The 144,179-nt window shown below is 37.3% G+C and overlaps 2 protein-coding genes across 4 annotated transcripts; one reads left to right on the top strand and one right to left on the bottom strand.

Annotated features, from left to right (window-relative positions):
- Positions 1 to 82,269: 82,269 nt before the first annotated feature.
- RASSF9 (Ras association domain family member 9) lies at positions 82,270 to 110,699 on the bottom strand. Of its 3 annotated transcripts, none has more exons than XM_063322842.1 (2): positions 110,428 to 110,699; positions 82,270 to 85,897 (listed from the first exon to the last, which is right to left on the bottom strand). In XM_063322842.1, the coding sequence occupies exons 1-2, from the start codon at positions 110,472 to 110,474 to the stop codon at positions 84,622 to 84,624; spliced, it is 1,323 nt and encodes a 440-aa protein (XP_063178912.1). In that variant the 5' UTR covers positions 110,475 to 110,699; the 3' UTR covers positions 82,270 to 84,621. The 3 variants fall into 3 exon arrangements, with proteins under 3 accessions (XP_063178912.1, XP_063178911.1, XP_063178913.1); XM_063322841.1 differs by lacking the exon at positions 110,428 to 110,699 and adding an exon at positions 110,135 to 110,331; XM_063322843.1 differs by lacking the exon at positions 110,428 to 110,699 and adding an exon at positions 110,062 to 110,282.
- Positions 110,700 to 128,650: 17,951 nt separating this feature from the next.
- Positions 128,651 to 142,071, top strand: NTS (neurotensin). Its single transcript, XM_063322840.1, has 4 exons — positions 128,651 to 128,966; positions 133,160 to 133,221; positions 139,409 to 139,633; positions 141,707 to 142,071. Exons 1-4 carry the CDS (start codon positions 128,906 to 128,908, stop codon positions 141,851 to 141,853), a joined length of 495 nt encoding a protein of 164 aa, XP_063178910.1. The 5' UTR covers positions 128,651 to 128,905; the 3' UTR covers positions 141,854 to 142,071.
- Positions 142,072 to 144,179: the final 2,108 nt, after the last annotated feature.

Raw genomic sequence — 144,179 nt, 5'->3', positions numbered from 1 at the left:
TCAATTATTCATTCTGTCCAAGAAATGTACAACATGTGCATCCTCAACTGTTAATAATATTTTATCTATCTGATGAGGAAACAGAATAAGAATGACAGGCAATAATTAAAATACCTCATTTTTTAAATGTTTAATGGTCATACCTGATGAAGTATACCTAATTCATACTGTTTGCAAGAAATATATTTGCACTGCTAAAATAATGGAGGAATTTGATTATTTAATCCTTGTATGGAAAATATATATATAAATCTCCCAACTTTTCCTTAAGCTATTTATTTTCTACTGCCTTCATGTATACCCGCAATTAATAAATGGATTGTAGTGTATATGCCTAATTTGTATCCCTGTGACCTACCATCTTGATATGTTTAATTTCCTGTTATGTCCTAGAGGTGACTGCTTATGTGTTTTGTACTTTGTACTGCCTTCTTATCTTGCAGGAATGGGGTGTTTTATAAATTTAGTCAATTATTTCTGTGTTTCTTGGGATCTCAGGACCCGTGTTGTTAAAGTATATCCAATGACCATCCAGTCAAATCTCTGTTATTGACTGTGGACAGTACAGACAGAATATAGAAAGCAAATTCCTAGCAGTAGTCATGAAGATAATCTGGGTTCCTGCATGACACCTTTATGCTGGCCTTTAAAAATTAGAAATTAATTCAAATTCTGGAACCCTGCAATTTGCAAGTTTCAAAAAAACACTGGCTGCTTCCAATTCTCTTGCTACTTTGCATTGCTTTAACTTACACTTACAGTTCTTGGTATATATCAAAATACTCCCTTTTTTTTAACTTCTGATCTCAAAGCATATCCATGTGTTAAGTATATGCTGAGTAACAAAGGATTTATGATCTTTGACTTTCCATCAGTGACCTTTGTCAAGGTGTCGTGGTTTTGGCATGTCATGCACAGCAAAGTCTCTTGATTAACCTTCTGTATCATTATATCCTATAGTTTTTGTGACACCTCTTTGGGAATTTCCTAGGAATTGTAATTTTTCATGTCTTTCTTCATCAATGCCTTTTCTTCTTTCATAATTTCTCTTATGATCATTCCTTGAGCTTCCTTTACTATTCTAAAATAACCTTGTCTTGAGATGGATTGAGAACTTCTTCACATGGTCCTCCAGATAATGTCATAACATAGATAACTTCTCGTGTTTTGTAAGAACTAGCTAGAAAATATTAGTTTCTCTTGTAGAAAGTGCCACCTTTTCATAAAAATGCATAAGGTCAAATAAATAAAATGGAAATACTCCTGCTTAAATCATTAATATAAAAGCAATATTTTAAAGGCAACCTAGTGTCAGGAACTCAGTATTTCTATGTGTTTCAACACCACCACACGTCTTTCCCCCCAGTTCCTTTCCTGGTTAGACTGTACTGAACATTGTGATGAATTAAATCTCTGTGGAGAAACTGGTTCATAGAAAAGAATGGGTGATCCACATTTTGTAAAGCAACATATCAACATATCAATACCAAGTTTAAATACATTTGTGGGTTTTTTTAAAGATGTCTTTTTTATTTGTTTCAATTTATTGCATTTTAATAGTACATATATTTGTTATTGTTTCATGTATCTAAGAGACAAAGCATAGAGAAAACATTACTTAAACAAAATGGCACTTTGGTGGAAACACAGAACTAAATAATTTTCCAGGGGTCCATCATCCAATTTTAAGAAACACGAATTTAATTCTAAAATAGTAGCTAAGGCAAGATAACTATTTTTCTTATCCGGCTGAGAACAGTATTTAGCATTGAAGGACTGGGAATTCTAGGAACTTCGAACATGACCAGATTCAGCCATCCAAATGAAGTAAATCCACAGAAGTTTATTAGAACTCACTGCAGTTTAACATGATTTTCTAAAACTAAAAATGGACCTTTATGATGTTAAGTGACTGTGCTTTTATACTTTGATCTTTTTGTAAACAGAACCAGAACCAACAAGTGGAGAAATTTGTGTGCTTTTAGAGGAATGAAGGAGTTACATACAAATCATTGAATTGGTAATACTTTAAGTTATAAGTAGGGACAGTGGTAACAAGGAAATGGGAAGGATTTAAGAAATGCGAGGAGGGTTATAGACATCTCCTTAACATCAGTCAGTGTTATTTCCATGGTACAAATCAGGTGATGCTACTATAAATATCTAACCCCTTCCATCATTCAAGTTTTTCTTTTCACTTTGCATAGAATGGCTGAAGAATGCCCTTCATTGCTTGATTGGTTTTTTTTTCCTTTCTTTTTTAGTATATTAACTGAGAATAGTCCACTAGAAAATAATAACTTAAGGTATCTGACTCTTCTATGTATTTGACTTGCAATATCCAACTGTATGTCCTTACAGCACACTTTGCAGAATTTTACAAGCACTAAGGACAATTGATCCACTAGGTCAATGTTCCCAAAGATGTAGAACATTAGGTTGCTATTTCAAAAAATATTACCTACCATTTGGTATGCTCAGACAGCTGTGTGTACATAAACGGGTAACTAGTGTTTGACTCAGTTTACAAAAGTAATCAAAATTTGCTGGTTCAATCCATTTCCTGGCAACTACAGTGATTCATTAGTAAATTGTCTGCCTATAAGCAACACGTAAGTACAGCTTCTTCCCCAAATTGTTTGCATTATCTGAATTACCTTCAAACTTCAATAGTCATTTCGTGAGATACCAAGAAATGGAGTCAGATTTATTAGGTTAATGATATGATAATGTTCTTTTATGGCTGCATATTCCAGGGGATCAAATGGATGACCCATTTTATGCAATTCCATAGAAAAAGAGGGTTCATACAGTGTTCTTCCATGAATCTAGAAACCTCTTTCTCTCAGAAGAAAATACAGATAATAAAATGTTCCCCAGTGACACTTCCAGCTAAAGAGGACAGCCTTGTGAACTCATAGACATTCATCAGGACACTGGTCTCCAATAAGGTAAAAACTCTGAAAGTCTTCATGGTCTTAGGAAACATTGCCCCTAACTACTGTGATAATAAGTATTTCACAGTGCTCTTTGTTCACTTCTGATGGGTTCTCATGGATGATACGTTTTCAATAGATCACAAATAGGAGTGCTTATAAACTATTAATCTGAAGTCTACTTTCCTTTCAAATATAATCTTGATACAATGAAAACTTTTTCATAAAGATGTGTATAATAAGAGTCTGATGAGATTATAGCACAGCAATAGTTAGGCCATCATTATCTGATAAGTACACCCTGCATGTTGCCAACTTACACGAGAACATGATGTAAAGACTGAGGTTCTTCTTTCTAGTACTGTGCTCCAAATTAAGTAGGCCAGTTTGCTGATGGCATTAAACCTGAAAAAAAATACTTCATTTTGATTTATTGATTTCAAGATCACACTTTCAAGGTGATGCATATAAAGCCCAATAAATCTTGCACACTCATTCTCTGACTCTTCATCCTTCACCAAAACAGGCTCATGCACTGAAAGAATAACTTGTTTGCTCTATATACTGTAGATTAAATTAAAACAATGCTCAAAATACACTTCTGTAGTATGTAGTTACTGTGGAAAATTGGGAGATTGAAAAGAATTTAAAGGAAGAGGAAACCATCAAATACATAAGGTCACTGTGTAAGTTAGCCTATCCAAACACCCTGAAATTGCTCCCTGAACAGAAATTTCCCACATTTCTTGAGTACTTGCACCTTTAACCAGTCTTAATGCAGCGCATAGAATTTACTGTGTTGTCCAGAGCTTCTCACTTCCTTTGAGCTTTTCCCCCTTTTTCTCCATAGTAAATCCAAATTCCCCAAAATGGCCCAGTGGTCAATCCAGTTTTACATGGATTTTACCAGACTCAATTGTTCCTTGTGAGCCAGAGCAGAAATGATTTTGACGAGCATTATCTTTAGAAAACCATGAAAGTTAAATTTAAAACATGAACTAGTGCCTTTTCTCTATTGTTTGCCCTCTCATCCCCAAATGGTCCCCTAATTCCATGAAAAATTAGTCTTAAAATATAAATGGATCTAAAACTCTTCAACCAGATGATGAGCATAAGAAAGAGAACGAAAACCTACTCTTTTGTGCTAAATTCTCATAGGACATATGAATATACTGTTCTTCATACAATGTGTTTTCCTGCTTGTTTTCTCTGGTCTCATAGCTCTGTTTCAAAAGCAAAAATGGCTTAAGCCACAGGCTTTCATTTTATTATGAATTTATTTATGACTTGGCCAGACCCTTACTGTAATGAGATACAAAAGAATAGAATCTCTTCACTAATCCATCTAGCTTCTGGCATGTATGTGACCATGCTGATGAAGAACGACTTGCATAGGAGAGGACAATAAAATACAGTTCTGCAAGCCTTGTCCAAATGCCAGTGCTGGGACAGAGCAAGCTGTTGTGGGAAGTGGACCTCCCTCCCCACATCCCCTTTCACTTTGGGAGGAGCGCTAATACATCACATTGCTCCTTCTAGCAATGTCATAGGAGGAGGTTGTTGAGTTGGAGGCTCTCAGAGGGCGTCAGGCAACCGATGAAGTCTGCCACCTTATTGTTGATAGGCCCAGAAAAAAGGAGCTGCCACTGCAAGCAACCTGTAGTCCTAAACCACCATACTGATCCCACAAGTCAACTTTTTTCTTTCCTGAACTCCACATCAGGCAGACAAGTATTGACTTTCTCTTGTGCCTAATAAGATCAGCTAAGAAAACTTCATCTTAAGAGTCAGAGGCTTTTATTATGATGACAAATTCATAATATAAACAAGTCAATCACCTTAATTCTGAACTTTAAACATTTCTATTCTTATAAGTTAGAAGGAATAGCAAGACTTTATTCATTGAAGAGCACTATCAAAAAAATCTTCAAGGACACAGTCTGCGCAAGAAAGAGTTTAAAAGATGTCTGTTTACATATGAAAAACACACACATCATGCTGTTGACAAACAGTGCTGCTTCTGGAGTTACTATGGTCTAGGGTCTTTTTAAGCTCTTATTTTTATTTTACAACCGTAATGGGGGAAAGAAAAAGAAAAGAAATGTTTGATTTTTGGGTCTTATTTCCAAGTTTTAACGATCTTGTTGATAGACAATACTGGTAGGACTACAAAGTCAGAGTTAGCATTTCAAGAGATTTTGTGAAATCCACTATCTGGTCAGTTCTATGAACGTTCAAAAAGAATAAAATAACATATCACTACAAAATCTGGCTCTGTTTGAAAATACATGAAGGGTACCTAGTAGCCTTTTATTACTTTAGCTGTATTTTTGTTAGAAATTCTACATTGAGAAACACAAATCCAATGTTCATATGGAGATGAAAAATTTTCTAAGAATCTCAGGAAGGGGACCTGTTTTGATATACTGTTTTGAAATTGTCAGGATTGTTCTATATTCTGGTTTTGTATGATCTAGTTTTAGCCACGATAACTGAACAGTAATGGCATATAGTCCAAGACTGTTCCACATTATAATCAATATAGTTGTCAGGAAGAATTCTTTTAAATATCCAGATCTCTTTTTCCCCTTCTCAAGTTATAGCTCAATTTCACACACAGTTACAGAACTCTTTCTGTTCTGGAACTACCCTAAACGATCTCTTTGCCTACAAGATACCTGAGATCTTCAAAAGTTCAGGATTTATTGTATATACTGCTTCGTTACTATGTTAATGAGTTTGAGTGGGTGTGAGTATTTTGAGCTTGGGGGGGAAAGTTCACATAATTAAATTCTATGTTTATGAAGTTCATAATGTCAATATATATTTATGCATCTCAATGAAGAGGCCAAACATGCTTATGAGACTTTATTTAAGGTATTTTCTTCTTTCAGTGTGGTTGATTTTCAGATATAATATTATCTAAATCTGTTTCTGGACACAGTTCCCTCTTGTACACAAACATAAACAGACATAAGAAAAAAAAAAAAAGAAAGAAAAATAAACTAAGCTGACAAATGAAAGCAGATTTTCCATGCACAGTATTTTATATTGCAGTCAAAATCTCTGAATCTTTGCATCTCCAAATTTAGTGGCATGTTAAAAGGATCTGATTTTCAGTAGGTCTTTCTCAACATCGTGTAAGTAGAAGGTTTCTTTAAATGCCTTTTCTTTAGGGCCTCTGAATCAAAGACACCCAACGTAACTATTTCAAATCTGAACATAGTCATATGCTCATAGTCATAGAAAGATTAGCCCAAAGACCTGTCCTCACTGCTCCTTGATGGGCTCCATACCATGCTCAGACATTGCCTGGGAGAGCATTTGTGGCCCTGGGCCAAACAATGCCAGGAACTGGACAGTCAAACAACAGTAGGTTGTTTGTACCATGTTAACAGTTTATTGTAAGTCAGTGCTGTTAACACATACAGATACTTGTGTGCAAGTGTTGAAGACTCTTTCCTGCCACCGATAAGTTTAGTAGGGCACCTATAATCAATGCAGTGAGGTTCTGGGTGTAAGTTTGTTTGATTGATTGATTGTTTGTATGTTTTGTTTTTAGACACCAGCAGAGCAACAAATTCTAAAACATTTCAACCTGTCCTTAAACTGAAGACGGTGGATTTCGACACACAGACTTTAAATGAGAAAAAGCATAATGCAGTGCGTTGGATGCTTATGTTTGGGCTTAGATGGCCTGTAATAGTTCCCCAGTCCATCAGACTTTCTGCGATAACATCAAATCACTTACCCTCTCTGTGTTTCAGTCCCGCACCTGCAAAGTTGTACTTTCCATTGTTCCCAGGAGTCCTGTTAAAAATCATAAGGTTGGATGACTTTCTTGCAATTGCAACTCTGTCGCAGTGCACAAATAAATAGGGAATGTTTGTTCCTAGCTCTGATTGTTAGAACAAATTTAGCCTATAACTATCTTGATTATTCTGGAGTTCAACAGCTATTACCATAGCAACCTGTTTTAATAACTTCTAAAGTGCACAAAATACACTAGCATTAGGTTAATCCTGTGGTTAGGCACTGTACATAATATGCAACTGTCTGGATCCCCATGGAGACTACAAGGAATGCACATTCCAAACAGGAGCTTAATCAACAGATCAAAGCACCATACCTACTAACGAAGATGATTTTTTCTTCTTTTTTACAAAATGCCTTTATTATCTGCTACATTTGTTTAAAAGGAGATTGTTCATTTTAAACTACATGATCTTAGTAAAAACAATACTGTGTACAGAAACTCTTGGCATTAACTATCTTACCTCTGGAAAAAAAACCTTATGATTCAGGATTCAAGAGAAGATTATCCTTTTTCTACATCTCTATGACCCACCAAATACTAAATCATTGTAAGAAAGTGCTCTTTCTGATAATGTTTTAAAAAGTTTTCTCATGTACGAAAGGATAAATTCTTCAATTTCAGTTCAGTTTCCATTTAATTCGAGTAGGCTTTCTAGATAATTGGTTTTTTTAAACCCATTATCTTTTCATTTGGATCACTGATATTTAAGATCCAGAGTGATTAGTACAGATAAGTAATATATTGGGAAGAATTTCTCTCATGATTACATACCATGAGAAAAAGCCAAGAAAAATCCCATTTACTTTCAGTACATCTTTTATGAAAATAAGACAACAAGACATTCTTAATATAGTATACTTGTTGCATTTTCAGCCTTCTGTATGCAAGTGTCTTTACAGACTGTGGATAACAGAGAAAAACACACTCAGAAGGTTGAGGATAGTTGAAATAAAATTTCACAGAAGCAGATTTAAAGGCTTCCTTCCCCTTCATTTACACAAATGCTTATAAAATACAACACATTTCTACACTTTTCCTCTCCCTTTCTACAATTTTGTAGAATTCAGTTTCATGTACTCGTTTTAGCCATTTATATTTATTTTTTTGTTGTAAAAGATTAGTTTGTCTCCTACAGAATCAGTTTAGAGAGGAACAAGAAATTTAATCTTAGTACTTAATGCAATTTTGCCAATCCATATGACTAACCCCATACTCAACTTCAGATTAAAAAATAGGTATTCCAAACAAAATGATGGAAGAAGTATAATCAATGGATTGTAGCAATGCAGCTTGTGTGCAGACACCCTTTTCAAAATTTTACATTGTTAGTTTGTAATTATTGTGTGTAACTGTATCACTAAATATATTATGGTATATTTTCCTAACAACTTCATCTTGTAGTATGGTATGTTACCTCTTTCCTTAAAAATGACCAAAAAATTGTTTGGTGAACTTTAATTCTATTTCAACTGCCTCATGCTATCTAAACCCTGTATGAAGAGAGGTTTAAGGATAAATCTGATCAGTTCCTCCGCTATGCCAAAGAACTGTCAGATTTTTTTTGTGCCAGTCCCATCAAGGTAGTCTGCAAGGTGATATTACAGGAAAAGAAAATATTGCCATGCACACCCCTTGGGAGTTCTAGCTTTTAACTGGAATGTCACTGGACTATTTTTATTATTTGAATTTTGATGTTTGAACATAAATGGGGTCTGGAATCATGAGGGTAGGGAGGAAAGCCAAAACTCAGAATATGAAGTACTGGGTTGTATAAAGTATATACATTGAATTATTTTTTAATAATAACAATGACATGTTTAAATGTTAACATTGACACATCAGAAATTTTTATATATATATATATATATATATATCTACACACACACACACTACAAATACACACCGCAGTCACTGGTGCTATATGAATTTCTTTAAAAAGAAATTAAAAACTACAAGAACAGTCCAGCTGCCGAGGAGAAGAATTCTACTGTGCATCTGGCCAATGTTCTGCCACATCGCAGTATCTAAATGACACCAATTACTTAAAGGGTTAACCTTGATTTTTGGACCCATGGGTTCAAAAGGAGGGCTGCCAGCAGGAGTCTAAATATGCTGGCGAAAGTTCAGTCATAAAAGGGGTGACTTTTACACTGGCTACTTCCTATAAATGAGTGCATCTGCTGTTTTCTTAAATTTGTGCTGAGTTTGCTATTTCAAGATATACTTATGAAACCATATTTTTTCTTTTAATGAACTTGATCATGATTTTCATGAAAATACAGGCTTGACAAGCCATAACAATGCAAAAATTTCCTAAGCTAGTGCACCACCCACTGAGAATATTGCTCTATATCTGAATCAGACATGAGTCAACATCTAACAGCTGTTTAGAAGGAGATATGGTGGCATAATGCAAAATAAAGCTCTTTCTTTTCAGTAACTACAGAATTAAAAGTAATATTTTAGATCATTGCCATTTCCTTTTCACCCTGTTGTGATCCCAAGGACTAGAGGATGTGGTGCACAAAGTATTATTTTTGTTTATTTGTAATTCCTATCACCAAGCTTTGATTAGCCAACACAGTTCCCATCATCAGTCAGCAATGACCTTGAGGTTTTGTTGCCTCACCCATAGACCCAGGCAGGTGTAGACTAGAATGTTTGTTCTTACCTTTAAAAAATACTTTAGAAGAGGATATTGGGCAATTACTGCAACTCTGGCCTGTAGAAGTCCACTGAATGTCTAATCTGACACCCATCATGCTGTGGCTTCTAGGTAGCTGGACTCAGGCTACAAAGAAGAAATATTGAAGGTTCTTCTTTTATTCACCTCTAATAGTGCAGTCTTTGTGCTTTCATAAATGTTTTTTGAAAATGCATTTTGGAGTAAGGTTTGATCCAGAACAGCTCCTGATAGGAAACAGGAAGAGGAAATGAAAGAGTTGGTTTGTATTCATATATTCATAGTATTCAAAGGCTTTTACATCCTTTTCTACCTTTTCTTCTTTTCTTTCTAGTGGTAGCAGGAAGGTAAGTGCTTCAAACAACCTTTCTTTTCCTCCAAAGGTGGTAAAAAACATAGCTGTGCTCAGTTGTAACAGTTGCACACAACAGAATTGCAGTGTGAGCTGAATTTTATCTTATTGTTCCCCACAGATTGGGGAACATCCTAGTATTCCTCCAATAGTAATAAACTTTTTGACATTGCTACAATGTTCATGATAAAATTACAAATGATTTTTTTTTACATTTATATATAATTTAAATATGTATGTACACACTCAAAAATCATTTTGATACAGGTTGCTTGATACAGTTACTCTTTACTTATTTTCTCAGATCCACCTGTGCTCAGCCTCTGCAAGACAGTTGCTGACTTGCAGTGTGTTTATATTAAAATATATTCTATCATCCTTTTTGAAATCAGTTTTTTCTCATTTTATTGATATTTAGCATTATTGCTTGGCAGAAAAATTAGGAGGGATGAGCACTGGACAGGAGATGAATTCATGTGTAATTAATAGTCTTGAAACCTAAGAAAAATACCATCACAGAATCATAGAATGCTTAGAGTTGGAAGGGACCTTAAAGATCGTACAGTTCCAATCCCCTGCCATGGGCAGCGACACCTCCCACTAGACCAGGCTGCTCAAAGCCCCATCCAGCCTGGTCTTGAGCAATTCCAGGGATGGGGCATCCACAACTTCTCTGGGCAACCTGTTCCAGTGTCCTACCACTCTCAGAGCAAAGAATTTCTTCCTAATATCTAATCTAAAACTCCCCTCTTTCAGTTTAAAACTGTTACCCCTCACCCTATCATTACACTCCCTGATAAAGAGTCCCTCCCCATCTCTCCTGTAGGCCCCCTTTAGGTACTGAAATGCGGCTATAAGGTCTCCCCGGAGCCTTCTCTTCTCCAGGCTGAACAACCCCAACTCTCTCAGCTTGTCTTCATAGGAGAGGTGCTCCAGCCCTCGGATCATCTTCGTGGCCCTCCTCTGTTGAAAAGGATGAACTGCATCAGTGTAATACATCAGCTCATTTAAGGGCAGACTAATATAACTTATTTTAAAACTAGGCTGATCTTCAGTTGAAAGAGACGAAAGGGGAGGTGAAAATTCTCAGTTAGTTAGATAGAGGGTAGGAACAGAAAGTGCATGTTGTAAGAGTCACTGATGAGAGTTATCTGGCATACCATGCAGGTACACCAGGCAATATGAACGTGAAATGGAACCAGAATAGGAAAGAGCCACTAAGGCGGTCAGCGCAAAAAAGGATGCATTTATATGAGGCAACTAAGTTAGCTTGTTTTACTAAGCTTATCAACTCTGAAAGGACTAGAAGGTATAATACATCTGTATAATCTATATATAAACATGCAACATATATGCAATATAAACATATAAATCTATATATACTATATATAAATGTTCAAGATATGCTTAAAAGCTGCAAAAAGCAACACCACATTAAAATATAGCATTTTCTATGAGAAAAGAAAAGTAACATTAATATCTTTAGTCTTGAAATGATTAAAAGAGGAATGAGATTTTGGAACAGCTTTCCTAGAACTTTCTCTAATAGAATGAGAGGAAGGGAGGAAACAACAGATTTTTAAGATGAAGCTTGATGTGTTTATGATACAATCATGTCTCATGGTTCCCTGACGTAACAGAGTGCTAGGCATAATGACCCCCACAATATTTGTAGCTGTCTGAGCATGATTATTGTCTTATATATCATATTGTCTTATATAATCATGTCTTCCGGTATGATTATTGTTCATGACCCCTTTGAATTTGAATGGCCCATTGCCAGACAAAGCCTCAAGATTCATAAACATATTTTGTATGAAAGTCACCCATTTAAATATACATAACTCAGCAAAACCATCACAAGGAAGTAATAACGAAAGTCCATATTTTCATTCAGTCAATAAATCACGTGTGCTCCAGGAGATCAAATTGAAATATCTTTATGGGGTAATTTCTCTCCCATCCCAGTTAAGACACAACAAGTAACCATATATGAGACTTAAGATAGTGTGAGCAGTAAAACAGGGCTAAGTTTACTGTCTGTGATTAAAACATCTATTAATGGAGTACACTATGTAACATTATTATTAAAATTTATTTCTTGCAAGCCTATGGCTGAGTTAGCAAAGTAAGCTTTATCTTCCTATAAATAGCAGATAGTGAAAAAACATTTTTTATTTCCATGTGACACTGACTTGCATCAGCTTTACCTCACAATGAAGTCCAAGATGGAAAAAAAGCAAAGTAGTTTTACTTTGAGGTAGGTTAGAGCTATATGTATAAAGTAGAATACAAAGGTGTTAATATATATTAAAAGCCTCTGCATATGCTAATTCTATGGAATAATACTAATATAATATTAATATGCAAAATAGATATTTTTTAAATCCTAGGTACCTGTCATGTATTTCCATTACAGAGAAAACATAGCAAAGGACCATGGTAGTCCCACACAATAAGGTTTCTTAATAGTTCTAGTCATCTCAAAGACCATTTGGCTCAAACAAGGTCATGTCCTCAGCTGGAGGTAACACGACTGTCTGGCATTAGGGAGAACTGAAAAAAATCCCCAGTCCCTGAAGTTTCTTCCCAAGAGTAAATGTTATTTTTAATTGGTGAAAAATAGAGCATACTAATTCTATCAAATCCGTGAATGAATTACATATGTGACTATGTTCACTTGATTAGGGTAATGCTTATGAAGACAGTTTTGGGAAGGGAAATGTATAAATAAACATCTAAGGAAATTTTGTCAGTAGAGCACTATTTGCAGAACAAACTCTGTAAGAACTATACCCTCCTTGGAAAGTTTCTCCTGTCAGTTTTTTAAAAGTCATAAACACCTGAAGGGCTCCCAAAATATACTTTTTCTTAATAAAAAAAATATTAATTGTAAAGGATTAAGACATGGTCTGTGCCCCTATTTGCAATTAAGGTAAATTCTGTAGACCATTTTCAGGACTCTTTGGAAGAGAAAGATAGATGAGCTTTCTTTCATTTAAATGGGAAAAAAGCAATGGGCACAAGTTAAAAAGAAAAAATCACAAACAAATATGAAATTCTGCCTGAACACAATAAAATTATTGTGAGGTTGATCAATACTGGCACAGGTTGCCCAGAGTGGTTGTAGAATCTCCCTCCTTGGACATATTCAAAAGCCATTTGGATGTGGTTGTGGGCAGCCTGCTCTAGTTGGCCCTTCTTGAGCAGAAGGGTTGGACAAGGCAATCTCGAGATGTCCCTGTCAACCTCAACCATTCTGTGACTTTCATGTTTCTGTGATAATCCTGTATATTTTTCTCAGATATCCATACTAGCATATGCTTGTCTAAATCTGATGTTGTTTAAAAAGCCACGTGATGAAATTTTCAACCTTTCCCTTTCAGCATAATATTTTCAGAAGCATTCAGAATTAGTCTTATTCCTCATTTACTAATACCATGCAAAAGAACTAATGTGAGCAAAAGACCTATCACTAGTGGTATTAAAGAAAAAGAAAAAAAAAAGATGACACATGAATATAATTAATTAAAAGTACTTCTAGAAGTATAATACAAAAATATACAGCTAACCATAATGTCAGCTTGATTCTTCTTTGAACTAATTCTAGATGTTTCTGAGCAACTCATTCTCTAGGTCTAGGGTTTCTGAGCAACTCATTCTCTAAACTGCCTGCTTAAGTTAATGTGCAAATGGCTATTCATGCTTCAGTGCTTCTATATCAGCTTTTACTGAAGGTTGTTTTCAGAACTATTTTTATTATGTTTGCTGATTGATTAATATTTCACTTCTTAGCAGCAATTGAAAGAAATCTTGGGATGATAAAACAAATTAAACAGTAAACCTTCACCATACTTGGATCACTGCCCAAGACTTATATAAGTCATACCAATGATCAACATATGATATGCACTTTATCAGCACAGATTTTAAGTGAGTGTGTTGTGGAAAGAACCTTTTTTTTTTAAATGAATGCCAATATTTTTATTTATAAGCACAAAACCTGAGCAGTAATTTAATAATATTTTCAAAAAGTAACATCAATAACATTAATCATAAAATCAGAAATCCTGCATTTATGACAGTGTACAGGCGTGTTTTCTTTAAGAAAACAAGAACTTTATAAAAATATGCCTAAGAAGTACTCCATGCTGCACTGACTGACCTTCACAATAGTGGGCCCTTGTATTTCCAACTGTTAGGCCTCTGGATCCAAATTTAAAGGCAATGCTTGCTTTGGTGAACAATAGGTAGCCCATATCAAACACCAACAGGCAATTCTGCTTCCATTCAGAAGGTGTTGTGTGGCTCACTTCATCATAATATGCCATTGTAATATACCATTTAAAATGCAGAGCAGGACATAGCTCTAATTTGAATCGGGTAAGGAGGGAAGGGTACCTGGGTATGGTGCATTGCGTGGTTAGGAGCAGTCAGCAGTCGCCCTGAAGGGAAAGAAGGAAATCTACTGCCTACTTAAATGTTTTGTCCCCAGTAAATCACAATGTAAAGATCACTTCTTACAAAAACACTCAACTGAAAAAACTAGTAGCTGAATAGACAGAAAAAGATACAGATATGCTATAAAATATCAGACATACATACATACATGAATAAAATCACTTGGGCTACATTGACATATATTATGTCCATGCAAAATATATAAATGTATAAATTTAGAAGCACACATATAAAAGACCACAGATGAAGACAAATGTATGATTGATTTTAAATTACGGTTTCTCTTGTACCTGCATTAACAAAAGACTCTTTAGTGGAAAAAAAGATATCTTTTACTCAAATGTTCCTTCAGTGAAAATGGTGAAATATCCATACAACTGGCTTAAATTCTTCATCAGACTACTGACAATCATGCATCAGCTTATTTTGCACTCTCATATTTATACTGACTGTATTATTACTGATAATCTGGACCTTATTGGTTTCTGAGGTGGTGCACTTTGCTGTTCTGTATGAGGATGAGTATATCAAAGCATTAATTATTATGCAAATCTTTCTGGAATTATCTTTTGTCTGAGAAAGACATTAATATAGTAAAATGTTTTATAGAGATGTTTTATTTTTCTGTCTCAGAGGAAGAAAAGAATTAATACCAAAACAAACTCTGTGGAATGGGTCTTCTGCTCTATGGAGGATGTGATTCAACCTTTTTCTAATAAGTCAAATTAAAGTGTAAGGTTTCGACAGAGTTTGAATACTCATAACTTAAGCTGCCATCCTGAACATCCGTGTTCTTCCAGCACCGAGCCCTGGAGGAACTTAAACTCTGTAGAAGATGCAGATTTCTATCTGAAAATTCCTCAGGCTCCTGAAGTTCTGCTTCTGTACATGCCCAGAAATGCCTCGGTTTTGTAGGGTTCAACAGATTGTGCAAATTTCACATCAAAGCCTGACTGGTATCCCAATATGAACTGCTCCTTACCTTCTGAGCTCAGTTCCTGCTGAAACCTTGCCACTGTAAGGAAACATGGAAGAAACATTAAGCCAGGCACAGAGATGAGAAACCAGTAACTTGCAATTCTTGTAGAAACCTATTTTCAGAGATATTTCAGTGTAAGGGAAGTCAAAGCAGGACCCAGAAACTGTTCTCTGATTGTCTCAAGGGCCTCCACCACTGTGCTACAGAATACGGCTTTTTGACTGAATGGTTTATGGGACAAGGCTGAAGGCACAGTCTTACCCCCAGTATTTCTTACTACCTAGCTCAGATGAAGATTTTGGGCACCATTTCTAGGTGCTTAACTTTCCCTGAGCCCAGTATAAAGCCTTGCTGTAAGGCTCCAGGCTTGTGTTTGGGGACAGGCACCAGGAAATGAGCATCTTGGTACTCTGGGGATAAATTATTACAAGGATTGAGACCTTTTGTTTCCAATTGAAGAGGAAAAGCGCCATTTATGTATTCATGTGCTTTATTTAATAGACAGAATATGAGGCACAAATCAAATGCTCGTATTTATGCAAATGATCTGTGGCACATCTTGATCTGTTATCCAAACTGTCCTGACTCTTTTTGTTGTCGTGATAAGAGTCTTAAAATAAAAGAATTAGACAGAATAAAAAATGTGCCCATTCCTCTGATGATTTACAATCATTAATTTATTATTTTATTACTGGAGTACATTTAAAACATTATTATATATTTAGCTCATAACAGAGACTAACTTCATAAAATCTTAATAGTGGTATACACTTTCATGGTAATTTTTGCTGTTGCTTTCCCCCATCCCCCCTGAAAGTAGGCAAAATATCATATTAAGATACCTTATTTATAGTGTTTTGAAAGAGACATTAAAAATTAAATAACAACTAAAGAAACATCATTAGATTCCTTTACACTTACAATTAGTCACAAATAAATTAATTACACATGTTTACATAAGTATAAATTTGGTAACCTGAATTAAATTTGTGCTGATTGCATGCTCTGCAGATGTGTACTATATGAGCTGTAACTCTTTGGATTCGCTTTCCTGTCACCTTTTTCCATTTTATTACAGAAAGTTTGGATGTGATGGCCACTCCTGCATACATTATTCAAAAGGCAGAAACTATGGATTTATACAATACTATAAAAAGTAATTTGATTTGATCTCCAGTTCCTTCCCTAATCATTCCTAACTTCCTGCTTTCCATTGGATTTGCCACTGAACATCAAGTATTTCAGACAGCTATCTGCAATAGCCTATTTCCAATACCATCCTGATACAGGCAAATCAAATCCTAGTGTATCCAAGTGCTTCTATTACTTTCCCTGAAAGACTCTAATCTAATATCTAAAACACAAGCAGAGATATTTTTGACTTTTTATAGGAACCTTACTCCTAAAATGAAGTTGAGTCCATGATTTCCTGACTCGAAAAATGGAACTACACAAATTATATACATGGTTAAAAGTTGTTAATGCATTTTAACAGTAGAAAAACTATAAATAGTTTAACTTATTATGGACTTGGTCCATTTTGAATAATCCATTTTTTGCAATAGCTATTGCAATATTCTAGACACATCTTGGGCAGCACTGCTCCAGAGAGCTTGAAATTGAATCTTTGCGAAAATAATGCTGCTGCTGAATCATTAAGAGTTGAGTGTCGTTTGTATCATAAAGACTGGAATTACAGTTTCTAATGATCCACATTTGAGGGTGAAAAATAACACCTCTGTGTCCTTGAGCTGAAATATATGTTTTTAATGGGCACAATTAAAATGAAACACGATATTTCTAATGATAGAATAACTCTACAGGTAGCGGAGTAACTTCATTATAATCATTGGCATTGGCAGGTTATATCTCCGGTGAGTATCTACCCCAGAGAAAGTGTTCAGCATAACTGAATGAAAATAGGGGATAATTAAGTTTGGACAAAGCCGTTTCATTAAAAATATCTATTTAATAAAGGCAAGCTGAAAAATCAACCGTGTTAAAGAGAATAAAGAATTGCCCTAATAAAAATTATTTGAATCCTTCTAGCACCCCTTACAGGAACATATTTTAAACAAGTAAAGTAAGTCAGAAAAAATAAATAAGCCTTTTAGACAGGAGCTCTGCCTGAGGGAAGGCTATATAAACAGATTTTAAATAAGCACGGAAGAGGATCTCAGCTGATATAACCCAGCATGGGTTTACTGATTCAGCAGCGCTACTCCAATTAACTGCTGCTGAAGTTCTGGTAGAGGGAGTTTGTTTTACAGAATGTGGTCTCAGCTTTGCATTTTAGAAGTCGAACACGCTCTCTTGCTAGATATGTTTCAAACAAGACTTGAATACGGATCCTTCTAGGGTGGTTTATTCTGTTAGTACTAAGAATGCCGAATGACCCCAGTTCTAGGGTAAGTAAGAGCCTGTGATTTCATAAACTTATAGATTAAGAGGGATATAAAGGGCCATTATGAATCATGCGGCTTGACCTCTAGTTTAGCAGACACCAGAGAATTATGTCAATTGAAATACAGTGACGAGTAACCTTCATTGCTCTCTACCTAAATGCTTGTGATGCTTGTGTTGCTGAAGAGTGCAGATCCAGAGCCACAAGAGCAGATAGACTGAGGATGGAAAACACAGTTACTCAGGATCTTCTCCCTCTTCCATTGTAGCGCAACAGAATTGCAAAGGTTCTGCTGCAAGCCTGCCTCTCTTGGGCAAAAGAAACTGCATAATTTCTTTTGTTTACCTCCCCAGGGTCTTTATTAACACATGTACTCGGAAGACATTATGTTATTAGCTGATTAGTAATGCAGAAATAGCTTCAAACATGAACTTGAATTTCACATATGCTAATGATGAGCTTTCATTATTCACTCCTTATGGTCTTATTTTGTCTTTTTAGACAGTTACTTGACAACAGTAATGCTTTCCTTTTGAGAAATTCTGACAATTTATTTTGAAGAACTTTCCTGTAAGAAGATACCGTGCAGGGAATCAGCACAACAGAGCGTTACTGAAATAGAAATCATCCCACTGACTCTGGAGGCTGCACATGGGTTGTGCGTGTACTGTTGCCTTCCTGACGACAACCTGACTGGGCAGCCGGCATAACTAAATTCTCTAATGATTGAGTTAATCTTCATATTACAAGGGGTGACCAATGCAAAGGGAATACAGACAGCATTGCCCAACACGAAGCTGGTTGCCAGCATCTGTTTCAGCCCTGGAGGACATATGTAGCTTGAGTAATTTAGAGCAGCTTTTTTTTTTAAACAGGCCTGAACAACTCAGATACAGTTTTGAGAGCAGAACACTTGCAAAGATGAGCTTTCCTCATTCTCTGTACCTGTGACTATATCTAAATATTCCTTAGCCATACCCAAGGACTCAGCTGTTTATTTATAAATAATTTCTGCCTGACAGAGCAAACGATCCTGGAGTCAGACCATACAAGAAACCAGCTTCTGCTTCTGAAGCATTTACCTTCAGAAGCAGGGAAAAAAAAGGAATACGTTGAAAAATATATACTCAGACATAAAATATCACATCATTAAATCGCAGACTGAGGAACTTCCAGTGTTCTCTGTCTTTAACAAACCCCTCATTCTACCGTGTATTAATTTGTATCAGGCTGTTTTTTCTTCTCGTGATTTAATAAAATGGTTCCTAACTGATCCCTATAGAGAAAGTACTGCCTCTGTGGTACAGATTTTCATCAGAGGTTCTTTGTACACCACCTTCATTCCTAGAGCAACATTCATTTATTCTGAGTAATTTTGGGTTATTCTATTTATTATCTACCATCATTCTATGAATTATTAACTGAATTTTTCAATTATTTGCAAAGATTTTTTTCAATATATTCATTCAGTTTCAGTCTACTAATTCTATGTAAAAATAATGTGGTATTTATCTGCCCTTAAAACATATAGTAGTATATTAAAAAGTCTTTTGAGACAAATGCAAACATATACTGAGTAAATGAACTTTCCTTTTAAATGATGGGCAGCTCTACTGAAATGATTGTAGTAGTTCTTCATTCTTCTGTTGCAGTCCAACAGCCCTCACCTTAGTGGGGATTCAGTTGGAGGCTAGCCCAGTGATGAATGTAGGACTATCCATGCTGAGGAGCCAATGGATATCTAATCCTGTATCTCTTTTTCAAGTATGTGGACATAGATACATAGAAGTATACATAACTGCTCCTAATACATAGATAGTCATCTGCATTAACTGCAAATGAGGACTAAAATGTCTCAGATATTCTTCTTGACTAATGAAGAAGGGAATTAATTTTTTAATTATTTCTAAAATTCTATGTTAGAAGAAAAATGCAGCAACAACAACAACAACAAAACCTCAAACTCTGAGCATAATGAATTTTTAAAAAAGAGCCCTTCCTGAAAAGATATTCCCCTCATTCATAAAAATAAAATAAATCAAATACAAAAAACCTAAGGATAATTATTGCAGCAATGGATATCCACTGAAGTCATGCCAGGTCTCGTAGAATAGATTTGATCTCCATCAGCCTGGATAGCTCCATTAATGCTAAAAGACGAATCTGACATAAAGGAACTGTAAAACCTATAATGTCTCTCCCAAGTGAAAATATAACCTTTAATCTTGTTCATGCTTTAGGTTTACTATTTGCAACACCTTCACTTCTGTGGCTTAATATAAGTTGATTTGGGTGGTTGTAAAAATGCTTTAAGATCTGTGTTTTAGAAATCTGTTAATTTCCTTTTTTTTTTTCTATAGATTTTTACAAGTTCATAATTAATATATAGTAAGTATTTAGAAATTTTTCCTGTGGTATACAAAATTGCACTTATGAATAATGCTTCAGTGATGAGCCTGTGTAAGCAGGAGATGTGATAGGATGTGTTTCTTAGACACATAACTGAAATGCATAAACTGTTCCATCTGTCTCTTACCATTTAAAATTTGCCTTTCTATGCTCTATTCATCACTTAGCATATGACTATTTGGTCACAGATTAGTGAGGTCTCTAGGAAACAGCTCATTAATTCAGGATTTTGAAAAGTGAATTATGAGTTTGGATTTCTCAATTTTCAGGTCTTCCAAGTCCAGCGAATGGTCCAGATTGTCAGAATGCATATTCCAAGAAATGATCCTTCTTAAGAGTCCCTAACTCCCAAGACAAACACTACTGTCCAGAAGTATTGGATAAGTTGCATTTCTTCATAATTTGTAAAACATAAATTTCAAAGACAGAGAAGCAACTGTTAATTAATTAAAATCATAGCCAAGAGTCATATAAACTCATTATTATGAAACGTTATCATCCAAAACAGTTTTATCAAGATATTCCAATCATTTTGCCTACCACAGTCTTTGTCCTTTTTTTAGTCTTTGTTTTTGCAGAGTTTCATGTACCCGAATCATTTAACACAAATAAAATGTGTCTTTCTTCTTAATGGGACTATCCAAATTCATAATTCTGCATTTTGGGGTAGCAGTAAGCCAGACGTCAGTACTTTCTTCATCAAAATTGTACTGTATGCATTGTGGGTACACACATAAAGGTACTTAATGCCTGTTCTCACTGCCTTCATGTTTACTTTTCTTGCACATAGAATTATTAATGCTATCTGCCTCATAGCCATCCATGTACGTTTGTTGGAGATATCTGATAAATGCTATGAAATTCCAGATGAAGATGGTAATAATATTCTTAAGTTTGTCAAAAGCTGGGCTGTTTTCTTTACTGCTAGCTGTTCATCTGCTCACATTTTTATTAAAGCTGTGCCTTGTGGAATTATTTTTCATGAGAAAGCTAATAAAAAACATCATGCAAAATTACCAGTTTTTAAAGTAACTTTTCCGTATTTCCATTATTTTAACAATCAAACTTTTCATACATCTATTGGCTCCCTTGAATGGGTACGTGGAATGTAACTTGCAGTATAGCATTCCTCTAAGCCAGCACCACCGGTGCATAACACCTAGGCATGGGATACACTAACTCAGAAAAGAAATGTCTTTTGAGCTCCAGAGCTTCTGCTCCTCAGAAGAGGAGCATAAAATCATGGAAAGAATGCTGGAAGGGACTTCAAGAGATCACTTAGTCATTCGTTTCCTCTCTCAACCAATTATGTCTAGGGCTAGCTTGAAAGATGTTTGTCTAAGATTAAAATTTCCAATGTGTAATGCAAATCTCTCCTGCTGCAATTTAAGCTCTTTAATTTTTTTCTATTGACCATGAACATGAGAAAGGGATTATTCACTTCCTCTTTGAAGCAGTTTTTATGTACTTGAATTCCATTAGCATGTTTCTCTTCTTTGTCTGTAGACTCTGAACAAACAAATTAATCCAGTCTTTTCTAATAATTCATGGTTTTTAAATCTTCAGTCCTTCTTGTGGATCTCTTTTTTCCACTTTTTCCAATTGGTTTACATTATGTTTGAAGTGCAAAGATTGTAGCTCAGAGATTACAAATTACATGTTATGTATGACAGAGCAAATATAGTATTTGGATGCCTTAAGTATAATTCCTTTTTTTACAACAGCATGAAATTGGTCCTTCACAAGTAGCATGTAAATTTAAACCACAAACCTGTTTTGATGGGCTGGTAGCATCCTCCCCAAACTGTACTTCTGCTCTGAATTACCACCTAAGCGTAGGTCCTTGCACTTGTTTTTACTAAGTGTAGCTCGGCTTCTATGTGTTTTTAAGTAAATTTACTCCCAATTCTATATATAAACAATAAAAGTAGTTCTCATTAATTAAAATATTACCCAGTATATCTCCAGGACTGATGCCTGTTGAAGGTTGGTTCACTTCAGGTATATTCTGTCTGGAACCACTGATAATACTTCTGGTTTTGACCACCCAGCTAATTATGAACCCAACTCTAAGCAGTTTCGTTTATACTATTCTTATCATTAGAAGTCTTGCCAGGTGTCAGTTGTTTTGCTGTTTCTTTTTTTTTTTTAATCTGTAAACAACTTGGTAAGAATTTAGATATATTTCTGCTCCTGTTTGTCCACTAGCTACTGAAGATGTCATGCGATAGTTGCTCAGCAACAAGTTGGGCCAAACCAGTGCTGGTTCTTATTTAGCTTATATTTGTCTAGGAGCTTACAAACAGTTGGATTATTGTCCAGTATTTTTCCATGCTCATCTTACAGTTTTCTGCTCCTCCTTTTTTCCACTTTTTAAAAAGAGGGAATGTATTTCACTTTTCCAGACTCCAAAAAATGTTGCTCATCTCTTTGTTCCTCAAAATTAATCACTGTTATTTCTGAGATTGTTTCAGACTGATTTTTGTGATTTCAAGATGAATTTTATCTAGGTTCTGGTCTATGAGGCATTCTCTAACCCTTTCTTTGCCTGTTCTGGATTGCAATTTTATCCTTTTGATTTGTCCTTAATTGCATTAGTCACTTCTTTGTAATCAAGCTAGTTTTAGCGAAGACTGAATCAAAAGAGGCATAAACCTCTTTGACAACCTCAGCATTATCTACTCCCCATTATGTCCTTCCTGATTTTTTCCTTCTGCTTGTATTATTCTTTTATGTTTGTCTTCACTGTTTGAGATTGCAGTCAATGAAAAGCTTGTGACTCAGCATTTCATTAGTAAATTGATGTCCTATTAAACTCCGATCTTTTCCTTGTATTTATGTATCGGTTGTCAAGTAGAAACTTCTACAAAGATTTTATGAAACTTTATTGGACTTGATTCCATTCTGTTTTGAAAATCAAGTATTCTGAGTAGGACACTAAAAAATCTTTAGAAATTTTCTGTTCTTAGCTGAAAACTGAAAACAGCAAACAGATTTCTGATTGAAACCTGAATGCACATTCATTCCAAGTAACAGATCTCTTTGGATGAGCTTTCTTGAATTTTATCTTTTTTTTTTTTTAAAGAAAAAGTGATTAGCAAATTGAAACAATGCAAATGAAAATTCTCTGTGTATCTTAATTTTTATGTAGTTTTTATTTATTTAATCATTTATGTGATTCAGATGCTTCACAAAGCTCTATATGTTCTAATTAATTTCACAGAACAAAGAAAATAAAAATCTGTGTGCTTAATATGTTGTCTGAAGCTCAAGAATGTCTTGATAATCCCCAGAAGCAGGCATTACAATTTAAGTGGGTAATTTTGAGGTCGCTTTATAATTGAAAAAGTGAGAGAAACACACATTTTTCTATTCAGTATGCTACGTACATCCACTTTTCTTGACTTTCAGCTTATGAATTTTCATGAGTATTTCATTTTCTCTTCTCATCCTGTCTCAGTCATTTCAAGTATTGCAGTCAATTAATTGTATGATAAAGCTGATATTACCTTTTAGTTTCTAATCTTAACAGCGATGAAGTAATCAAGAAAGGTACTGAAGACTGCATTAACAGGGGAATAGCTCTATAAAACAAACAACAGGACTATCACAGTTCTAAAATGCTGATAATGTCCCATCAGGAACAGCGTGTGCAGTGCTGATAACTATCCCACAGGAAGGAAGTTACCTCAGAGAAGTCGAAGCATAAGGAAAGAGTACTGTATCCCAGAAGCCTGGTTTGACTTTCCTAGAGTTGGGGCTGAGTTTTCAGAGAGCAGAATTATTCTTCAGAATGATATAAATGAAAAGACATATGTGAATGGCTTGTACTTTTTTGCTTATTCATTCATTCTTGTACCTGCCACTGAACAAAAGTACCTGCCATATTAGTAAAGCGTAAAATGGGAGTGAGGTCCCCAACGATTGTATTAGCAAAATTCAGAATTTACCATGTGAGCCAGGAAGAAAAACAGAAGCTGGAGAACTGTCTGAAAAGATGACTAAAAAATTTAAAGAACATGCTGCAGCTTAGTAAGGATAATTATCCTAAAGTATATATGCTAATTTAAAGTATTTTTTTGTTCACAAATAAGGTTTAATGCATTAAAAACTCTTCTTGTGAGGTTTCAGTTCAGTATTGTCAGCCACAGGCTCTCAAAAGTTTAATACCACACCTTGTGCCCACCCCACCCAAACGATGAGATTTGGAAGACAGCACATGTAGGGGTTAGTGAGTTTGTTTGTTTTTGTAGCTCACTGGGAATGATTATCCTCCAACTAATATTCAGTCTGGAAGGCTAGAAACTTTTCTGCTTTTAAATGAAGGCTGAGGTTTCTTAGGTAATAATCTGTTTTCAGCAGCTCAAGTTTCAAGCAACAAAACAAATAAAGAAGAGAAACACAACAAAGAAAACCCCACCTATCATATGACTGATAAGAAAAAAACCTTATATCAAAAAAATTGCCAATGCTACTAATGCTTTCCATATAGGCAACAAATAGTGAAAACATAATGGTCTTGCAGACTTCACTAAATCCATACAGCAAAGATAGTGCTTGCCCTTTTCCCTAAAAGCATGAGGCATGGCACTATAAACAAGCCACACACATCTTTGAAAATCCAGACAGAAAACGGGTATGTGTGTAAGGACTTTTGCACCAGTTTTACCTCCTTGAAACAGATGTTGTATTTCCTATGTCGTTTTGACAATCTAGGAGGACTCCACTATATACTGAACAGCGAAGAGAAGAGGGATGAATAGTATTTAAGACAACCCTGTTCTGTCTGTTGATTTTTGAGAGTCTCATTCTGAAGCTCTTAACTCTGGTGCAAATTATGTATAAGGTGGGTAGCCACCAACAAGTTATAACTTTTATTAAGTGTACTGGTTTGTGCTGGGATAGAGTTAATTTTCTTCATAGTAACTTGTGTGGTGCTTGTTTTGGATCTGTGACTGAAACAGTGCTGATAACAGGCTGATGTTTTAGATATTGCTGAGCGGTTCTCACACAGAGTCAAGGCCTTTTCTGCTCCTCACACCACCCTGCCAGTGAGTAGGCTGAGGATGGGCAAGAAGTTGGGAGGGGACACAGCTGGGACAGCTGACCCCAACAGACCAAAACGATATTACATACCATATGATGTTGTGCTCATCAATAAAACCTGTAGGAAATACAGAGGAGACAGAGGGGTTACGGTGTTTATCTTCCCATGTGACCATTGTGCATGATGGAGCTGTGCTTTCCCAGATATGGCTGAACACGTGCCTACCAATGGGAAGTAGTGAATGAATTCATTTGTTTTGCTTCTGCACTCAGCTTTTGCTTTCCCTATTAAACTGCCTTTATCTCAACCCAAAAGATTTCACGCTTTTACCCTTCCCATTCTCTCCTGCTGGGGGTTAACTCTTAACTCAGCACTATCTTATAGGCTGTAGGGTATCTGAGAAGTCCAGAGGGGGACAGATATGACCTGTGGCACATCACACACGACCTGACTGGCAGCTGGAGGCAGGGACAACAGCCAAGCCTAGGGTATCTAAAATGTCACTAGATGTCTATATTTAAGCAGTTGAATCACTTCCTATGAATTTTGAATCTTGTACATTTTAAGTAAACAAATATTTTTGCTAGGATAAAAGCCTAAGAATGTAATGTGAAGGTGGCTGAAAAAGCAATCTCATCGCCTACACCATCTGCATTGCACATACATAAATACCAACATGAGAAGCAATATAATCAGTAGCATTAGTTTTCTTGTATTTTAGTACACCCCTTGCTATTAGCAAACTCTTCTTCTAAAGCAAGGGTAATTCATAAGCAGAATAATCCTTTAAACAGAAGATTATATAAAGTTTATTTGGCTTTTGCTCCATGTCGTAACACTGAGATAGTAACGCTAATAGGATTAAAGTAGACAATGCCCAGAGTGACCTGGTCTAATTGCAGTCGGACTATATGGCATCCAGAGATCCCTTCCAACCTCAGCCGTTCTGTGATTCTAATATTACAGGTTAATTCAGAACACTAAATGCTGGTGTCTTACTGGTTATTAAGCCTGTGTTCAACATAAAACCAAAATGAGAGTGAAGCCAACTATTCTGGCCACTAAAACATAGGTATGTGCTTGTGTACAGGTACAGCCAGGTCCATATTTTACCTGTTTTTATTAATCTTTTAAGAAGTTTTTCTCCCTTGCTGCTGTAATTTGATATAATAATTTGATTCAGGGCACTATTTTAACGTATTGTACTGATCTCTGGATACACTTGAGTTATTTCCATGGCCCTGAGCTTTTGACACCACTGCAGCAGAAACAGCATAACATAGAAACCCTTGTCTTGCCAATAGAAGAGGTAGAAGGAAAAGAGGTCACAGTGCCCACACCACGTGTTACAAGAGCTGCCAGATGCCTGTGGGTTGGAGCATATTCTAGCTCCATAAGAGACACATCTGTCCCTTCTCTGTTGGTCTGCACAGCCCCACGCTTACCTAAACACGGATAACGCAAACAACAACTGTGGAGGTGGAACTGAATCAACCTGCTTTTTCTTCAGCCCTCACCTATTTTTTTTGTGCAAAGTAGTAAATGAAAAGAGCCCTTTAAGTGAGTTGCGGCATGCATTAGTTTTAATTTGCTTTACCTGTAGGGGCATATATGTTAACATCTAATAGATAGCTTGATGATTCACCTTTGCCGCTGAGGGCAAAATGATCTTTCACTCGGCTGAAGTGAAAACAGTTTGTTCTCTAAATCCTTTTCTGCCCTGAGAGCTGTGTTCTTACAGAAATTCTGACATTGTAAGAAATGCTTATGCCTGAGTTCTAAAAAAGCCTCAGAAATGTAGAATAATCTACCACAGCTGATGCATTAAAGATGAGTGAGGGCAAAACAATATCTGTTATCTCTTGCAGTTCACGTAACAAGAAATATTCTGCAATAACTATCAGCAGAAGCAGTTAACAGAATTTGCAACTTCCTCTTCTGATGAAACATCACACTGGCCCATTCTTGAGTCCAGGCCCTTCACAGTTAGTCTAGAAGCAAGATGTATCAGGATAGAAGCAGCCTCATCAGCTAAACGCTTTAGAAGCAACAAGTATCTGAACTACTTTTCCAGTAAAGCATTTCTTTAACTTCAGTCTATATTGATGCCGACAGTCTGAAGATTACACAAGATGAGCAGGAAACATTTTCTGTCCCTAAATTATAAGCAGACAAGGCAGAAAGTGGAGACAGTTGCTACTTGTTTTTTTGGGGGAGAGGTTGTGTGTGGTCTTTTTTTTGTTGTTGTTGTTGTTGTTGTTGTTCTTCAAAACACTTGCTGCTCTTTTCATTTTTCTTCAGCTTTATTCAAGGAGTGAAAGTTTGAATGTTCAGGCATTAGCATATTTGTATCTATATTCTAATCCAGTTTTTCTTAGCTTTTAAATATTATCCAAAGTTATGCACATTTGTGCATAAGCCTGAAATACTTTAGAAGGTATTGTATTATATTACAAGAGAGAAGACAGTGGGGAGTAATAACACCCTTGTGTCACTCTTGATGGCTATTTAAAAGGAATCTAAATACAGTGGAGACTGAGAGAAATTAGGCTTCTGCGAAATTACGAATTTATGTTAAAATTTATGGTTGAGCTTAACAGTTTGTATCATATTGATGCATTCTCTTACCTAATTCTTTATTTTTGTGTTTAATTCCAGTTGCAAAGTTTAGGTTTTGGTTCATTCTAAATAAGAAGTCTCTTTTATTATTTGTTGTTTAACAACTTCAATATAACTTTGAAAAAGTAGGACTGTCTTGGTCCTTCAGGATTGCCACAAAAGACAATTTTGCAAAATATTTTAATCTACTTTTCTCTTTCCAAACAAAACCTGTGTATATCACTCACAAAGTACATTTAGCTTTCTTGGATTCAAACAATATTCTTCCAACCTAAACTTGAACAGCAAATTTCTCTCTGCAAATATATAGTACTCTCATTGTCCAAGGTCTATTTTAGTTACACCAGGATAATGTTATTATGTCAACAAAATAGAACTGTATAATTGATTAAATGTGTTTTCATGCCACAAAGTTTGGCTTTTTGTAAATTAATATAAATTTTGGCTTAGATAATATAAAATTTGGGATTCCACCAAAGAATTCCACCCAAACTCAAATCACATGTACAATAGCAAAGAGTGCAAGAGAAACTAATCAGTCTGCATAATGGAAATATCTGAGCTTGTTACCGTAAACAGATATTTAAAAAAAAAAAAAAAATAAAGCACATTAAGCCAAACAAACTGCATTCCATGTTTTCTCAAGATCAGGCAGCAAATGACAGTGGTAAACTGGTTTTGGTTTTATCTCTAACCTCAACACAACAAAACAGACCCGAGCATATTCTGAATTGAGCAAACTTTCAATAACTGTCCACATGTTTTTATTCCAACAGTATTTCTGGCATATTCTTTCTTATCACTACATCTCTTACAATGGATAGGAGGCAATGTAGATAAAGTGTCACACACACGCATTAAATTCATGACAGCTAAAATACATCTTCTCCCTCTTGGGTCAGAGATCTCAACAGGCTGCTCTCATTCTGTCTGACTTCCCTATACTACTTAAGCATCACGAGGAGACAGTAACCAATATTCACATCCATTTTCACCAAATCTGCTTACATAAATATGAACAAGGAGGACTAGGATTTCATATTTCTTGTTCCACTGCGAAGGTAAATATAGCTATTTTGGTTAATTCTGTTCTTATGAACAGTTTGTTTACACTTTATTAGTGTATTTTATAGATAGATATAGATATCTATAGATATTCTATAGATAGAATAAAAGCATGCATTCTAATAAGATCTTTGAAGATGTTTTTACCTTAATATTATCAGGTAGTAAGGATACTTGGGTTTCTGAAAATATACAGAGGTGTGTATGCACATGTGTATGTGTGTGTAAAGCTGGGGGCAGTTATCTTGCTATCAAGTGATTTAATGTATTTAAGAAGAGAATTTCAGAGCTCTTTTCTAGGGCAATACTGTGAAGTTCTGAAGTCTGGCATTTTTATCACAAACGTATAAAAAGTTTATTCTTCCACTCTTCCTTTTAAACAAATCTTGGAAATGATTCCTAAAGTTCTCTTTTATAAGCACTGTCAGAATAACTGAGAATAATGGTATGAAACTAAGAAAAAGTAAATTTAGGCTGAGCATCAGAACAAATGAATGGTGAAGAAATAACCAGAACTCCCAGTCGGAGAGGATAAAGCACTTTCATTTGAGTGAATTAGAACCTGGAAATTCACTTCAAAGAAAAATCCAGCACTTGGCAAAGAATGACCCAGATTGAGTATTGGTTTCTTAAACTTCCTTCTAAACTGATTGTGTGATTCGTATGATAGGCTATTGTTCTATCTATTTTCTTCTTATTGCTCCTTTATGATAATGTAGTTGGTATCATATAACGTTACAGATTCATCTCTGCAGCATTTTTAAAGAGCTGCTCAGGCAGACAGTTTTTAATAGGGCCATAATCCCAGCTGAAGAGAAACCTGATATGACCATTGCTGAAAGGGTAAAATGAATCTGTGAATTATTTATACAGTTTTCAGTAATCTCTCATATTTATTGTGAACATGTAACTGAGAATAGTTGTACTAAAATATATCACTGTAATAATTCAAAATATGGTTAAAATTACAGTTGTATTATGCATTTCTCTACTTTTCATTTTAATATGGTGATACTACATCTGGTTTATTTCTATTAAAATAATCTGTAATGAAACTTAGCATCCCACATATCTATACGCATATCATGCAAGTGTTCAGAATAGATTTTTTTTTATTATCCAGACATTCCCAATTCACACCGAGGATCAAATACTTTGAAATTGTTCGGGGCTTCTAAGATTCTGCTTTGGCTATATATTTTGGAGGTTAACACAGATATACATGCATACTTTGAAGATTTTGTAAACAGTCTTTTATCTGTCAAAGGATGGTACACAGATCAAAAGATGAACCGAAAGTTCATAGCGAGTTAAATTCTTTTCCAGAGTATTTGAGATGTGACTACAGACAGGCCTCTGACAGAGTTTTCTGCATCACATGTTCATTTGTTATCTCAGGAATTCCACTTCCACCAGTGGGGTCTCAATGCTCACCAGAACCATTTCAAATTCCTAAATAAGAGCTCCCTTTTGCCCTCACTGCTTGCATACCATTAGTTGACTCTCTAGCCAACTGAAACTGCCAGGTAAATCCATGCAACTGAGAAGTGAACCACGGTATGATACAGATGCCTTTCCAAATTAAAAACAAACCAAACCCACAAATCAAAAATGAAGACTTTCAAACAGAAGATGGAAAGCATGTGACCTGGCTTGTAGTTTTGTTGTAATAGTCAAGTATTACCTTCTGCTTCTGAGAAGCTATGTCAGATTGATAACCACAGACATAATGTCTAATGCTAATTTTTCTCATATTTTTTCAGCATTTTGCCCTTGGATAAGTCAGTTAGTATTCCATGGCTTTCAAAAAAAAATATTATCCAATAGTAGAGAAGCAGAATATCTTTAGAACATGAACAATCAAAGTTCAGGCATCTGATGATCTTTCCAAATTTGTAGGTTTGGCTTGGTATATCTAGAACATTGAAAGAAAGAAAATATGACAGAAACAAAGAAGTAATTTTCAAAAGTCACTCTCTTCACAAGGCAAGAACAAGGATGAAAGAAACAAATTATGACTTTGAAAGCTTTTGGACCCACTGACAATCAGGAATACCAAATGTTCTTTCAGTTAAAATAGATCTGGTAAGTCATTTCTTCAAGTGCCAGTAACAGATGCTTAAGTGTATGTTGGGAGAGAAATAAATGACATTCTCGTTTACATACTTCTGTGGAATTTAAAATTTGTAATCAATAGATTTTCCTCATGATTTCTGGATGCTCTCTGATATGTTTTTCCACACCCTTTCATGCTATGGCTTCATAACAGTACTTAACACTGATGAAGAAATAGTTGTTTAAAAGGATAAGTCTTGTTCACCTTAATTTTAAAGCCCTTGACTCATCTTTCTCAGAACATCTCCCGAGTTAGAGGATTACTAATGCAAAGCCATGGTTTAGCCACAGTTTTTCATCTCTTGCCGACCTCTTTCATACTACTTTAATTTCACAGATACTATTGTCCAATTATTTTAGCTTTACTTATTAATCCTTATAATATGGATATTGATACATGTAGACCAATTTTCCAGGATCACATTACAGCTGGATTTAGCAAAGTAAGATTGTGGCAAAAAAATAGCTGTATTCATTTTTACTTTAAATTCAGTTGAATAATAGCAGCAATAAGTTCTGTTTGGACTAACAGAGTAATAGTTTTTTCACTAAACTGTTCCTTAACTTAGTGCTTTCATAAGCTATTAATAGGAGAAATGTGTACAAATTAAATGAATTAGTAATGAAATATGGTAGTAGAAGTCAAAATATCTTTTTATAAATTTTATTCAATAATGCAATATTTGAGTAAACAATGTTAAAAAGCTAACAGTCTTTCTAATCTCATTTGTCTTTTGACTCTATTTGGAAATTAAAAGGAACAGTTTGTCCCTTTGAACGATTAATCAGATAAATAATGCAATACTGAACAGAAAGCAAAGAATTAGAATCCATGGGGTATAACAATATCTACATCCATTTAGTATCCTTGAGTATTCTTATTTACCAGAAAGTGTGAATTATCTACATTTTCAGTGCTTTAGAGCACCAACTATCTTCCTGTACCCAAATTAAGTATATTTTGCATGGTGTCAACCTGTTTCCTTGTTGAGTCTTTTGCACTGAAGGGTGAGAACGTCAAGACAAGAATAGATGACATATTTCAGGCTTACCACAATCTCTCAGCTTTTTTATAGGCTGATTCCAGGAGAAGAATGTCTGACTGCCATGTGGATGCTTTCACAGTGAGATTCTCTAAAAAGCCCTCAAACTGATCAGGCAAAGAATAAGGACATTTCTCTCAGAACGCTTTTGCCTCATTCCAAGATGGATAAAGCATTCACGGAGCCAGGAAGACCAGCAAGAAGCAAAGAAAAACCCAGAAGGGATCACTTCAGGTAGCTTTGCATAAGTTTTTGTATTTGTCCTTCAGACTGCATGGGTTGCTCTACACTTTTCAGAACTTTGTTGCTGCTTTCTGAAAGCTGCAATTTATGAGAAGGTCAGATGTCCCTCTTAGTGCATGAACTTAGTTTCTGGGCCTTGTTTGAAGTGTTGGTGTTCATTTTTGGAGATGAGCACAATGTGAGGGTCTGATATATACAGTGTGCTGCCTACCAAAAAAACATTGAAATGTGTCAGCTCCAGAGCCAGCTAGTTTCCTTGAAGTGACCAGTCAAACAAAGTCAAAAGGTTTCCCACCTGTATGACTATTTTTCTGTAGAAAACACACAGACAAATTTATCTATATCATATAAATAGGAAAAAAAATCAAATCTGTTGAGTGGGACAAGATTGAAGACTTGAAAGAATTCACCCCCTCCATCCTTCTTTCTCTCTGTCCCGCCTTCTGCAGCTACTGTGTCTTTGTCTTTTTGCAGTTAATCATCTTTTAGTTACTTCTAACATTTGTGGTAGCTCCGTTTTGAAGACTCTTTTGTATTGGAGAATCTTTCCTTGCTATATCTCTTAGTTTTTGTCTGTACTGCATCCATTTTTCCCATCTGAGCATACTCACTTGTTCTCAGAGACAAGGAAAAATTACTTTCCAGGAGCCTCTGCATCGCCCACCCGCAGCCAGAACACATAACCTGGCACTCCTCCTTTCTGCTGCCCGGCCGCACCTTCTTAAACAAAGAATACAGGAAACGACACATATACACTGGACCAAGAACAAACAGATTTAAAATTTCTGCCATCTTTCACTTAGTTCACACCCTCCTTTTACCTTAATTGCTGGATCTGGGATCGTGCCAATGGCTAACTGCTGAATTCTGGGATGGATTTTAAACAACATGAAAGAAATACCATGAAATTGGAAGATTCTTTGTTTACTTGTTTCCTATCTTCTCTGGGGATTTAAGCAACAGATTTAAAAAATCTGGCAGATTATAGTGTGATTCATTGGATTACTAGAGTAAAATTAACAGTTTAAACGTTACAGACACTGTATCTTGTGTCTCATTGTTTCCAAGTCTACACCAATGAAAGCAGATCGACGTTTAGGCCTTCAAAAGGATACATTTTTTTCTATTTAATCTTATCACTTAATTCCAACTGAAATGCAAATAAAATTATACTCAGGAATACTTGATTGCTTTCCAGAATTTTTGAAGATAGCCTGTGAGGCTGGTTGTTTTGCTTCAGACTTTGCTTTGGGGGCTTTTAAGATCATATTTCAGAAGTTCTGAATATTTAAATAAAAAATGGGCACTTTCCCAAATGTAAGAGGTACCTGCTTGCTTCTGATTAGGATAGATTTTTGGCAGCTGCTAACATTTGTTACACTTGTTACCTACAGGTGATAGCATATCTTGTATTGTTGAGCTGACATTTTTAGGTCAATTAATATTACCCTATAGAAAAAAATGTGATTGCCTACAGGAAGCCAAATGTAATACCTGATTAAAACCATTTGGAACATTTTGTGGAAGTAAACTTTGGTGAAATACAGGATTTTATCAAAGCAGAAAAAATTTACAGGCATACATCTGTTCCAAACAAGTTTTTAATGAGAAAACTCTAGGTTTGAAACGCATCCAGAAAGTGAAGAAATGATGCTTGCTTTCTCGGTATTTCTGCATATTTCCCACCCACCATCATATAGAATGTGACTGACACGTGTATTTGTTGACTGATTTCCAGTTTTACATAGAAAAGAAAAATAAACAAGCAAATGACATTTTTGATCATTATAGTGTGACAGTGAAAAAGAAAAGTAAACTTTGAAAGCTGTTCACAAACAAGATCATTAGTTATTACAGAACATTTTTGTATGGATAGACTGATCTTCCTATGCTGCACATCAGTAACTGAAATTACACAAAGCAAAGCAATTACAGTTTTAGAAATATTTTTAATACATCGATATTTAGATTTCAATTATATCTAAACACATTCTCATGTTTCCATCAGAAAAAATATTTTTCCCACTTTAGTTTCAATTTGTATCCCCAAGTAGCATGGGACTTTCCATAAATATTCAGTTGATAGCTGAATTTAAATGGGTAAATTTGCATGATCTAAAGTTGAAAGGCTTTTTTTCTTTTAAATGCAATTCTCATTTTCAGTTTAGTTAAAGTCACATTAGAAGGTATTTTTAAATCATGCTGGAAGAAGGAGCTTATTCCAAAACTAGTGCCCTCATGGAAAGCTATGTTCTTAGCTGAACAGTGTGGAATAATTTTACTGCTCTAACTCTCTTGGAAACACTGGGGATTCTGGAGATTAAGTATGGTTTCTGTTACATTCCATTCCTTTCACTGTGGACAAGTAATTCAATTTCTCTTTGCAGTTTGCCCCATCTAAAGCATCTAAAAGTGTATTAGACTTTCCCATCTTGTCTAGTTGTCTTGGAAACTATCACAGGAGGGAACTGGCTCTGATTTTCTACATCTATTTTGCTTTTCAGAATTCTCTGGTTTAGATATCAAGTGGATTAGTGAACATTATTACAATATTAAAATAAAATGCTTACTGGCAGGCAAAAGCTGAGGGTCTTTTGCAAGTTGGTTGTTAATGAAAAGAACCTCCAGTCCAAAGGAAGACATTAGGAATCAAAAGAAAAGTTGGATGCATTAAGTTAAAAAGTGAGTACACTATTTTTTCGGTGGGTATGATTTTGAATGTCTGATTTTGATATTTTAGGGCAGATTTAATTAGTAATGTTAATTACTTAAATTAATTGATATTCTCATAGATCAAAATAGGAAGCTTCACAATAAAATTTTCATTAAAGTGTAAGCTTCTGAAAAGTTTAGTCACAGTCTGGTATTTTTGTTTAGCATATGTGTTTTCTAATTTAAAAAGCACAGTCTAAAAAACAAAGTCTAAAATATGGTCAAAATCCAGATCAGCTACTAAATTGTTTATTTCCACATTCTATGTTTATGGCTGCCAAGTAGGGTAGCACAAATTGTAAAATGATGCACAACTTGGCATTTTGCTACTCATTGTAGTGTCTTCCTCTCTCCACTGTCATCACCAAGTAGGCATGTTTACCAGCTCTGAAGAATAAATAATTACCTACAATAGGTGTCTTTTATTTAATTATGCTAGATGCTACAGTTAAGACTAACTTGTGACTAACACCACCAAATTAAATGTTTCTCCAGAAAATATTGCAAGGAAAAAAAATCATTGTTTATCCCCTTTTTAAGTGTCAGGCTAGTGAGAACCAAAAAGAAAATGAGGGCTGGTGATGGAGCTGAATGACACCAGTAGATGTGTTTGCAGTCTCTGTCCAGCCTGTACATTTTGGGAAAAGTGAGAGATGTATATTATGACTGCTCTATTTTTGGACCTGTTAAATTCCATTGTGCATTTGTGACCCACTGTGTTCAGTCGGTCACCTCAGTTAAATACTCCGTTTTTTTGTTCTGTAATGAGCTCTGACAGGTAACAAGCGGGTAGAGTTACCAATGTATATATATGGAGTTTGAAAGATAACTTCAGTTTTTAATTTATGAATCAGAAAGGTCAACTTATTTTCATGAAAATGATCATATTTCACACATGTACATTAATGAAAATGAAGGCAATTACTAGCACATGAACATATTCCATGTCTGGCTGACTCTTCCTTTATATGAAAGTTGGTATTAACAATTCCAGTATGGCCCATATTAATGGAAAATATTTAAGCAAAGATGATCTGAACACATCTAGACAAGCACATTTTTATTTCCCCTTCTCAGACGAGGAAGCATGCTTTTCTGGAATGCACAGATAATCTTTTGGAAAGGGCACATGACCAAATCCCTGCAGAAACCCCTTTCCTACAACTGGGGCACAGGTAGCCCAGTTCGTGACACGGAAGAGCAGAGCACGGAAGTAGGAGCTATGAGAGCAGGTTCTTCAGAAGACTGCAGGTGGAACAAAGAACAAGCAAGACATCAAAAGCAGCAGTCTCATATTCGGAGAGAAAACATCTAGATACATAGAAATATATGTGCTAGCACCAAACTAGTCCAATATAATGTAACATTTGAAGTCTGTTACTTAATAAAATCCATTAGGATATTCAGGGTAGAAGACTTAGTTTTAACTCATGCTAAATTCTTGAATTTTCTTATAAAGGTAGTAGACATATAACGTCAGCAACCATTTCCCTTTGTATGTTTTAATCAAGACAATCTAATGTGATACTTATATATATTGTTCTTCTATATATCTATATTTTTACTCTGTGCTACCATGAGCAGGCACATACAAGTTGTCGAGAGAGAGCAGAATTCGAACAGACTTCAAGTATAGAGCGCAAGTAAGACGTGACCCAATAGTATGAGTAATTGTCTTTAAAGAGAATTGCGAGGGCTTTTTTCACCATAAGGGCAGAAAATAAGAATAGGGGAAAGCTATTGAAAAATAAGGAGATTTGAAGAGTCCTATCTATTTTTCTATAGTATATTTCCAAATTGCCTGTCCGTGAAAGGAAGACACTCGGTAGCCCCACTCAGTGCCAAGTATTACATCAACAGGCAGTTAGCAGTTTTCCCGTATCACAGTTTTGTTACACTTCGATTATTACAGTGATTTATTATTACCATTTGTGTGACTTTTCTTGTAAGGAAAAAATTCATAGGTTGACCAGTTCTGGGGCACAAAGAACTGTGAGACAGAACAGGCAATTACATTATACCAACTCAAATTTTCACACTGGCTTTTAGTCACTGGTTTTTGCAACCATATTACTTGTAATAACTAGTAAAAACATTGATTACGCAATAACCTGGGCAATCTACAAATAGACAATTTTGGCTTGAAAAGCTAATACAGAAAAGAAGTGGGAAAAGAAACAGAGAGATTCTAGTTGCCTTCTTGAGAGAGATGCAATAGGGTAGTTGAGGATCTAACAGTAAAAGCTGGTTCAAAACCCTACACCTATCAGACCAGTATCACACAATCACAGAATAGCTGAGGTTGGAAGCAACCTCTGGAGGTCACCTGGTCTAATCTCCCTGATCAAGTAAGGCCACTCAGAGCCAGTTGCCCAGGCATTGAATATCTCCAAGAAGGGAGATTCCACGACCTCCGTGGGCAGCTTGTGCCAGTGTTCCATCATCCTCACAGTAAAAAAGTGTTTCCTGATGTTCAGACAGAACCTCCTGTGTTTCAGTGCCCATTGTCTCTTGTCCTATCAATGGGCAGCACTGAAAAGAGTTTGGCTCTGTGTCCTTCAGACTCTCCCCTCAGGTATTTGTACACATTGATGAGATCCCCCTGAGTGTTCTCTTTTCCAGGCGGGACAGCCAGCTCCAGCTCCTAGCCTCTCTTCATACGAGGGACGCTCCACTCCCCTAATCATCTTAGTGGCTCTTCACAGAGCTCCTTCTAGTATGTCCATGTCACTCTTGTACTGGAGAGCCTAGAACTGGCCACAGTACTCCAGGTGTGGCCTCATCAGTACTGAATAAAAGAGAAGGATCACCTCCTTGGACCTACTGACAATGCTTTGTCTAATGCAGCCTGGAATATCACTAGCCTTTTTTTCTGCAAGGGTACATTTCTGGCTCATGTTCAACTTGGTGCGCATGATGACCCCTAGATCCTTTTCTACAGACTTCTTTCTGGCTGAGTGTCCCTCAGTAGCTGCTGGTGCAGGGCGTTGATCCTCCCCAGGTGCAGGACTCTGCACCTTTTGTTGAAGTTCATGAGGTTTCAGTTAGTCATTTCTCCAGCCTTTCTCAAGGTCCCTCTGAATGGCAGAACAACCTTCTGGTGTATAAGCCACTCTGCCCAGTTTCGTGTCATTTGGGGACTTGCTGGCAGTACACTCTGCCCTATCATCCAGATCAGTTCTTCTTAAAGAACTGAACAGGACTGGATCCAGTATCGTCCCCTGGGGTACACCACTAGCTACTGGCCTCCAGCTAGACTTTGTACTACTGATCACCACCCTCTGGACCTGATCATCCAGCCAGTTTTCAGTCCACCTCACTGTCTGCTTTTCCAGCCCACACTTCATCAGCTCCTCTATGAGGATCTTATGGAGGACAGTGTTGAAAGCCTTACTGAAGTCAAGGTAGACAGTATCCATAGCTCTCCTGTCGTCTATCAAGCCAGTCATGTCATTATAGGAGGTCATCAGATGGGTCAAACATGATATAAGAATGTTTCTTAATAAGTCCATCACAATTCTCTTTCAATTTATAGTGCTTAGTTCAAGTCTCAGAAGCTAAAAAATAAGAATCAAAGAGAATATACCACATAAGTTTTAAGGATAATAATTAAGTACCATTGCAATATAAAACCAAGAAAAAAAATATCTTTTTTTTTTCTCTTTAGTTACTGAAAATGAGAGAAAAGGCTTTATTAAGAAAACACCATGACTGGAACCTGATTCTGTAAAACGGAGTTTTCAGATTTGTGAGTTCTGTCAGTACATCAGTAACTTCAAGCCATAATATATCAAGTATTCCAAGTATGGAATTTCTTTTATTGTTTTCTTAATTGCCCCCAAATGATTCACCAATTGGTCCCCAGTGTTCAACAACAAACATATTCTTAATCTTGGATGATACTGCTTGATATGAATGTGAATTTCTCTTCTCTGCTTTCATGTTTACACTTGAAGCAAACCTCTTTTTTTTTCTAGATATCATTTCAGGCTTGAGCAATCCTTTGATCAATAGTACTGCCATCTGCAGCACTATAAGTTCAAAGTATAAATTCAGTAATGGAGACATGAAGTACAGTTGTACTGGTAAGATTATAGACAATGAGATGGAAATGGAGAAAGAGAGACGGGTGCAAAACAAAACAAAGTCCTCATAGCTGTACTTAATGTTGGTGTGCTACACTGTTATTTTCTCTTAGTCACTTATAAAGTATGGCAGGACATCAGTCTAGTAATTAACCATTGGATTTAGCTTGTGATGGAGCAGTATACACGAATACCTGATTTCTGTTATCTGAAAAGTTTTACATATGAAGCAGTGAAAGATAGCAGCGTTTTGTTTACAGTCATTCTAGTTGGCAATTTATCTGTTGTGTTTTATCACATATCATGCACATATTTTTGGAAAATGAGTCAGTCCTTGCAATTGCCCAAAATCCACTCTTTTGTTCATTCAGTTCCTTGTGCACTCTTATGTTATTGTAACCATTGCTTTTTCACTGTACTCTATGTTCCCTTCATCATAATCAAATCAGGAAAGCGATGATCAAGATGACTCCCACTTTGGAGAGTTGCTTTCATTTCTCAAAAACCTACAAAAGTAGTAGCTGTAGATTGCAGGCTACAGGTATTAGCATTTATTCTATATTATTATTTTTTTTATATTTTTAGTAGTGATAGATTTTTTTTCCATAAATTCCAGACACGTGTTCTGCTTCTCTTCATTACTGTACTTGACTTCGCAACTGTTTTATATACAGGAAAGAAAAATGGGGAAAACAGCTTTACTAAGAGCTTTCAAGACAGGAAGAAATCAAGCCTGTGACTCCCACATCTTAAGCCAAGATCCTAGCAACTTGGGGCACTTTCCCTCCATACTTGTCATTCCCATATATTTTAAAAAAAATACATTTCTCAAGATTTGATCTTGTTAGGTTTGAGCTTGTTATGTTATCCATTCCCAAACAGTGTTAGAACAAACACATAATTAGCATTACTGTGTATTGGTGTTCATGTTAGATCATCATCAAAGCAATACTACTCAAGTTACTTTAAAAGAGGTGAAGTAGAAATGGTACAGTCCTCCCCACACTGAGATACTGTCTCAGACATTATATCCAGGAAAAATTAAGCATTTTTTACTTGAGCCTTCTTTCAATATCCATCAGTAAATCTTTCCAGATAGGAACACGTTGCATTTCCTCAGACAGTGAAGCAATGTTAGTCTTTTCTAACATATTTCAGCTCACCTTGTAATTTAGAGGATTAATTTCATCTCCTCCAGCCAGCATTGAAACCTTTCATTACACGTCTGAGGTTTTGAGGTCAACAGTATTCCTTTAATTTGCACAGCAGCATTGCTATTAATGGTGATCAATAATGTTAACGGCAGTAAAAATGTTTTGCACCATTTTGTCGACTCTTCATTTAATATCCTTTTTTTTTCTTTTTCCATTTGAGAAGTTTTTAAAACAGCCACAGCTTAGAGCAGACATCTGTTTCTGTTTATCTGCAAATAATGAAAACTTCCTCCAGCCACATCCAGCAAGGGACTTTATAGTACACTAGGGATTTGTATTTTGACCAATTAAGTCACCTCAAATTGCTTTCTTTACCTGAAGTAAGTGCTTCAGGTATTCCCACCAGGTATTCTCAGTTATAATTCCCTTTAAAGAAAGTTTGAAAGAAAAATCAAAACTAGATCGGTAGCAACTGCGCAGGAGGATAAAATCAGCTGCAAAAGCTATTGAAAAGTTCACAGTGATAAGGGCTGGAGGCAATAAAATGGGAAATTCTCTACTAACAAGCTAAGTCCTACATATGAGGAGGGGATATAAAAAAAAACAACCACAAAACCAAACCTAAGGCATAAACAACCAGCTGGAGCTATTAGATCATAAATTAAAGTGGGTTTTTTTTTTTTTTGTATCATTTCATCTCTTCCACACTGAACTCAACATTATGATTTTTTTTTCCTAAAATAAGAGCTCACTTTTGTTATCTGCTAGAACTATTATGTCAGCCTTTCTCTTGATTTTTCAATTGGTCAGAGCTGCAGTTCACCAACTTCCATGGCCCCAGATTTGCAATCAAGCTATGGCTGACTTGCTCTATCTGTCTGCATTGGTGTTCTTAAGACATAACATAAGAGAAAGTTCAGCCAAATTGCATTATCCTGTGTTTGCCACAGGCTAAAAGGGTACCCACAGTCAGATACGGTGACTTAGTTGACGTGTGATAACTTGTACATTATTCCCATTGAGTTAATAAAAATAAAGTTTTACTTGGTGGGTTTGCAGACTCCTTTAGGTGCTTTTAGGTACTTAGACTCCATTTAAACGATTAGTTTACAATACCAGCTGAACCCTCTGCTGCTGGCACTCTTAGCATTCAAAATGCGAAGGAAAAATGTGGATTTTCAAATTTTCATACAGTGAGTGGAAAATCAGGTGGTACAGCCTGAAATATTAAATACTTAGAACACAAAGTGCAGGAATACAAGTTAGCACCTTTCAACTGGAATCACTAAAAACCCTCGTGTGCCTTAAACGTAGAACTGTGTACAAGAGCGGTGGAGGTGTTCAAGACAACTCTTTGTTCTCAGGAACCTCAGGCTGAAAGTTTGTCTTTCAGAACATAGTCCTTTATACTTTCTTTCAAAAGTGACACTGGTAATTCCTGCTTCTTTCAAGGTACCTCAGCACAGTGTTTCAAGGCCCCATGTGCTGAGATAATGGGAGATGTAGGTTCAGCAGGTATTTTTCTTATGAATGATTCTGTCAGAAAGAAAATAATTTTACATAGAATAGTGACAGCCTTCGCAGGTGAATGTTCCCAGTAGAAAACCATAGAAACCGGTGGTTAAACTATTCTTGAAAAAGGGAGAGGTGTAGATTTAAAAATACCTCAGGCCAAAGAAGACATTGAATTTAGCTGGTGGATACCTTCAGCACCAGTCCTTACCCTCCAGTCCTCTACAGATACTACAATGTTACCACATACAACATAATATCCTCTGGCTAATGTGGATATTCTAACTAGGCCGGGCTTTTTCCTTGTGTGGTCTAAAACCATATGGAATAAGGCACAACAGAATCTGTGGGTAGGTAGGATACAGGCACCCTGAGGCCAGTAATTGGACACTCAGATGGTGGAGCATAAATCTCCTTGTGCTTTGCATAGTTCTCTGTTCTAGTTTCCACAAGTGACCTGTTTAAATAATGAGAAAAGAACATTAGTGTGATACAGTATTTAATATGTTAATCATAAAGATATTACAGAGGCTTTTTATTAATACATAAGAGTCACCACCCAGCACTACCCACCTCATGACCAGTTTACAAGCATCTTGTTCCAGAAACACGAGCAACTCTTCCTGTTTTAAATGCCAATCAAGTGATGTTAACATATGGTCTTCTTTCATACTTAGATAATTCTGCCAACATTATCATGGACATTAGAAACCATTATTTTGGAGAAAATTCCCCTTTGCTTCTCCTACTCAATTCAAATATCTTCCACAGCATGCTCATCTATCCCAGTTTCTGGCATTAGTTTGATTGCGTGCATAGCAATCATAGAGAACTATACCTGTTTTTCAGCATGACTAATTATCTGAAGCGGGCAGAGAGAGATACAGCCACACCAACAACACGCCCACTATCTTTTTGCATAATGTGTACTTTACACTTACCAATCTGTTCACATATAGGGATATTTTTCTCAATCATTGTAACCAAGAATTTTAAAGAGATAACACGTAGAGAAAAAGACCGGCAGTAAAAAGCCCCAAGCTGGACAAAACTTCATTCAGTAAATGTAGTGAGTTCAAATTACATCTCTTCAGAGCTATTGAAGCATTAATCCAGAAGGGGTGTAGACACTTTTGATGTTCACACAGTTGTGCATTTCCCAACTGCATTCATTTTAAGAGACACCAGCCCATGTACCATAAAAAAACATATTCCACTCTCTCTAATTTAGGACAAACTGGCATTTTCACAGGTAATTTTTGTAATACATAATATAAATTACACAATATAAAATATATACGACATGCTGTATATATGTATAATATGTATTTTTATATAGAAAATATATATTTTTTGACAGACTGAATAAGTGCTTGGACTTCACGAAGCTCAGCTCATCGGAACACATTCTCTGCCCTGTCCCTGTAACTCCAAGCTATAGAAATTGCATTCACCAGTTACATACCTCCTTCTCTGGAGTTGGAGCTGTGCTACAGTCTAGGGAGATCCATATCACAGAGGAGTTGCTCTGTACAACGTGCCAAGGAGGAGGCCAGCAACCGCTGATTTCAGCTACTCATGACCCATAAAGGACAGTGCTTCTGCACTGAGTTACAGCATATGGCTCTGCAAAGAGAAGTCAGAGAGTCACAAATGGTTTCTGAGAATCTCAGAACTTCTTTGAACTTTCCTCTTCAGCTCCAACTACTTTTATTTCCTCATCAAAGGAGTGGATCAGAGGGAACCTGTTCAGTGGCATAATTAAATGTATATGGAGTTAATCTGTGTTTAATTTGGGCAACATTTACTCTCCTTCTCGTTGTTTTATCCTGGACTATCAGGAAGATAACTTTACCCACTCATCTTATTTAGCACATTGCCATTGTGCCCCTTCCTTCACGTTCAGGAAATTCAATCACTGAATGACAAAATATTTTTTTAATTTATCTCAAGCTGAGGAATTTGAAATTTCATTTGAAACATTTCCTTACTTCAGCCAGCCAGCATTGCAGTATGTACAGAAGAAATTGGTGATGAAAGAGTGAAAAAACCCCAAACTGTAGTTGTCTGTCTGTGGTCTGATTCTTAGAGAGAGCAAGCTGTGCTGAGGGTGCTAGTGGGAGTCATTATAACTCAAGCCCAAGGCAGATCCACCTGTGGGAGTACGGAAATCTGTGCTTCAGCCAGGTGAGGTCAGCTTTCATTTACTGCCTGGTCTGCACTGATGGCAACTGAGGTTACCTTTCTGGATGTGCAGATTGCATGCAACTGGAAAACTGTAAGAGACATATTGTTTGAAAGTCAGAAAAGGAAACTTACTAAGAGGAGTGACTGAGGTCTCTCTATTTAAGTGCGTATTCCCTTCTGAGCTTTTGTGCTGAATAGAGATAACCATCTGTGCTCAATTGCTAGTTATGGTTTTGTAACATCAGCATCTGCTGATAAAGAAAATAAGGGAATGTGTGCCTGCAATAGCTGAAGCCTCATTTACCACATCAGAATTCACTTTCTAATTGTTCAGTTTTATTTTAGTCAGTGTACAGGTGTTGTAACTCCTTCTGCCATCGGAAATTATTTAGAGTAAGGTTCATCCTTAGAATGCTGTAATTCTTAGGATTTTGTGCTTGATGTTTTTTTAAAAAAATTTTACACTGGATTTTTATACACAAATAAAAAGTATAAATTTTGTCTTGCATGTCTCAAATAAATAAAAAGAAAAAAATGTTTTCTAGAGGTTGTTTTTCTGTGTACCCACATACTCTCAATCTAAAATGACAGTTTTCAGACAAGGGAGAGATGAAAGTGAAATCTCCTGGAAGATCACGGAACATATGTCTCTTTTGCGCCAGCTGTAAAATATTAGCCTAGAATGTCTGCCTGTCTGCTACTGACAATTCTTGACAAATTTTGATGTTGCAGCACATGAGATATTAAGTCATAAAAAATCAGCCCCACTCACGATTGGCACATAGACACACACCTGCACTAAGTGCAGTGCACACGCATACCATTTTGATATGATGCATCCAATTTGATATGAAGTGTTGTATTTCAGATTGTCAAAAATCCCTGTTGGGTTTGAAGACAGCAGTCTGAATGCAGTGGATGATTTAATGGAGGATGCTGGGATATATTCTCAGTGCCTGAAGTACTTACTGGGAGCTTCCATATCTTCTATCAATGGAACTTCTGTGCCACTAGAACTGCAGTCGCAGCACTTGCGCGGCTGGGGAGAGTCAGCTTGGGTCTTGTGGGTTTGCTAGCTGTGGCTCTTATCCAGCCATGCCAGACCAGAGATGGTTACATGAAGAGTGATTCAGTTGTCTCTTGTGCTTCCAGGAGCCATAGTAATTTAAACACTATGTGAAAAGACCTAAACTGGCTTCTGTCAGACTTGTTAGCTAGAGCTCCACGCGGCAGGAGAGCATCTGCATTTTTTCAGGGTCCAAGAAGTCATCAAAATGTTGTACCCACACCTGTATCCCAGTGGGCGATGTACACAGCACAGTGAATCTGAAACTGAATAAACCGTCAATGGGTAATTGAGCTTATTTGATGAACATTCTAAAAGGAGACAGAGATAAATTTTACATCAACAAGAAGCTGAAATTCAAGAAAGCTGGAATCATAATCTGTGTATCTCTACAGCAAAGTCACTTCCCACCATTTGTATTTGAGAAAACAAACATAAACTAAAGAAAAAAATGAGTAATTTTGTGCATGGAGATGCAGTCTCAGTAAAAAGACTAGAAACTAGTCCCTCTCCAAAAAACTAGTTTCCTTCTAAACCAGTAGATTTGGTTGGAATAATATCCAGAAATATGGGATTTGTTAGTTTGAACTCACACAGAGGACAGAATTGAAGTCCAGATCCTTACAGCACAAAGCTAGATATTCTGTTTACAAGACTTAAAGGGTTAATATGAGTACGATTTGACTGGACAAGGATGGTGGTTTCAGTGCCTTGCTTGCAGGCAGAGTTATGGGAAGTCTGAGTTATATAGGTCGGTTCCTGCAGTCAAGAGGTAGGGACCTGGCCTCGCCTTCCAAGCTCTGCAGAGGAGTACCAGGCTACTTCTGCCTCAGCAAGTAAGCCCTTGTGAAGGTGTTGCTTCAGTTTGGTCACGGTCTTTTCCACAGAAGTTGGGAGTGTAAGCCGATAGGTATTGCGACACTCAGCACCCTAGAGGGTCTGAATCCTGCCCTTCTTTAAGATATACTAGGTTTGAGCCACGTGCAAAAACTTTTCCTTTGAAGTCGATAAAGGGAGTCACAGAACCATAAAGTAAATGGAGGGTTTGCTGTTTTTTTTATAATACTTTAATTGTTTTTGCTGGAAGCAAGGAGATATTTTTTTCTCTACCTTAAGCAAAGACCTGTTTATGTTTTCCATCCTTTGGCTAGTACATATCTCCATTGGTTAATGTACACAAAATTTACAACACTCGTATACTTTGCTTTAACCAAAATACCAAAATTTTGTATGCCATTAAAGTGCTAAATTTGTATTGCTGGTATTATGCAAATTTGCTCAAGAAAAACTTATGACTGATGCATTTACTGTTAAAGTATGAAAATACAACAATTACAAAAATAATCCTTGAATATGACCTCTAATAAAATTTATTTTTTTACAGCTTAATCTCCTAATAAATTGTTTAGCTTCGAACATCCATTTGACTACCTGGTCAGCCTCAGGGGTGACACCATGTAGTGACATTTGCCAATGCATTCACTGACTTATACATAGACACAGACATAACTCTGACTGTCTGGAAAATTTACATTTCAATTTTACATGTCTTCTTACTCTATATTTGCCTCCAAAAAAAATCACAGCATTTTGGTATAAACCAATTATTTCCACTAGACAAAACAATAGAGAAATACCAGTTAAGCTACCTGGAAAAACAGTAATGAACCTCTTTAATTATATATAACAGTCACTAAGGTACAGGTCAGGTCAGATTCAATGCTTAATTTAATTTCTATATATATTTGTTTTATTTTTTTTTAAATAACTAAAATGAATGAAATACTTAGGTTTTTTTGTGGGGGGTTAATTTCCCAAATATTTGAAGATGAGACAAAACAGAAATGGTAACAATGAAGAAAAAAATTAATGGCAGGAGAAAATCTTTGTTAAGGCAAAGGAAGCAACTGGTTTCTAGGAAATTAAAGTAGTAACATAAAATATAATTTCATGAGAAGGAAGATTAATGTAAAAATGAAAAAGACAGAACAATTTAAAACATTATAAGGTAATTCATTTTTTTATGGTGGCATGAATAGAGCCATGTGACACTCACTGATGAAATCGAATATTTAAACAAATAATTTGGTCAGTGTTAGAAATGCAAATCTGTGGGCACTTTGAGATTTCTGTCCTAAACAAGAGTTCAAAGAGAAGATCTGAAGTGAAAGAGCTGAATAGATTAGGTAATTGTAGCAGACTTTTCACCTTCAGATCTCTGTTTCAAATTACAACCAAAAAAGTCATTAGAATCTGAAGGCTGAAATAAATTTGATTTTCCTAGTCCACTTGTTCCAAGTGAACATTTGTCCACATCACACTTATTATCCTGAACAGAGAGGATCGAACTGGCTTTGTTCCTGGATTACTTTTTAACTGCAAGAAAATGTTTCCTCTAGGACAGGATGCGCTTTACCTCTATGAATAGAACTCTTCCCTTGAGAGTTATCATTAAATATGATCTTACAAAAAAAAATTGAAAAGACTGGAGGGTTGCAATGAAAGTTCAAAAAGAAAAAGACTCAATGCAGTTCAGTTTAACACAAGGTAAAGATAAGACGTATAGACAGGAATACAATTGGTTTCAGGAGCGTCTGTATAAACAGTAGGATTTGGACAGCTGAAAATAAGGGCAAAGAAGATCATAGACACCTTGAGGAAATTTTCTACTTTCAAAAATGCCACAGAAAAAGGCCCATGCAATAATACACATAATTGCAGAAGTAGTTTGGAACATTATAGCTGTTTCCATCTTTTCTGTATCCTCAGTTTGGTTTTAGCTGGAGGTCAGAAATATTTTGACTTGATGCAAGTCTTTGCCCCCCTGCCCCGCCCCCCCCCCCCCCCCCCATTTAAAGGCCACAAATATTTATACTAAAAAATAAACCAAAATACGAATTACAAAAAATAAACTAAAACAAAATAAAGTGTAGCATTGCTACTTGCATATGCACAGCAAGTAAAAAAATTTTTAAACTTAAATGTTTCACTCATTAAAGCAACATGTGAAAAATATGTGCAACCTTTAACTTCTTTTTGCCAGTATTCTCATTTTAACCCCACATATTATTCCAAAAAAATTCATGTTGTAACTTCATATATCGTCTTAATCACCAGTAAGGTTTGGTGTTTTGAAAAGATGGCTATACACTGGAGTTATGTATATAGCGTTGGTGTAAAGTGACAATGTTAATGGAATACATTTAAATTTGAGTAAGTAGAGAGTTAAGCTATGAAATTCAGAAGAATTTAAATGAATTTGAAAAGATAGTCCTGTCCCACAAATAGGAATTTGAATAAGAGTTAATCAAACAAACTGGTAAGAGCATCAGACACTTCCAATGACGTCAGAAGGCCATTGAAGAACAATGGAAGGTCTGACTGCCGTATACAGACCCAAAATACATAGAATTTTCAAAATATAGTACAAGGATCTTTATATGTGGTTATTTACAAGATCACCACAATAAGTCTTTCCCACATGCACACTGTCTTTCATGGTAAATAACCCCTAGTTTGTATAACTTTGACAAATGTTTTCACAGAACATGTGCTTGCTGGCTTAGATCAAATGATCTGCTATCTTCTGTGATAAACAAATGCTTTCAGGTCCCTTAAACTGGGCATCTCGTGAAAGCATGCTAGTCTTTACATTTCAGGATATACATATTCTTATACCAGCACTAGGCTGTCCTTTCTTGTCAGGTCTAAATCTCTGTGCAGTGGGCAACTGCAGTGCTTTATTCTGAGACTGTGACCTTACAAACATCTCCCCACCATGACTCCTCTCTCAAGTGCAAACACAACCATTGCTCCACCGACGCATAGCTGAGATTGTGATGAACACAGCTGAGAACAACCAAAAACTGAACCTACAAAGGTAAGGTCAAACATTTGGCTTTAATTTGTGAGGCAGGGACAACTGAATGGTTTTGACTGATTTACTGTATGGAAGAAACCAGACCAAGAACCGAATTTCAAACTTCTGTCTGACAAGACCTTCAGCTACAACCTCTGAATAATTAGTGTATATCCCTACATCTGCAGGCTACAAGAACATGCTACCTTCCTTAAAGCAGGCAATAGCAAGAATTAGAAACACACACCCAGCTGCAGGAAAGTTACAAGCTCAGTCTTTATCCAAGGGATCCCAGTGCTGCAGCTGCTCAACTCAGCCACATTTAAAGGACTTGCAACACCACCCACCAACACACATAATCCTAGAAAGGCGCGTTGAGGAAATAGATAAGAGATTTTTTAGTATGGAGAAGAGATTCAAACATATACTGAGAATGTTTCAAAATCAAAAAAACAAACTTGGTAAGAAGTGTGGTTTAGATACATCCTGAGATTAAGCTCTCTTGTCTCAGATGAGGGGAAGGGCGGAAAAATTGGAACCCAGCACAGGAAATAAAAATAATTTAAAGGAATGGGTCTGGGATTGTGGTCCAAGTTTGAAAATGAGGAATTTAGTGAGAATACAGAAATCCTAATAGTCACCTCTGCTCCTCAGTCTGAGAAAGACACCCATTTGTTATGATGAACTCCATAAAACAATCTGTAAATAAGAAGTTCTGAGATATAAGGGGCCTTGGTGTTGTTAAATTTGGGCACAAGCTCTTGAATTCGTGTCAGCATGTGGGCATGTACACTTGGCTGAAAATTTCTATCACAAAACATGTTTTCTCAGCATATTCTAGGTATCTGAAAAGCATCGGAGGATGGAATGCAGTGCCCTTTTGTATCATTTACCATAAGCTAAAGTCTAAATCCCACTTCAGTTTGGGTTTATGTGCTATTTTAAATTGTGGAACCGGGAAAGGTCGAGACTATAGTTCCACCCATGCGTTACCATGCTGGTCATTGGTAGTTAGTTTAAATCACTCCTGTACAACATGCTGGCTTTTGTGATTCCCAACTCCAGGAATGATGTCTTCCACATATTGCATATTCCCTAAGGCGCTGCATGTGAGGTTTTCTAGTAGGTCTAGCAATAAGTTCATGGGTGAGCATCCCAAATTCAAGAAAGCAATAATTATTACCTACAGGGTGTCTGGATGTCTGATGAGCATATACATCCCCATGGAGAAAAAAAAAATAATGGAATTACACAATGGAATGACGCAATTAGTCCCAACCTTTACCAGAATAGCTTCTGGAAGCTTTGTTTATGGATTAACAGGTTCATAAGAACTTCCTTTATGCATTATAAACTGTAAAATACATCAAGAACTGAACTGGCAGCTATCTTCACCCACCAAAAAGGAATCTCAAAATACAACACACGGTTGTCCTCAGATAAAATTTTCTTTTTTTTTCCCCCCCTGTCTCTCAGGAAACTGAAGAAATAAAATATGTTGAATAGCTGCTGAAGATTGCTGAGTATTTAAACTTGGGATCTTATATTCTAAGAATATGAACTACGATCCTTAATCCAGCCCAGTAGAAATGTTGCTTTGGTTACAACTTCTAACATGTTATGTGAAGTTTCCAGAAATAGACACTATTAAGAACTGTTAGCGTTTAGACCAGTTAGTAATACACCACATGTTTTTGTTATGTAAATTTTTCCCAGCAAAATTACCATGCTTTCCTTCACACCAATGCTAAAATCTCCCACTTATTCTATTGCCTTTTTTCCCCCTTTTTAAATTTATTTGTAGAAGGATTTGGTTTTGTTCCTAGAAATAAAAATCTGAGTCCTGACCAAAAAAATAAAGGCAAATAATTCATTATGAAATGTAGTTATTATTACTGTCTTTGCCCATATAGTCATTTGGTAATTAATTTTAATGCCATATATTCACTAAATTGTAAGAAAATATTTCTCAAATAATTTTTATAATCCTTAGCTATTCAAAAACTGATCAGCTTAAATATTTGGAACATGATTTTGCATAATAGCTCATTTATATCATTGATTATTGTTCCTATTCCTAAACTGGTGTTTGTAATGTTTTTATTAGGAAACTGCTTAATAAAAAAATTGGCATAATAATTTCTATTGAAATTACTTAAACTTTTAGACTTAACTAAAACTTGCATGGCAATGAGTGATGAAACTAAAATCTACAGGCAAAAAGGATTCCTTACAACTTCTTATGAATAAAGATGCATGTTTTTGCCAAAAGTAACCAAAATATTTCTGGGGCAACTTTGAATTAAGCTTGTCTTTTCACTTATTGCTGCAGCTAGGGAACGGAAGACAACTTTGGGATTAGTAGAGTTTCTGTAAGAGTTTACAGACTTTAAATTTATAATAAGACTGTGAAATATTTTTCTCTGCAATGTTTAATTTTTGTCTGATAAAAAGCCAAAGCAGTATAAAAAGATTTTTTGCAGAAGTGCTACATTTTGTTCGAAAAGTTTGATTAAAATTATTTTAGCCAGCAGTAATAGTACAAATATGTCTAAGGTGAAGGAATGTGTGTAGTTACTATATTACTATGGTACTATCTTACTACTGTAGCTAGTAAAAGATGTACATTTTAGACGTGAGATCAGAAAGGTTTAGAGTGGGGGTGATCACATAGTTTAACTCAAAGAAAAAAAGCTTCAAACACATTTCAGCATAGGCAGATCCGAGAATTAAGCATGTGCTTACAAGACATATTAAGCAGAGGCCTGAGCTTTTTATATGGTGCCTGCCCTAGTTTTCTCCATCTTTTTAATTTCCTCAGAAGTACAGCATGCCCACAAAATGTTCTTGTAGAACATTGATATATATCATCAGCAACCACAATGTAAAATATGCTTGCAAATGAAAATGATGAAAGCAAAATTGTACTTGTCTATATAATTTGCCTTGGGACACGCTTACAGGACTTTATCACAAAACCTTTCAGTGAGGCTGAGGAATAAGCATTAATATTAAGGGTAGTATTTTCAAGTAGTGCTATTTCACCTTTGCTGTTTTCAGTAATAGACATAGGCTCAGATAAAGAACTGTGTTTATGCCCTGAGCACACAGGTGTGTGGACACTGTGATACTGGATGCCACGGTATCTAATAGTTTGACAGACATATAAAGGAGTGAAATCATTAATATCCAGATCCTGAGGTAGGCTATATGCACAGGAAAGGCACACTGACATGTGAGGGTTTTTAAAGTGAAAAGTTGGGGCTTTAAGGCTGTTACAGTGTCAAAAGGATGACACAGGGCCTTTGTGGATCAAAAAGCCCCAGGTCCCTTTGTGGAGCTTGCCACTCCCAACTACCGTGGCTCTGCTATCAGCTGGAGTTAGCTGTATAGGTAGGAGATATCAATATTAAAGCCTTTGGATACAGGCACCTTAGAAAATTCTGAACTATTAAACTATAATAGCTAGTGCCTTCCCCTCTTTTTATCTGTAGGGCGTTTCCTAGTAATTAGTAATGTTTTAGGAAAAAAAAAAACAAAACACAACAAGGTACAGATATTCAAATATTGTGTTTTGATGGGAAAATCACACATAAAGTAGATCGGTCTTAAAAGTCTTAATGTGGTTATTCACCAAAATTCACTAACGTAACCTGATAACCAAATTGTTGAGTCTTGCCATTTCTTCAGTCTAAAGTCCGAGTTTGAAATAACTGGAAAGAAAATGCAAACGATACCTAACAAGTACACTACTGCAGTGTAGGGTGTAAATGAATCCCAGACTCATTCTGTCTGCAGTGATCTCTTGAGCTAACTTAATTGTCAACTTGTAAATGTCAACTGCAACTTCAGGTTGAAGCATGATTTTGATAGTAAGCAGCATGTTCCACTTTATTCTTCTCAAGACACTGATTTTACATCATTTTTTCTTGTCCACATAATTTGTCCACGTTGGACACCTTCTTGGCCTTGGTCTAGCAAATAGATATAAAGAAAAAAATAATCAGTCCTTTAGTGATTTCTCTGGTGTTAAAGAGAAGATATGAATGACAGAGATGGAACATAATTGCAACTTCACAAAATCCCACAGCAGTCATTATATTTACTCTCCTAAAATTGTAAAACTCCCTGTGAAGACTGAAAACATATTTGCATCTGCCAGCAATCTTTGTTAAATAATTGTTCTCATTTTGCTTTCCACAACCATAGAGCAAGCCATGACCATTGTGCAACAGCTATGATCATTGTGCAATAGATTTTTTTTTTTTTTTATGAGAGTCTGGAACAGTGAATAATTAAATATTTGTATCAGAGTTATAATTAAAGGTGAGAGATGGAGCTATGCCCACCACAGAATGCTGAAGAGGCTGTATAAATTAAGCAATGTGGACTTCTGAATGGGGGTTTCGCTCCTAGACTGGGTATTGTATTTGGAAATATACCAGCAAAGATGTTTAGTCTGTGTCTGCTTTGGATGCAAGGCTTAGTCCAACACGAACACTCTGCAACAGCTTTGTGATTGGATGAGATGGAAAGGAGAACACATAATTAGTGGAACAAACATATAATTTATAGAATAGAGAGAGAGAACGTACCAGCAAACAGCATGTACAAATGATACATCCGAAAGCAAAAAGGGTGAGGGAGTGATAAGTTCCCTCAGTTTTGACGCATATGGTAGCAGGTAAAGTTAATTCTTTTTAAATAGTCAGCATATCTATATGCTGAAAAAATGAGTAATCTACACACCTGAGGTTTTAGTTTAGTAGTTCTCAATAACAGACTCAACCTATGTTAATCTCATTTTGTTAGTTAAATGCCTCAGGCTTTCACTTAGTCCAAAATTCCAATTAATCTAAAATACCACAAGATAGCATCAGGGTGGGAAAGGCTTGGCAGGGATCTAGTTTAACATGATATGAGCTGCACACATTAATGAGTCAGTGGCAAACGTACCAGCTAGATAAAACTTCTAATACTGACAGGCAGACAAATGGAAAATGAGTTGCGGATCTCCTCCTTAGTACATTGTTAGAAATTACCAATTTAACTCAGAAAATGGCCAAAACACATTGCAAAGCAGAGAAAGACAGTAGCTTTCTTGAAAATCTTATAGACAAAGAGAGATGGTGAGAAAAGAAAAACATTCGACAGTTGTTTATGCAGATATATGTTATAGTGTAATTAATGAAAAGAAAAAGCTACGAAAGGATTCAGAACAGTTGATCTAAAGGCAGAGGGAAGACAGGGGACAAAGTAGACTGTGATAAGCATAGGGTACATGGTGAAAGAAAATGTGAAAATGAGTACGAGAGAGGAGGAATAAAGGAACATTTTGCAGAACACTAACATGACAGTAAAAAGAATACATTACATACTATTGTAACAAACATAAAACCTACATAACAAGAACATTCTGAAGTCAAAACTTCAGTGTAATCGTCTCTCTCACAACCCACCCCTTGAAACTGTTCTACTTTGTTTGAATTGATAGTTTCAGACCATAGGAACACCTGTGTATTCACAGATTGCTAAACTTCCTACGTGGAGCGAAGCCTGTAAGGGCCTTCTTTTCACCTTTCCTCCCTACTCTTCCTCCCTGCACTTCCTAGCTGATGTGGAGGCTGGAGGTCATGGTGGGACTGAGTGGGTCTCTTCAGAGGGAAGGCTAACACAGAGCCAGGAAGGCCAGGCCGAGCAGATTGTGGTCATGGGCATCTGCAACCAAGGAGAGGACAGGAAAGCCTCCTCCTGTGGTTCTGGTTTGATGAGAGTAACCACAATGGCTTATGAAATGGGCAGAAGCCTACTTCCCATAGTTGTCAGTCCTACTTTCGTCTCTTCAGTCTTTGCTCCCTGGACTCACTAGGGACCTCCATTATGAATCACTGTCTCTTTTCACAGTTTCATACTGCTCCTAGGGACATTTCTGGTGGAAATGCACCAGCTCCTCATACTCGTGGGCTTGCTTACGCTCTCTTCAGAACCACTTCTGTTGCAGTTGAAGCGGCTTCTCCAGCAGTTCCATGTAACGTAGATCTGGGACGAGGTGCTTTCTAACAGCTCTTATTTGTGCATTGTTTCATGGTTCCATTTGGTGTGCAGGGAAGATGGTAGGTTGCAAGGAGGGCCAAAAGCTCTCCATCCAGTCAGTCTCTGGAGTCAAAGGTAGAGAACACAGTATTCTCTGAAGAGTTGTAGATGGCTATAGAGTAGCATGTCTGTAGCCATCCCCACTCTGGAATCAACAAGCCACCTTTTCCACATGCAAAATAGCATGTCTAGGCTAGAACAACTCCTTTGCAGATGTTGTCAAAGTAGGACTTCTAGTAAAACAGCTTTGAAGAAAATGTCCCACCTGTAACCTGCAAGTCTACCTAAGCCTTCAAGGAAAAACAGGATTTTGAGTTTAGTTCCAGTGGTGTGTAACTTTACAATGATCTGCACTTGAGATTTCAGCAACAGCTGTTTGGCAAGTACAGATAAACAGGTGAAGGACAGATACAAAGTGATTCTTTCTGGGTCTTTGTAACCACGTTTAAGTCGTGATTAAGAATGTTAGAGTGCATAAAGTGCCTTTTTAAGGAAGATGAGTTGTATGAGAGCTGTTGCACTGTATTCTATTGCCCATCCTTGATTGATGCATGACTTGGTCTAGTATGTAACTAGAAATGCTCTGATGTGTGATAAACACGCAAGAGGAGTTTGGGGATTATTTTTTTTTTACCAGTTTCACGCCAGATAAAGAGCATTCCATCCCACTGTAGCGGTTTTGGACAATAGGAAGAATTTTTAGCCTTTACAGCACTGCTTTTACAGCCTTATCGTGTAATCTGTTTCCTGTGAGAATAATGGCAGGGGTTTGCTAGGCCCAGTTTTCCTTGGCAGCCATGGCTGCGGCAAAGGTGCGCCACAACTATGTCTACTGGTCTTGGTTGGAGGGAAGTCAAGAGTGACACAGTTGTTGCTGTGCGGGAGCGTTGCCTGGCTGGAGCTGAGCTATCAGGGGATAAGTGTTGGAAAGCTGCCAGTAAAAGAGCCGTTTCCTCCTGCTGGCTGCAGACAGCACTGGCAGGGAGAAGGCAGGAAAACTGCAAGAGCAGGGGGCTGGCAAAGGGTGCTGACTCACACAGCCGCCTTCTTAAAACATAGCCCTTGCCCTTTCCTGAAAATCCGTCCTCTGGTGGTGAAGCAGGAATCATCACTGCAAGACGCAACACCAGAGATGCACAGGGAGAGGTTATGATGAGTTCCTTGAGGCAGGGGGGAGGAGAAACACCTGTCACAGTATTCATCCAAATCACCTCCAGGACCACTGCACAGAGTAAATGTTAAACGTTGCTGTTACATGTGGAGTAAAACTTATTTTCCTGCTCCAGATGGTTAAATCAAGGTTCCGCGTACTGGTCAGTGCCACACCCTTGTGGACCTAGCTCATGTTCCTTTGTGGGTTTGGCTATCTCGGATGACTACATAGCACTGGATTAATTTAAGTAATTAATTTTGAAAAACATTTTCCATATGGTATGTTTCACTTCACCAACTGCAATAAAATCATCCATTATTTTTTCTCCTGTGTACAATGCCACAGGAATGCTTTCCTGCCTAACTAAATGGTTGCATTTGCATAACTGCAGTTTGTAAATGGGACCTCTTGAGATTTTAATATGAATATGATCCAAAAGTAGATATCTTTTTTTTTTTTTTTGGTAAAATCATATTTGGGGTAGTAATTTCTGGTGGATTAATTCTAATGATTGTGACTTAGGTCAAAGGTTTTTTTTTTCGTCTTTTTTTTTCTTTCTTATAATTCAACATGCATATAAACAACACTATGCACCTCTATCACATCTTCTACGAAAAGTATACTATCTGAAATGCTCTACTGATCTAAGATCATCTTCTAATCTTTGTAAATTAAATACAAATTTGAAATTACTTTTGTCACTTCTGAGAGGGGCAATTGAACTGCTATTAAAGTAATTGACTAAGCCTGAAAATCAGGCTTTCAGATAAGTCTTCCTTATTTTCACTGAAGCTTGCAAAAAATATTTAAGAATTTCAAAATTATTTAAGACTTTTATATCATCTTTGCTTTATGAATGATGTAGTGATAATGCAAAACACATCATATTAGATTATAAAATATAATGGAAATTAATGAGCCAAGAAACATGAAGTAATTAGCATAATATGTTAAAAGTTTGCAAAGAAGTACTGCTTTCCGTGGGATTTTCTTTGTTAGAACTTTATTACTTCCACAATGCTGTATTTTAACTGCAAGAGTAAAATATAATATTTCTCAGGGGAAACTCTAGCCTTATCAAGGAAATGGTCAGAAGACTGATTTTTTAAAAATACAATTATTATTAATACATACATAGATCAAAAAATCTTCAAGATCAGGTAGCTTTTAACTTCACCCAGACTACTTCAGTCACCCAGAAGATGAAAGGTTCAGCAAAAGAGCACGAGCTCAGCAAGCAGAAATTCCATTACCCCGCATACAGCTGGTGGTGGTTTTTCTAGTTAGAATTTCCCACAAACAGTAAAATTCTATATCAACTATGTCCGCAAGCTAGGCCTAAATGTGGTGCAAATTTCCAGCAAAAACTCTAAACATGAATGCTGTTAATGATGCCACCATTATTTTTGTGACTTTCTATGTCACACTCACACCAGTTAACACCCTTTCCGTCAAGATACTCTTAATTTCCTAAAGCATTTTTGGAAACACATCTATTTTCACTCATACAGCAACTTACTCACAGCTTATGATGTGGAAGAAGAAAGGACTCATAATGAGAGTTAGTAGGATGGTTATTTAGAAACACCACCACCCTTTTTCAGATGAGGCTATGTCATTTTCTCTGTGTGATTGTAGAAAATTATTTCAGTTGGCTGAAAGTTCCCATTCTCTTCACTGAAGAAAGGAACCAAAGTGGTTTTCAGGCTGCACATTTACTACTGCATTTATCTGTGCAGGACATGAGTCTTAGGTTAGCTAGTCATTTCCACTAGTGATATTACTGAGTTGTATTTGTCCCTTAGCACAGACCTGCAAGTCCACTGTGGTATGCAAGGCTTCATGGACTTGACACTTAGTCTTCTGTGAGAATATCTCAAAATTCCTAACGCCTCACTAACCAAAATGTTCTGAGAGCTGGTTGACAAAGACTTTGAGAGGTTTGTTTCTCCCAGACTCAAATGGTTTTGGATCCTTCCTGCTTCCGTCTCAGGCACTCCTAGCTCTGGGAATGTAGAGAAAAGGCTTGGTTCCTTTGGAGAATTGCTCTTGGAGTCTGATTTGTACATGGAATAGGTGTATTAATTGATTAAAGGCTAATCTCCATAAAAACTAAGGGCTAGTGGAAATGGACAGACAGAAGAACCACAGGAATGTCAACTGAACTAGAGATCTATTAAGTGATGCCAAGTGGGGTTTACCAACAGCAGATAGGAGTAAGTATGTCTGAAACAGAAGTCAGCTCTTGGAGAATGGGCTTTTTAGCCTGAAGGAAGGGCAGCAGCAGCACAACAGCTACCGGTGGCCTTCTTTTTGCCCACCTAAAACTTGCAAGTGAATGAAAACGTTAACCAAATCACTGAAGGCTGATCACATAATGCTTAGAAACAATGTAAGCAAGCTAAAGACTTTCATTTTCCATTATGGTTCATCAGCTTGAAAGACAGAGATGGTGCAACTCTACTATATGTTTCATATATTATTAAAGAGAAAAATACTATAATTCACTTCATGTTCTGCCAAGATTAAGGCCACAGTTTAATACATTGATTAATTTTTGTATAATACTCTCCTGTGTATCATTTTCCGATCAAATTTGATAGTAAAATATTTCCAGATGAAAGAGAAGTGTGTTTCAAAAGATATATTTTTTAAACAAAACCAAACACAGTTACAATAAAAACATCTACAAATGTTAGAGATTGTTTCAACATCATTTTAGCCAAGGCAATTCCTGAAGTACTAATCTACCTGCAGTGCAAGAAAAGGAAATTTTTCATTTTCCTAGGGCATGAAGAAGATACATTAGGCAGTGTGAAAAGTTGGTTAGATTAGGACTAAAGCAAGATGAGTCATGTCAAGAGAGGATGTCTTCTGTGTTTACATTCTTGCCTCACAGTGACTTGGCTGAGGAACAAGGGCACGTCAGGCTGGGAAAGGGAAATGTAACATGTTCAGTTGCAGCATACATGTCTTTTGGTGGTAGCAACCCCTGGGAGCTTCCTTCACTGAGAAACCTCCTGTGCAACCACACTGCCCTGTCCTGCGAACAGGCCCTCCTGCCAGGAGTGTCTGGTGGCCAGAACATGGTGGTTCTGGACAGGTGGAAATCACACTGAAGGACTTTCTGGAAAGAAGCGCAGGTAGCCACACTTTTGCTTCCACTACAGACTCTGGGAATGATTAGGGGTGGAGCTCGCAATTCAGGACTGCTCTTTATGCCTTGAAATCCCAAAGTGAGGATGTTGTGTTAGGTACAACACATGCCTTGAGTCTGGTGTACAGATAGGGATAGGGTATAGCCAATAAACTATAGCCAATACTACAGCAAATCTGTAGGAACAAGATCTGGCAGTTTTCCTTCATGATACTCTTTTTTAAAAAAAGACTCAGGACTGACATTATAACCCCTGTGTCCTTACAGCCAGGACCCTAGATGCCAAAGAAAGGGACTGGAGTTTAAAAAAGAAATAAATTTAAACAATAATATTTCAGAATTCTGGTTAAAACATCAGCTTCCCAAGAGCTCCCAAATTAGAAAATCTTTAAAATCAAGGCTAGCTGATAGTCTCCCATTCCACTTTCACATTGAGAAAGCTCCTTGTTTTTGCTGTGTTCTGGAGGGGACTATTGTTCTTTCTAACCTTTCGCTGCAGATAGGGATTGCAGACAAAGCTAGGCCTACTTCCACAAGGATTAAAAGTAAAGTTTTTGTCCTAAAATCAGTGACGCAAGGCTGAAAGACTAGTATGGCTTGCAAACAAATGGCAAGTCCTGTGGGTTTCAAGATGTATTTTTAGAAGAAACATATGCTAATCAAGATATGCCCCACATAGTTGAAACAGCATGATTCACAAGGGAACTTCATTAGCCCCAGAGATGAGTAGTATTGCAGCTCCTGGGAGATCCAATAAAATAGGTGATTTAAAAAAAAAAATAAAATGCATTCTCCTAGTTAATCCCCATGGATTTCCTAGAATTTTTTTGCTTCTGTTCTTCTCCATTACTACTTTGCTGTCACACAGAAGAGAGATTGCCATCTAGGAAAAGAGCAGCAGTACTCTCCATTCTGCTTAGAATGGGCAGGCAGATCATTAATGCCGTACGACAGCAGAGTGAGTATGTCTTGTCTTCAGCAAAACAGACAGGCAGGCCACTCATCATCCAAAGGGGGCTAGACAGGTAGGATCATAAAATGCATCTAGACCATAAACTCAGCAGATTTACTGGAATAAAATCAGTCATTAGTTTGTAGGCAATTTGGAATATCATGCCTTGATAAAATAATGCCTTCCATTTCTGAACAGATAAATAACTGGAAAAAAAGGGAAAATGTAGAATATTAAGATTCATTTTGTTCAGACTCCATTTTTAAAAGAGCAATGATTGATAACTTATGTAATGCAAGAGCTATTGTATTCCTTTTGACACATGATAACAGTTATGACTGACGTTTTTAAATATAAGTTTTGCTTTTTTTTCCATATAAGAGGGTATTTTTAGAAAATGGAAATGCACCAAAAGGGAACAACAGCCAGAAAAAACTGAGCATTGTGCCAGACTTTGTACAGCCTGTGAGTTTGGTCTTGAACAGAGAAGCCAAGGGGCAAAGGGGCTGCTGTCAACTTGCAGGCTTCATTTAAATCCTAAATCAGCCTCCGTGACAGGAGCAAATTCTGAGATACCAGACCGAATTCACTGCTGGCAAAGTTTCAGAGAACAGCCTCGGGGCACCAGTGGTGATTCATTCCTTCACCTGAACTGTGAGTAAGGAAAGCTGTTCAGGAACGGCTGGGTGTAGGACGAAATCACTATTTCTTTACTCTCAGGTCTGAAGTCTGACTGACTGCCCATAACCCATTTACCTTCCAGAGCTCACTAAGGCCAAGCTGGAGAATATTTACAACTCCTAGCTTTCTCAAGCGCACCCCTGTGCTGTAGCAGAGAGAGAATTTGATATGAAGGCTCTTGCTGGGGTGAGAGACCAGTGGAGCTGGTCCGTGGCTGCTTGCTGGGCTTTGGGCCAAAATCACCCAGGGTAGGAATGCTACAGCTAAAGCCAGTCAGGCTTCTGGCAGCAAGAAATTATCATGTGTCCATGGACCATTAGTCTCATTAATCCAATTCTCCTTAGCACCAACTGAAGAATTCCTCTATTCTTAGACAGTGAGGTAGCTTTTCTCTGTGTCTATTAGGGAATTAGCAAGGCCTTTCCCTTTAAAATAATTAGTAAGACCTACCCAAAGTATTTTAAGTTTCCACATGGCTGCTTCTTCAGATGTATGTGGGAATTTTTTCCATGAAAATAGTTTGCAACTGGAACCCAAACTGAAGCCTATTTGCTAATGCTAGACACTTTTTTCTGAGGTTGTTCACCAGATGCTCTGTGATTTGTATCTTTCAATCTAAATAGAGCTAAGATTATAACTTGAATTCAGAGATGGACAGCCAAGCTATTTTTTTTTTCTTTTTTTTTTGGCAATCAAATGATTGCAGAATAAAACTTCTCTGTTTCATTTTGCTTACTGAGTGTAGTAAAATGATAGTTTATGCTTTGCATTGCTGTTCACCTGAAACTTACGTTGCAGCGTTAGATGTATATTTTCTTGTTCACTGACTCCAAACAATTTCTCACTGATACCTATATTGACTAATATTCCATTTCATCAGGCTTGGACGCATCTAATTCCTACTAGTTTTCATCTTTAAATGTGTTGTCAGCTCCTCTGTGCCATTTCTTAGTGCTATGGACTTCAAAAGGAGTGTTTCAGTAGCAGCTGATAAAAATAAATGTTTCATGTTAGACCAAAAACTAAATGGATTTTGCAATAGAAAAATTTTACAAATACACTAAATGTTCTCTACCCTTTAATCTGGTTATTTCACTTGGAGATATTTTTGATACAGCGCATTACTAGCAAAGTATCTCTTGAAAGTATATTTTATTACCTTTTCCCATTCAAAAATCATTTTAGGTTACATCGATAACAAAGGAGAATGACAAAATCATTTGACTTGCACACTTATTAGAAACGTAGGAGCAAGAAAGGATGCTTTCTACTTCATATTGCATTGAAACTTGAAAAACAACTTGTAAGGAGAACAATAAAACTTGTTGGTAAAATGCAACCACATTGCAATGTGTTAGAGCTCTATGGTTTTGAGAATCTTACCCAAGAATTTGGGTGTATAGGAGAGCTAGAGTTTGTAATGGGAAAATACAGAATACCCAAATACTTCTCAAAATGAAATTACTTAAAACACAAGCTAGTCTACTGAGTATAATTCTAACCATTCATGTTTCTAGAAGTTGAAACAATTGTAAAACAGGCCAGAAATCACCAGCTTTGTTGATTTCTTTTGTTTGAACAATATACTTTTCCAACAGTACTATTTTCCTTACTGCTGTGTGTTTGAAGATTTGTTTGGAAGATTTTGGATTACAGTACTGTTGGAAGGTTAGCTCCATGAGCTGCAGACAACAGCAACTGCTGCTCTGTTTACATGTACATTGAAATAAAGGATGGAGTTTCCTGTTGTAGATTATGTAAAATCCAGACATTGTGAATCAAAGGAAGCTCCTTTCCCTGGTATCTCAGTTGAGATCTGATTAAAATATTTCGCTGTCACTAAGGTTGGACACAGTTTTACTGACAGCCATTCTTGGCAGGTTTCCTGGGGAGCTCCTGGGAATGTTAGTCTTCAAGGAGTAGTGTCTGCAAAGGCTGCAGAGCTCATGGCTTACTCGGCACAGCTCGCATGGACAGAAAGACAAAGAGCACCAAGGTGCTTGCACCTGGGCCACTCTGTCCTGTGAAATGCCAGTTCCTCCCAACCCAAAAACCAACCCCAAATCCCCAAACCCCCCTACCTGTTCTAGATGATGAAGTATTGGCTGGTTTTCTCCATATTTGTACAGACAATTCGCATCTTGCAACCCAGTATTAGGAAACTGCATGTGCTCCTTCTCACTCTTGTGTATAAGAACGTCACAGGAAGGGCAAAACACCGCCAGAGTGGACTGCATATAATCTACTGACTTTCCAGGAATTCTTCCATTTAACACAGCTGAAAACACAATCTAAGAAAGGGTTTTGTTCTTTCTGTTTTCGTTACTGCAATAAGAACTTAAATTTGTGACAACTAAAAAAAAAAAAAAAAAAGAATACATGGCACTGGTTTTAAGTGGACACTCCACACTTTAGAGTACTACAAAACTTCTATGATTCTCAAATAAGAAGCACTGTATACGAACACTATAATTATTCATATAAACCCTACTGTTGAACAATGAAGTTTACCATCACTTTAACCCTACTTTTAAATAATGAACTGTAAGGGGAATTTTAAAATATATATCAAGAAAAATAACTGTTAGACTGTGGATTCATTTGGCCCATGACTGAAACAGCTATTGAACCATTTAAATGCATACTGCCATCTTCAGTTTCATTTTAAATAACTTAGCTAGAATTCATTGCATCTGGAAGTCCATTTTCGTCTTGTTACAGATTTCTTTCTACTTCAGCTTTTCTTCTTTTTTGCAGTTCTCTTTTCTGTTAGTATATTTACATTCATGACATTTTCAATTAATATATTCCTCTCCCTTCGAACTCTTTCAACTTCAGACATCACACTGTAACAGCAGAATATAACACCCAGAAATGGTGAAATGTTATGTACATTGACACGCGGTAACTAACTTGAGTCAAACTAGCAGAGCTTTATTGCCAATATGTTTTTTTAATTAAACAAGAGGCTCAGAATTTTTTATTATTTTTATCTGACATTCCAATGACTGGCTTATAGAATATTTTAAAAAAACTGCTTTACTCCATGTAAAGGAGATGAATAAAGGCTACAATAGACAGCAGTACAAGGGCTCCACAGATAGAAAAGAAATCAGTCTCTGGGGACAGAATACATCTGTAAACTCTTCACCTTTTCTTACTGAAGAATTTTAAACTTGCTTCTTTTTTCTTGCCTTGGTTTCCTGCCCATGGTACCATTTCAACTCTTATAACATTTCTGGTTTTGTTATGTATTTATTTTTCAGTTTCTAATCCTTTTTATTGCTGAGAGATAACCAAGATCAAATAAGGTCCAAACCCAATTTTTTGTCCCTCTCCATATGGTACATTTTCACAGTTATATCATTAAAGTGGTCTCCTAATTTACAAATTTAAAGTTAAAAATTATTTTAAAGCTCAGATAACTGATGGAAACAGTTTGAGGTTTGCTTTTTTTATTTTTCCCTGTGGCATTTTTTTCACCACCAGAAAGCATTTCTAATAAGAAAAATGTTCAAACACATACTAAAATCTAAATGTGTATCAACTTCCCATAGAGAAAAAAGCAAAATTTAGCAGATATTTCTGTTTTTACTAGAATGACAATTACTTTAATGTTTTCAGCACTCATCTTTGCATACACCAGTGCTATCCTGCTAAAACTGGGAGGTTCCAAAGGATGCGATCTCTCTGGGTCTGCTTTTCATCAGTCTGCCTGTCTGATAAGTCTGCATGTGCCTTATTATGTATAGGTGGCTATCAATTAGAAAACTGCTTGGAAACGTAGGAGATCTGTCTTACAGTCCTGTAGGCCTCACCTCTTAGAGAGGTACTTGCACATGTATTGCAACTGAAGGCAGTTGGGTATGTAAACAGCTAGTAGTTAGACTCAATGGTATTTCAGGATCTAACTTCCATCCGTTTAAGTCCCTAAATATCTTTCAGGATCTGGGCTATAAACACTTGAAAATATTTTTGTTTCACTATTGTCTTAAAAGTCTGAGTTGTATGAGTTTATAGTGAGATCAAGTTTCCTTTCCTTGCAACCAATAAATACACTGTATTTTTAACAGGCTGTCTGTAGTGATTTACTACATGATTTCTACCTTTTAAAAATTCTGATACTGAATATACTCTTTGAGCTATCTATACGTGCCATGCTGGGCCTGCTTTTGCTTCTGTAGAAGTGAATTTCAGAACCTTGTTCGGCTTCATTAGATGCTAGGGCTGTCCTAGAATAATGTTTATGTATAGCAGGCCAAAGGGAAGATGCCTGTGCAGCATCTACGACAGATCATGTATTCTCTGCCTAATGGCACTGCTATAAATGTCCTGCAAGTTAGCAGGTTTTTAGCATGTGAGATACTTTCCTATACGTTTGCATGCATATATATGTTACTGTGTTTTGATATTAGTGATGTTTCCTCATTGCTGTGCTGTATAATTGTATAATATTGTATAATATGATATAATTAAGGATGTCCTATTTACAATTGCCATGAGAATTAATTGTTCATCTTTGTTGCTTGGACAGGCTTTCCATAAAAGATGTAAGAAGCGTTTATATTTCCCCTATATGCTATACTGCAGTGAAGAGCTTGTTATGAATCACTCAATCAGAAGGCAATGTTAGCTCTGCAACATAAAAGCATAGGAATGGCAGGCCTCTTCCCATGCAGGAAAGATACATGGAGAATCATGGCAATAGGAGAAGATGATGATGCCTGGGAAAAAGCCTCAGGGCAAAAGAAATGGGTGGAGAGAGGAGGGAGGATCAGCTTATAGAAATGAACTGGCATGGCTCTAGGGGTTTTTTTTCACTGTTCCATTTAATTCTATCACAAAAACAAATGATGACTGAAAAATCTTCCCAAAAAAGCTACTGCTTTCTAAACAGTGGTAGCACTGTTGGGAACTATGTTGAAAGTGAACACTTCTGAATTTCAATGGGACCTTTCCAAAGAGGAGAATAACAGCCCTGTACATTGTCTAATTTTGGACCAGACACCTTATGAGGGGAGCTACCACACAGCTAGGAAAATAATCTGCAGCCTGTTACAGAACAAGAGAGCAACTGTTTGTAGGAATATGAAAGTACTGGCAACGAAAAACAGAAGAGAGAAAACAGTTCTCTAAAGAAGCAAGAAGGAAATTTACATATATTAAAAAAATATGTGCAAATGTCAGAAATCAGCTGGTCAGTTTATAGAAGATAGGGAGTAATTCAGTTTGTACCCTGATACCTGAGAAACTGGAACGAGAAAATTAATTAACAATTTGTCTAATATAATTAGGTCAACTTAACCTGGAAACAATTTCATTTGGCAGAAAGAAATGAACCAATACTCTATTGAGGAGAGCTCTGGAGAGGATTGTGTTCTGATTAATGAGAAACTGAGACTCTACAACAAGCAGCAAAAGCTTTGGACCCAGTTCTGATTTTAATTACACCAATATGAATAAGACTAACCTTGCTAAAGAGTTTTCCAGCGCAAAAGTCAGATCACAAGCAAGTCATTCAGACTTCAAGACCTACCTGAAAGAGGACAGCAGTGAGTAGCAAAGAAAATTATTTGTTCTTATAAATTATGATACTCAGAAGAATCACTATGGAATTTGGAATAAAAAGATAAAGGCAGTTTGTTATTCCCAAAGGGCATCAGAGAAACTGAATTTTCTAACAGGAAAACAAAAAAAAAAAAGTTGTTAGATACTATTTATACTGCTTCCATTACCCATAATTTGTTTCTCATGATGACCTTGATTATGGTATGTTAGCTTACATACATCAAAAAATTATATCTGAGATAAATGTGATAGAAGTGAAAAGAAGGAGGTTGTGTTTTGTTGTGTTTTTTTTTTTTAATTGGAAAGTTCCAACACAGCCTAAAGTGATGTGGATCACAGGATGATTTCCTAGGTAGTACAGCACAAACTCCATAGATAGCACAGCTGTAGATCTCATCACTGTACTAAATAGGGGGAAATTTTGACTGTTATTGTCCATGGCCTCTGAGTTACAGTTTGGGAAATAGAATGTGTACAGAGAATTGTAGGGTTTGAGGGGTTTCTCTTCAAAAAGAGACTCTGCATCTACATAATCCATGAAACCCACACAGTTCTGCCTTCATTTTTTTGAACAGCCAGTGTGTCACAATCTTGCAACATGTTGCCACTGCCTTTTCTTTCCCAGTCTCATCAATTATTTTCTTCATATTTGTTTTTTTTCTGTGAGGTCTTGTATCCTGGCCGTATTGCCAAAGGCTACTAGACTGTAACCTGACCCGTATGAGAATTTCAAACAAATTGTACTCCATAGGAAAAGCATGAAAGAGTCCTTCATGTTCTTTGGAATAACAAATGAAAACAAAGGCAAAAGATCATGTTCGTCTCTTCCATGTTACTTTGAACACATGCTCAAAATGCTTACAAACTGAAATGCTTCTACCCAATACAGCCACAACAAAGAACAATACTTTTTAAAGTGGAGTGGAAAGCCATTTAAAGTGTTATATGCAGAAACATCAGTTTATCAATTTTCTTCATTTTCTGTGGGTTTGGAAGTTCAGCACATGTGACCACATTATTCAATGAGAAATTTCAAAGAGAAATTTCACAGATTTCATTGGATACCTTCATAAAATGGAAGTGAAAGTAGTAAATGCAAATAATATATTCATGTTCATATTAGCTAGAGATACATTCTCATTTTTAATTGCTGTCCAATCCACAAAAGCACTTTAAGCATGTACTTACTTGCTTACTGTATTACAAAGTTTTAACATCAATGGTCCCATTGGGACTTTTACCATTGACTTCAAAGCGAACCAGATTAGGATTTATACAAATTTGGCCAGTAACACTGCTTATTATTAAAGACCTTCTTTTATGTTGCATAAAACTTTGCCAGACTTTAACCATTTAAGCTGAAATCCCATACGCTTCATAGCTGCCTCAGGCAGAATTCTTCTGGAAAACTCCAAACAAAACCATTCAGCCCTTTTCAAGAGCTAGGACTGACTAGGCAAGAAGACGGGCACAGAGAAACCAGGGAATGTGAGTGGGACTGGGGATGCCTGGAAGAGGAAACTCAGACTGGCAGTGGCAGAAGTAATCTAGGACTACAAGATAAAACTAAGACAGAGAATCAAGAAATATATATTAGAAAAGGACAAGCCTGAGGAGCTGGGAATAAAATATTATGGATGCAACAATATGACTGGTACAAGAAACCATGAATAGGAAAGACTGGGAAACAGGCATTACATGAGGGAAGTTGGAACATGAGGATGGGCTATGATGCTGGAACAGCCTGTGGTGTTGCAGCACCATCTTCTCTGGAGCTCGGAGCAGAGCCCTAAACTCCGTAATCTCATTGTTCATTCCTCCTGTGGGCAAATAGCCATAAAAGCCACGAGCAAAATTGCTCATTTTCCTCTACAGCTTGTCCATGGAGAGGATAAAAATTTGTTAATTATTCCTTTGACTTCATTAGCTTTGGTAAGCTTAAATTTTTTCTTTTATTCCATTGGTTTGAATAAGGGATATAAATATTCCAACTTCAAAGACCCATGCAGGTGTCAATATGAAACTACATCACAAAGCTTAATTTTTCCTCATATCTTCAAAAAATTCTCACCTCCCTCCTAACTTCACTGATAATAGAGCATTATTTCACCTGTGAAATATCAGATTTAGGGTCCAGGAAATTGCCCCCTTGTGACCATGCAATTCCTGCTGCTAACTAAACTTTTTCTGGTGAGGAGTAGGTACCATATTTTAAAGAAAGACCAACAACAAAACAAACAACAAGACCATTTGTGAACCAAACAGGACACCTCAGGAAAATAATAGGGAACAGAAATTTTGGATTGTAACCCAGACCGTTCCTAGAAGTTCCTACATGACTGTGAAGGAAAGTGGGTGTCTGATTAATTTGTTTCCAACTTGCATATTATCTTCCCTATCACAGAGTGAGAGGGTTAGGTCAACTCCTCGGATGGATACGAAGTTGCTCCTTAGATCATGGATAGGCAGAAAAGTTTGCCACAGACTGCAGAGAAGAGCAGAACAAGAAGGCAAACGACAGCAAGAGACTGGGAGCACAAACCACTATGAAGATCAGCGAATGGGCCAACATGCCTCCAAGACAATGAAAAGAGAAAATTCCTAGGAACCAGCAGGGACTGTGATTTGTTGCACAACTGACTGACAGCAAGCCAGGACCTGTCTTCAGGGACAAAGCAAGTGTGGATTTTTTATTTCTATTCTGTTTCTATTTCTACTTCATTTTTTAAAAAATATGCATTGTAATATCTAATCCTAAAATACCTAGAGATTTGATGGGGTTTCTTTGAGGTTTTGATTTCGTTAGATTTTTTATGTTTTTTATTTTTTTTTTACTTTAAAAACTCTGGGGAGCTCATCATAAGCAAAAGGTCTAAGTAGTTGGCTGAAAGATCAGCAAATCTGGTGCATGATGATGAAACAGGCATTTAAAGGACAACTACTGATTTTGCATTCCTTGACTCCTAAACAGATGGATTTCATAGGAAGAAGACTGATAGATCTACTCCCTCCCTGACAAACAGTACCATCCCACCTAGTCCCTAGTCCTTGTGTTGTGCAATGGCATGCTGTGGTTGCAGTGCTGTAGCTGCATTGCTCTTCTCCCTCTCTTGCTGGACCACTTTTTCCACTGAAAACCCAATGTCTTATTGAGGGGTATCCTGAAAACTCTTTTAAAAGTAAATGAAATCAATGGAAGCCAGGACTTTGAACTCATACTTCTCGTTGAGGGCTGTATGTTAATGCCATGAGTCATGTGCTAAAGAACTATTGTTAAACACACAATATTAATGGAAATGTTTGACCTTAAGCGCTTTCTGCTTCAGCTTCCCCTCTTATAACAAGAAATTTGTGAGTCTTTGTGAATCTTTTGTGTCTTTGATTCCATGGATGCTTCCCACAGTGAAATCCAGGAGGGAATTAATAAGTCTTCTTAATATCTGAATAGTGTGCGATGCATACAGGAGAAGGCCACACAGAGAACAAGAAGAGAATAATACCTAAAACAGTGGTCCATTATGTGTTAAGAACTTTTCCTGAACTGCATAAAGCAAGGTCCTGCTGAAAAAATATCATATGTTAATGTGATTGGTGCCTGTATATTATAATGCATGAAGTCAAAGGAAGTGAATTCATTTTGTGAAAGGAAACTAACACTGACATTTGAGTGCTTGATATTGAAGTTAAATTATATGGTTTTAAAGTTGTTTTCTTGGATAGTATATTTTAAAATAAAAGCTATGCATCTGTAATCTGTATGCAGAAATAACACAGATATTTAAAAAAAAGCTATTTAAAACCCTCAAATACCAATGATTTAAGAACTATTTCCGTTATACAAAAGGAAATGTCACTTTTAAAGTTACAAATCTTTTCCCATATAAAGTACTTGCATGTTGACAGAGGGAAAAGGGAATACTGTTGTTTTTTCTGGTTTTCATATAAATGTTATAAATTATTATTTACCATAAGTTTATTGCTAAAAATGCATTAAATAATTTTACTTTTTAAAAAAGAAACTTTTATGTTTGAAATCCTGGGTTTCTTTACAGACATTTTTTATTTTATGTAATACTGCAAATCCCAGAAAACCTATTGTTGTTCTATTTGCTGTTAACTGTCTGTGGATTAGAAGGCAATAGTATTCCAGAAAGAAGACAGTTAAAAACGTCTGGTCCTATAAATAACTACTACCATGGATCTTTTCATTCTCCTAAATGGGAACTGGTAGAAAATAACGGATAAAAGACTATTCTAGGACTCAGTTATCTTATTAAAAATCCCAACTCTACCACTAAATGACTGTCTAAGTGACCTTGGCCAACTCCATTTTCTTCATCTGCCTTGATTTCCCTTGGAAATAGTAATACTAACATATTTTATAAGGTATAAAACCATAAAATGAAAAGCATTAGAAGCATTAGAAGCATTAGAGCTATGCTTTCCTAAAAGCTGCTACTGAAATGGTCAGATGTAATGAAATTGCTGCTGTATGTTATATTAAAATTCAGGCATACTGACTTTTTTTCGTCATTCCTCCTCCCCAATGTACACATATGTGTAAGTTTTGCAGATCTGAAAACATGCTCATGAAACCATCCCCACACTCCTGTGGGTCAAATGGCTTCCCCAGTACCTATCTCCAAAAGAGCTCAGCTCTCTTAGCAGGCTCTTGAACAAGATGGCATTTCTATTCGGATAGTATATGGGAAGGAAAGTTTTCAAAACATATCCCCTACAGTCACTGCCTAATAGAGGCAAGTCATGGTCACAAGTGGCAATGCCTCTATCACTCGTCACTTTCTTTCTTGCTTTTGCTTTGAAAATATTTAGAGACATGATCCTATGGTGATAGCAAAAGCCATGACATTCTATTGTATTTGGTAGTGATGGTGGACCCTATGTCATTTGTTGCCACAAAAGAAAACTCCTAACTATGCCCCAGATGATGTATTGTATAGCAGAAAACTCAAAATAAATCCTACATGTTATTCCTAATTCATATGCCCAGCATGTCCTTTGCAGTGCAAAACTAAGCAGTTCCACAAATAAAATAAAGAGGCTGTTGCATAACGTCTGTACACTTGGCAAAACCCCCTGCTATTGTTTTTGGAAAATGACTGTTAATAAACACTGAAACATTTTGTGCAATAGCGCCTTTGGCATGAGGAAGCAATGATCTGCTGTAAAGCTGATGGTTGTTTTATTCCACATTTAATCAATACTCAGTCCACAGCTTTCCTGGTGCCCATGATCAGCCATGGTGCAGATACTGGACTCCATGCATGGAGAAATGCCAGCTTGAGCACTAGAAGGAAACTGGACAACAGTTCTTCCTCTGAACCAGGGGCACTGCCAGCCACATCACCCAGAAGCCTCACTCACAGTTTCCCGGCCTCTTTTGAGCTGAGGAAGCCCATTTTTAAAGAAATAAATCCATGTGCAGCATATTTATTCTCCCTTTCTCTCCCACATCTTAATGCTAGCAGGAAAGTATGGAGGGAATTTCACTACTGGTGCATCTTCCCTCATCTCTCCTTCCCATTTCTTCTTTGCAGCTCAAAATCCACTCCCAACCAAAGAGTCCAACAGAGGCTTATTCTGCTGGATGCCTGGATTATAACTGGTCAGGTTTTGTAGCATAAAACTTTGCACAGTACCTTGTTATTAAACAATTTCCTTCTATGAGATGAGATGAGTATGTCTAAAGTGAGTAGCTTTTGAAGAGGTTAGACAGACTAGGAATGAGTATTTCTCAGTATCTTACCATTTTTACTTCTCTCCCTTGTGAAATGTTTTTTCTTAGAAATCTGCATTGCCATAACTAGTTTTGAACAGTTATTCCGGGATCAATTTTCTCTCTAGCACTTCCTCCCTTCAATGTATTTATAAAATACCTTATGCTCCTTAATTCTTTTGCCTGGCAGCAATAGTTTGCTATGAATGACTTCACTGTCGATGTTCCTGCAAATTTTTACACTTCTAAGTCACATGCAAATTTTCTGACATTTATTAAAAAAAATCAACCGTCTATGCAAATACAAGGCAAAAAAGAAAAAAGTTACCCACATTTTCCATCTATAGCAAAAGGTCCATAGCATAGGCCTGCAACTGACACAATTTCATTAATTACTTGTTGTGGACTACTAGCATCCTAAACTGGGAGAGCATTGTGTTGCATCTTGCACAAATACATGATGCTTTCATATGGAATAACAGAGAAATTGCTTCTTGATGCTTGTAGCATCACATAGCATTCATCGTGACTGTATTTGCTGTATCAGCCCTGAGATTGCTTTAAGATGCAGCACAATCTTTGCTGAAGATTCAGCCCTGCCTATTTGAAAACTAAGTGCACCAAGTTCCCTGCCAGTTACGTGAAGTCAGACCGTTATTTCCACCTTGACAACCCTTGAGCAATTCTTCCTTTTTTTTTCAATGCCTCATGGCTTTTGCAGGTCTCATGGAACCATTTCTAAGTACACCTAGGCTTTGAGCGACTGTCAAAGCAACAATTCCAGTTCTTCTTTTGGTCTCTACTTGTCTGTTCCCAAGAATATTGTATCACTTGCCAAGCTAGGTGAGGAAGAGTGCATTTAACTTACTATTGAGGAAAGTCATGCAACTCCATGCGAAATAGCTATTCCTTTAAGGAATAAATTGAGCTTAAACTGCAGATGTTCTTATGCTTTCACATGTAATTTGCTGCTCAGCATGGGTGTGTATATTCAGAGTTCCACACAGTTCTGCAGGGAAGCAGGCTGTTTCCAAAATAACTTTATTTAATAAAAGGCTATTTGAAAAATTACTTTCCAGGGGCTGCTATCAAAAAAGCACATTTGCGCCAATAGTCTATCAACTTTGTTATATAGTATATTATCCAATTCCCGTTACAACAGATGGAGTGCAGCAATTAGATGATGTCTCATATTGGACCATCTGAATTTTATTAGCTGATGTCTTCGCTGAAACTGAAGGCAAAGAATACACAGGAGCATTTCTACTTAGTGTGCTCTCACACCTTAAATGAGATCCTTCATCTTACTTTTGTCAATCAGGGTAAACGCAATTATACTGAAAATGCCTTATAATGAACTGCCATTGTATTGAATAGTTCATGTGCTGGACCTTGAACAATACATGATGAATTATGGTTCACTGTACAGGCTTTTTGCTTTCAATATAGATATTAGAAGTATTAGTAGAGAAAACCAAGAAAGTGAGATCAGGTATCGATGCTAAATGAGTTTCACTTAAATCACTACTGGTGAAATAATTTTCATAAAATGCTTTGCAAGTCCTGAGTGAGAAATACCACGTAGGACAGAATATTTTGTTAAAAGTATTGAAAGACTGATTGATCCTTCTCAAACTGTTCTTTTACTGACTAACTTGCATTGCCCATAGGCTCATCAGTTATCCGAAAGCATGATTTTGGGGGTGTTCAAATTTCATGCTTTTGTAAAGGGAGGCTATCAAACACTCCATATTTCTCATCCTTTATCCCTTTTTCAAGTTTTCAACTGTACCCCGCCATTAAGTCAGATGACTTGTCTATTAAGTGTTCTCATCTGACACTTTTCTTATCAGGGATGAGTTTTCAGGTGCTATTCTTCTGAAATACACCTTAGATGCCTTTCCAGCCATGACCAGCTTGTAATGTAGAGACAGCTGGAAGGAAAGGGAGAAGGGATGGAAGAACATTTTTGCTACAGTTCTGGGGTGGGGTCGTCTGAAGGTCCGTTGTGTATAAACTTCTGGAAATATTCTGAAAAAGATCAAAAATTCCTTTTTCCCTTGCTGGCACAAGGTTTCTGTTTTCCATGTAAGCTCCAGAGAGCAGATCAGTAGTTTGTGGTTTAAAAGGGTATATGTCAATACCAAACCCTATGACACTGTTCTCATGTTTTTGACATTTCTTCCATGTAATGTACCTCTTACTCCTTGATCTTACAAACAGCTTCTGAGAATGTACTAAGCTTTGTAACTGGCAGTGCAAGCCTAACATAATTACAGCGCTTCTGTTTGTGTGCTTCATGATTTACAGTGAATATACAAAGAAAAAAATATGCAGAAGTCATCTTTGCAGCTATAGTTTCATAGGAATAGGGTAAAATGACTGTGATTACATGACATAAAGTTTAAATAATGTAAACCAGCTCAGATTTTAACCTTAATAAAATAATACCAAGATTCATTTTTAGAATTTTACTTCAAACACTCACATGCAGCAGAACTGTCCCAAACCTGGACTGAAATAGTGAATGGAAAAATAAGAAGTCAAGTTGAATTAGTTTGAAAATTTGCATTCATCTTAAAAAGGATGTAACATACAGCTAAAACCTAAAGCAGAAGACAAAATTAATACCTTTGGGCTATGGTATTTCCCGTCTCCATCTTTTGCAGTGGTGAAGAGAGTCAGAAATTGCTTCCTCTCCTTTATTTTACATGGCAAATTATTTTCCCTTTGCATTCATCCATTCTCCCCATCTTCTTTTCACCTTTTGTCAGGTGTTGCACACAGAGTACTCCCACTCTTTGAGCCCTGTGTAGTATTACAGTTTCAGCAGGAGGAAGTAGGAAAGATTTACTGTGTGCCAGGGCTTTTGCAGTCTAGTTCCTTAGGACTTTTTTTCTTCTCTTCCTCTGGTAAAGTGCTCTATGATGTGAGACAAGATGGCAGAAACTAGATAGGAGGGAAAGTCTTACCATTAGTAGCATGATAGATCCACACCTAATTCTGTTTACTCCCTGTCTCTGACAGAAACTTCACAGCTTTGAGTGACTCAGTCATTCTGAGCCTAGTTTCTCACATGTAAGAAGACACTATTTCTTTGTCTGCCTCGACAGTCATTGCATGGGCAGGTAAATCTCTACATGGCTTGACATGAGAGGTATACAATGTGGAGGTGTAGGCAATACTTCTTTCAACTGCCAGAAGGGAAAGGAGTAGAGAATTTGCAGCTTGCTTTTGTTTGTGCATGAAATTTTCAGTTAAGCTGTGACTACAACCAAGTCTAAGGACATAACAACTCCAGGACAATCATATTTTCCCCCTCGGGAAACAGTGGTGCTTTATTATAAGGAAAAAGTTTTAGATGAGTGTTTCAGCCCTCCTCTTTCCGTTCATCATTTTCTGACAAGGTTTTTTTTCTGAGCAGCTGTAAATTCTAAGGGCAGATTTTAAGACATAAGGATCATCTGGTTTGATCTGTGCCTAACACAGGCCATAAAATTTCACCAATAATTCTTGTAGTGGAACATATCATCTTCCCCTAAAATATAAGTGAATACTGTCAAGCTCAATAACTTGCGGTTTACTAGAGCATAAAAACATCCTGTCTCAATTTAAGGAATCCTGGAGATGATTAATTTCCATCTTCCTTGGCAATGGATGATTACTATCACTGCAGAACAGTTGTTTCTAATTTTCATTTTGAACCAGAAACAAATATGAGGCTGCCATATGATACGGGTGGGTATGGCCTGGGACTTTGTCACACCCACAACAAGGGACAATATTCTACTTTCTATCTGTGCATATGTCCTTGCTCTGACAGCCTTTTATAACCATGTTTCAAAGGTTTTACATTATGGTTGGCTAAAGTTCAACCCTTACTTTACTTTTATCCTATTTCATGCTAAACCACACTTAAATTCATTCCTCTCTCAGGCCTCTCAAAAGCTGTCCCAGGCCACAGAAAAGAGGAGGCAGGAATTATCTGGTATGTCATGGGATGTAATGGACAGTGGATTGTGTAATGATCGTGCTTCTTACTCATATGAGATTATGCGTTAGGAGAAAAACTATGGTAGCACGGTTCAGGTGTGAGCCTCAGAATTATCTGCCTTGTGAGCCAAGCATCTGCCAAGCACAAATTTACCAACTTCTGCATAAATCATGCTGGGACCTCAACTACCAGATGCAACTGGTCATCTCTAAGCCTGCCGCCTGCATCAGGCACGTGTGATCACGGAGTAGGAGAGTGTCACCATGGTGAATGCCAGAAATACTAGTACTGTAACAGGAAAACTTGAAGTTGGCAGAAGACACATACAAATGCATAAGCCATACAAGTCCATTCCCAGCATATTTCCGTACTCTTTTGACTTTTTAACAAAAGAACAACCCCTCAACTTCTCCCACAGTGAAATCCTACAGATAGAGTTTCCTTACACTCTTATGTGTCGGTGATTTTCCCTTCTCACTGTACTTGGCAAAATCATGTATTTGCCTTATAAATACATTTTTAAAATTATTGATAAAACCTCTGTCTTGATAGCGTACTAGCTGCACTAACAAACCAAAGTGTCTAAAGCTGCATGCACAGATTATGGGTCAAAATGTTATTTGGGGAGTGTCATAGTCTGAAAAGAAGGAAACCCAAATGTTAATTAACAAAGTATAGATAGGAATAAACTGTAAGATTATTACTTAGCAACATAAAAGATTAGTTAATCCAGTAGTGTATAAAAACCCCCACTATGTTTCAAAAAAGAAAAAGGATGTCAGGTAAAGAATGCTATAAAACTGAAAAATTAACTGGGAATCGCGAGAAACTGTAGGGCTTTTATGCAGAAATATAAGGATATTAATCTACTTTTAGAAAACAGGTGAGAGTATTCTTTCTTTGTTTTATTCCGCTGAATTTATTTATGGCGTAAATTTGAACTAGTGCATCACTCATTTAATATAAGAAGGAGCGTAACATATTTCTGAGGAAAATCCTATAGTTTTTGTTTACAATTTAGGGGAGAGTTCAATGATGGAATCAAAGCAATTTCTCACATGCCAGATGTCAGGATGCTATTTTGTCAGATGCTTTTCTTACATACTACTATGAGGTTCTGTTGTGGTTCAGTGAATTCAGGTATGAACAATTCTGAGAGGCAATAATTTGTGATTTAAAACTGTAGTTTTACCAACCCAAGAATTAAAAAATATGATCAAGACCTCCTGGTCATGAATTTAGCTTAAAGATGATAAAAATTTGTTGGTCTTGGACTTCCTTGTTGTGTTTCACTAAAAATTATATCTGGATCATTTTTCAGGCAGTCTTCTGCAAAGCTAGAACAGGAAGTTTATTCCCCTCCCCTCTCCTAGTGAAAGCAGTGTTCCACGTAATCTCAAAATTCAAGAAATTTCCTTATCAGGAAATTACAGGTCATAAAGCTCTCTCTTGCCATCTTCACCAAGATGCAGTTGTAGAAGATTCGTGTTACAGCAGATGCTGCAGGATGACTCTGCTTCCACGCTCATATATAAACAGTCTCTTTCCTGAATCTCATGGAATCTTACAGCAATGAAACAGTTACATGTGTACCGGACTTGGCCTTTCTCTAAATGCCTATGTTGTGTAGCTCAAATATTGACTTAACTACGAACACTCTCAGCCTATAATTTTAGACACCAAAACCAAATATATGAAATATGTGTTGGAAAAGAACACTGAAAGCAGCAATAGTATGCAAGTGACTAATATGTACAGAAGGGAATAGCACTTTTTTTTTTTCAAAACACGCTAAAATTTGTTTATAGCATTCCGCTTTTCCAAAAAAAGAGAAATTAAAAACAACTAAAGATCTGCCTGTTAATACAAAGTCCTTTCCAAAGAAATGGAGGGTTCAAATTTACAGAACAAAATTGTTTGCACAGTAAAATAATCATCAGGATGGAAAAAATAAGCAACCCTGAAAATGGTAAATGTTAAGAGGAAGACTATGCCTCTTAGGGTCATCATCAGTAACAGTTTCATAACAACTATTCCAAGCTCTCAGTTTTAAGCATACCAGAACAGTTTAGTGAACATTAGCTAATCGCTGTATTGCTAATCTATTATTCTAGAAATATGTGACTGTGCAATACAGTCCTGGGTTTATGATTGACCTGGCCCTGTTTGACATGAAAATACCAGAAAAGAAATACCAGTTCAGAATACTTTTTGCATAACTTCTCTGCTGTCAGAGTTCAGTGCAACTAAAAATAATGCAGGAAATATTTTAATCAAGACATTCCTATGTTACATAAAAGTATTTTGTTATCCACTTAAATTTTTTCATACATAAAGAAGAGTAAAAGTAAGGACAATTTACTGTATGCCAACTATTAACAGGCCAATTAACTTGTTGAACTGAGATTTAAGCAGCAACCCCCTTCCCCAAGAAAGTATGTCTGTCTATTTTATGATTACTGAAGCAAAATAAAACATGCAGCAGCATTCACTTTATCTGCAGTTTAAAACAAATACATGCACTCGGAAATAAGAACTTGAAATATAGCTGATCTGAAGCAAAATAGGAATGAACATAAAATAAAAGAGGATGATATTTGAAGTCAGAAGAAATTCTAAATAAAATCTGATCTAACCACTGAATAACAAAAAAGTGCAGATACAAACATAATGGAAGTTGCATGGAGCTGCAAATACATAAGACTGGTAATTATTTAGGTAAAGTATGGAGATGAGTCAAATCAGAATTGGGGGAAATCATCAAATAAGATTTAGATTCACACAGTCTGTGGCAATCTGCAAAAGAATTAAAATTACCATGAACACTATATTTTTCTGTCGCTGTAGAAAAAGGAGCCCACACTACTTCCATGTCATGAATGACAAAAGCTCTCTAAATCAAAAGGTCCCTCTCTATTCCTACTAAAAAAATTCCTAATACAGATAGAAAGGAATTAACAGCTACTTTCTCGTGCAAGTAACTCTTTTTTTCCCCCTCTAATCTGTAACAGAGTTGCTGACGTAGTGTTCTCGTGAACGCACTGAGATACTTTTATATCTTGTATACTCCTCTAATGCTTTGCATTGTGGAACAAACGACAGTTTTTACCATAGCAAGTAACTGCACAACTTTCTCCATAGTTAGTATTTTATGATCTATCCAACCTCAATACTTCGCAAGATTAAATTGAACTTCTAGCTGACAGTGAACTTTTTCTACCAGCTGGGCTTTTACTTTATCTTACCTGCATCTTAGCAAGATGATCCCTGTATTGTTCTTAACAAAATAATTCCTCTTACCCCAGAAAGAATTATTATTTCCCGAAAAATGGATGACAGTGAATGGACTGAACATCGTAAGTTAAATTTTCAAATATTTGGGTAAATTAAAATCTCAACCAACAGGCTAGTCAAGCAAAATATGCATATAGTAATTGCATAAGCAAAAACCTGCATTTACATGCACAAAGACTATGTTTTCACACCCTTTTGTGGGATTCAGATGACAAAGCTAGCACAGTCAATAGTCATTACTGTAAATATTTTTGAAAATGCAATGATCATTTGTTTTTTGAATGAATCATTGATGCAAAAACTCTCAAATTCCAATGAGTGAAACAGAAAACTGGTAAAAATTCTAGTCAGATTGAAAGTTTTGGATTTTATATTTTTTTACATCTGAAAAAAAAAAGTGAAGTACTGCCCAAATGTAACTACAGGTTCTTATTTGAGACTGTTTCCTGAATTAAACCTGAAGGCTTGTAAAATATTATGAACAGCTCCCATTGAAATCAGTGACTGGATTCCAGTTGGACCTGATCTGTCGGAGATGCAAGGCAGCCACAGATCTGATTCCGGAAAATCAGTTTGTAATCATCTGTCTGAAAAGCTATGTTTGATGTAAGGCACATTAACTAAATATTAGAACCTGTTAAGTATTAGAAAGAAAATCTTTATGCTTGTATTTTATATACCAGCAGTCCACTCTTTGGAAGATAATAATTTCAGTCATGGAAACCTTTGTTTCAGAAAGGACTATGAGATTTTTACACAGCAGAATATATTCTGAGTTTCTTGTTAAATTAAAAAAAAAAATAACAAAAAACTTTGGAATGAGGCTATTGCATTTTACAAAATTCTGTATTCACAAAGACAATATAATATTTAAAAGTCCCCTATACTCATTTAAACACATTTCAGGAAAAAATTAATGGTTTTAATATATGTAATAATGATTATGTTACGGACACTGGAAATGCAGTCAAATTTGTTTTGAAGTATGTTTATTTTGTCAGATGGAGTTCTGAGAAAGATATCAAGCAGCAATTTATTTTTGGAAGTTACAAAATGCCAAATAACCTAGTTGTATTTTAAATGCTGTAGTGAAATACCCAGAAGGATAAACACCACAGCTCTAGGAAAAGAAAAATATTATGTGTGTAATCATTATAAGCATGCTACTCTTGGAAGAAAACAGTCATTTATGTTCAAGCTAACTGAACTGGCAAGACGGGAAGAGATGGTCTGAGGTAGGTTTAGAAAAAAGCCCTTTGGATTAAACACTGCTAATGAAAATATTTATAACTATCAAAGACAATTTTTTACAAACCCAGTATTTAATGAGATGAAAATGGAAAATAATAAGGTTTGGGTTTTTTTAACAGAATGAACAGTCACAAGGATACTAAAAATTCAGGAAGGAATGCTCACATATTATTAAAGAAAATGTAATATGGATCACAGACGAAATCACTCAAATTGCTATTTCCTTACAGTTAGATATTTCGGTACTTTGCTGAATTATGTTCATGGATCTAGGTCTTGGTTCAAATTGATGAACACAATTAGGCAATCAGAAGTAGAAATTATATGATTTTGTAATAGTGATTTGTTACATTACGTCCATTTATGTCTCTACAGAGTTGGAAATATGCAGAAACTAACAAATGATGATTCTGGGCATGTAGAGAAATGTAAAACCTATTAATCTTAGCAGCCTAAAGCTGCAAGTTGAAGCTCTCATCTCATATAATCAAATACTATGTGTTAGCAATATGTATGTATGTATGTAGCACAAGACAACCCACAAAAGAACCCCTGAATGCACAATCTGAAGAAAAATGTGTAATTGATAAGTTTGAAGTGATATAAATTCTTAGGAATTACTCAGTTTTGTAGGGGGAAAGAAAAAAAAAAGCAGCAATAATTCTGTAATTACATGGTAATTTTCAAGACCATAAACGGATGGTAAATACTGTAAATTTGTATATAACCAAATGATAATTATGCTTTATATTTGAAAAAGTCATCAAGGAACTGAAGCAGGTAATCAAATTGACTTATCTGCTTTCATCAAATTTGTATAAGTACATAATAAAGTCAGGCAGAAACATGAGATTGGGGTATACACTGTGTTCTCTGGAAATTGTCGGAGTTATACTGGTTATAAATATATATACGTGAAACTATTTAAGTATGTAGGATCCAAAGAAATTTGTATTAGGCAAGTCCATTCATTTCAGTACTGTTAGCTTGGAAGACACTGAAGATCTCCGCCTAGATTCATATCAGGGACTAACCTTTCCCACCCCAAAATAGTCATGATACAGGCTGAGACTGGCACCTACTCACCACGATATTCCCCTCCCTCTGAAGAAATAACTGTCTTTCTATCAAAACCCTCGTGCACAGACGACTGTAATGGACTGAATTTCCTTCCATTTCACTTTGACATTTCACATTTCCACTCCCTGGGTAGAATTTTTCACTCCTCTTATGCAGGACTTTTGATCTTCCCCTTTGTCAGTAGGTATAACATAGTCCATGGAAAATTTTATAAAATTGAACAAAAATATGAAGATGGAAAGGGAACTTGCTTAAGAGAATAACAGGAAATGAACCAAAGTGTGTGATTGTGCATGCTCTTATGGGAATTAAAAAAAATAAAAATCATAGGTAGATGAGACAAAGGAAGAATGGTTAAGTAAGGAGCATAAAGGCTCATAAACTATATGTTTAGCATTGTAAAACCAGGTCAAGCAAGTATATGAAGAGTGTAGAGGTAGATAAACAGCAAAGAGCGCACACAGTCTTTACTCATCTTGTACATTCATCTAAATTCTGAAAGAAACAAGTTTGTTTGAGATATCAAAATATAAGCTTCAAAACACTGGATTTTTTTAAATATTATTTTATTTTTTAAGAAATACTCTTTCCCAACCTATTTTTCCTATGTTCTTCTTAAAACACAGTAATACTCTTAAAATCTACACATTGCAGGGGATGTACAATCAAGCACGTAATGTGGATAAAGATCAGTTCTGAGAACCAGTACAAGTTCCTATGAGTTAAATAAATCTGATAGAATACGAGTGGAAATTAGTTCCCCCATGGATCCTGTACTAGCCTGCACAGCTGTGACTATTATTCTGTTTGAATCCTTTATCCCCTAAGTATTTATATAAAAAAAAAATGACTCATTAGAACTAACTGTTAGCTAAATTCACAAGAACGCAGAGAATACATTATCCTATTCTCAGTATTCAGAACTCTGTGCTTACCACTTGTCAGAGTGATACCACAGAGCTCAAAAGATGCTGAGTTGCGTTAATAAATTATTACAAAGATAAGATAATATATTTGATACATACTTGTGTTTCCATCAGGAGCTGATGAGTCTAAATATGACATATTATTATTGAAGTATTCAAATAACATTGTATGACAAAAACATGACACAAAATATATTAAGGCAACTAGCACACTTTGCTGGAATAGAAACTATTTATAATATCCAGGATTAAAAAAAAAACTTTTAAAAAAACCACAAAAAATTGCCTTTTTAGAAAAGGTGCTTTTTTTTTTTGCCTTTTTTTTCTTTTTCTACATCTAATATGTGCTAATCAGCAGTTCTAGCACTTTGGTCATTTTAAAAAACAGATGGTTGACAGACATTTAAGAAAAGAAAAATACAGAAAGACACAATAATGTATCTGAAAGTATTTTACATTTATACCTTCTAAGTACTGTCTGTTCATTTACCTTGTAGGCTTTTAATTCCAGGAAGTGTTTGAATTTTGCTGGAGCTAAACTTTGTTTAGAAACACTGTAACTATTTCTCCATACAATTCATTTAATCAAAAGCATTTAACAGATTGCTCTGCAAAATACAAACATGGCAACCCAGGAATTATTCATGCTCTTCCTGTTAGTAGAGTCTCTAAGCTCAGAGTTATAAATCCTGTTTGGTAACTGAGAACACCTCAGTTCTAAACCTTCACTTTGGATTTACAGCAACACGCTGGAGGATTTGAGATCAACTACTACAGCCTAAGCGAAGTCATTTGACTTAACCACACACTTGTAAAATTCTCATGTTTTGCAGTCCTTTTTTTTTCCTGGGGCCTGATATTTAATTAGCTATACAAAATGGATCAGCGTTAGCTGTATTCCAAAGTCCTCACCGAGAAAGTAGGATTTACAGGTCCATATCCCTGCTCCAAAACAGCATGAGACAGGATTTGACAACCTACCTGCTATTTGAAAATGGTAACTACTTGGCTATTAGGAAACGGTGTCTAGCCAAAGCCAAAAATGTCTGGCTCCTGCCTGTCCTTTCTGTTACACTTTATTTGGTAGTCATGATTCTGAGGAGGCCTAAGACACTGGATCCGGCCGGTGAGATAGGCAGGAGAAAGCCTTGCTGAAAAAGCCCCTGGGGTGAGGTGTGAGCTTGGGATTTGAGTGTCTCGCACAAGCAGGATGTAGGCAGTTCTGACATGCCCGCTGGCAGAAACTATGTGGACTTAAGCATCACTGGGGCAACTACAGGGTAACAGCAGATAAGTAGTGGCTTTAAGGATCTTAGGAGCAGTTAAATGCTGCTGAAAGAGAATGGAAATTAAAAACTTATGTGTGTGTAAGGTTCATTTTTAAAATGAGACGTAGGCGTTTTTGAAAATATCATCCTGATAACTCAAAACTAAATTTAAATGTACAGCATAAATGCAATTGCATTTTTTTGTCCTATAGTAGCATAAAAACCTATTTTTTAACAGATTATATGCTCAATTATGTATTCCTTTACAGCAGCTTCATGGTGGGGAAACTCCAGCTGAATAAAGCTAATGTAACAGAGCAGAAAATCAAGCTCTCTGTCTAGTTTGGTCTAATCTCTAATTCGTGTTTCTAAAAAGTTAGACGTGTGGATCCAAAGATCAAGGGGATATCAAATCTCCAGACTTTTGGTCCAAGCCAGTCAGAATTCTTGTTTCACTATCAGTATTACAAGGTCTAAACAGTCTGTCCTGATTTAGCAAAGCCAACAACCTTGCACCTATTAGCAGTTAACCCATGAGACTGACCATGCATTTAAGCACAAGTATACCATTAAGCACATAAATAGACGCGTTTACTTTGCTAAAGCGGTGCCACAGTTTTAATATCTCAAAGGGCTGAACTCTCAAGACAACAAGGTTTACTAATTCTTATAAATATCCTCCAAAATATGACTTTTCATAAACGCATGACTATTTTCAACTATGTTGACAACAGTACCGTGTCCCCTGAAGTTATTTCAGAGTCCTGACTGTGTGTAGAGCTGATTCCAGTGTCAGAGTCTGTATCATTTATGTCCAGATTAGTCACTCTATGAACAAAGTCAGGAACAGCAATGCTGTTACTGGAGATGCCACTGCCCTTGGATGGCTCTTCATTTGATGGAAGCCTAGTTTCAATGTTGTCTTTAACATGTAGTAAATTAAATTCCTCTGTAAGAAGTTCGTATTCTTTTTCCTTCTTTTGAAGCAATGAGTCCCTGTATGTAAGTTCTTTCTGAATGCAGCTCAGGTATGAGTTGATTCTCAGACCATCTTTCATACTTTTTTCCAGCTCATATTTTACACTTTCCAAATTTGAGTTTTCCAGTTCAGCATCAGCAGCTCCTTCTGTGCGAACATCGTCTCCACTTTTTTCTGTGCATATACCATGTACCTCTCTTTCAATTTCAGCACACAGCTTCTCTATTAATTGTTTGTGATGTTTCAGTCTTTCTTCAACCTGTAAAATTCCCTCACTTTTGCTCAAATAATCATGCATCTCCTTTTGATCATCTGGCCTACTCCCTTGCTGTTCAGCCTCACTTGGATTGATCATTAAATAGGAGTCCTGCACATAATTTTCTCCATCATTAGCCACACGATCTAGATGGAATTTCGCTTCACATTTTTCAATTTCCATATCTAGTTCCTTCATTCTAAGGACTTGTTGATGAATGGTATGATCTTGAGAAATGATCAGATGAATCAGTGTCTCCATATTATCTCTCTCTTGCTGAACACTGTCCTGTTTAAGCTTGGCCAGTTTCCGGAAAGTCTTCCTGACAATTTTCTTTTGTTTGTCTATTGGCAACATCTTCATGTAATTTGCTGGACTGAGCTCCCACTGTTTTTCTACATTTTGTACTACCTTAGCTTCAGCTGTCTTCCACAATGGAAACGAGAGGAAAGCATCTGATTTTACCAACACAAAGTGCAAATTAGACTGCTCTTCCCCCCAGGCCTTCCAAAGTCTCAGAATCTTTGTCAAGGGAGGAAGTACTCGCTCCGAGCCTCTCCATTTTTCTACAATGCAGTAATCACTAGGTTTCCCAAAAAGGACCTTTTTCTCTCCAAATGTTGCCTGATGCTCCTCAAGCAGTGCTTGAATCACTTCTGCACAAGTTGTGCGCTTTGTCAGGCCACATACAATCTTCTCTTCCTGGCAAACCCAAACCACAATCTCTCTTTCATTTGAAGCCATGTCCTTGTTGGGAGACCTGGAAAACAAGAGACTGAATATAAATTACATATCAATGGCACAGACTGTATGAATAATAACTATAATTCTGATATGACTACCACATTGAAAAATTCCCGTATTATTGTACAAGACAATATACTTGTTTAAATTACATGAAGAAATACCTTTGGATTAAGTAACAGAAAAACACACCCATTTCAGCTACTGCTTTAATATTATTACTAGTCCAGCTGAACGTGAATCTCACGCAAAATGTCATTTTCAAATTTAGTTTTGATACACATAATAAGTGTGCATTAACAATAAGTGGTAAAGTTTGGCAATCTGCATTACATTTCCAGACTGTCCTAGGTTAGCATAACTTTCAGATCTGCATATCTGTTCTCATCACACAGACGTTGCGCAAACTTTTGTAAGCTCTTAATAACACCGAAGCTTCTGAAGGGAAGAATCATGCCTCCAAACACTGTGCAAATGCTGAACAGAGATGGACTAAGAAAAGATGATTGAACACCAGCTAAGTTAAAAGAACTTGATGATAGGATAAATCTATAGCTCTTTTGCCACACCTGCACCCACACACGCATAAACACCATTGTTTTCCACTGTGATTTTTGACTAACAAGTCTCAAGAAATTTCTTGCTTTTGCTGAAGTACCAAATAGCCTGAATTGCTGTGAATTGTGAGGGAACACTGTGAGAGAAGACATATTTAGGTCCCTACTTTATAACCTTTGTAATGATACAGAAATGCCAGAAACTGTAAAAAGTTTATTTTCTTTTTTTTTTTCATTTATCTATGAATACCAATGAATGTGGTATTAAGCTGACATTAATTAGCAGCTGATACCTCCTTATACATAGAGATTCCTAACTTCAGGTGTCTAAGATCCCATTATGGCTACTGTAGCTGTGTAATCAATACAATCAGTGGAGCCTACAGAGCTATACAGCTGACCAAATGTAGAAGTTCACTTTACAGCTAACTCTTAAGTCTGTCCCCATCTCAGCAGCCCTGGATTGTCATGGCTCTACGTTGGCAGAGTGGCCTTGTGGAACCTGTCCAGGATATTCCTGTCCTCTAGCCTCCACGTGCATAATTTGCTGCTTGCCCAGACCTGGTGATTTGGACTTTTGCCTAAAACGATAAACCAATACATTTGCTGAGGAAAAGTGCATTTCTTTGGATTTTCTGATATCACTTCCAGTTCATTTGAGTGAATGAGATTTAACCCAGTCTGACAGAGAAAGCTTGAAAATGAAAATTCAGACAATATTCTAAGGGCTCAATACCACGTTTGTTTCTATCTGGGACTACTTATTCACAGTACTTTTCTAGTCTTTGGAGATGTAGTAGGAATGGAGTTTTACTTGGCTTAATTAGGGTTATACCATATGATTATCAAAGCAATCCAACTTGTTTCTTTTTCTTAATTACTACGCAACACGAGAGACAAACTACTATCCAACAAATTGAACTATGATTGACTCAGCTCTAGGTGCCACTCTGACCAGGAGGCAATAATCCTCAAAAGACAGGAGACTGCAAATGAATACTAATAAAACCTACAAGGGTGAGTTTATTAGTATCATCGCACAGGAGAGCTCAGTCCAGCTACATCACGCCAGGTCTTGGAACATTCCTCTGTAAAATTTGTGTTTCGGTAGATTATTCTGAGTGATGACATCATTTTCCCACTTCAATACCTCCCTCTCACACACCAACATTTTACAGTAATTATTTTTTAAAACTGGTGTTTAGAAGATTAATAATATTTTCATAGACTACTTCTCAAAATAGGAAAGCATATGTCACACGAAATGGCAAAATGGCACAAACTCCCAGAAATATTCAAGTTTAAGCAGAGGGGAGGGAATGAAAGGTGACATTGGATTAAGTGACATTGCTGTTAAGTATGCCACATGCTAAAAAGTCAGTATCTGTGTTTTTAGGTTTACAGAGTACAGGATGCTATAGAAATATTTTTGTTTGTTGACAGATTGGTAATTAAATGAAACTTACATAAATAGACAATTGCAACACAAGTCAGCTGTGACTGTCAAATAACTCAGTATTTGTTTTACACTACAGCTATAAAGAGAAAAAAGAAACAGATAAACTACAGTTATGCAAAATGAATTATAAAAAATACAGTGTCTTAAACCATGTTCACTACTGATACCTAAATAACTGACTTAGAAATAGAAGTGTATCACCAGTCATTGAATCTAAATTTATAAAAGTACTGATAAAAAAAAAAAAAAGCATAAAATATAAGAAATGCCAGATTGAGACTTTGAGGCAGTATATTCAGTGTGTCTTTCCTGATTTTTTTTTTGTAGTCAATAAATGCATTTCAGGGAATGAGTGTTACCTCAGTCTTTTAGCATTCTTCTGAGAGTCTTATGCAATTTTTTTGCACTTTGAAACTCTTCCTATCTTTTTTCTCCTTCTTGTTTTTGGTTGATTGCCATATTTTCTCCTAGTCAATATTTTCAATGTGTAACAGATTATGTGAGTTAAGAAAAAGCTTACTGTCTCTTTTCCTCCTGGCTCCTTTAAAACTTTCCTACAAAGACAGTTTCTCTTTGTGATATTAGTAAATCTTCAGATAAATTTGAAGCCCCCTAGATACTCCCTAGTATTAGTATACCAATAAATACTTTTGCTACACCCATTTTTTGCATGGACTTCCCACAGACTTCAGCAGGAGTTAAACAAGCTCCTGATGGAAATACATTATTTATTGTAAAGCAAACTCTACAGGATCTCTGCAAACAATATGGGTATAAAATAACATTTTTAAATTACTGTTTTCAATAATTTTTTAGCTGTTTATAACCCCCTGTTATTTTTTCAGTTATGATGCACCTGTCTATCCAGGCTTGACTTTGAGATTTTTTGGGAAGAATTCTTCTTTACTTTGTCTATAGCATATATAACGTACTGAAGTCCATAATTAGTAGTAGCACTGCACAAATGGATAATGTATGCACGTGCGGGTACAAAAAGAACTCAAGTAGCTTACACATGAAAATATATACTTATAAATATATATATCTATGTATAACATACGTAACATACACCTTGTAATTATATTGTCACCCTTTACAGAAAAGGAGAGAAGAGAAAAAAAGGAATTCTGAACATCGCTGTAATACTTGGATCAAAACAGAACTGTAAAGTGCAAATTCTTTCATTATTTTTTCCATTTGTTTGTCACAACATATATTATCTTCGTTTTTATTCAGTAGCCTCACTAAATTTTTGATCTTTCTTTTTAATCAAAAAGAATTAGCAAGTCATTTATACTCTTACAGTGCCATGGAATTCTAATATCTTCTAAAAAGTCAACAGTGTTCTTTATTATCTGCCACTAAAAAATGGTAAACTGGTGTGGCCTACTATGGACCTTTTAAGTAAAATTTACTGTTTAATTCAGTTAATTCAGGTAGTGCCAAACAAAAATGAAGCTTCAGTCTGTCAGTCACAGCATAACATTTATTAAAGACTTGCTTTCAGACTGCAAAGAAGATGCTAATACTAATACCATCTTTCTTTAAACTGTGCTTTCCTCATGGAAAGGGGAGAGCAGATTCTGCATATACAAAGTGGAGTTCATCTCTTTTAGGCATCTGGAAGTCAAGATTTCAATATAAATTCACCATCATCGTTCCTCCTTGTTATGGGAGGAGAGTGGACCTCCAAGGGGAAAGTCACCACAGCCTTAACCACATATAATCATCAGAACAAATCCTCAAATGAAGCTATTTCTCTCTGTCATTACCTACAAGAGACCTATGTGGCCACCTTCAACTAAATAGCTCATTTTGAGGTAGCTAAATACAGGAGAGAGAATCCAAGCAGATTCTGGTTTATTGTCTGAAAGAAATGGAAGAAGAATGGGTCAGACAGCAATAGATTTAATAAAGATAACGGAACATGGGACCTACATATTATGATTTCATAGCTTAGTTTAGATGCTTACTACTCCACTGTTCAATTTATTACTATCATTTATAAGGAAATCCATTAAGTCATTTCAATAGCGAGGAAGATGTAACGCAGTTTGTAACTCCTTGTCTTGAATAAATGTCAGTCATTGACAGTGACTTTTTTTTTTCCTCGGATGTAATACTAAAAATAACAATATTTAGCAACAAAGATCTGATTTTACATGGTCATTTTAATGGAGAGGCAAGATTTTTATATTTACTAATTCCTTGTCCCTGAAATGCTGCAGTTTTGTAAAGAAAGCAAAAGAACTGTCATTTTTAATAACCTATCAATTAAAGAGGCTGTAATAGCTAAGGTGTTGTTCCAGTTTAAATGCCTGGCTTTCTTGAAAAACAGTTTCAGTAGCAACTTCTTCAAACTAGCTAGGCAACTTTTTTTTTTTTTTTCCCAAAAAGTTTATTGCTGTTCCTGTAAACAAGCTTTAAAGCTTTCAGTTCTGGCTTGAATTCTGTTTCTTTGAATTGATCACTGAAATGTTCTGTCTATCCATCTGTGATTTTAAATCCTTGATGTTAACAAGAACATGCAGGTCTATCCTTTTTTGCAAAGTCACTTCCTGCTCAGGGACAGATGAGAATTTAAGCTTAAGAATGGTCAAAAGTGTATTTCCAATCTTTTTTTGCTTGTTTGTTGTCATTGCTAGTTTCATGCCTTCTGCTCTTTGCTTCTCTTCATGATGACCCAAAAAAACATTCTAATCATGTTATATACCTCACACAAAGTCTTGATTGTGTCAGCACAAGCTGACGGTTGCGTGTCAGATATACACTTCATTAATTCATTAATTTATTATTCAGGCCTAGGGGAAGAAAGATAATACATTCCAGCAACATATAGACAAAACAAAAACATGCACTTAGGTTGCACAAAGTCAAAATATGAGATAGCTTAAATGCTGGAAGCGGCACTTTTGATATTCACTAGCTTTAAGGGATGCCTGGCACAAAAACATACATATCAAACACTTAATTCTTTGCCTTCCTGAAAATTTTAACATTCCTCCTAAACATGCAACATATAGTTTTACAACAAATCATGCCAATCAAATAAAGGGATCCCCCTACTTTTTAGAATTCCATCTACATGTCTATAAGATGCTCATTTTTCCTTACTAATTTCAGCAGTCTGTTGGACTAGATCACTTACATATCATATTGTTAGCAGATTAATATAGCATTTCTGACATATCATTGACAATAAAAGAATATTTTGTCTCTGTTGAGGAAAAAAAAAAACACAGATAAAACTCTTTGTAGACTTTCACAGAAAAATAAAATGGAATTCCTTTCTCAACATTCCCGTATTTCTTGGTGTCCTACCCCCAAAGAACTAATCAAACTGAGTAACTCAAAAATACCTAGATAACGCCTAGAAAGCTTCACAGCCAAGATATTTTTGTGAATCCCTTGCTCGCGCTATTGTTTAATGCTTTACAGATTTTAAGTCAGAATGACCAATTGAACCAATTTTAAGTCAACACGTTCGTGAAAGTTTTTTGAGTTAGGAAAGGGATTAGAAACTTGAGAATACATTTATGATCAAAAATTGTATCAATTGTCTCCTCTGAGTCATTGAAATAATTTATACAGATTAAAAAAATCTGCAGTCAAAAATAAATGGCACACAGAGAAATACATTAATCCTTTGCTTGAAAACGTATACAACTTAGTATTTTATAAATTTGACATCAAAGATGGATGGAAAGCCATTTGTGTGAAATAGCTTAGTCATTTTTTCAACAATTTATTGGAGAAATCATGTTTTATAATCTTAATTTTCAGAGGTGGAAGAGCTTTTATTTATTATGTATGAATTAAATTACTGCTAATCAGATGTTATAAAGTTGTATCTGTTAGTTTGTAGGTTGGGATATTTTTGTACTTCTTGGTGTAATAATGTCACCTTTTTTTCTTTCATCATTTCATCTGCAAGTGGCACATAATCTGTAATTAATTATCCTTTATTTGAGAAGGATTGTTTCTAGTATTATACTAGCAGATGATATAACTAATTTAGTCCATTTTAGTGTAGGAAATGAATGAAATTTTGTACTTTTGAGACCTTTTTTCCTCTTCAACTGTTTTTTTCTTTTTGATGCTTTGCTTCCATCAATACATTTCAGCATACAGACGACCCAGAAAGACACGACACAACTGTCATTTGCAACGCAAAAAAAAGCAAGAGAATAATAATATATAAACAGCCTCCTATTGACAGCATAAACTCTCTTAATAGCGCATTTGAAGATACAGTTTAATCTGCAGCAAATCAGATGATAATTGTGGTTTATGACAGACTGGCTGCCGTGATGGGGTCCTCAGCTAACCAGAGCTCTCAGGTTGGTATGCTGTTGTCTTGACCTCCCCGGAGATAGACCTCTAAACTTCTAACAACAAAGCCCTACTTTATGTCAAGATACCACCCAGAACAATTCACTTCTTCAAGGGAGAAACCAAAAGTGGCTGACAAAACAGGAAAAAAAAAATGCTTTAAGTGACAATGCTCCTGCAGCCTTGCAGTGAAGTCCTTGCCTAGAGCTTTGGTGTCTCTGCCATCGCAGTGCTTTCTTGGAATCTACCAAGAAACATGAAATTTTTAGGCACACCCAGGCAAGGTCTGTGCTCTCTGCACCCTTCAGCAGGCTTTTCTTTTATCGAGCTGCACAGTCCCAGCTCCTCACCAAGACCTTCCGTGCTTCATCTACTACCTACCACATTGCAGTAGGGAACAATGTCCCAGCCAAGCATGCTCGGTTGTTGAGCCCCTTGCTCTCTTTTGAAAATGGTGTGACACAATGGCATAAAACATCCTGGGAAAACAAGAGACATCTGCCACAAAAGCATTTAATAATCCGTTGTTTTCAAGGGATGGTCTTTAGGCATGCTGCTGGGGCACGCAAATCTGCCCGCTTAGATTTTGGCAAGTAACTATTTGTGCTATGGTCTTCTCTTTGTTCTGCACCCATAAATGTTTCCTTCATGTGCCAGGGCCCAGAGAACACATGCCTTGTTCAAGCACTTGCTAATAACCTTGTTAGCTCTGTGTCTCAGATCTGAACCATAACGACCTATCAAAGAAATCTGATGGCTTTTAATTATATTTAATTGCTGGAAATAAAGAGAGGCAAATATTACCTACTTCATACAAGCAATCTGCATTGTAGCGTAGGACACATGCTTCATGTCATTTGAGACCTGATACGAGTGATATTTACATGTCAGGGTATATAAGGGCTAATTAGTTTACTAGTCACCACATTCCATTTAGAAATGATAATATAATATTGCTTTTCTTATTCATTTTTCAAAATCTCAGCATGCTACCATATGTGTGTATATATATATAAAATAATATAAAATAAAATAATAAAAAAAAGCATATATGAGACAATGGAAGATTATTCTGAAAGAAGAGATCAAAACATATTTTGGGTCTGTGGGATTTTTATCTGTGAAATTTGCAAAAAAGTAAAGCATTGGTGCCATGTGTTGCAGACCTTTCTTGGAAGAAACTCTAACTTAATTTGATCCAAACGGATATTTGACAGTGAGTTTAAACATTAAAGCTATAAAGAATACATAGCCCATATGAAAGCTGAGGTCAGAAGTATTTCAACCTTTCAGGCACAAATGGATCATATTAAAAGTTCACACTAAGTTTATTCAGACTATCCACATTTAATCCACCTTTTTTCTCAACTTTCTGTCACCTTCTGTAAAGTTATTCAGAGAGCAATAAAGGCCAAACCTTATACTCAGTATGCCTCCTGCCTAAGTAGATTACATGCTTCTGAGTTTCTTAAGGGCAGCAATGAAGAAGTATCTGCTCTCTCACCACCCGATGAAGCTGGAATTACTCCAAAGCCTTAAGGATTCAAGACAGCCTATTAACTAACTGCATTCCCATTCCCCTTCCCCTATCCCTAAAAAGCAATATTAATGGAGGCACAGTTAATGTTCATATCATGTAGGAGGTAGAAATTCCATACATGAAGTGTCAGAAACTTGGTCCTTTTCCCTTCTGCATCACACAAAAGCCAGGGCAATGTCTACTTAACAAGTATCATGGCAAAGCAGGTCTGGTACTTTAACTATAACAATAATAACTATAATAATAAACAACCTTTCAATATAGATAATCAGCATAATCCCAATACTGCAGGAAGACTTGTAAAGAACACCACAGAACTTGTGAAAACAAAATAATTCTTTCAAAAGAGATAACTTCAATTTCTCCCTACCATCTGTTTCTGTATCCATTTAATGTTGCTCTATGATAAAGCTTCCTCCTTTACAGAAATGTACATAGGCATTTATTAAAAATAAAAGAAAATCAGGCATCTCAATATTCATGCAACATTTTTCAAACATATACAAATACACAGTAGTTTGGATGTTCTAACTGAAATATTTCAGATATTTGAAACGAGAAAAAAAATTAAACCAAGGTTATTTTAACTAGCTATGCACAACACATTTCTCCTAGTGTAAGTTTATGTTAATTTTGTAATTCCTTTTTAAATGCATAAATTTTTAACTCAGCAAGATTCCCATACTGTCAGGAAGCCTTTATGAAACATTTTAATTAGCAACAGCTGTTGAAAATTATGTCTAATATCAATTATCATTTGTGCACTTAAAACTATAACAAGTTCCTTAATCTTTTCTGCAGAGGAATGCCATCACCTCAGTCAGCTACTGTACAAAATTGCATAAATTATAATTCAGCAATGATCTATGGTGGAAATTTTCGTTCATGCAATCATTTTACAGTATATTAGTGCTCTATAACAAATACAAATTTCAGTTAAATTTTTGAATTGGGATGGGATAGTACTATTCTGTCACAGAATAAATAACGTGAAAGGTGTGAAGGTTTTTTTTTTAAAAAAAAAAGACTTCTGTAAGATAATTATTTCATTGCAAATAAGTCATTCACACCAGAGTTCTTGCTGACTTGAAATGTCAGACTTCTGTAAAAATCCCATGGGAAATCATGTGCTTCATTCTAATAACTGTACTTCTTGGACACAGGTGCGGGTACAGGGACAAATATTTAAGAAAAATAAAAACAGAAAAAAATCCCTGACACTACTTAAAATAGATATAAAAGAATAAAAGCAGCCAGTAAAAAGACCAGCAAGGACTGACAGTAGTAATTCCATCATCTGAGAAGTAGACGGATAGCAGAGTTTGTACTACATAGAAAATAAGCCAAGAAATTGCACTAATTCAGAATGTTGCACTAATAGGAAAAAAAAAATGAAATAAAAGGCTGTAAGAGGAATTCTACACCTTGCTCACTAGATAAAAGTGAGAATTATGGTGGATTATCCTGAACACCTTCCTACCCCCCCATTTAATAATGACACAACCCTCTGTCATTGCTCCAGTGGTTGACACTGTTTTGCAAAATCTCATTTGCAAAGTTCAAGCGCAGATTTTCAGCAGAGGTGACCAAAAGACTACTAAGTCCTCCCCTGCACTTATTAGCTCCGCCCTATACCATGTTTATGCTCCCAATCACTTAACCTCCAGGCAAGTTCTAAGGCTGCAGTGTCCCTTCAGACGAAGACTGCATCTGCCCCTGCCCTTTTCTCCTGTCTTACCTCTGAAATTATTCTTCTCCCCCTAAGGGTACACATTCTCTATAAATTACATCTATGCTTTAAATCTGCCTTCCTGTCAGACAAATCATCATTTTGCCATTGTATATGCAAAGTCAAAAGGTTGGTAAGTGGATATTAGTCAAAAAAATGTTTGGAATTGCAGTGAGTAACATCAGCAAGTGTGCTGCGTACACAAAATGCCATGACAGGTAACAAGTTCATCATATCAGGTCTGTATTTGTGGTGGCCTGATACAGTGGAGGTTTGAAAACAGAGGAGAGCTAGCTGTCCACCAAAATATTTTCAAAGATGAGCCACAATAACATTAACAATTTGCTTTACTGAGAAAACATGCTTTGATGTATATATTGCAACTGCTACTGAGGAAGCAGCTGTGATAAAGGAATGGAAGGTCCAGGAAAAACTCCAGAGCCAAACCAAACACTGACGTATTCAGTGGTAATAATTCTTTAGACCGTGGTGGGGGGAATGGGAAGATGGGCATTTTCAAATTCCTCTGAGTTAGTAAGCAACATGCAAAGTTTAGGAATATCAATATAACAAATGCTACATCTTGATTTTGGGCAGTGGATAGCTCTCACTAGTTGACAAATGAAGATGCCACCAGTACTTTTTATCTACCACAGGAATTTTGCTACATTGCAAAAACCGTAATTCTCTATATTGTTTCTGTGTCTATTTAAGTGCCTATGCATATTTTAGCACTGGTTGAACTACATAAGCTTTATGGGAGTCCTTATTAATAATGTACAGAATGTTTCTAAATTTCCATCACCTTCAAGAGGAAGCGGAATCACTTACAACTCATTTAGAACATAGGATTCTAAGCGACAAAGTCAGAGCTGCTGTTACAGCTAACAGAAATTTGGTTTATCTAACTTCTCCCCTTCGAATTTTTATAACTGCCTTTTAGAAGCACCCTGGCTGTTTATGAGCTTTTGAGATCAAAGAAGCGAGGGGAATTCCAAGGGTTGAAAGCACAATTTTTGCTGGTGTTGTTCCATGAAATTCAGTTCAGCTTTTGTTGAAAGGCAAATGTATACTATTCCCCTCCCCGGGTTTGTTTACATCTTGCCCAGTGCAGAAATAAACACAAAGCATTCTGAGGTTGGGTCTGGACTGCCAAAGCATGAACAAAGCACACTATACGGAGACCAGTGATAACAAGGTACGTTAAATAAAGAAACAAGATAACACAAAGAAATAATAAGATTTCGTGCCACCTTTCCAACACTCCCTGGGCTAAAGGAGGCTGGGATGGTTACCTTCTTATACACAGTGGTGTAAGGTTACCCTTATACACAGTGCATGGCTCAAACAGTTCAGCGTATCTCTTCTCTACTCCTGATGGCATCTTGTGAGGCAGATGCTAACCGCATTCACAATGAAAGGAAAGAAAGGCCAGATGGATTTCTTTCTTTTCACCAATTCCCCAAGCCCCAAGGCTCAGCAAAGTATCTCTTCTTTTCCTTGTATTTTTTTTCCTAACGGCTACCCACTGGAACTACTTCTGTAGCTGCTCAAGCGGCAGCCTGTGGTGAACTTCAGAGTTTGGACACTGTACTTTGTGATTCTGAAAAAGAACATTCTAGGAATCAGTATATTTATCTTCTGGTTTTTAAACACCCCAACACCCCCCAGATCCATCCCCAAAATATATAAAATTATTTACAAGGTAACTACCTTAGGAAAGTGATTATCTTACATACTATTTTTACAGCTAAATTAGTCTTACAGGTTAGGAACTGCGTGATTTAAGATTTCATTAAGTAGTTCAGGCAATCTGACATTTAACTGGCATTCCTATCTGCTTGCTTGCACCAGATCTGCTAGATTAATCAAAGGATTTCCAATGTGTTAAACTGGCAGCAAGCTAACCCTGAAAAAAACTAAAAAAAAAAAAAAAAAAAAAAAGACAAGAAAAACGGAACAAACAAAAAAAAACAGGGGAAAAAGGAAAAAAGAACAGGAAAACAGGGAACAAAAAAGGGGTGAAAAAGAAAAAAAAGAAAAGGAAAAGAGGAAAAACTAAAAAGGGGAAAGGGAGGGAAGGAAATAAAAAGGAAAAAAAAAAAGTTTTTTTTTTTTTCAGTAGTGCTCCCTGGGTTCTATGGTGTCAGGTGAGAATAGTACCAAGGCAAAGGAAACAGCAGAGAGTGGTCAAGAGCCCAGAAAAGGGGCTTAGGACTGCCCTTTGTGCAACAGCTGAACACATCTAAAGGCTTGCTATCTCATCAAACATTACCCTTTCTTAACTTTTTGACATCTAATGATCTTTCAAAATAGCTTTTTTTGTATGTCCTAAAACCTAGTTTTGAGGTCTTCACAGTTTGCCAGGAGTGAGAAAGGCAGGATGGGCCTTAATTTTTTTTCTGTATTTGTTGCAATAAATTTTGCAAAGATTGAACCACCCCACTTTGACGTTATACTCTACGATTTTCCCCTTTTCATTTGCCTTCACTAAATTATATTGAAGATGTCACCTCAAAAAGGGTTCTATCAAGACTGCATTTACAATCAATTTTTTTTTCCAGATTTCTCCCTTAAACTTTCTGAAAGATAATTCAGTGACAAATGTGTTCCATTACTTACAATATTTGAAGAGATGAAAGGAAAAAAAGATGAGATGATGAAGCAGACTCTTACATAAATCTTCACCCTAAAGAGCTAAATTGAGTACTACACACATAATTATGCTAACAAGAAGAGTGGACATAAATTTTATAAAAAGAAACCTGAAGCTTTTTAGCATCCATTGACAATCTGAGAGATTTGTGCAGCTTATGCTTTCAAGTAATTTTCTAAAATTACTTATCAATGAATGCTTCAATATGTAGTTAGTCAGGCTGATAGGGTCTCTGAAATATCATCACATACTCTCTGAAGAAGCTACCGAACAAATGAAATAAATTGTTAACCTTACCAACTGTGCTCTGCCCTAGCAATGGATATGCTAAAGAGGGCACAGAAACTCGCAAAACTAGTTCTAGCCAGCTGAGCAATAGAGATAGGGAAGGCAAAAAGGGAGGAATTGCTGTCTGGAAGCAAGGTTAATGCTGAATAATAAAGATCAAGAGTAATGGGAAATTCACTGGATTAATGTAAAGAAGAAAGCGTAGGCAAGAGAGAGATACAGAGAATAGTGTCCAGTAGCAAACACAAAATTTTTAGCTGTGAGAAGATGAAGGAAGCTGACTGAGAGGAAAGACATTCCATGATTCAGATAAAAAGGCATGTGAATCCTAAAATATTTGAAAGATCGTGACTTAAGCCGAAAAACTGTTCTAGAAAAGAGATAATGAGTACATATAACGAGTTTCCAGCTGTGGCCACCTGAAGAGGCTCATAGCCATGTCAGTTGTCCATCACAACTCTTCCACTGGAGCTGAGCTTCTTGTCTGACTGTTCTCCAAGCCACATGAATCATGATGAATTAGACCATAAAGATAAAGGCCTCGTTAAACCATCTAAGATAACCCACCTGAATGTGATTGAACAGTTTTAGGAAGAAATCATTCAAAAATTTGATGCATCTGAAAAGATGGTAACCCCTGCCAAAGGATTTGTGTTGAACATTGAGAAGAGGTGTGGGCCAAAAACCAGCAGTGAGCACAGCTGAAGCCAAATGAGGCCAGGTGTCTGTGGCCAAAGACCAAGGCAAGCCCAAGAAATAATGGCACTAGCTTTGCGAGACGCGTCGATGGCAGGACAGTGATTATCCCAAGAAGGCTGTGACACCAGAAAGACACTGCAAGCTACTTGTTGTCTTTAGTTCACAGAAAGGCAGACTGAGTCAACATTCAAATTAATCCAATGTTTCTTTATTTCACATATCCAAATGTCTTTGCAGGTGGGGATCCTTTCAACATATGAGCAATTCAGATGACTTCATAGCTCAGGGAGGATAAAAAGGCAGTTTACTTCTAATAAGGCATGTCATAAGCTGAATGGATACCACAGTGACAGCTGAATGAAGACATTCTTCCTTCTGCCATGCAAACAACTCTGTGATGTTTGGAGAAATATATATATTTAGCATTCTTCCATAGCATATTCACATTTTGTTTGTCACTTCTGACTTTTAAAGGACCTTTGTACGTACACAGTTTTGTAATATGTAGATGCATATGAATACAATCTACAGAAGCGGCTATTTCTGCACATATTGTTTATATATAGGATGATTTGGGGTTTGTAATATATTTTATTGTACGTTAAATGTAGATGATACAGATTAGATCTATAATAAGATATGTGACAGTATATCTTATGTGCTACACATGTGCATTACTCGATCACACACAACACAAACTGTCATATATGCATTTGTATACTGAATATATGCCTATCATGCACAAATGCTTTAGCGGAAAGAAATATGCTTAAGTTGCAGTCAAGCACTCAAAAATTTTAAGCATTGGTGTTAAAGTTTTCCATGGTACTTAGTTCAATGAAAATGAATTTGATTCAGCCTATCCTTAGCAAGGTGCGTTCTCTCCCTTACATCGGACCCCTGCCTCACTTGAATGCATACAAGAGACAATACTTAGTTTTGCCACGGTCACAGAAGGTACTGAGGCATTGTGGACACTGAGTGTTACAACTTTCAGGTGTCCTCCCACTGCTGAAATTCATAATTCCCTCTTGGACACCTAAACTTCCACAAAAAGTGCCATGGAAGAGTTCAACTCCTAACAATGGGATTTGCTGACACTGGCAAGTTCAGCAGGAACTGACCTAAAGTAGTCAGAAACAAGAAAAAAAGGGCAGGACTTATGTAATGTTAGACTACATTCAGACGTTCACTGCATAAAAAAAATATAATATTAATTAGAACAGCAACCAAAAGCCTGATCCCCTTTTCCCACTGAAGCCTTCAACACGAATCCTTGTCTTTCTCTGGGTTACTGTAACTCATACAAGCCAGCACAAAATGAAACTGCTTCAACAGGAAATACTGAGAAAATTTCAGTCTAGAATACCAATAGGACTTTCCTGACAAATACATGTTGAGGATGCCAGGCCGGGCATCTCACAGGGGTGTTCTGGCCACTAGGGTGCCTTGGCTGCATTTTGTGTGTTGTTGCATATGGTCTGAACAAGGCTATTAGATGGGACCTCATGATCAAAAAAATTAAAGACTATCTTTTTTTTTTTTATCTTTGGTAGGGTGTGAGGGAGGCACATAACTGCAGGGTTTTGAGGACCGGTGGAAGACATGATGGGATATAGGGAGTGCTGCCAGTCAAAATGTTACTACCTCAGGATTTAATCATAATTTTGTAAACATCAGAGTTCTTAAAGCTTGTCTTAGGTATCACAGTCTCCTTCATAAATCTAGCTCTTATCACTTATGTTTGTTCAGTATGTGTTCATTTTTATGTCTTCTTTCCTATGTACAGTACCATCCTTTATAGAAGACATATTTTTAAATATATTTTGCTGTATGTCTTTTATCACCTGATATTCAATTGCTTCACAAGCTGTCACATTACCGATTTTATCTCCATATACTCTTGTAGGGAGAGAACTCCCTTTTACACACCAAAGCTCAAAAAGGTTTAGGTCAAAGCTATCCGCTCGTTTAAGTTCCCACTCTGACTAACTGAGCCGATACCTGTAGAGATGTCCAAAGCAGGACATCCATAAACTTCCCTTGCTTAGCCCTTGTGCAAAACAGATTACAGGACATTGAATTAGCAAACGAGGATCATGCAGTGAGTAACCACTTCTGTAAACTGTGGTTTATGTGATCTGCCCAACATCACGTAGAAATTTTGCAGCAGGGGCAGGAAAAACATCCATGCTGTTAGGATGGTTCTCCCTTAATCATACATTATCCTGTAATTCACCTCTCAATTCACTATTGCCTTTTTAATTTCTAAAATGAATGGTACAAAAGATGGTTAATTAGGTGCTCTACCAAAGCCTGCGCATGCTCCATGAAGACCTTGCCTTTGAAAGTGATTGGGGTGGAGCTCATGTCATCTACCTTGAGCTATTTAAAATGTAGATGTGTAGTCAAAGATAATTTTCTGACCTTCCTCTGTAATCAGTGGCATAAGATAGGCACCTCCAAAAGGCTGACTAATCCCATACTGAAAGCCTGTCTAAGGTTGAATGAATTGCCCTCTGGAAGTGTTTAGATGTATCCATTAAGTACAAAGAGCACCTAGATGACTAGATACCTAAATTTTCAATGGCTCAAGTTGAGTAAGATGAAGCTCAACTTCTGTGTTTTGCTGCGTACCTGAATCTTATGAACAGTATGAGTGTCAGTAAAAGTAAATACTGTGACCATCCACAAGTGTGGTTCCAAAAATAACTCAGATCTTTGTCTGACACCTGTAGTGGCCTTCATAGGTAAGCAAACTTGATTAAGTTATCTACCTAGACCTTAAAGTACCAGAAGTCTGGGAAAGAGCAGTACAGTCAATATCAATCCTAAATTTTTGTTAGGAAACTGGATTTGTATAGAGCTTTTTGGTAAAACAGGATAGTAACAACAAAGTGGCCCTGAGAGATACTGACAATAATCAAGTTAAACAAGCACGCTTAGTGCCTTAGCAATCAGTACAGAGGAAGTCTGTCAACAGGTAAAGTCCAAGTGAAACAACAGTTCAGAACATCAATTTACCTTTTATGAAGCCAACAGAAACAAGAGCAGCTGAAAATCAGCGTATGATCCCACATTTATAAATATCATTAAGCCACTCTTTGATTAGTGAGCAGAATCTGATAATTTCCTACGACAAATGAGACACGCTCTGTGTCATCAAAACAGTGCCCCAACTATTGCTCTGAAAAAAATTGTAGTTTAAAAGTGCTTTCACAGTGGAAACTATTCTCTGTAGAAATAATCTTTTTGAATTTGGAGCAAGTTGAGGAAAGCAAAGTAAGGTGTTCCACATGGATGAAGGAATCTATTAACACAGAGAAAATTGCAGGTTCAAGACCCAAGGGCAGACTCACTTAAAAGTTAGTAGTCTTCGCTCAAATACATTATTCCACTGAGGTCATGCATCTTTACAAGTTAAAGTAAGGTAAACATATTCCTACCTGGCCAAAACAAAACTTCGTCTAATAGATTATTCCTTTTTTTTAAACCTGATTTTGTCCCCAAACATGAGAATGTTATGATTTTTCATATTTATTTTAAGCTTAATTAGTTTTGTATTATTGAAACAAGGACAAAATAAATATCTTGTGCTTTCCAAGAGACCTAATTGTATTTTCCATTATGATGAGAAATTCATAACTCAGAATTCTTTACATTAATGAATGAGAACAGCTAGGGGTGGGAGAATAAAGAAAGAAGGTTAATCAGATTTACAGTTTTGAGCCTCAAAACAGACGAATTATATTTATGTATTTCATTCACAGCAAATACCTACCCTCTGTATAAATATATTTTCCTCCTATCATTATTCTGCAGCTGACTAATGAATGTGACAAAAAAAATAATTAAAAAACCCAACCCAAACACAGGAAAACAGAGGTTTACATCACCTTCAAGATTACAGCATAAGAAAGAAGTTTATAGCCTGGCTTCTTCTGATGCTAATGCTCAAAAAAATGTATGTCTAGCAACCACCTAAACAACAAACGAAATGGTTCAAATTGACAGAGGCAAACATGTACTCAGGCTGACAGGAGTAAAAATGAAACAGGAAAAAGTTGGTGGAAGAGAAACACACCTTTAAATAAAGCGCATTTGAGAAGTGTGCCAAACTTGCACTGGGAAATTTTCTTTCCAGTTTAGTTAGTTAGTTTCTTTTATTCTTCTCCACAGGATATCAGAACTGAGGTTTCACAGCATTAAAAATATAATTACATGACAACTTTATTATCATTACCAGGGAAAACCTTCCTTTCTGATTTTTGGATTCAAAACTTAACTTGCTTTCCTTATGTTCACCTCACAAAACCACCTCAAAATCTGTTAAGATACACGTGGTATTGTTTTGATTTATTTCTCTTTCTGTGATGCCACAACCTTCCTCACAAGCCATTTTTAACATTATGAAAAATTTTAGGCTGTTGAAAATTCCTTAGTGAATCATGTGAAATCAAACCTAAACAATCCACAGTGTATTCTCATTTCTCTGCGTGGCAGCCAGCGCTAGTGGACCATACAAGAATTAGAAGTAAGGAACTCCCAGATTTTATTCATACCTCTCCCACTAACTGGCTTTCACCCTCTACACTTCTACAGATTTTACACTGTCTAGTCATGCCCTACTTATTTTCCTGAGGCATGTAAATATTATCACCCAAATTACAGCTAAGGAAAACTAAATACGCTTATCAGTTGTCTGAGGTCACAAACAAGTGGGTATGCAAATAAGTTGCACTATTACAACATGTGCACCTTAAATGCATTTCTGGATAGGTCGAGACAGGAAAAGGCGACAAGTGGGTGCCCATTTGAGGCAAGTTCCAAAAAGTGCTCAAAATTTTTCTTTTGAACAAGACTTCCCATAAAATGCAACTTCCAAAATCACTGATTAGCTCTTGGCTTTTATATTTATGTGTAACACATACGCATGAGAAATGATTTATGAAAAATTCTCATTTTTATTGCAAGAATTTTGCAGGTCCATGGAAAATTTACAAACCTGGAAGGCAAAATGCCATCACCAGAATTTGCACGAAACCTATACTGCAGTCAGCAGTTCTCAGTAATTTTTCCTAATGGAAGGCATTGGCACGGGCAACTTGGTTAAAAAAACAGACCAGACACAAACTGATCTGATAGACATTTTCAGAGAAGTCTGCATGACATTTGTCTGTAATATAGTATCTTACCTACCTGAAAATTACACTGAACTGTATTTGATTAGTACCTACATTCTGTAGAGGATGGTTCTAGCCTTTGTTACACAAATAAATTTAGTAATCTATTTTCCCCTCTAATTCCATTTGGTTGGTCACCCTTTCTTTCCGTTCATCCTGAAGCCATTTGACTCTTATCTATTGTGTCTTGTGTGATACTTGGGGAATTGCTAGCACGGTAACACTGCAGGAGACGACAGAATGCGACCATCTTGAGGGTATCATAATACGTAAGAGAAATAATAGAAGTGACAATAACAGCTCCATTACCTGTACGTATCACTGGGTACCAACATGTCCAACAGTTCAGTTCTGGGCTTCACTTATAGTGTGGTCTTAAACGAAAGCTTTATCTTGCATCATCCCTTCTGTCACCATTAATAAGGATTTATCTACATACTAAATATAGAAGTTAGACGAACTAATTAAGGCTTGTACAGCATGTGTGATGTTAATGCTTGCAAATAATAACGTTTAAGATCATAATTTTAAGTTGTTATTATTCATCATATAAAACAAACAAAACAAAAAAATAAGATTTTCTTTCATAAGTGTATATCTTTGCAGGTCAATCAAGAGGACTGTTCTCTGATTATCACTGTCTTTTATTGAAGTTATTAAAACTTTTAAAAAATACCCATATCTGAAAATGTACATCTCTACTGAAATCATTACACACTTAGCAACGTTTGAGTCTTTTCTCTGCATGTAAAATGCTAATTTTTCATCAGTAAAATAGGAACACTGACCAGCAAAATTTTTCTTCTGAATTACTAAAAACGTGTTTCTTTGTCTGAAATATAACTTCTCGGCCTGACTCTACATTACACCAGCGTTTCAGAGTAGCTTCAACTTAACCTAAGTAATGCTCTTTCCTTAGATGGTATAGTATTACACACATCTATTACTCATTTTATTTACTCCTTTGGAATGAAATTGCTGTCTGCCCTCCTGGAATAGTAGATAATTAACTCTTTAGAAATAAGGTTAGTGTTTTGCTAGACAAAAAGCTCTTCCTGAAAGTGAAGTGAACAAATATGTACAAAGATTATTAGAAAATGTATGCAACCATTTTGACCCCTGAGAAAAAGCCAACAAGACAGACCAGAAAATAAATTATAATGTATGACCTCTGGCTCAAAAAGGAACTTCTTCTTTGATAGTTCACTAATACATCTCACGCTCAAGGAAAAGTAAAAATAAGAAGACTGTGTTCCACCATTACCAAACAAGCACCATCTTTTCAATCAAAAAAATTAACACGGGTAGCACCACTGATTCTAAACAAGCTTTTATCCATCCCCTCCAACATACATACCAAATGTCTGGTAGTCTTGAATCAAAAAGCACCTTTATAGCTTCATATAGACTTTTCTCCAGGTCTGCTCATCCAAGAGGAAAATTATTGGACATCTCACGTGATCCCATGAGACTTACAGTGTGGGTCACACACAGTTCACTCAGATAAGCAGCTGATCTTCCAGTCCAAACCTAAATGCTGAGTATTTTCAGTTTTGCTTCACCAAGGCTTAAAATGTACAGCAGTGTACTCAACCGTAGAGCAGTTGAGATGTTCAGAGTAATACTCAAATCACTGTGCTAACTAGGTACAATGAGAAACTACTGGAGGGAGGGAGGAAGGGAGGGAACATGGTAATGCTAGGTCAGCATCAGATAGGTGAAGTCTCTAATCTAGTTCATTAACCTGCACTTGTAATATAAAACCTGAGAGAATAATTGAATGTTTCTCTCACCGGGAAGGGGCCTCTGACTGTCAGGACGGCAAGAACTCCCTCTGTATCCATACGAATGAATGGATATATATAGTCTTTCTTTTGACTTGTGAACCAGAGATGAGCTGATTAAAGAGAGGCAGGCATAAAGAGTAGGCAAAGTAGATCTTTGTCTCCTATACAGAAACACTATGCTAACTGCTACGGCACTGAGACATTGACAGTAAAAGATGGACAAAAACAGGAAGGGAAAGCGAAAGCAAGAAATAAATTTAAATAACAGATTTATAACCCAACTGTTTCATCATCAAACAGTACTGTGGGTTCAGATGTGTTGTATGTCAACAGAGCATACAAATGGTTGTGGCCAACTTAGGACCAGTATGAATTGCACTGGCAAAAAGTATTTTTAAGCTATTTGAGCTTAACAGGACAGCCCTACAGCATCAAGGACAACTATGTGAAGCAGATGGATTCTCTGTACCCTGTCGCTTTCAGACTGGTACTTCCCTGGCTACAACCTGGATGGAACAGTAGAGCTTCAACAAGTTTGGGTAAGTTTTATGTGAAACACCCAAGGAAGTTGCCTCAATGAAAGAGAAATAAGAATGGAGTCAGTTTTCTCGGTGTGAGATCACTGGGCAGATATGACAATGGTGGATCCAGATATCCCTGAGATGGTGGGTAATGTCTGAAGTATTTAAATGAACCTAAAACCCCTTTCTCAGAAGTGACCAAATCTAGCACCCAAGAGCGGAGAAATCCTAATTTTACAGAAAATCAATGGGACATAGATTTCTGTTCTACTTAGCAACCAGGAAATAGTATACAATGTGAAACCCTGGTACATAAACACTGCAAGTACATATGCTTTTATTTGTTGCTCATATTTGGACAGGGAGCTGTTCTGTCTCTCTGCAGTGCGATGTGCCAGATCAATACTAGACCTTGTCTGCAAAGAACTCAGTACCCTTTCTCTTACTCTGTCTTTGCCTGAGCATTTCCTCACATCGCACTTCTATGTGTGATGTGAGCTGCGCATTCCTCACGCTTTCAAAGAATAGCATCTTTCAGAGACGTGCATAAAAATAAATCCCCTTGAGTTTATTCGTATTACGGAGGCTTAGTCCTGCAGGAAACTGTCCCTTTTCCTTTATTGCCTTAGAGGGTACAGCCTGTCCCTGCCAAGCACATTTGGATTTGTAGGTGGGTGGGGAATGGCCTTGCTACCTTTCAGATTTATTGTTCTCCGAGGGACAGAGTAGCAAGCACATACATGCTCTGGGGACTACAATTATTTCTGGATGTCACAGGAGATCAAACAATAGTAGAAAAACTCCTCATGACTCCTGAAAAGATATCAAGATATCACTCATTCTCTTTCTGGCCAAGTAAAATATGTTGGGGCCACGTTCTTAGAGGCTGCTCCAATGAAATCAAATCGGGGCTTACAACGAACCAGTGGTTACCCAGGCCTTGTGCTGTCTCTTTGCATGACTGAGACTTCAGCAGCCCAAGAGATCTTTCAAATACTAGAAGCAGTTCAGCACAGGTTTTGTCTTCCTGAGGTTAAATCTCAGTTTCTTTCTCCAAAGGCTCATGGCATCACAGCCAACATCCCCCGCTTCTTGATCAAATCCCTCACACACAGAGATACAGTTAGAGTAACTTTTTTGTTTAAAAACTGAGGTCTTAAGGGTAGAGACTGAAATTTTACAATCTGGATGTGAAGAGCCTACTACGAAACAAGGCCCTGATCTGGGACCTCTGGGCAATGCTGCAAGACGAGCACTAATTACAGAGGTGTCATGTTGTTATCTGAGCAAATGACTGTAACGCCTTCATTTTCTTTCTGGCTCTTCTCCCAACTACCTTTGTTGCCTTGACTTAGTGTTCTGTCCTCTTCCTGTAAACATAGATTTTATTCCTCATTTGCTTGTCTTACAACTCTCAGGAGGTATATTTGCATGTAGCAAACGCCTGTTAAAAAAATTCCAGTGAAAAAGCAAAAAATCTGAGTTTCTCTAAGAGGTGGACAAGCGCTAGACCTAGTAAACAAAGCAGGAGATTAAATACATACATATATGTATGTCCCTTTTTGGTCCCTCTTTACAGGTTGTCAAAGTAAAACAAAGTAATGGGCCACAAGTTCCAACTCCCCTACTACTGCTCTAAACACAGTCAACGATTTTAAGCTCACTTGGCTTCCTTTTCATGGTTTCAAATGAGTTTACAAAGACATAATTATAATGAAAAAAGAGTTATTACATAGCTCTTCAGTCCTGCTACAAGACCCTTTTACTAACTGCATAAGCAAGGTTTAATTCTCAAAATTCATTATCAAAGCTAATGTTAAATACAGAGAAATCTAAATATTTGAATAGATAATAACATGTTTTAAGAATTACGTAGTTTGCTTTGTTCTTGACATCCCTCCTCCCCTATTTCACAAGACTTTCAGCCCCTTCTTATCGCCACAACACCTCTCTGCCATTAAAGGTATTAATTTCTTTTCTTGGGGGGAGGGGAGGGAGAGTGAAATGAGAAGAAAGCGCTAGATGTTCATGGTAATAGTTCCTTTGGTATTTTAATTTTTATTGGCTATTCAAAGCTTTGGATTATGACTTTCTTTTCCTGAGGAATAAAATGTCACATCAGCAAACAGCGAAATTGATGCACTTAGCATGAAGACATTTTAAACATCCGAAAGAGAAACAGTTTCACTGTTGAACAGAGTGGAGCTATGCTTTGTGACTTGACACAGTTAGGTACATAATTGATGGCAGTAGCAAAACTTCTTTTTAAATAGTAATAAATTTACAGCTCTATGTAAAAGCTATTTCATGTAAAAGTTCACATCTACCTTTCCAGATCTTCTGAACATAAAATGGCCACATGAGAAGTACATCAAAGTTTTCCTGTTTCCAGACACATTAGCAAAATACACTGTTTAATCAGTAACCTACAAAATTAATAATTCTAAAACAGTATCCTATTTTTTAAACCTTGACTGTTACAGTCTTTCCGATTTATATTCCATATACTATGCTAAGTTAATATTTTCACACAACCCAACAAATACAATGGCTCCACAATATCTTTCAGGGTATTGAATAGGAAAACAGAGCCAAACCCAGGAAAAAATCAGGACATTTTTACATAACTATTAGGGTCCAATTATATTCCGTCTGGAAAAGATTTTCCCTTGTGTACCCTTAAATATGAACTAAATTTCACTGGAGAGCACCAGTCAAAGCGGGGAAGAGATTGCAACTGAACTTTTGAGTTTCTTGCCGAGACAAAATTTCAGCGATCTTTTTCTGTTCAGTCTTAGCTAGATGGGTTCGGCCACTGCAAATTCCATTGGGTCCAAGCAAATTTACTCCACTCCAAGCACTCTTTTTAACTCTTAAAAAAATCTAGTGCCAACCTAGCACTTAAAATGCTTACATAACTCTTTTTCTTCTTTTTTTTACAGTTGGTGTGCCTGGCATGTGGAAGCATGCACAACGTGAGGGGCAAAGTCCCCATAAAGAAACTTCACAGGACCCAACCCAGGGACCACAGCTGTCAGCCTGAACATTTTTCTAAGCCAAAAAAAAAAAGAAAAAAAAAAAAAAGCACTCAAGTTCAGCTCAAGCTAAAGGCTAACAAAAAAAAAAAAAAAAGCATCCCCCCCGCGTCCATGCTGGAAGATCGATGCTCTCCTAGCTCCCAGCCTTATAGCCAGCGGATGAGTTGATCCTGAGGGGCTGCAGGCTGCGGTTCTCCCTCCCAGGGGCGCGGGGGGAGAGCGGGCGGCGGAGGGGCCCGGAGCCCGGCCCTCCCGTGAGAAACTCGGGGAGTTTTTTCCCAGCGCGGGTGAGGGGCTCCGGGTCGCCCCCGGCCTTCGGCACTTGCCGCCGCAGGCAGGACCCGCACGCCGGGGCCACCAGCCTTTCCTCCCAGCCCCGGCCGAGTCTCACCTTGCTAACACGGGGCACTTCCAACGTTCGCCTTGGTTTAGACGGGGCAGGAAGTCAGGAAAAGCTATCTTACCCTCCGTGAACAAATTGCCCAGGAATCCGAAGGAGCCAGAGCGAAGAGGGGAGAGACTGGTCCAGAGGGAGAAGGGAGGGGGAGACGCGCCCCTTCCCTCCGCACACGCCGACCCGCTCCCCCCGGCCCGGCTCCCACTCGCAGGTGAGCCCCGAAGTCACGGCTGCCGGGAGCGACACGGGTCCGGAGCAACACATCCCTCCCCCACAGCCAAAAAAAAAAAAAAAAAAAAGTATAAAAGAAATCCATCCCATATCGCCCTCCCTTTTCCTCCACGTACCCACGCGCTTTACCTGTTTTTATGCCGGGTTTTTAATAAATTCCTTCCAAAGGGAGCCATGATCCCAGCGGCAGAAGCATAACATCAGCGATCCCCAAACAATTCGAGGGTGTTCCCTTCTCCCCTATTTTTTTCCCTGAGCGCCTTCCAGCTTGTTAATAGTCACTGAGCGTAGCGATGAGCTGGAAGTTGTGCAATTTACTGCTAACTTTGAACTCCGGCTTGTTGCTGCTGCTGCTGCTGCACCTTTGGAGTCCTGCCCAGCTGCAAACTTGAAGGAGGCGTTTAGGAGCAGGAAAAAGAAAGGAGGGGGATGGCGGGGCGGGGGGGGGAACACGCACTTGCTCTTGTGATGTGAAGTTATGCACAGAACTTGCTAAACTTTCAGCCTGTCACCCTCAGGGCACCAGCCAGCAAATGAGAAAGAAGGGGTTTTGCTCCGGTGGGGAGCTCTGTAAAAACCAACCAAACAAAAAAACCCCAAAAACAACAAAAACCACCACACAACAAAAAGACTGAAAACTTTTCCCGGGAGGCTCCAGCCACTTCAGGTCAAGTCGTTCAGCTAAACACCAGCGTTAATGAAGGGCAGGCAACAGTTGCCACACCAGTTCTCAGTACATAATAACCTGCCTTTTCACTACCTCTTTACAAGGTGTTGGACAAGTAATGGGAAGATGAAGGGAAAAAGTCAGACCGCTGTGCTGTGGCCCCTCTATCCTCCCTGGATTTTTAACTAAGCCTGCTATTTGAATGAAAGCCTTCGCAGACTAAAAGCACCTCCGAAAACCTCTTAAGCTTGGCCTACCAGAGAACAAGCGAGGCAGCAACACGAAAGGCTCAGTTCATAACGTGATGTTGCAGGACCTTTTTTTTTTTGTTATTATTTTAAGCTGGCTTCGCCAGAAGGGAAATGAACGCACGCTACAGTTCCTGTTCGCTGAAACCCTCTGGGAACAAAAGATTTGGAGTAAAGCTTCAGAAGGGAAGACTTTTTAAAACTTCAGAAGGAAAACAAAAAAGCTTTTTTTTTCTATTTTTTTTTTTTCTTTTTCTCTCTTCCAATTTGGAGCAGAGCAAAGGTGGAGCCCCAAAGGCTGATGCCGGTGAGTGAAGGTCCAGGGCCGGCGAGCAGGTGGGAAGCCCCCAGCACAGCCCTAGCCCACCCTAGCCCTCTACTGTCTACAGTTAATTGAACAGGTACATGATAGATGTAAATCACTCCTTTTTTTTCTTCTTTTTTCTTGTTCTTGTTTCTCACTGATTACAGGGGAAATTCTTTATGTGGCCGCCCAAAGGTGCAGCACAATAGGGAATTGTTTTAATAACCAGGGGGGATGAATAAATAGGAGCCTACCAGAGTAAGGGCTTATCTGAAAAAAGGCTTTTTCTTTTTCTAAAATTCCCTTTTCCTCCCTTAGTCAAGATAGTCACAGCAGCCTGAAGAAAACAAAGCCAAGGCCCATTCCATGGGTTACCTATTACTGGCAGCTCTCGGAATACCCCACATATTTTCAGTTCAGTCCCACGCCTCTAAATTCTCTGAGCTGTAACTACAAAGAGAGGGACCAGAGCCTCTTAAAAGCCTTGTTTGGGTAATCATCCAAATAACACAAAAATAGGGAAGCTGAAACGAAATAACTTTCAGATTTCTCATCCTGCTACCAGGGTATATTTTAAGTAGTCTGATTTTGGCATTATGAACATAAGCCCAAACACACTAAGGCCATAGAAATCTATCCTTTTGCTCCAAATCAGGTTATATATGCCATGAAGAGGGAATTTTCTTATATCTAAAGGACTGGGAAAATTTTTTGGTCCCTAAGAGATGTTCAAGGTGTATTTGGCATAAAAATAAAATCAGTGTATAATTTCCTAGAGAATAATTAATATTCAAAGAACTATTTTTATTGGCAGAGGTAAAATGAAATAGCTTTATCTACAGAATAATATTCACTTTTCATTATGAAAATAAATGAGGACTCAATAATATTTGTAGCTGGTTTTTTTACTTCTGAATAGTCATCTCACAACTTTAATTTATCCAAATATTAAAATACCATGTAAGTTGTTCCTCTTCTACTAAAAAATGCAAAATAATTTTCACCCAAAGATATGTAATGTGGGAACTGGGTCCTTCTACGCAAGTAAATCAAAATGCTTGTTACATTCATGTAGCTATGCAAAGAATTGTAGGAAAGACTCCAGCATAATAAGCAGACATTTTCCCCACAGCGGAGGGAGAAGTCTATGCACTTTCACAATTAGGCTAACGAAAGCCAGGAAGAAAGTAAGTGGGTGTATGATAAAGTCTTACGAAGTAATAAAGGAGAGAATCCTAAGAAAAAGGAACATTGCTCTCTGTTAAAAACAAGACCAAAGGACATTTAGTATACCATAAAGAAGTGAATACATGCTGTGTCACTTCGTATTCAATTAATCTGTAGAACCCAAACAAAAGTATCAAAGGGGGCATAAAGACTTAATGACTTTATACAAACACATAAAAAAAAATTAAATACATGGATACTTTTTTTAGTAACAGAAGGGATGTGACTTTCCATTCCTCAGCACATAAACCAGTCTCTGAATAGAGTAGCAATAGTAGTGAAACATTTCAGAGGGACAGAGTATTTTTGTCGACTGTGTTGACACAACAGTTCGGTTAGCTTGCCCTTAAACTTCCAAAGTGCCTCAAACTATCTGTATCTGTATGTACACGTCCTCAGTTTTCTCTAAACTCCAGCTCTGATCTTCCAGGAATATTGGGCCGACATTCCAGACCAGGGCCCTGGTGCTTCCCAGCATGCCACATGGACATAAGAAGCAACCACCGGTCAAGTCTTGAGCATGATCACCTTCTAATCATGCTTTATACATGCAAAAATATCTGGTAACATCCCATTTTTCACCCATGAGCTGTTAAACTCAGACAAATTGTTCTCCAACACAGTATCTTCCCCCAAGGAGAAGTAAAGAATGAATGGCAGATAGCTCAGTTTGCAGGACTTGTTTTTTGAAAACACTCCATAAAATAAATATGTACTGAACTTGAGATCATCAGAAAGACATGTCAACAATTCACTCTGGTACCTGAAGGAGAAGGAAAGAGAATTATAAACACCAGAGTTATCACCTGCCACCTGGGTAAACTTACTGAAAAATAAATCTGGATGCAAATCTTGGGTGCTTGATCAGAAAGCTTAAGGTTAATAAACCGAAATGTTTAATTTGCTGTCTTCCAAAGCAGCTCACGCTAAGCGTTATATATATCTCTTTGGCAAAAATACTGCAGCATAGCAATGCTTTAAAACACAGCTTTAACCATATCAGTCTAGGGGTATGGTTTCGCATAAACTTCTCACGTGCAACAAGGAGCAGATGTGCTACTGCTCTCTCCTTCCCTTTCTTACCTCTCTTACCCACCACTTGGTTCCAGTGCCTACCTTACACAGTCTCTAGGATCTCACCTGATCTCCTGGTAAGCTGACATAACTCATTCAAATTCCAAACCAGAACAAAAGTTTGTTCGTTCTGTTTTGGGCGCACTGGTGAGGTGAGCTGGCTAACCTCGAGATCAGACAAGATCAATCAGACAGTGTGATTTCCAGAGCTGATGCAAGGGAGGAGTTGCACTAGAAGCAGGACTAAGAGAATGAGAGAGGAAGCAAAGTGAAAGGAGGACTTGGAAATAGGGGGAGGGAGCAAGACCTCCTCCTGTGGCTGTGCGTTATGGCAGTTTGGCAGCTTGACGAAATCTATTCTAAGAGTGGGTTTACATGAAATGACTTAATCTAATGTCTTGCTGTCCCTAAAAGTGGGGAGATCCCATTCCTCTCCCACTGGCCACGGACTCCCGACCCCTTCCTTGTGCCAGGTCTGGTTGTCAACAGGCTTTGTGCTCACACCATTCAACTTTTTGAAATGGATGGAAAGCTGACTTGACAGAGAAAAGTGAATAAGCAGCTTTTTGTTGGGATAACTAGTTAAATTGGCTTATTGAGGTGTCAGACAATTGGCAGGACGGGCATGTGAGGAGAGAAACGGGACCATGTGGCCAAGAGTGTGGGCAGAGAGATGTGGGAGGAAGGGGTCCCACCTGAGCAGCTGGATTGACTCAGCCGCGTTGTGTAAATTCATTCTGGCTGCAGCAGTGAGCAGCTCAATGGAGGCAGCAAAAGCTACCTTAGGAACAGGATAAATTGCCCATTCCTTGCTCTAGACGACTGTGCCCAGGCTGCTTCTAATACCTCGTCTCCCTCATTTTAAACCATCATCAATATTTATGTCTGCTTTAAGTGCAGCCAGGTATGTGAATACAAGACACTAGACTAAATGGTCTGCTGGAGTGAGAGGGAAAGGTCAGTACTGGGATTATAACTTACTGGTTAAAAGGCAGGAAACTGTGTGATCCATCTTCAGGGAGGCTCTGGATTTCTGCTGCTCAATTTACTCACTTGAGAAAATTTGCAAAAGGAACTCAGAAGACTGGTGGCTGACGATAAACTGGCAGGTGAAGGTCATGTTGGTAAGTGCAGAGCAATATACTGAGAAGAAAATCTAAACAAACCTTTAAATTAACTGTCACATCTCAGAAACATAATTTATTTGGGGCAGTTCATTCAAAGCCTTAGGTCAATGTTCTATACTGGTAAAACCAAAACCAAACAGACAAAAAAAATAAAAAAGAGAGTTAACAATTAATGAGAAAGAAACACACAATGAAGTGGAAAAGCTCATTATGCCACTATAAACATTCATTCTGAACCTACATTTTGAATACCCCAGGTGCCCCATCTGAAAAAGAATGGAGGGCAAATAGCAGCAAGAGAGTTTTAATATAAAGAATGGCTTAATATATCAGGAGAAATCAAGTAGAAAGATAAGACTCTTGAATCTGAAGAAAGGTGAACATCTGATCATTATAAGAGAGGTCTATAATAATCTATATCATGGAATAAATAAATTGGAAACAGTTATTTCTCACAGTGTAAGTGTAAAGGCCTGCTGAAAGAATTAATCAGACAGTAAAGTTAAAATAAACATACACACACAAAAACTAAGTAAATTGCAGAACTGCCTTCTGACTGCAAATGTCAGAGAGAACAAAATGAGTCAAAAAAGACATTATGCAAAACCGTGTCCCATATGGCCAACAGAGGTCACAAAAATCACTGGGTTCTTGGGTCTTTGTCACCTTGGTCCAGCTGCTTCCCATACCTCTTTTTCTTTTCCCTCCTTCCCCTACAGCTCACTAGCTACTGGCATAGCCCTGAGTACAGTAAACCTCACAGGTTACTTTTGACTTGCAGACTGGGTCCAGATGTAGCACCACCTCAGCTGCTATGACCTCTGTAGAGGACTTTCAGGTAAGGATTTTCCTGCGTTTTAATACTGCAGTAAACAAAACAGAGAGCTTGACCGCCTGTAAGCAGATTTTTATTCAATATTGTGGATACAGAATTATTTTTTATATTCTACAAGCCCCAAGTACTCCTGAGCATATATCTCAAGGCAGGGAGCAACTCCCCAGATGTAGAGTCAAATTCTTTGTCTGTTCATGACTGTCCCAGTCAGCACATTCTTTGTCCAGCCCCAAATCTTTTTCTCTCCTTGCTTTCTTTAGGTACTGAGAAGATATCCTGTGACTGAATTTACCATTTTCTCCATTTCCAACAACCTCCTCCCTTATGTGTTCCCTCTGTTTCTGTAATGGTGTAAGTGTTTGTCAGTTAGGTACCTGAAGACTCTGCAATAAAGAGGCCAAAACAAATTAAGTGATCATCGAGGTATATGAAAGAACATCCTCCTGTCTATTGCAGGGACTATTAAATATAATGGTCCAAATAAGCTTTCCACTCTGAAAATACTTGAATCGTTGATTACCTGATGCTGGGAGTAAAAAGACTACCTCATATTTGCCTTGCTTTTATATTCTTCCCTAAATACCTGCTTGTGCCCACTATCAGAGACAGGATATGATGCCAGCAAGTCATTTGGTGTGATCTAGTAGAACAGCTCTTCTGTTAATGATTGGATATGACAGGACAATTACTCCTCCTCTTCTGCCTCTTGTCCAGCTCCCTAGCAGATCCTTTTTCTGCACTCTGCAATTTTGATTATAGTGTGTTAAGAGACATGAACTAAATTCCCAGCTCCTACGGATTTGCACGGTAATCATGGAAACAGCAGACAGGGTTAAGGGATCCATCTAATACCCTTCTTTATTTTTTTTTTTAATCCTCTTATGAAACATATCATATAATTACTTTTCATAACAGTTTTTGCAGCGTGCTGCAATAGTGCTCAGTGGTTATATTCTTTGGTGTAAGTGCCTGACTTAGTAGCAGCTCTGACTATTGTGGCAACTAAGTCAAAGAGAGCAGTTTCGATGAATTGCTGTGTCCCAAGCTGCCATTCTTGGGTCACTGATCATTTGTGTAGAGGATTTATCGCAAAACGTAAAACTGATCTGAGCACACGCCCGGGAGCCCTAGCTCAAATTACATCCATTGCAAAGGGCACATTGGAAACACACCAGGTACACCAAAGAAACTCTCTTATTACTGGAAGGGTCTAGACGTTGAAGAGAAGAGACACAAAGAAAATAATTTTCCTTATTTAGGAATGTGACAAAAACATTTTCTTGATACAAATATAATATAGGGTTCTAAATATCTTTAATAAAACTTTTTCTATATAGCAATTTTTTCTTTCAAAAGACGTGCTAAATTTGCATAGTGTACTGTAACCTACTCCCGTGTTCTGAATGAAGCTACTTATGCTGCCTACATCCAAGGATAAGCAATGACAGTCCTTGCAGCACTAAATGAGCAAAGATGAGCACAGGATATACAGATATACAATTGACAGCATTCTTTTCAATGATCTGAAGACTTTTAAGCACACGGGAAGCAAAGGAATACAGGAAGAACGTATGGAAATATTGTCAGAACAATCCCCCTAACTTTAAACCTCGATTAGTGATGATATGCTTTACCCTCCACTGTGTGATTAAAAAAGGGAATATTAATCGTATGCCTTTTGGTCCGCAGTGATAATGTCCTATTCATTTCGTATTTCATGGTTTTCTGAGTTTATGTTTAGTTAGGACTCTCCCAAGATCTTGGTCCACACATTAGGAGAATAAATGGTTTCAAACCACAAACTAGAGAATAACACTATTGTTCCTCCTCTTCCTACCCAAATTTTCATCATGTAAGCTTTAAGAAGGACAAGGACCATGTATCCACCAGATAGCCTCTGAGGTAAGGAGTCTTCAGGCCCTGTTTATAAAGTTTACCTCTATTTCTGAATGTTGTATTTAAAATTGCTTCTTAACAGAGTGATACATTCTCACTGGAATTAAAGATAAACTATTGACATGCTCATGGCCAGGTTTGATACCTCAAAGCGGCACATATACAGAAGTAATATTTTATTTTTCTTGCAGCTGTATTTCAGAAGCCTCTTGCTCAACTGAGCTGGATCAATTGGTTCGTTATTTAACTTTGGGTCATTATTTCATATTTCGAAAGAGGAACCTAATTTTTTAGGTCATTTAAGTAGATTTTACAGTATTTAGAAGAACTGACCTTTGCAACTGAAAATGGTTTTCAGAAAGAAACAAGCCCCTCAGTGTGCTCTTGTCTGCTGAATGAGAACATCTTTTAGAGACAAACATCTGAAACAAATGCCCCCTGGAGGTGTGCACTACTCCAGTCATTACCGAGGGAGTTCTCATGTTCTTCTTTAATGCCAGTCCCTGAGATCCTGTCAGTACCTGCACCCATTAAGCCTATCACTTTTCAACTTTACACCAAAATCCTTGATATTGTTTTCCCGATGTACGTTTCCAGCATGCCTGTTCTCGTCTTCCTGCACAGAGAGAGATATCTTCTCCAGATGTCGGCTCACATGTGGGCCAGACACACATTAAGATACAAGCCCTCTCCCCTTCCTAGATTCCAGCCATGCATGGAAAACACTCAAACCCTACCTAAACAGCAAAATAACTCCAGCCCACAGTCTATTTTTGTGAAGGACAGAAACAAACGTTTACACTCCCCTACGCTATCTCGTCTCATCTAAGGGAACGTGGAAAGTATCACAGATAATTCCACAGTGGCAGAAAGCTGCTGTTTCATAATCTTATAATGGCATGCTGCCAGTTCATGAACTACTTTTAAAGGAAATTAGGGCAGCATGAAGAATAAGAAATCTTCTAATACACAACATATGAAAATTCTAGGCTAAAGCAGCTTCTAAATCTCTCTCTCACTCCATTTCTTATAAAAAAACCCAATCAGCAGGGTAGGAATCTGCATATGATGTAATACCTGGAGACAATTAAATTCACATTTCTGTGTGCTTTTTTGAAGCTTTTTGCATTGAAGCCAGTGGGAATTTTGTCTGATCAAGGCCTTCTTACACAAACGAACAACTGCAAATGTGTTAGGAAAGACTGATCTCTGGGACAGTGAATCACAAGTGTTTTGTCTCCTTTAGAAGAAAAAAAAAAACTCTTGAGACTGTTCAGTAACTCAAATCCAAAAGAATTTCTTACTTTCATCTTAGCTGGAAAGCAGATTTATTGCACAGAACATTAACTTAAGAATCAACCTGGTGTTAACTTCAGAATAAAGCAATTCACATAGGACCAATTTAAGACACAGAAATGGCAAAAAAAAAAAAAAAAGAAAAGATAAAATTGTATTAAGCTTACTCTCCAGATGGGGCAGAATATTTTATATTGTATTTTCTAGTGTCTTTGTCTGTTTCAAATATATGAAATAATACAATCAAAACTACCTGAGTCCTTCAGAAATGTAAGACACATTTGCTCTTTCACAGATTTAGCATTAGTTACAATAAGGAACATAGGTCTCTAATGAAAGGTTTCAGAGGCTTTTTCGTGCTTGAATGTTTCTGACAGAGATGCCAGAGACGGCATTCCAGACCAGCTAATAGCAGGAAGATTTTTAAAGGGCGGAAAGCCATGTGGGATGCATGCTTGCATCTGACAGACCAAAAAGAAGCAGCAGGATGAGACAGTTTATGTAGCGGAGATAAGTATGTCACGATGCGCACCTTCTGCTGAAGATGTCATCCTGTATTGAACTGGGGTATAATTCCTCACAACGGAGGAGACTTGCCTCCTTGTAAACAATTGCTCCTGTGAAACTCTTTTCTGCCTCTTGGTCAAGTATTTTTTTTTTCCCAGCTAATTTGTTAATTATTATTTCAGCAAGAAAATTGCCTGAGGCCCAGGCACCTAAACTCTCGAGGATAAAAGGAATGTACTGCCCTGGTTTTTTTTCCCCATCCCGCTGGCTGCTAGTATCCTAACTCCTGAAGCAGTATAAAGGAAATATGGTTATCTATTAAAAAAGTATAGAGGCTTTTGACTTAGCATTGCCTCAGTCCAATTACACAAAGTTGTTTAGATAATTAGCTCCCACCAATTTTAATATGTATGGATGCTTTTACTATTTAAGCCTAGCTCCCTTGTGCTAGAAGATGTAGCATTAGGGGGAAGACGGTCAGTCTGACTGTGACTGACTGCGCAGGCCTGCGTGATGGCTTAAAGGCCCTATTCAAAAAAGGTCTAGTCGGTTGCCCGCATAAATCTGTGTCTGGGACTGGTGTACAACCAGCTACATAAGCACCAAGGGTATGATCTGGCAAGAAACTGCTGCCACTGAATTACATATGCAAAAGCACAGGTTCAGTACTGCAAATACAAACGGCATCTAGCAGCAGTGTGTGGCGGCGGGGGGGGAGCTGGAATGGTTGTTACACATGACAGAGAAGTGTTTTATTCTCTTCCCTCCTCCATAGCGAAAATTACTGTTAGAAACACATATTGGATCTGACCCCAGTAGAAGGACTGTGGGCTACGTTATGATGGTGCTGGTGTCTGCAGACTGTAAGCATTTCAAAACACAACCGCAAGCCTTATTCCACAAAAAGAAAATGTACAGGATCACCCAGCACAGGCTATCTGATGAAGTAATCATTATATCTGAACTACCTGTTATAAACTAATGTGTAAATAACAGCCAACTCCTTATCTCTAATGTTTATGTTTCTGAGAAACTTTGGAGAGTGGTAAAGTTGGTCAGTGTTGTCTTGTGTTCTCTACTATGGCCAATAAGAGTTGAATATCTGAAAACCCGTAAAGAGGGCTAATCAAATGCATCTGACACTTTAACTGAGGCATTGGCCCCTGGTGCACATCCTTCTTCCGTGACTTTAGACTGTAGGGGTAGGAGCTACCTATACTTGCTGTACCTATGTAAGTCTGCCGTGGATAACATGCCACACCTGCTGAGTTTTGGAACTCCTTCACACCTTCTAACACCCCTTAGCTCTGTAGGGATTCTAGCTAACATTCTTTCTGCATTAAGACCTCAGCTGGCTGTTCACACAACAGAGGGACCTTGTCTGTGTAAACAACCCTTCTCCCTTTGGTGATATCCACTGAAATAGGGGCAGAGAGGTTCACTTCCAACGCTTTTCCTTTCTCGTAAAGATACGGCCCTATGGAGTGAGACCATTGCAGCTACATCTGTGCAAAGCTATCCTTTATATGTTAGCCCTAACAGCGAATATCAAGCTGTCTCCCCAGTTACCAGTGAATACAACTGGAGCACTTGTTCGTCCAGGAGAGACTGGGGACAATGACAAGCCAAGGAAGAAGAAACTGAAGTTTCTCTCTTTGCCCTAAATAGTTATTTGTGATTTTCAGAAGTTTCAGTTTTACCTAAGTCAACAATGTGAAACGTCACGGGGCACCACCAGCTAAATGTGATGTTCTTCAAACTTACTTGTAATCTTTGACTGCTAACATATTTTCAGTGATGCCCAAAGTGTTACACAGGTATCTTACGAAAATCAAGAGTTGCAATCCAGGCCTCACTGTTTAAATCAACAATTCGTGTTCCCCAGTGTGGGCACATGAAATTTACAGATACAGACAAGCTTAAGTTTTAGCATTTGAGTCATGGTACTCATCTTCTTAAAATTAGGCATGTATGGAGGTGTTTGCAGGGTTGGGGCTACATCATCAAGTGATTAGAAAACAGTCCCCTCTGGGTCTCAATTAAACATGGCTCCAGTAGCACAAATCAATGCACCAGGGGGGTGGTTTGAAGCTGAGATCATGTCTACAGCACAAGGCACGGCTGACATCACCGTGTTAATCTGGGGTGTGAGCACTCTGTGCTCGCTGAATCCCCTAGTTTACCTGCAGTTATAGCAGCACAACTGTTCTCTTGCCAGTCAAACATATTTCTGTTGGGAGGAAGAGCGGAGAGAGAGAGAGAGAGAGAGAGAGAGAGGAGTGAGCAAACCAAGGCTTAGTACCATTACGATCTGGATGGCGATCGCAGATGGGCAACTACTATCATTACATCTGTCCAGAAGGTTGCACTGCTCTGGATGGTTTTGATAAGGGATAGTTTTGATAAAGGATAAAGGTAAAGATTGCAGCTCTTCAGCATTCCTTGTGATAAGCCTTACCCGTAAAAACAAGGCTGGTATAGGCTGTCACAGATTACAAACACTTTCTTTTTCCAGAGCAGTGTATATTTATAAACGGTATTCTAGTTTAGACATGGCTATAGTTAATTAATGTTTGTAAAGCACTGAAATTGAAAGGTGTTATGCAAATGTAAAATATTCTTCAGATGCAAAGCCTTATTTTATTTTTCAGAAAGGCTGCTTTCTTTCTTTGTCAGTTATGTTTTTGCTTATGTTGTAAATGATTGGTTGCCTGTGTTTGCTGTTGTAACATGTATTCTTATTACCACTTTGCTTGTCTTTATTGGGATGTCTGCTTTTCAATCTCCAAGGAATTTCTTAAATGCTATGCATGCAAATTTCAGTTCACAGATGTGCAAATTACATAGATGCTTTCCATCCCTCATAGGTAAAAAGGCTGGAAGTTGCAGAAAGGGTGTATATTTGGAATGTGCATGCTGCCACAGTACAGAAACCAGAGCTCTTTGAATTCATATTTTGCTTCTGAGGATTACTCCTAAATCAAAACCAATAAGATTTAACAATGATTTTTAGATGGTCTGCTCATAAATGGTCAAACCAAGCACCTTGTATATGAAGAATAAATTTACAAGTGCTTCTGCCCTGCTTAATGAAATTTTCTGAAGAAGATAAGGAAAAATAACTACAAATTGAATAAGGGAAATAAATCTATGAAATGAGGCAGTGGTTCTTAGTCTTGTCTTATGTTGCAGTAGAAGAACTGTGGAAGACTGTCCATGACTCTCAAGGCTCCCTTTTATAAAAAAAAAAGAAAAAGAGAAAAAGAAAAAAGAAAAAAGAAAAAGAAAAAGAAAAAGAAAAAGAAAAAGAAAAAGAAAAAGAAAAAGAATAAGAAAAAGAAAAAGAAAAAGAAAAAGAAAAAGAAAAAGAAAAAGAAAAAGAAAAAGAAAAAGAAAAAGAAAAAGAAAAAGAAAAAGAAAAAGAAAAAGAAAAAGAAAAAGAAAAAGAAGAGGTTACTGGTTGTTAGAAAACCTCTTAAGGACTCCTGGTGAAGAACCTGTATCTGTCCAAGATGAACGTCTTGGCATCATCTCACTGATTTACGGTATAATAATAACGTGTTGCCTCTTCCTGTGCATACAGGAAATATTCCTCAGTATTCTTAACTCAAAATCTTTTCACGGCTGTGTGATTCTAAATAACTAGTTAAAGCCAAATTGTCTCTTGAGTACAAGGAAACAGCATGATTATTTAAGAAACTTGTGAAGGTGGCAGGAAAGACAGAATAATTTCAAGACTTTCACAGTGTGGAGCCCAGTTCCTACTTATGTGACATAATTGTAATATAACAGTGTATACTGCATGTCTTCAGTTACCGTGTTCCAGGGAAAACTGAGGAATAATTGGAGACAAAAACTGAATATCATGGGAAAAAGAGAGTCATCCCTCTGCATGCAGATCAATTTCATTTTGCTCTTTCAGGAATTGCGGATAATCATTGTTATCTGATCAGTCCAACAGTAACACTATTAAAACAATAATTTTGCACCTTGTAACTATTTTGTCTGTTTAACACAGGATTTCAAAGCATGATCACTCTGATGAACAGTGGATTACATGAATATGCAATCTTCAACAAAGTTATATCAGGCTTTTCACCCATGTCCATTGTATATATTATATCCTGAAACTTAAATTAAAATATTCATAGCTCACTGGAGAGAAATGAAAAATTGATTAACTTAGGTATTTGGGGAAAATGTGTAATCAGAGAAATGAGAAAGATGCAGTCTGGACTGGGAATGCATTGCTGAGAGGTGAAAGTAAGGAGGAGGTGCCCAAAGCATAACTCCCATGACACACTGTGGTGGCACTTCTAACTGCACTGTTTGCTTTCTCAGATAGGAGGACTCTAGTAAAAGCAAAAAAAAAAAAAAAAAAAAGGAAATGGAAATTAGGAGTAGGAGGGAAGATTGTTTTCTTATAGCCTTTTTGATCCAAAATGACATTTCCTAAACAATTTCCAAAAAGTTACACATACATATATACACACACAACCAAAAGGTTCACATTTTCAGTGGTTTTAACTGTAGGTGCGTAGACGCATACATGTTGTATTTGCTTTATAGTAATGGAGATATAGAACCTGTCTTTTTCATGAGAAGGGCTAGAAAATCTCAAAGTTCTGAAAAAGTAATGTCTGTGCTTTAATGGAAAAAAAAATTGAATTCAAAAGAAGAAGTGATACTTCAGATCATCTTGTTGAGATGATGCTTTAAAATCTTCTGTGATTTGAGAATCACGATCCCCTGGCATACTGAGATGTTGTTGCTGTTTGAAACATCAAAGCATTGAGAAAAAAAGCTCTGCCGTGAATGTCGACCTCATAGGTAGAGGCTACACAGAATACCACTTTCACAGTTTCAGAGTCTGGAACTTTAAAACATAAATAGCTTGTTAGATGTGCAAGAATTTTCTGCTGATTTGCAGCTCCTTACAAATGTGGCATAGATATGCATGGTAAGAAATATTTCTAATTCAGATAATAATGTGGTTGCTTACGTGTTTGGGTTTTTTTGTACAACAGTAAGTTCTTGAGTATTATCAAGGTTTCCCTAAAGTACATAACCTCACAAATCTAAAAAATTGAGTCACAGAATGGCTAAAGGAGAATGGGTTTGAAGTAGAGAGGATGTTTAACGTTTTACTAACTTAGAAATGATCCAGTGTGTTAAGTATCACCTCTTTTTTACTTTTGAATTTTTTTCTGATATCCTCTGCCACACAGGTGATCTCTGGGATTTTGAGCAATTGAATACATCATCAATTTTTGAGCATCGCTGTCCTGACAACACAGAATAAAAACCCTGGGCATATTTTCAGCTCAGAGAAAGAGAGGCTGACAACTCACAATGCCTGGGAAATCCAGCTGCAGTGCCTGACTACGCTTTAGTGCTTTGAATACCCTTCCCTGTCTGTCCTGCTGCTTTGCTTGAGATTATTGTCCCTTCAGCTGACATGATAGAAATTCATTTGAGTCACCAGTTTTCTGTCCAGCATTAACCTAAGCTTGCATAACTACCACAAAGTTTGTCTAAAAAACATAAAAAAAATAGAAAATCCATAAAAAAATCTAGATGTTAATATATTTAATGACAGGATTGAACAGCTTGAGTTGTCCTCCATTCATTCTCACTGTGTTTATTTCTGTTCCCAAGGCAAGTCCCAAGACTGCTAACTGGAACATCGACTGTTCCTTATTATAGTCTCCAGTACCTTCTACTGCAGGATCATTAGCAGAATGGTCTTCTCCTTCTGTTTGGTGATTACAGCTTTTGTGTTTGGCGTCATCCATCTGTTATGATGGTAGTCTTATGTTAAAAGTAAATAGAGGTCCGTGTATCTGTTCTTTCATGAATATACCATTTGCCTGATTGTTTCATTATCTTTATGTGCCTCACAGTTGTGAATGGAGCTGAGTTATAGGCCTGGACAGGCTGTTTAAATCACATGTTGAGGGCAAGTAAAGATAAACCGAGTTTCCCAAATTGACTGACACTAATGAATAGTTATAAATACTTTCTTTAGCTGAGGAATATTTAAAAAGAATGAGGGAGAGAAAAAGAGAGACCGAGCTGCAAAGAAGTTTTTGGGTTTGTTTTGTGGTTTTTTGTTTTGTTTTGTTTTGTTTTTTTTTCTTATAAAAGCTTCTCTGAGGGGCCTGGAGGACAAACCTTATGAGGAACGACTGAGGGAGCTGGGGTTGTTTAGCCTGGAGAAGAGGAGGCTGAGGGGAGACCTTATCACCCTCTACAACTACCTGAAAGGAGGTTGTAGAGAGATGGGGGCTGACCTCTTCTCCCTGGTGACAAGTGATAGGACGAGGGGAAACGGGTTCAAGTTACGTCAGGGGAGGTTTAGATTAGATATTAGGAGACATTTTTTCACTGAAAGGGTTATTAAACATTGGAATAGGCTGCCCAGGGAGGTGGTGGATTCACCATCTCTGGAGGTGTTTAAAAAAAGGGTAGATGGGGCACTGAGGGACATGGTTTAGAAGTGGCTCTTGTCAGGGTAGGCTAAAGGTTGGACTCGATGATCTTAAAGGTCCCTTCCAACCTCAACAATTCTATGATTCTATGATTCTCTGGGCCACATTTCTCTTTAGGAGAAATGTGATGTGAAGATGACTTGAGGAAGTCAAGGTGATTTAGGGAATTAGTTGAAAGGGTTAAAATTCCTATTATACGTTTCTTCATGGAGCAGTAGAAGCTACAGATGTAGGAAAGAGGCAGAAAAAGTAAGTTATGGAGGACCTGAGAAACTGTTCAGTTCTACTGAGAAAATAATATAATTGTCTAAGCTCACTTGTGCCTGATCCAGGGGACTTGAAGACAATATGTCAAGAACATTCAACGTGATAAGAAAGCAAAGAAGATTTTTAGCACTGACATTTCTGCCTTGTCACTTTCTGGGGGGGAGGGGGGAAAAAAGACAAGGTGAAAACAGAGCAATGATGAAAAAGAATATGGCCCATAACATACCATACATTCATCCTCTTGACATCACTAATATTTAGTATCTCAGCATTAAAAAAAAAAAGAAAAGGCAACGATTAGATGACCACAGATTTTAATTGCAGGAAAAATGACAATTACTCTGTTACTGAGTAAAAAATAAAACTTCATTCCTATAAATTCCAGTTACATAAGGTTATGGGCAATTACGCTATTGAAGAAATCTGTGACAGAGAGTAGGCACTAGAAAATATCTATGAAATACGATTCTCATTCATAGAGCTTTCTGAACTGCAGAACACCCACAGAGCAAAATCAGCTGCAGATTGGTCTTTCTACATCATGGAAATAATAGAAAATAGGACTGGAGGGGAGTGTGAGTGGCTATCTAATCTAACCTCCGTACTGAGGCAGACGAGCAATAGCTGAAACTTTCTGGCAGACTAGCACAGCCCATACAATGTGATAAACATGTTTTGGGGGTCTTGTTTGTTTGTTTGTTTGTTTGATTTTAAATTCTCTCTTAGTAGGACAGAAAGATGTGTTCCCAATGGTATGCAAAAATCCGTACTCTTAAAACAGCTAACACCACCACAATGCACTCAACGTTATTTCTACTTGTATTTATTTGACCATAAACCAAAACAACGTTCAAATTGAAATTTTGTTGTGCTGCAAAAGTTGATTCAGGGAAGAAGGTGTTCAGTCAATTAAACTTTTCTCACCAGGTGTTCCTTGTGGCAGGATTTTGAAAATTCTGCATGTTTTCTGTTTCTGACGCATCTGTTGAGTCACGTAGACAGGCACAGAGGGTACGGGGGGAAAGCAGCGCCCGTCACTGCTCTTGGTATTTTAAAGCAAACTTTCTGCAGTGAAGAGAACATCCACGCTAGCAGAATTTAACCATTCGCGGAGTGTGTTCCTGCTATGTGTGGCATGTGTATCTGTCCTTAAATGTATTCACAGAGATCAAAATGTTCCGCATTGTAGTATCTGCATTCAACAGATGGAGCATTTGTCTGCATCTGAGAAAAAAAAAATAAAAAATCACAGTAAGAGCAGGAGCGCGATGGAGGCTGATGCGACTATTCAGCTTTACGTTTATATACTCATACGTTAAAGATTACCCTGCCCTACCCTCCACTTCGGATAATTGCCGTGGTTTTTATGGCACGGAAGGCAGGGCGTGCGATGAAGAGCCGGGAGACCCCGCGCCCCCCCCATCCTCTGCCACCGCGGCCCCTCCCGGGGCAGTGCGCGCCCGCTGCGCCCCCGCGCTGTCTCCCGCCTCGGCTCCCCTGCCTGTTTCACTGGGTCTTGAGCTGTGGGCGCTGTTCTTTGCTGGTCGTTGAGAAAAGGTATCATCTATTGTAAAATTCAACCAGGAAAAGTACATCTTGAGAGAAACGTCTCTTAGGAGCGCTTAGCTCTCGTGAAACCGTGGCTGTTGGCTTATGGCAAGCCCTCTTCAGAAGTAATAGGAAGTCTCGCCGTGTGGGGTGTTAGAATTTTTTGCGCATCTGTGAAAAATCTTTATCCAGACACTTTCCCGTACTCTTTCTCCATCGCGCTCTCTTTCACACATTCCTTTTTTTTTTTTTTTCCTTCCCTCTGCTGCCCATGCCCGATGTCACACACCCCCTGCCCATGCCCAGGGTTACACCCCTGCCCATGCCCGATGTCACACACCCCGTGCCCATGCCCAGGGTTATACCCCTGCCCGTGCCCGATGTCACGCACCCCCTGCCCATCCCCGGTTTGACACCCTGCCCGGTGTCACACCCCCGCCCGCGACCGGTGTGTGGTTCTCTCCCTGTTTGGTTTTTTTTTGTTAGTTTTTTTTTTTTCCCCTCGCCGTGGGGAAAGCTAAAAGAGGTGACAGACAAAGCGCATCAGACGGCACCGCACGAGGACCGCGGCGCTACGCGCCAGCGGTCCGAGCAACTGCCGCAACTTTTTTTTTTTTCCTTCTTCTTCCTTTCTTTTAAAATAATTTAAAAAAACCCATATTATTATTGGGGGGCCTTTCCAAATCGTCCCGGGAAAAGCCCGCGGCGGGGGGTGCGGGGGTTCGCTGCGCGCCCCGCGGGGCTCCGCGTGCGTCAGGCGGCCAGTGGCGTCAGCGCCGGAGGGGGGGGGGGGGGGGAATGCGGGGGGGGGGGGAGGGGGGGAAGAGGATGGAGGGGGAGGATGGAGGGGGAGGATGGAGGGGGAGGAGGGAGGGAGCTTCATCAGGAGGCGATGGCGGCACCGCCGTGACATCACCCCGCGGCTTATATAGTTGGGGAAGGGTCCAGGTCCCCCGTCTGGTGCCGGCAGCCGCCCGCCAGCGCGTGTGCTGAAGGCGCGGAGAGGCGCGGAGCGGCGCGGAGCGGCGGGACTCTGTCTGTCTGTCTCTCTCTCTCTCTCTCTCCGTCTCTCCCCAGGATTTATGGACTTTACTTTCTAAGCGGGCGGCGCGACACGAGGATGAGAGCCCAGCTGGTGTGCGTGGTGCTGCTGGCCTTGGCCTCCTGCAGCCTCTGCTCAGGTAAGCCCCCCCCCCCCCCCGCCCCCCACCACCGCCCCGCACCGTCCCGCACCGCGGGCTGGGCGCTCGCCACCGTCCCCCGACGTGTCTCTGACGGGTCGGCACCGAGCCGCTCCCGGAGCCGTCAGAGGGACCGAAGTCGCCTCGGGCTACCGCGGTTCCACCCAATAGGCGCCAAGGAGCTGGCCCTGATAACGGGATCTGCCCAGCATCATTTTTTATGTTGCTCCCGTAACTTTCTCCCTTCATATAAACCGTCCCTCCCCACAGCATCCGTACCACGGCAGTAGCACAGGCTAGGCATTACAAATATACACCAGTGTAGACCATCTGCTTGATTATGCTGCCTCATTTGTGATTTATTGAGTGCCGTGTATTGCCAGACTATCATAGAGATTACAATTTCTGCAGCTCTCGCGACTAGCTGCCATAATCCAAATCGACATGAATATATATGCACTTCGGTCACTTTTTAGTGACAGAAATATGATTTTAGTATCCTGGGGAAAAAATTGCCAGCAACTGGTCTGAAATTATGACAAAAAATGCTGAATCAGGTGCAGATCACACAATAGGAAGGTTAATGTAAGTGCATTTCGACTCTAAGCGCAATTTCTTTAGAAACCTAAAAAAGGAGGACCATACATTAATATGCATTAATATGCATTCTCTGCTCCTTTGGAAAATGACACAGCTAAGTGTGTGTCATTTATGCCCTAAGTTTATGATCAAAGATAGGTATGGTGGCGGTTAAACAGGTGTACACTCACTGACATGAAGCAGAATAGTCTTCAAAATCCAATCTTAACTAACTCGCAAATTACTTTAACTCCACAAAATTTAACGAGTAAATTTACAAGTAGCTTAATTTTTCATCTTCAGTATTCAGGAGGACTCAGATTTCCTAATTCTCACTTTTAGATGAAACCTTCCAATTTGTATTCCTCCGCAGAAGAAAAATGTAACACAAGTAATGCCTACATTTTATCACAGTTTAAGCATAATCTTTCTGTATATTACAGAGAACTGGTGATTGTAACGACAGGGCTTAATACTTGTTGTTTTATCCCCATATATTTGAAGCTTTTTAAACAAATACTTGACTGGTATTTTCAGTGAGGCAGTTTAAAATTCAACTGTTTGTGGAGTCTGAATGAAAGCCCACTAAAGTAAAAAATTTCAGTGGAAATTAAAATAGGCTCATAAAAAAACAAGAAGCAAGATTGTATGTATAACTGACATGATGGTTTATTTGCTTGAAAATTTGAAATTATATTTATATGAGAAATGCTATGGAAAAGCATTTTGTGGAGGGGCTAAATCAGTTTTAACTAATATGGACAGTTATGTTATAAAGAAAATATAATTGATTTTAGTTTTCTTTTGAAAGTGTTTGCTCTCAGGGGAAGTGTGTGCTTGTAGAATGTAGCCATGCCTGTAGAATGTGAATATATGAATAGGAGCCGTATTTCTTGTCAATAACAAGGGAATCAAGAGGACATAAAGCTGTGTGAATTTCCCTCTGATTTGAACAATAATGTGTAAGCAGGCTTTTTACACATTGCTCTCTGAGAACCTGCACTTTTTATGCTTTTACTCCTCATCTGTCTCTTTCACTCCTCAATTACCTGGATGTGCTCCCTTCTCCTCGAAGCCTTGCTTTAGTCTTCACCTGAGGAATCTTGATGAGCCGTCTAAATAATGGCCTTCAGATTTCTTTTCTCAGTCAAAATATTTCTTAATACCTACCTATCTTCCACATCTGCAGCTATCTTCCAACCTCCATGGTGTGGAAGCTATCTTCCATCCTCTATAGAGTATAACAAACAGGTCCTAACCAGACACAAGTCCTTTCATTGTCCTCAGCTGCTATGACCCAGGACACCATGAATCATGATGCTGTCACACGTGTGCCGCTCACACAGTCACGGGAGCTGCTGCTATCGTTAGTGGAAATTCAGCTGAGGTGATCTTGTGCTGCCAGCAGAACTTTGGCTAATGGTAAACGGTTAAGAGATTAGATAACGCTGACAACCAGTAGTGCTGAGAGGGCTGAAAGGCATTAGGTTGGAGATTAGTTGCTAGTGACTTGCTGTAATACTGATTTACAAACCAGTCTTACTTAATATTTTCAATAACAACTTTAATGCAAGAAGTAAAAATAAATGAATGCAGTGTGCTGGTAATGCAAAAGTGAACAGGAGCATCACTACAGAAGAAGATTTGCATAACACACAGAAGAAGTTTTTGATGACCTGAAAACTAGAAATGAGAAGCAGTCCAGCAGTACAAAATGCAATAGCTTAGTAAATAACAGAAGTTCCTATTAAAAGCTCCTTTTAACAGAAGCACAGCTGTTGGAAATGTCTGAGGAGATGAAAGACTTGGTCATATTATCTGACCTCATTTTTTTTTTTTTTGTGAGATACTAAAGTTTTTCAGCCATGGAAGACAAACAAAATAAAAAAAATGTGCAAGAGAGCTACCTCCTGTAGCTAATGGTAGGCATTAAGGTAGTTAAGTACTGGGGCTTCTGATCCGAACTGTACTGTACTGTGCTGTCTTGAGATCACGTCAGGCACAGAGGAGGGCCACTCTCCTGGGTTGCGGAGTACAAGGCTATTACAAGACAGGAGAACAGATGAGAGTCTAATAGCTCTGGGCACAGCCTTTCAGTTAAGTATTTATGGGATTTCCAGGGGAATGGTTTATGTCCGAAAGACACAGTGATCTTGCATTTGTTTGCTAATCACCATGTAAGCACACTCTAAAGATCTAAGCTGGGAAGGGCCATGATTGCTCTCAAAAAATACATGATTTGGGTAAACACTACAAATAGAAAGGTATAATTTATAGTGAAGGAAGCTATACACAAATGATTAACAAATTTGTAATTAGAAATAAATTAGGCTTGAAATTAGAAGAAGGTGAATAACCAATGATAGTTTGGAAGAATTTCCCAGAGAAAAAACACAGTGGTGGTGGGATCTTGTTATTAAGATTGAACATGATAGATTTTTAAGAGCATTATAATGGTTACCTTCCTGTGCTAGCAGAAATCTATGGCAGATTAGAAAATATCTGTATTAAACCTTCCTTACAGTCTTGTGTTCTGGGAAAGGTAGTGACACAACCTGGTGATGGTCCCTGAAATGAAGGCATAGGCAGAATCTATCCATAGATTTTGTGGTAGGGTGTTGCATGCCAACAGCATCGATCAATGGAATGAAAGTGAAATATGACTTATATGAATATGGAATAGATTTTGTTTTAGTTTGGTTTTAAATATAAGTAAGCATATTGTTTGGCTTTGGATTGCTGGTATTCCATGAAAGCTAAAAGCCGCGTGGAATTCTGTTCTGCTTGAAGACTTAACTGATTTCTGTATATATCTCGTCTTCGAGCTGCGATTGCTGCTACATTTCCAAGGCACCAGATTTTCCTTGTGATTCTGTACAGCACAAAGCAGAAAAGTTTATGGCTGTTTTCTCTTTCTACTGCATTTTTTTACCCTATTCACCAAATCTTGCAAGTCTGCTGAGCTATCAAAAGTCAATTAAATTAGTAAAGAAAATCCTAAAACTTTCAGTGAAAATACTTTATTTTGATATATACATTGTCAAGAGCTTGTATCACAAACTGGCCAAGCTCAATTCCCTCATATGAGTAAAAATGTTCTAAATTTAACCAATAATAATCAAGACTAAATCTTGTCAAGTAATCATAACTGCCATACACCTGCATATTTAGCTGATACTTAAATAAATATTCTTTGAAAAGAAATGTCAAAAATCTTCTACCAAAGTAAGCAGAGGTGACAAATAGTGATTATGAAAATCATCCTGTTTTTGAACGAGGAATATTGCAGCAGTTTTGTTTACTGAAAGGACTGCAGATTAGTGGGCCTGTCTACCAGTGAACTGAGATTAATGAATCATTTCATTCACTTCAATAAGCTTGATCATGCTTTAAAAAGGTAGTGAGTGTCCATTATAGCGTAACGTTGCTGTTACCTGAAGACTCCTCACAGTCCCTCTAGATCATTTTGCTTTGTTTTTATCAAAGTTGTTTGTTTGGCTTGTTTGGTTTTTTGTTTTTCAAAATTCATTGATATATCTAAATTCTGTATGCTGAATTGAAATGTCCATGATTTATGATGAAATAATAAACATGTGTTTCTGGTTTATTCTCAGATTCAGAAGAGGAAATGAAAGCGTTAGAAGCAGATTTATTGACCAATATGTACACATCAAAGGTAATTATTTTTCCTCTTTAGCTGACGGGTAGGGAGCAAATGAATTCTCATTACAAACCCAGAAGTCTCTGCACAAAGTAATAACCTATGGTCAAGACCAAAAAGTTCAGTGCTAGACATTACTTTGGTGCGAGATTTTCTTCAGTTCAAAGGAAATTTAAAGGTGTTGATGTGACACACTAAAAGTGCTCCTCACTCGTGACACTGGTACTTCCATTAAACTGTCAAGACTGTGTTATGTGCAGAGATGTAAATTTATATCAGGAAATGTGTTTCCAGCAGGATTATGCCTGATGAAAGCTAAATTAACCTTGAGTTGAATCTCTAAGTGCTATTTTTATGCAGAACTTTTCCTATATGCATATAAAATTGAGGCAGTCATAAAGCAAAAACTGTTAATACATATGCCGATTTTGGCTTAGGAATTTAATCATAGTGTTAGTACAGGAACATGGGGACACGACTGTGAAAATATTAATTTGATAAATGACATTTCCTTGACAAGTTGCCAGACTGTGAGCGATGTACATGTTATTTAATGCAAACAGACAAAAATTCAGCTCCAACCTCGTATTGACAAGGTGAGGCAGCAAGTGTTGCACATATGTATTGAACAGGCTGATAGACAAACACTTTCTCAGTACTGTTATTTTCCACAAATAGTCTAAGAAATATACATGTCTAATATTTCTTCAACAACATATTTAAGAACAAACCCTGAAACAAGTGCCATGGGCTTAAGGTCGAATGTTTTAATTCATTATTCTAATGAAGTTCAAGTGGTACTTAAATTCAACGGAAAATAAAATGAGAAATGAAAAATTTCCCTCCAAAAAGAATTTCATAAGCCAATGACTAGTTGAAGGTTAAGGACAAAACCTGCCTGGAAGACTTCTGCATTTACTGTATTTGCTTACATGCGAACTTTTTCACAGGATCCTTTGAATAAACTAGAATAAGAAATGAGGCCAGAAAATACATTGTTTTGATCTGGTCTGGCAGTTCTTAGGTTCCCATGTTCTTTACTGGCATGGTAATTAACCTTAGATGCCAAATAAACCTGTTTGCCACTTGCTTCTCTAAGGTACAGAAAGATTTAATAGAAATTCTTTTCCTGAGACAAATTTAAATGTAGGAGGCCGACAAAAATAGTTCTTTCTCTGTGTGGCAAAACATAGTATGCCCTGGGAGGAAACCCTGCAGCTACTGGTATTTCTCCTGCTGACTTTAGTGGAATTGTGAACCTACCTTCCACTTCCATCTTTTCATCTCTCTCAGCACAGAGCACAATCTCACATAACTAAAAATGCACAAAAATGCAACAGTTGATAATGTAATGATGTCTGCCATAATACTCTTATATGTTGTTTTACATCATGTAGCTTGCTATTCAATTCCCTTATGGTATATACCAGCAGTCAAATGACGCTTGAAGTTGACAGAAGCAGTAGATGCATGGTGGAGACGTTGTTTTAATTCTGCATTATACTGCCTTAAATCACCACCTAAAATTTATTAGTCCAGTATATATTGTCTCTTGACATCAAAGTAAGGCATGGTGGAACCACTAAAATGTGTGCATAAATGCTTCTACAACAGGCTTGCCACTATTCCATTCATTACTGAAATGACAAATTCTTTTATTTTTTTTCTATTGTCCTCTGCTAGCTTTTAACCCTCATTAGAGCAAAAGTGTGGTTCTGGTGTGAGAGACAAATTTGAGGATGGTATGTGTAATAACTGTCTTGTATTGTGCCTGAGATCTGGTTCCAGTTGAGGGCAATTACTGTTAAGTTGCATTATCTGTCTTTGACACTGACTTGGTAAAAAGCAGCAAGCGAAATCCAGACGATTAAAATAGCATTTAGATGGGGGGAAAAAAAGAAAAAAAATTGTTTATGGAAGCTCAGATCTAAAAATGCAGGAAAGTAAGTGGATTATCACTTGTGGTTCTAGTACTTGACAGAAAAAATCTTCCTAAGTAGGCATTTGTGAAGTAAAGTATCAAGACTACAGCTAGGGTTTAAGCACACACCTTTTGTAACCTTCAGTAGTCTATCCAATATTACGGAAAGAGTTACCATATGCCTTTGACTTCACAGAGTGCTGTCCAGTGCCTATGGGCCCTTTTCAAACTGCTCTTTAAAGTCATCTATATGCTGAATCACTCTCCATCTTTAAAGAAGTATGTCTGTGCTTATTACGACCTGTCTTCAACTTCTAATAGTTTATCACCCTACCCTGCTATTACATCTCAAAGAAGACACAGGGGTCAAACAAATCCCTAAAATGCTTTATCTGTCTTTCCTCTAAGATAAAATCCAAAAAAGCCATTTGGAAGACCTGGTAAGACAACACAACCTGAAGTGTCCCAAATATGTGGACAGTTATCTGCTGTCTCTCTTCTGTATCAAATAGACAGCTCTATTCCCAGATGCCTAAATGCTTACCTGAAACCACCACGTGCATGAAGAATGTCCTGAACTCAAACAAGACTGAGATTATGTTAGTTAAAGGCAAAAAAAAAAACCAAAAACCCAAAAAAAAACAAAGAAGAAAAATGTGTTTTCTTGAAGAATTTATCATCACTAGAATGTACTCCCCCACATTCATTTTCTGAAATCTTGGACCTTCTGAGCTTCTTATAGTCCTAGGATGCCTCTTGCTGACTGTACGTGCCCAAACAGTTTGGCCTTTTTGTCAGAGGCAGACGAGATTACAGCTGCCTAGGAGTTACTGACTGCCTGACGCAGTCCTCACATAAAAATTCATTACATTTACAGGCATTAGTATACACCACGGAAGAACTTCTGCTGTAACAGAACTCAATACCATATGTGCCTAAAGACAGAGAGTATTTTTATTATTTCTACGGTTACATTCTGAACAAAATTCAACTACTACACCAGAAAGGAACCACAGAGATCCAACATTTCCTTGGGTTTTACTTGGTTATGAATTTGTTTTTCATCTGCTTTCACTAGATAAAGACAAGAATATAAAAAGCAGAGAACTGAACTTTCATTTTCTGAAAAAAAAAAAAAAAAAAGCAAGCAGTTGTGAAGTACATAAGAAGTATCTTAAACAAACTATCAGGGGTATCATTCAACCAGAAAGGGGAAGAAAAAGATATCCTATAAGTTATAATTTGTGATTCTCTTTAAACTTTCATAGGACAAGCCTATTGTCAAAGAAGGAAGTATTCTCAAGCTCATTTCAGTTTCTTAGAAGATGTAAAATTCTCTTTCAAGATATATGAGGTGTGGGAAACCATATATCTGAGTCTTATTTCAGAAGCATGTTCAACAATGGAAATGCATACATCATCTTCACCTCAGCATTCATAATTTTTAATTTCTGATTCATATTGCAGTTTCTTTTGTTCCTTCAGATCACTCCCAGGTATTTTTCAAGTTAATCTTAAAAAAACCTAGTTCCATCTTGGCAGATATCTGTTTCTTGATATCTTGTGTAGGTGTTTTCCAAAGCATGTCTTACCCGTGTGGAAAATATGTCACACATTGGAAATGCACTTGAACATTTAGGTTATGGTCATCTTAAACTGTATTTTCACATATTCCTTTAGGATAACCACCTCAAGGATTTCCCATAACCTATAAAACAAAGTTGTCTGATCGCAATGCTTCATGTTCAGTGACTGGCAATGACCTGGAGAGTTCCAAGTGCAGTTAAAAATTGTTCACTCTTGACTGGAGTTCTCCATGTTTTATAGTCTCATTCTGTGAGCTGGCAGCAGTCAGAAGCAGGTGTATCAGGGTAAAAATACTTTCTGGTGATATATGTGTGGTATTAATGAGAATTAGACTCCCTTAACAAATCCAGTATGCTTGCAAACAGCACTGCAAATTTTTTTCCCCTAACCTCGTAAGTAGCAGCTAAGACCAATTCCACCTAATGAGGTCTGCTATTTAAGTCTTTTACCAATATGCAGAGGAAAGTTCCTTTAAACATAGACATGCATCAGGCTAACCTAAAGTAGTAATTTTAGATCAAAAATATTCTATAAATTGCGCAAGAAGGCATAACAAATTTCCCTATTCTTTCCTATTCTTTCCTCTTCTCATCCACTGGAATATTTTTTTTTTTTAACTCAGAACTCTCACTTGCTCCCTTAACACTGCCCCTAGATTTTTTTCTTCATTGAAATTTAGCTATTGTAGTGCAAGCTCACATTTCTTTCCTATATGCTCTAGAGAGAATTGCACTGGAAAAGCCTCCTAAGTTGTCATGGAACGCTCCATATTTTTATATTTCAGAGATTCTTTTAAAACAGACCACAGATTTTGAAATTGCAGTGGACACTTGCTCTTTTAGCTAGTTTAACTTCTGTTAATTAAATTAGAGATTCTGCAAAAAGATTAGTTTTTGGTTTGGACCCGTCACGTCTTTTCAAATAATTCGATAGACTAATTAGGGCACCTAGGTGGGACAACAGATGAGCTCAAAGTAAACAATGCAGAATCAATTTCAAGCTTCTGAATAAGATTTGAGATTTGTTTTCTTCTTAGCCTCAAAGCAACACACTCTTTTTGTTTGCTTGTTTCCCTGAGCTCTGTCAGGAATCTGAGAATACATAGTGGTTTTATTAAAGGACTAAATTATTCTCATTTTGAAAGGCATGCATATATCAGATGTATATTGGAGTAATGATTATGGCCAAAAAGGAATTTTTTTTTAACTAATGCTAATAGTGATGCCAGCTCTTCTTCTTTCTTCTCCCACTCCTCTCCATTTTCATTCTTTTCCCTCAAAAAATAGTGAAGTGTGGTGAATACACATAAATCTTGCATACAATGCCCCTTTGTTAGGAAGATGGTTTAAAGAAATAACAGATTATGTGATTACCTAATGTTCAGCTAAGTAAGCCCTGCATCCACGCTCTTAATTAATGCTGTCAGTATGTAAAAGGCAATGTCTGGGTTAATGTAATACCTATATTTAACTTTGTACATCCAGGAAAAGAAGCAACTACATTTCAGTTCATAAGTAAAGTGTAATCCTAATGTGCACAGCAAGGAAGCCCTTGCCAGTAATAAGTAGGAATTTGCTCTTTGCCTTTTGATTGGAGATTGCTGTGTCACCAGTTTTAGTTTAAGGAAATTAATTTCTATACTCACCACTAAAAGGAATACAGTTTGAAAGGAATGATTTATAGTGGGAGAACCAAGAAAGCAGCAAAGACATGAAAAGCAGTGAATGAGGTAGGAATTAGGTTTTTCACTTATATTTTTCAATTGATAATCAAAACTAAAGAAGACTACTGCCGCAACTTCTTGGGAAGAACAGTACTAGTAGAAAAGTACAATTATTTTTTCTCAACATTTTTAAAAAGGGTTTAAAAGTTAAATAGCTCCTAAATCATGCAAGATACTGGAGCAAGCAACTTTTGAGACAAACTATGGTGAAGTTTCTCTATTTCTGTCTTTCTGTAACATCTCTGAACAGGTCCATTATGTACCAACTAAATACAGTTGGTCTGAGGTTTTCAGTCCAGTTACCAAATCAGGATTACATTGTTTGCACAGCTCTGTTTCATCTTTGATCCATCTTCAGCTAAGCCCGCAGACCTTTGATTCACATCTCCCAGGCTCATGGCTCTCCAGCATCCAAAACTCCTGGGGCTTACAGATTCCATAACTTCAGACCCAGCCTCATCAGACAGCTTGCCCTGAAGCAGGGACTCCGTTCCTTTTCTCAGGGAATTTTGAAATGACTGGTATTTGTTCTGAACTGAGGAGGAGCGTCTAGCTAACCACAGGCATCCACCGTGGATTCCAGTACTGGGAATTTATCCAGTGGGTTTGACTCATTGTCCTGATTTACACCTGTGAATTTATATTATATTAATTTCCATCTGTGTTTTTGTTTGCACCTGTGCAGAATGACTATGAAATGCTACCATTCTGGTTTGGTAGGAGTTTAGTTTTTCATCGTGTATATCTACCTGGGGGGTAAGGCTGTGGGGAAGCAGACTCGGTGTGTTTAATAAATGAGTTGTCCTAATTTCAGCACTCTCTAATTATTGTCTAAAAGTTGAGCAGATGAAAAGTAGTTCAAGCATATAAACTTATTCCTAACAAAATGTTTGAGTGCCACACATCATTGCTAAAAAAAAAAAAAAACCAAACCAAAAATTGTGTTAAATGGTGGGTATTTGTATTTTCAGATTACCAGAGCAAAACTTCCTTACTGGAAAGTGACCCTGCTAAATGTCTGCAATCTTGTCAACAACATAAACAACCAAGTGGGGGAAACAGTAGAGGTGGATGAAGAGGAACTTGTTTCAGGAAGACAGTTTCCTGCTGCTCTGGATGGCTTCAGCTTGGAAGCAATGCTGACAGTATATCAACTCCAAAAAGTTTGCCACAGTAGAGCCTTTCAGCACTGGGAGGTAAACAAACTGCCACAAACGCATGTTTCAACTGCTTTTAAGTTTTCAGGCTCGGTTTGTACTGATGTTTTAAAATCCATATCCGTGTAACCCCCGTCACTTTGTCTGAGCTTTCCTTCCTTTTTTTATATTCTCTAATACCTCTAATATGCCTCTTATTGAAAAAGTTATGAATTAATGTAGTTCCTGATGAGTGAGTGTCTGTGTTTTATAACAACCCACGGATAAATGAGAACTATTCTTAACTACATACTTTCTCCACTCTTTGTAGCCATTCCAAGGAACCAAACAAACACATAAAAGTGAGGTCTATGCCAGAACATGAAATTAATATCTGCTTAGCAGACATGAAGTTACTGCAGATGTATTGAGGCATAAGTAAATGTAGGCAGAGTTTCTGAAAACCCTTTTAAGGCCCTAAGGCAAACTGGATTCAAAATGCAGGGACACATGCCCATGTGTCCATGTAATTTTACCAGGTACTCTGGGCTTCTTACCATTGCTAGGAAACCAATAGAAAGGGAACTCCTGTTTTTCACTTCCCCACACCTAAAGAGGGCCCTGTAAGTTGACATTGTGATTGTATGAGGATTGACGTTCTTAAATAATGATTGTTTATAGTCCATTTGTTATATTTATCTTAGTGCAATGATCACACAGAAGTACACTGAGCACAGTCTGCTTGCGTTGTTATATATTACATTAAAAGCTGCTTTGTGTAGCGAAAAAAGATACCTCAGTGTCACTACCCACTTTTCAGTGAAACCAATTTCTTCCGCTGTCGCAGGTTCATGGACAGTCTGGCTGAATCTTGATCCTCTTTTGTTTGCTTAATCACAGCTCTGTATTTACAGGCTTATTCTCAATCTTCATATTAGCTGGGATGGTCCATACAAAAGACTGCAACATCTTTGACAACCAGAGTTTTCTAAGGACTCTTTTCATCAGTGCATGAATTGCTGAAAAGGAGCTACCACAGAGCTGACTATATGCAATAGCCCATATGACTTAATCACAGTTCCTTACTTTGCTGTTTCATCATCATCTCATGTGGTGGCTGGGGAGCATCACTCCTAACAGTACTGCATGTGAAACTGAAAAAAAATATTCCTCTCTCATCTTAGGAACATTCTTATGCAGTGCAGTGGTTTATAAAGTGCAATAAAAGAAGAAGGGATAGAGCCAGAGGGAGAAGGATTGAAGAAGGCTTGAAATAAACCATTTCTGTAATGAAAGAAGTTCTTGTGATCTTATTCATCCAGGATTGACTCCAAAGTCTGTTGAAACCATGAGAGTCTTTCCATTCATTTTAATAGAATTTAGATGAGCACTCATTTATTAAGTAATTAAGTGAGTAACAGAGTTTGATTGTTTAGGGAAATACTGAGGTGAGTATAAAAATGTTTTCAGTTTAATGCCTTTCAGCCAGACAGTAGGACTGTACTTGACCATGGAAGAATGTGGTGAGAGAATGGATGAAATCTTAACAGATAAAGCAAGAATGCATCTGAAGAAAACACTTTAAAAACTCCAAATAAAAGTTTAAATAGAGTTATATAAGAAGTTTTGATTGTCAAAATTTTGGCTTTCTTATGCTTTATTTAATTTCTTATTTGTTTATTGCAGATTTTGATTTTTCAGCTATAGGAAGTTGCAGATAAAAATATTGCTCAAAAGCTGAAACCAGCAAGCAGTGGGTGTTTTAGGAGGTGTTTAGCCTAAATGAGTGATTACAGAGTGACAAACATTAGGAAGTTTTCAGTCAATTTGAGTTTTAGACCAGAAAGGACATACCAGCTTTTCTCTCTAGTCAAAACCAATGATCTAATTCATTTCAGTGGAATTTAAATATCACCTCCATAGGATTCATCTCAACTTTAGCCTGACCTTAGTTTCATGTCTTGAGTTTTGGGCTTTCCTCTTCTTTTTTTTTTTTTTAAAGCTGCAACTATTATGGTAAAGACTTTTCTTGGTGGCAGATATTAAAACAAAGTTTTATAAAACTGCTAGGAATTGATAATCTTCATTACCAAAAAAAGCTGATAACATTGTGTCTCTTCTTGCATCCTACAGTTACTTCAGCAAGATGCTTTTGATCTAGATAACTCAAGCCAAGAGAAGGAAATAATGAAAAGAAAAAATCCCTATATTCTGAAACGACAGCTACATGTGAACAAAGCTAGAAGACCATACATACTCAAGAGAAGTTCATATTACTGATGCAGCAGAAGAAAACAATGTATATTTAGTTTATAGGTAACTGTGCGTTATGGTTATCTTATTTAAATCTAAAATCATACTTGTGTGAAAACATATTATGGAAAATCATCAAGATGATAACTGTGTCTTTTTTGCAATTGCTGTTTCTTGATTGTGATTTTTTCCTACTTGAGATTAATTGGACCAATACATTTGCAAATAAATCTAGTTTCTAAGCATGATGTATTGTACAAAACTGAGATTTCAACATATTTCCAACAATATTGTAGTGTTTTCCTATTTTATAAAGCACACTGACATACACCAAGTAAATTGATATTGTCCACAAACCATACTGGGAATCTTACAGTTTCTTATTGCAACACCTCAAACGTATATATGCTTGCAAATTTTTGTATAATACACTGGTCAAAAATGCCACGATATTTTATATATTGGACAATTCAATTTCTTAGGGATTAGGTCTAAGAAAGGAACCAAATACTATCAGCTAGCTATTAAATGGCAATTTCAAAATTTGTATTTTAAATGGTCTGCTTGTAAATGAGTTTTAAGTTCTTGACTCCTAACTTACCACTGAAAAGTCATAATTTAAGAAAACAATACCTAAAGGAGATTTTAACAGAGTATGCTAGGGATAACAAATCCAGATGTGCTTCAGAGTCTTGTGTATCACCAACTAAATAAGAAAAACAGTTTATTAAATCAGTAAAAAAATTTGCAATGTTTACTTAATCTACGAATGCTCAGGAAAAAAAAATAAAGACAAAAAATAAAAGCTGATTCATGCTCCTGTGCTGTCACTGTTAAAGTCAAAATACTAATCTGGTTATATGAGAAACTTGGGAGAAATATTTGCAAGAGGAATTAAAATTAGAACACCTTAAACTTACAATTAAAAGGCATTCCCATTCCCTTCCTCTACTAATTTGTAATAACAACAGGCAGTTTCAGGAGTTAAAGACAGTCTTGGAAGCTGACAGAGAGGGGAGCTCCCAGCATGGAAAAAATTGTTTTCAGGCCATGAGGAATCAAGTGTCACCTGAAATTTACAGATTTTCCAGCTCTGTGTCTGTAATGTGTACATGAGACTTAGGATCTCAATGATCCTGGGTTCCAGTCTGGAGGAAAACACTCTGAAAGAACTGGGGGTCACAACAACAGTCAAAATAGAGGGATAGTCCAAGATCAACGAATCGATGAGCATCCAGAAGCCTGGATGCTCAGATCAGGAGGCAAGAAATGGGACAGACGTTGCTTTTGAAAATGTACCTGTTTTATGTTTGAGCTATTTCCTTAAAGCAATGCTGTTCCAACAAATTGCCTGAAGAAAAACACTCAGAGAATTTCTAAATCCTGTCACAGGTCAATTATTATTAAACATACACAGGGATATACATAGAAAAAACATACCCATACCAACTGCTATAGCAATTTTGTTACATGGGGAAGGATGGTTTTTTTACAGTAAAATGTATTTTTACTGTAGTAAAGCTAATTGTATTTCCTTTTCTCACTACAAATGTTGTTAATCAGTTTATTTACTCAATAGCAAATAAATGCATGCACTCACAAGATACAACTAAGCATACACTAATTACTGTAATAATTGTTATGACTTGAATACAGCAAAGCACTTAAGCACATTTGGTCTCAATGTTTTAAATGCTTAATGTGCTTAAGGGCTTTGCTTAAGTAAGGTTCTAGTAGATTCATACCCTTTATTTTTTATGAAACTGTCATAGAATTAGACTGGAGACACAGTATGCTCTCAAGTGGCTAAGAAACATCCCTCTTCCTAACAAAACTACAAGCTCCCTAGTCATGGACTAGTTATGGACACTTTAAATTCTAAATTACCCATTGGTCTGAAATAGCAAGGCAGAACAGAGTTTGTTCCAAAATTCACTGCTAGCAATATATGAGGAAAAAAGAAAAGAAGCTTCAGATCACTATTTCATCAGGAACACAGAAAAATAAGACAAAAAGAAATAGCTTGCGCTGATATTTTTCTCTCGTGTTCAGTTTAAGAGTATAAGAGTTAAAAAAAACAGTAGGGTAAGGTAATCCCCTAAAAGGATAAGGTGGTTGTCATCTGATAGAGAATGTTAAAATTTTTGAAAACAAAAGCACCCTTCCATGTTTCATTTTGGAAGTGATTTAGATATTCACGGTGATGGTGGCGGACCTCAAATGATGATGATTATCTGTTCCACCTTCATCTAGTACTCCACACTCAAGTGGGATTTACCCTGTGACTGTGTACTTGTTCCCTGCAGTGTAGAGTTAACAGATTAGCCAGACGGACTGACTGAAAATGGCTTAA

Source organism: Chroicocephalus ridibundus, chromosome 1 (assembly GCF_963924245.1).
Source record: "Chroicocephalus ridibundus chromosome 1, bChrRid1.1, whole genome shotgun sequence".
In the NCBI taxonomy this organism is placed as follows: domain Eukaryota; kingdom Metazoa; phylum Chordata; class Aves; order Charadriiformes; family Laridae; genus Chroicocephalus; species Chroicocephalus ridibundus.
Note: the sequence above shows the minus strand (reverse complement) of the source record. Positions and strands in the feature narration are given on the sequence as shown.

Coding starts and splice junctions, on each gene's coding strand:
- RASSF9 (XM_063322841.1), bottom strand. CDS start 110,331: ATGTGTTGCTCCGGACCCGTGTCGCTCCCGGCAGCCGTGACTTCGGGG. Junction 85,898..110,134: donor GGGCAATTTGTTCACGGAGG/GTAAGATAGCTT, acceptor CTTGTTTTCCAG/GTCTCCCAACAAGGACATGG.
- NTS (XM_063322840.1), top strand. CDS start 128,906: ATGAGAGCCCAGCTGGTGTGCGTGGTGCTGCTGGCCTTGGCCTCCTGC. Junction 128,967..133,159: donor CTCCTGCAGCCTCTGCTCAG/GTAAGCCCCCCC, acceptor GTTTATTCTCAG/ATTCAGAAGAGGAAATGAAA. Junction 139,634..141,706: donor GAGCCTTTCAGCACTGGGAG/GTAAACAAACTG, acceptor TGCATCCTACAG/TTACTTCAGCAAGATGCTTT.